This window comes from Nicotiana sylvestris, chromosome 7, assembly GCF_000393655.2.
Source record: "Nicotiana sylvestris chromosome 7, ASM39365v2, whole genome shotgun sequence".
NCBI classification, from domain to species: domain Eukaryota; kingdom Viridiplantae; phylum Streptophyta; class Magnoliopsida; order Solanales; family Solanaceae; genus Nicotiana; species Nicotiana sylvestris.
Genome location: NC_091063.1, coordinates 59,285,615 through 59,429,793, shown reverse-complemented (window position 1 = coordinate 59,429,793; position 144,179 = coordinate 59,285,615).

Below are 144,179 nucleotides of genomic sequence, written 5' to 3'. Positions count from 1 at the left end.
TTCTCCAGGCGGGCTCCTGACTTCTCCAACTTTGAAAAATAAATCATCCTCCATTCTCCAGGCGGGCTCCTGACTTCTTCCACTTAAAATTTAACATCCTCCATTCTACAGGCGGGCTCCTGACTTCTTCAACTCAAAATTTAACAACCTCCGTTCTACAGGCGGGTTCCTGATTTCTTTAATAACAACCTCCGTTCTACATGCGGGCTCCTGACTTCTTCAATAAAAACCTCCGTTCTACAGGCGGGCTCCTGACTTCTTCAATTCAAAATTTAACAACCTTCGTTCTATAGGCGGGTTCCTGACTTCTTCAATAACAACCTCCGTTCTACAGGTGGGCTCCTGACTTCTTTAATAATAACCTCTGTTTTACAGGCGGGTGCCTGATTTCTTCAATAATAACCTCCATTCTACAGGCGGGTTCCTGATTTCTTCAATAACAAACCTCCGTTCTACAGGCGGGCTCCTGACTTCTTCAATAACAACCTTCGTTCTATAGGCGGGCTCCTGACTTCTTCAATAACAACCTCCGTTCTACAGGCGGGCTCCTGACTTCCATCAAAATAACAACCTCCGTTCTACAGGCGGGCCCCTGACTTCTTTAATAATAACCTCCTTTCTACAGGCGGGCTCCTGACTTCTTCAATAACAACTTCCGTTCTACAGGCGGGCTCCTGATTTCTTCAATAATAACCTACGTTCTACAGGTGGGCTCCTGATTTCTGAAACTTGAAATGTATGCCTCCAAGCTAGTGTTTTGTTCCTCTGCAAGCTTACTGGGGAATAATACTGCTGGGGAAATTATCTTCCTTCTTTTAAACATGGTGGGAATAATATTAATTCAAAAGTCATTGCTTTTATAACTTTGGGTTATCTTGCTTCTTCCAAAATTGTTCTCCTTTTTAAAACTTGTATCCCCCTTCTCGTATACGGCTGGGAATTTTATTTTCTTCCAAAATCGTGTTGTCTTATCTCTTTCCCAAATGGCTGCCTTATTTCAAGAAAATTTTCGTAATGAGAGAAAATTTTCTGCCCCAGTTTAATAATCTTCTTCATGAATCTGTCTTCCTGCAGTCAATAATATCGCTCTTCCCCTGTTTTAAATCAAAGAAAAATTTGTTAGTTTAAAATGTGGCGAGTGATCGTGCCACTTCTGCTGGTGATGGTTTTTCCTTTTTCCTTTACCTGCTCTGCTATAAAACTTTCTGGGGAACATAGTGTTCGCTAAGGATGGTACTCCTGCTGGGGATGTTTTTTTTTTCATTTTCTCTTCCTTCCCTGCGCTGTGTTGTCCAACCATTGCGGGACTTGGTTAAAAATCTGTCGGAGTTGCCCCTCTATTTCACAAATCTGCTGGGAATCCTCCTGGAATTTATATCCACCCCTCATTTGGTTTGGTGACAAACTTCTTTTTGTTTTGTCACTTTGTATTGGGCCCGTCCCGTTTTGCCCTTTGTCTCTAACCATTTTGGCAACTGGTAGTAAGCTCTGAAAAATCTTTCGAAAACAAACTTCTAGGGAAAAAATCTTTAGACAAAATGAATGAAAAGAAGAACAAATGCATAAAAAGAAAAGGAAAAGTCTTTCCGAACGAATGCTGGGGAGGAGAAAAGAAAAAGGACTTATCTGAATGATATACCCGATCCCAACGATCATGTCGTGCATTCCAGATTAGTCAAACCCAGTCTAATTGTATCAATCAATCTTCCAGATGATCTCATCTTGCTGGGGATAAATGGATCCTCAAGTTTTGTCAAATGTGGATCCTTTGCGCCCATCTTGTCTTGTCGCCTTATAGTGCCCTTCAAGGGGTTTTCACTAATAAGACTCTCTCATTTCTCTCAACTCCCGTCGCCTTATGGTGCCTGGAAGGTTTTCACCGATAAGACTCTCTCATTTTATTTTATTTTTCCACTGGGGATTGGAGTGTTGCCGATATGACTCTCTTTACTAGGTGTTATTTCGGCTATCAATTCATTTCCACCTTATGATCCTCTTCTCTGCTAGGGAACAACGTGTTATTTTCGACTTTCATTTGCATGCCTTGGTATTTCTCGGATACTGATCGGGAGGTCTTTTTGGACATCAATATGGATTTTTGTTTCAAAGCAATTTTAATAGTAAAGCATTACAACTCTTGGAATCGAACTTCTTTTACAAAATTTATAAACACAACTTCTGCCCCAGTTTCTTGCTTGGGGATTTTTATTTTTTTATTATGCTATGACCGAGCCGTGAGGCGCCTACGTATCCTCTTTGAGGAATCAGGTCAAACGTAGTTCCCAATTCCTCTATTTTTCATGTAACCTTTCTTTTGTTTTATTATCATTTTTTTTTTCTCTCTTTTTTCTATTTCAATTATTGATTCCTAAAGAGGGATATGAAAGAATAAATAAGGCTCAAAAGGGGAAGCAAATGATAAAGTGTTTGGATAGAAGAAAGAATTGCCTCCGTCATTTCATTCTTCAATAAATGCCAACCACAAACAAACAATAATTACAATCAAAAGGAATCATACATAATATCTCTTAACTGCGTCAGAATTGATAGCCATATCGACGCATTTCCCGTCAATGTTTGTTAAGCATAAAGCTCCACTGGACAACACTCGGGTTATAATGAACGGTCCCTGCCAATTAGGGGCAAACTTGCCTTTTGCTTCAACCTGATGTGGCAAGATTTGTTTCAACACTTGTTGCCCCACCTCAAACTTTCTGGGGCGCACCTTCTTGTTGTAGGCTCTCGCCATTCTCCTTTGATATAATTGGCCATGACACACAACTGCCAATCTCTTTTCATCAATTAAGTTTAACTGCTCCAATCGTGCTTTGACCCATTCGTCATCATCAATCTCAGCCTCAGCGACAATCCGAAGGGATGGAATTTCAACTTCTGCCGGTATTACTGCTTCAGTTCCATATACCAGCAAATAAGGAGTTGCACCTACTGAAGTGCGGACAGTAGTGCGATAACCCAATAATGTGAATGGCAACTTCTCATGCCATTGTCTGGATCTTTCAACCATTTTCCTCAATATCTTCTTGATGTTTTTGTTGGCTGCCTCAACCGCTCCATTCGCCTTGGGTCGATACGGGGTGGAATTACGATGTGTAATCTTAAACTGTTCGCATACTTCTCTCATCAATTTGCTGTTAAGATTAGCACCATTGTCCGTGATTATCACTTTCGGGATCCCAAATCTACAAATGATATGGGAATGGACAAAATCCACCACTGCCTTCTTGGTTACCGACTTAAAAGTTTTGGCTTCAACCCACTTGGTGAAATAATTAATGGTAACCAGAATGAACCTATGACCGTTGGAAGCTGCTGGCTCAATCGGTCCAATGACATCCATGCCCCAGGCAACAAATGGCCATGGTGCTGACATTGTATGCAACTCTGTTGGCGGAGAGTGGATCAGATCTCCATGTATCTGACATTGATGGCATTTCCGCACAAAATTGATACAATCACGCTCCATAGTGAGCCAATAATAGCCTGCTCGAAGAATCTTCTTTTTCAATACATATCCGCTCAAATGTGGCCCACAAACTCCAGCATGTACCTCTGTCATAACTGTCGTGGCTTGACTGGCGTCTATACATCTCAACAATCCCAAATTCGGGGTTCTTTTATACAAAACTCCTCCACTGAGGAAAAATCCATTTGCCAACCGTCGAATGGCTCTCTTTTGATCTCCGGTTGCCTGTTCCGGGTATATCCCCATCCTGAGGTATTCCTTGACATCGTAAAACCACGGCACGCCATCTACCTCTTCCTCTACCATGTTGCAATAAGCATGCTGATCGCGAACCTGAATGTGCAATGGGTCAACATGAATCTTATCTGGGTGGTGAAACATCGATGATAAAGTGGCCAATGCATCGGCAACCTCATTATGAACTCTTGAGATGTGTTTGAACTCCACTAATTGGAATCTCTTTCTCAGATTATGCAAACATTGTCAATATGGTATGAGCTTCAAATCCCGTGTTTCCCATTCACCCTGAATCTGATGCACCAGGAGGTCCGAGTCTCCCAAGACCAAGATGTCCTGGACATCCATGTCTGCAGCTAGTCGCAAACCCAAAATGCACGCTTCATATTCAGCCATGTTATTGGTACAATAGAAACGTAGTTGCGCCGTAACAGGATAATGATGTCCTGTTTCAGAGATAAGTACCGCTCCTATTCCAACACTCTTTACATTTGCGGCTCCATCAAAGAAAAGCCTCCAACCTGGTTCCTTGGATAATTCCAATTCATCTATATTCATCACTTCCTCGTCAGGAAAATACGTCATCAATGGCTCGTATTCTTCATCCACAGAATTCTCAGCCAAGTGATCTGCCAACTCTTGGGCTTTCATAGCAGTCCTCGTCATATAGACGATATCAAACTCTGTGAGTAATATTTGCCATTTCGCTAGCCTCTCTGTGGGCATGGGCTTTTGGAAAATATACTTCAACGGGTCCAAGCGTGAAATAAGATAAGTAGTATATGAGGACAAATAATGCTTCAACTTCTGGGCCACCCAAGTTAGGGCACAACATGTTTTCTCGAGTTGAGTATATTTAACCTCATATACTGTAAACTTTTTGCTGAGATAATAGATGGATTGCTCTTTCCTTCCTGTGATGTCGTGCTGTCCCAATACGCAGCCAAATGAATTCTCCAGGATTGTCAGATAAAGAATCAATGGTCTCCCTGGCTCTGGTGGAACCAACACAAGTGGGTTTGATAAATATCATTTGATCTGATCAAAGGCCTCCTGACATTCCGCCGTCCATTCCACTGCGGCATCGTTCTTTAATAGCCGAAAGATAGGTTCACAGGTTGCTGTGAGCTGTGCAATAAATCTGCTGATGTAATTCAACCTCCCCAACAGACTCATTACTTCTGTCTTGTTCTTCGGTGGTGGCAAATCTTGGATAGATGTGATCTTTGCCGGATCTAGCTCAATACCTCGCCGACTGACAATGAATCCTAACAACTTTCCAGATGGAACACCAAATGCACATTTGGCCGGGTTGAGCTTGATGTTATACCTTCGCAGTCTTTTGAAAAATTTCCTTAGATCTGCCACATGGTCTTCCTGATGCTTAGATTTTATGATTACGTCATCTACGTACACTTCAATCTCTTTGTGTATCATGTCATGAAACACGGTAGTCATTGCTCTCATGTACGTTGCCCCAGCGTTCTTTAGACCAAAAGGCATTACCCGGTAGCAATAAGTTCCCCATGGCGTAATGAATGCCATTTTTTCTGCATCTTCTTCATCCATCAGAATCTGATGATATCCAGCATAGCAATCTACAAATGACCCGATCTCACGTTTGGCACAATTATCGATCAAGATATGGATGTTGGGCAAAGGAAAGTTTTCTTTTGGACTTGCCCTGTTCAGGTTACGGTAATCGACGCATACTCTGATCTTTCCATCTTTCTTTGGCACCGACACCACATTAGCCAACCAGTCAGGATATCGAGTGAACCGAATAACCTTCGCCTGCAGTTACTTGGTTACTTCTTCTTTAATTTTCACACTCATATCCGTTTTGAACTTTCTTAACTTCTGCTTGACGGGAAGGCATGCTGGGTCAGTAGGCAATTTGTGAACCACTAGGTTGGTGCTTAAACCCGGCATGTCATCATACGACCATGCAAAAACATCTTTAAATTCAGTGAGTACTTTGATTAGTTCCTCCCAGATGTTTGGCTCAATGTGGATTCTTATTTTAGTTTTCCTGATTTCATCTGCATCCCCTAAATTGATGGCTTCTGTGTCATTCAAGTTGTGCTTGGATTTCTCCTCAAACTGGCTTAACTCTCGGTTTATCTCCTCAAAAGCCTCATCCTCATCGTATTCTGACTCATCATTACAATCGTCATCTTGCGCAATTAATTCGGAATCAGATTGATTATTTAGACTGGGTTAAATATCCATCGTGCATGCCATGTCATTAGAATCAGTATAACGAGAACTGTTCAGAAAGAAAAGAAAAGGAAAACAAAATTAAAATGACATAAAATAAGGAAAGAAAATTTTACTTCATAAAAATATGGGATAACAGAGTTTCACACTTTGTCAAATACAAAATAGAACTGGATTACAACTCTGGAATAATCCAAAATAACAAAAAGAAAAATCAGAGCCCACTACCAAGACTCCCTCCTGGTAGGAAGAGGAGTAGCTGTCCAATTATTGATATTGGCCTTTGGACACACAAATTGTACTTCTGCCCTACTAGAGCCTTCTCCTGTTTCCACCATGTTGACATCACCGAACATCCTTGCAAAGCTTTCGTTTAAATCTCCATCTGGCCCGTTCAGTGATCCGAGAACTTTCGGGACTGACAACTTTCTGATACCTGCTCGAACAAAGGATCTAGACAGGCGCGGGATTGGCTTGGGAAGAACCCAAACTTTCTTCTTTATCTTGCGGGCATGTCTCACATCTGCTGCAGTGGGCTTGAATCCCAACCCAAAGGTCTCTACATTCTTGGGCAAAGAGACAGGTTGAACAATACCTTGAAGCTCAGCCCCCAGACCTTTTCCTGGTACGAACCCGTTGCTCAACATCTCTGAAACTATCATGACGGTTGCCGAAGCTATCCTGGGGTGTGGAATGCTTTTACCCTCGGGGATCTTGTTTGCTGACACTACATCAAAAATCTGGTAAACCCAGGGACCTTTGTTATCGTTGGTTTCTATGAATGGCACAATGGCTCCTCCCATGGTGTGCGCAGTGTCTTCCCCGTGTAGCACGACATCTTGTCTGTCCCACTCAAACTTGACCATTTGATGCAATATGGATGGTACTGCTTTGGCCGCGTGGATCCACGGTCGTCCCAACAAAAGGTTATAAGATACCGTGACATCTAATACCTAGAACTCCATAGTAAACTCGACCGGGCCGATGGTCACCTCGAGTATAATATCCCCCACGGTGTCTGTTCCACTTCCGTCAAATCCTCGGACACAAATGTTGTTCTTGTGGATTCTATCATGGTCAATCTTTAACTGGTTCAATGTGGATAATGGACAAATATTGGCACTTGAACCGTTATCCACTAATGCCCGAGAAACTGCCGAATCTTCACATTTGACAGTCAAGTAGAGAGCTTTATTATGTTCTGTGCCCTCCATTGGTAAGTCATCATCAGAGAATGTTACCCTATTTACCTCAAAAATTTTGTTGGCAATTGTTTCAAGGTGGTTCACTGAAATTTCATTGGGCACATGAGCTTCATTTAGTATCTTCATCAGGGCCCGGCGATGCTCGTCTGAATGGATCAATAGTGATAGCAACGAGATCTGAGCCGGTGTTTTCTTCAATTGTTCAACAACGGAATAATCCTGTATTTTCATCTTTTTCAGGAATTCCTCCGCCTCTTCCTCTGACACAGGTTTCTTTGTTACTGCTGGATTGGACCTTCTCAACTCCATGGGAGCAAAACACCATCCCGATCGAGTTAGTCCCTGCACCTCACAACTATCCTCCTCCACCTGCTTTCCCTTGTACATTACCACTGCCTTTTCATACTTCCAAGGCACGACCTTGCTATCAATCACGGGTAATTGGACTACCGGCTTTATGATGACCGGTTCCCTGCAAACCCCCTTCACAACAACCACGGGTGCAGATGATGCCCCTGATATTACCAATTTGGCTAGTTCTGGTTCTCTTGCAGCGGCATATGGATTCTTCCCTAATATAACCACTGGCTTGACATCTTCCCCTTTTACCTATACCCCTGCTTCCCCACCGATCAATTTTTCTTTCGGAGTGGCACGTATCATCATCACTGTCTGTGAGGGTTTCTTTGACTCCCCTCCTTCGTGCACCAGCTCAATCATGTGGTTGTCGTGATGTGTCAGCAACGGGTTCTGGTTAATATTGGGTGCCTCCGGTGCTTGTACCTCGATCTTGTTGGCATCAATAAGATCTTGTATCGCATGTTTCAGCTTCCAACATTTCTCGGTATCATGTCTGGGAGCTCCTGAACAATATTCACATCTTACCGAGTGATCCATATTTTGGGGAAGAGGATTCGGCAACCTAGGCTCAATAGGATTCAATAAACCCAACTGCCTTATCTTGTGGAACACAGCAATATAGGTTTCTCCCAACTCATTAAAGTTTCTTTGCCTCTGTACCCTTTCATTTCTAAAAGCCTAATTCCCTCGAAAACCTGGCCCTCCGGGATTCCTGTAGGCTCTTGGTGGTGGATAAGTGTTTTGTGGGGGTGGATAAGTGTTTTGGGGAGCCGGCGCACGCCATTGCGGGCGAGCTGGCGGCTGAGTATATGTCTGGGCTTGATGGACAGATAGACGTGGTTCTTGTGGATAGTAGGGTTGTGGTGGGTAATTTGGGTAGTGGGGTCTGGGTTGGTAATGACGGGAAGGACCTCTAGATCTGGACCAATTGCCTGCTTCTATTGTTGTTACCTCTTCTCTTCTTTTCTTTCCGAGCGCACCTCCCGTGCCGCTCTGAATGGCCTGAGTCGTCGCCTTAATTGCCGAGTAACATAGGATCTTATTGGACTTAAGTCCTTCTTCTATCATGCTTCCCATTTTCACCATTTCATTTAAGGATTTGCCAACCAACGTCACCAAGTGACCGAAGTAAGTTGGCTCTAGAGTTTGTAGAAAGTAATCTACCATTTCCCCCTCTCTCATCAGAGGATCAACTCTGGCTTCCTGTTCCCTCCATCGGAAACCAAATTCCCGGAATCTCTCCCCGGATTTCTTTTCGAGCTTTAGCAATGTGAGACGGTCTGGGACTATCTCAAGGTTGTATTGGAAATGCCCGGCAAAAGCCTGTGCCAGATCATCCCAGGTGTACCACCTGCTCGGATCCTGCCTCGTATACCACTCCAATGCAGACCCGCTCAAACTTTAACCGAAGTATGCTATCAGCAATTCATCTTTTCCCCCTGCTCCCCTCATTTTGCTGCAAAAACCCCGCAGATGTGCCATAGGATCGCTATGACCTTCGTACAAATCGAACTTGGGCATCTTGAACCTTGCTGGTAATTGGACGTCAGGGAAAGGGCATAGATCCTTGTATGCCACGCTGACCTGGTTGCCTAACCCGTGTATGTTCCTGAAGGACTACTCCAGGCTTTTAAATTTTCGCATCACCTCATCCTGCTCTGGGCTCTTTGCCGGCTTTTCAATCTCCGTCGGGACCTCAAAGTGGGGATTATAGGTATGTGGCTCGGGTGCTTTGAATGTGAGTTCAGGGGGGTAATATTGTGTGTCAAGAGCCTGAAACAGTGGCTCACTGGATGATCTGTGCAATAGGGCTGGGGGAGGTGCCACAAAGACGGGAACATTTGGTGGAGGAGGGTTTTGACTGGGTGGTGGAGCTTGGGGATCATAAGCCTCTCTTCCCTGATAGTAGTGATGGTTTGGGAAACTCGTTGAAGGACCGGGAGAGGGGTATTCTGACATGTGTCCTGGTTGGAGAGTAGGAGTAACAGGTATTTCCTGCCCCTTTTGGGCTCTAGCTAAGGCTATCTGCATTTCATTCATTTCCAGCCTCATTTTTTCCATTTTTTCCATGGCTTCCTTCAGCATCTGATTTGCCGTCTTTTCCGACTCAACACTGTTGTCTGAACCAGTCACGCTTTCTGGTATGGGCCCTTTTGATCTTGTTTGATAATGGTACAGTGCCAGTACGCTTTAACAAACTAACTGGTATTGATTGGAAAAACAACAAACTTGTCAGTGTTAGAGTCTTAACAGATATTGTAACTGCACATTGGGGGATGCAATTTTCTTAGGCAGTTAACCATTTCTAACATGCTTTTGCTCTGACCGCATGCATCATCCCGGCTTATTTTATTTGTGTCTCTTTCGAGCGTTTCAGGGACCTCTCTTTTCTTCTTCTCTCTTTTTCCTTTTTTTTAAATTTTTTTTCTTTTTTATTACGGTCGAATCCTATAGAGATTGCCTACGTATCGTGATCCCGCACGAATCAGACCAAGTGTAGTTCGTGCCATAAGTAAAATAAAGACCCAATTTTACTTTTTATTACCCCAATATGCTATTACAAGCTATTATTTAAAAAAACAAACGAAATACAGACTCCATACTATTAGCAATGTTTGAAGAGAACTTAAGGGTAGACAACAGACTCTGAAAAACAAGCAAGTGCAAGATTGAACTAGGGATACATTAAAGCCTTGAATTTTGGTGCCCGCGAGGCATCGTTCGGCCTTTCCGCGGGCTTTGGTGCCTGTCACACCTCCTTTTTGCGCGCCCGCCCCGAAGGGTTAGAAATGCGCGAGGGAGTTTTTCCAATTTAAGTGACAATATTCGAAATGGGATTATTTATTTAATTCAGAGTCGCCACTTGGGAAAGGTTTGGCTTTTGGTGTCCCAAGTCACCGGTTTATCTTGAATCCCAAATCGAGGAAATTTTCGACTTTTCCAAATGAAGTCTGCGAACCAGAAATTCTAAGTAAGGAATTCTGTTGACCCGAGGGAAGGTGTTAGGCACCCTCGAATCCCGTGGTTCTAGCACGGTCGCTTAAATTGTTATAATGGCAAAATATCGGATTTAAATACATGTTATGACTTACGTGCTTTTATCAAGTTTAAACCGCTTTTATTATTATCTTTTATTTTTTATAGAATTGCAACGTCGTGAAAATGCATCTCGAACCACGTCACAATCAATGCACCCGTGGTCGTTGACACATTTTGACTCCGTTGAGATTTGGATTTGGGTCACATCAATGCGCACCCAAATTTAAGACTATAATTTAATTGAGCCGCGCCTAAAGAGTTTTAACGCATTCTTATTTTGGAGAAAGGCCATGAAATTTGCTAAACGGCCTGTCCCGAATTCTAAATATTTATTATGGTTAGTTATTGAGGGCCCCGCAATTTGCATTCTTAATCGGCGAGGCTCGTCTCATTATTTTAGAAAGGATATCCTGAAGCGACTACATTTCTATTACGTTTGTCTCTAAAAATAAAAGAGAAAACACCAAACTTATTTGTTTAAGCAACTAACATACTAAATCTCTACTATATACGACGAATCCGAATTTTTGCTTGATTGCCTAATTGGTTATTTATGGGGTGAGAATTATTTCATGCCTCGTCTTTAAGGAGTGAATAAATTCTGTTAATTTGATAGGAGGGATTGCAAGCAACAGATAACTCATACTGAATTTACATTAAGCAAACCTTAAGTTTGAACTTTGTAATTAACTCATTTAGGCTTGATAAATAGAATCGGCTACTTATAAAAAATAAAAAATAAATAAATAAAAAATAAAAAAAATTGTTAATTGGATTCGAGAATGCCTATTAGTTTTCCTCGAAAGTCATCACATTATTTTGAAACGATGAATCTATATTGAAGCCCATATCGAAACTATGTGGAAATAAGTAGTCTAACAAAAGGGTTGGCATACATTATTACCCTGTTAACGTATCGCTACATGAGAATTAGTTTGGGGTACACTTATCTTGAAGTCAAATGGAAACGAATGTAGCAGATTCAATAGTTCAGAGATCTAGGCAAAAATACATACATATGCTTGCTATGATTCTATGTTATGATATCATAACTGAAACAAAACTAACGGTTGCATGCTTTAAAACACATCTGATCTATCAAGCCAATGCTATCTAATTGTTCATCTCAACTTAGAATATATGTTAATTTATACTGAGTGTTTGCAGTTTGCAGTAAAACAAATACATGCCAAACTAACATTCAACCTATTTTTGAACACCAGCATTGTAACATAAACAGATATTCATTTCTTTATTTCTGCTTCAACTTCAAACTTTCAACAACACATGGTTTCAGAAGTTGTGTACCTGGAAATATTTGACAATTGCAGAAAAGGGAAGTCAGCAGAGTAACAATGGCAACAAGTGCAGCAGCAGTAACTGCAGGTAACCAAAAATCCCAATGCAAGATGTAGTTATAGCCAATGGGAAGAGGCAGCAAAAATGACAACAACAAGCAGGGGAGTGGACTCAGAATTCAAACGATCCAATTCCAAGAGAAAGCAAACCAATACGAACCAAACAACAGAAACCTAGCTGATACTTGAGAGGAAATCAACACTTATTTGAACAGGTTAAACAAACTGGGAATCGAACAAACAGCAGGAAGAAGAAAATAGTTTCTGCTTTCTGTATATCCCTCTCTCTATCTCCTTTCTTTCCAAAATCCAAATGTCAATCTTCAGTTTTGAAATTATACTGAAGTTATCAAAAGAAATCTTTTCCCACTCTCTCTGTCTGTCTGTGTGTGTTTAATATGTATGTATTTCAGCTCTCTCCTCTCCAATCTCTATCTGATGTCTTCTATCTTTTCTTCACAATTCCCTCTGTCTCTCTGTCTATCCGATCCCCTCTTTTCTATGTATATTCCCCCCTTTTATAAGCCTTAAACTTATAAAATTTAACAGCTTGTTTAGACCAAAAGAATACCCTCCCATGTGCTGCCCTCTTTTCAGTTCCACTTAGCCATTTAAGTATTAAACCCCCATGACATTCCCTTGCAGACTTCACTTTTAGTAAGGTTTATTATTTTTTGAAACTAAAGCAAAGTATGGGCAGCAGAATATATCTGACAGCATATGCTGTCAAAACATTTTTAAATCAAAAGCCCTTTATACAGGAACCAGGCTGTGCACAAATGCACCTGTGGTGCATAAATGCACATGCTGTGCACAAGTGCACATGCCCTCCAATTCAGAACTTTAATCAAAACATGCGTTTTAAAAAACACTATAAGTATACAAACTTAGTTCCTAATTGATTCAAACAAATGCTTAGCAGAAGTAAGTCGATTTGTTATTGTTCAGATAGTTAAAACTAATTGACGACATATGTCGACTCGACTATATTAATCATTACATGTACAATCGTAGCAAAAATCAGACATTTAAAAGCATCAAGCACATGATTTGAATTATGCTGACTAAGCAGAATTGCACTCGAGGAATCAGTTCAAATTTGAAGCTTAATTATTCGCACAGTACATACACATATACACATTATCAATAACAAGTAGAAGAAAGAAACAATCAAACACAAAGGCTCGGGCAAGGTGGACAAGATACAGTTAATAAAACTCAAAACAAAAGATTTCACCAAACATGAACAGCTTTTAGAACAATCACACGGATTAAAACAAATAAAGAAAAGAAAACAAACTCACCTTAAAACCCGGAAAATAAAAAAAAATCTGAACTTGGATTTGAACAGACCTTCTTAAAGCTGAACGGACTTTAATCGAAGTGTTTCTCAGATGAGAAACACTTCGATTAAGGTCCATTAGACCTTAATCTCTTTGGCTTGAACAGACACGGAACATGCACGGGGAAAACTAGGGTTCAAAAATTAGATCTGGGATTCGTGTTTCCCTGGTTAGATTCGGACCAAACCAAGCATGGTTTGGTCACGAGGGGGTCTGGGGACTGTCTGGTGTGAAGTTGAGGTCTATTGGTGTAAATCGGGTTCCGACTCGAATCTTCAAATGAAGATTCGAGAAGGTGGGAAAGGATTCGAACTACGTGGTTAACAGATCTGTGTTCCGGACGGCAAGGGGGTTCTATGGTGTTAAGGACGGGGTCACCGGCGTCCGTGCCACCGGTTTTTATGGTGAAGGATACAGGGGCGGCTCTAGGGTTTGGGGCTCTATTGAAGACGACGAAGGCTGGGGTTCGGATAAGGGGGGCAGGGTAAGGTTACAAGCTTATATAGTTAGTGGGTAGGTGGATCCTGGCCGTTGGATGAGATGTGATGAAGGGCCAGAATCCTTCGACTAATAGGGAACGACGTCGTTTCAAGGGTAAAGGGTTTGGGTCGGTCCGGGCGGAAACGGGTCGGGGTCATCAGTGGGTTGTGGGAAGGTGATCTTGGCCGTTGATCAATCTGAGATCAACGGCCCAGATCAAACCAGGTTCAAACGGTGTCGTTTGGAAGTTCTGGGTATCAACTGGTCTGGACTGGGCAGGCCTGGGTTTTGGGCTTAGTCTGTTTGGGCCAATTTATTTAAAATTGGCCCAAGTCTGGAAAGAGATTTTTTTTCTTTTCTTCTTTATTTAAAAAAAAAACAAACCTAAACAAAATCAAATTAAAATTAAATACACACTTAATACAATTATTTGCACACACATTAAAATATTTCAAAACAGGTAAAATCAAATAAAACAAAATCACGGACGAAGATGCTTATTTATGATTTTCTATTTAACAACCGGATTACGGTTCGAATTATGCATGACACACACATTTTTTGTATTTTGTTTTAAATAAAAATAAAAATGGGCAAAAGTCACAAATAATTAACAAAGTGCCATACAGAAATTCAAAAATTGTACAGCAGGACCAATTGTTATTATTATTTTTTTTTATTCTTTTGGAGCGATTGTCGCGCAAAACAAAAATTACGTGCTCACAGCTGCCCCTCTTTGTTCGGAAACACGAAGAGTTTTCGTGCAAAGATAAAGTGAGCGTGTATGAGCGCTTTTTGCCTATGGACTACTCCGTATGAAGCATGTTTTTTTGAAAGATCTGACCGAATCTTGCTTCAAAGATTTCCTACATATCCTGGGCTAAACAGGAATCAGGTCAATGTAGTTCAAGAAGTTTTGGTAGCTGGGACTACCATGGGATTGCAATGCTTGCTGTTACTGCTGTTGCTGTTGTCACTGCTGCGTCACTGACCGCCTTATTACAACCAAAGGAAAATTGGAAACTGAACTAACTACTTATATGCATGTCAACTGCTAGTTACAAGATTCCTATCTATGATTCTTTTGCGACTTGATCTTGGGTCTTAGCTGATTCTGCTCGTCGACTCCGATCTGAATCTTGATGCTTGCGAGTTGCGGCGACTAGTTTAATCTCTGGGATACTGAGTGAGACACGATTGGCAGGGTTCAGGACCTTAATCAAATGTTGGAGTCAATCTGCCTTCCGTTTACTCCGATGTCTCAGGACAACTTCTCTTTTTTTTTTTGATTCCGAACTGGGACTCATCTCGTGGGTCATTTCGATCCATGTGGCTCGAGGTTAGACCTGCGGGAGAAAACAAACGAACAAAATTTTCTGCCCCAGTTTCACTAGGAAAATTTCGTTAATTATTCGCCAGGAAGTTCATAATATTGATGAAGGCAAATAAAAATGTTCAGTTCAAGATTGGAGCCCTAATACTGACTAAAGGAAAAGTTCAGTTTAGGGTTTAAAACCCTAATGCTGACTAAAGGAAAAATTCAGTTTAGGGTTTAAAACCCTAATGCTGACTAAAGGAAAGAGTTCAGTTTAGGGTTTAAAACCCTAATGCTGACATGCATGGAAAAAGTTCAGTTTAGGGTTTAAAACCCTAAGGCTGATTAAAGGAAAAAGTTCAGTTCAGGGTTTAAAACCCTAATGCTGATTGCATGGAAAAGCTCAGTTTAGGGTTTAAAACCCTAATGCTGGCTGAATGGAAAAAAGTTCAGTTTAGGGTTTAAAACCCTAATGCTGACTAAAGGAAAAATTCAGTTTAGGGTTTAAAACCCTAATGCTGATTGCATGGAAAAGCTCAGTTTAGGGTTTAAAACTCTAATGCTGGCTGAATGGAAAAAAGTTCAGTTTAGGGTTTAAAACCCTAATGCTGACTAAAGGAAAAATTCAGTTTAGGGTTTAAAACCCTAATCCTGATTGCATGGAAAAGCTCAGTTTAGGGTTTAAAACCCTAATGCTGGCTGAATGGAAAAAAGTTCAGTTTAGGGTTTAAAACCCTAATGCTGACTAAAGGAAAAATTCAGTTTAGGGTTTAAAACTCTAATGCTGATTGCATGGAAAAGCTCAGTTTAGGGTTTAAAACCCTAATGCTGGCTGAATGGAAAAAGTTCAGTTTAGGGTTTAAAACCCTAATGCTGACTAAAAGGGAAATTCAGTTTAGGGTTTAAAACCCTAATGCTGATTGCATGGAAAAGCTCAGTTTAGGGTTTAAAACCCTAATGCTGGCTGAAAGGAAAAAGTTCAGTTTAGGGTTTAAAACCCTAATGCTGACTAAAGGAAAAATTCAGTTTAGGGTTTAAAACCCTAATGCTGACTAAAAGGAAAATTCAGTTTAGGGTTTAAAACCCTAATGCTGACTAAAGGAAAAATTCAGTTTAGGGTTTAAAACCCTAATGCTGATTGCATGGAAAAGCTCAGTTTAGGGTTTAAAACCCTAATGCTAGCTGAAATGGAAAAAGTTCAGTTTAGGGTTTAAAACCCTAATGCTGACTAAAGGGAAAATTCAGTTTAGGGTTTAAAACCCTAATGCTGATTGCATGGAAAAGCTCAGTTTAGGGTTTAAAACCCTAATGCTGGCTGAATGGAAAAAGTTCAGTTTAGGGTTTAAAACCCTAATGCTGACTAAAATGGAAAAAGTTCAGTTTAGGGTTTAAAACCCTAATGCTGACTAAAAGGAAAATTCAGTTTAGGGTTTAAAACCCTAATGCTGATTGCATGGAAAAGCTCAGTTTAGGGTTTAAAACCCTAATGCTGGCTGAATGGAAAAGCTCAGTTTAGGGTTTAAAACCCTAATGCTGGCTAAAATGGAAAAAGTTCAGTTTAGGGTTTAAAACCCTAATGCTGACTAAAGGGAAAATTCAGTTTAGGGTTTAAAACCCTAATGCTGATTGCATGGAAAAGCTCAGTTTAGGGTTTAAAACCCTAATGCTGGCTGAATGGAAAAGCTCAGTTTAGGGTTTAAAACCCTAATGCTGACTAAAATGGAAAAAGTTCAGTTTAGGGTTTAAAACCCTAATGCTGACTAAAGGGAAAATTCAGTTTAGGGTTTCAAAACCCTAATGCTGATTGCATGGAAAAGCTCAGTTTAGGGTTTAAAACCCTAAGGCTGATTAAAGGAAAAAATTCAGTTTAGGGTTTAAAACCCTAATGCTGATTGCATGGAAAAGCTCAGTTTAGGGTTTAAAACCCTAATGCTGGCTGAATGGAAAAAAGTTCAGTTTAGGATTTAAAACCCTAATGCTGACTAAAGGAAAAATTCAGTTTAGGGTTTAAAACCCTAATGCTGATTGCATGGAAAAGCTCAGTTTAGGGTTTAAAACCCTAATGCTGGCTGAATGGAAAAAGTTCAGTTTAGGGTTTAAAACCCTAATGCTGACTAGCTGGGGGCAAAATTCGAGAACAAACAATTGATCTCTTTTTTTTTGAATTTTCTTGTTTTAGTAAAAACAAAAGAGAGTTTCGCGGAAACTTACCTTTCGAGTGAGTTCCTTATTGCCAAGATATTTCTTGTACCCATGTACCTTCTCCTTTGGGCGACACCTGCCTCTTGCACGGTTGTCTTGGATTAAACCTGTTTCAACTTTTCAGACAAAGAACATTTGTTAGTTCGAAAATGACGGTCGGTTTGGTGACCTTGATCGTTCCCGGTTGCTTTGTTGCGTCTTCATTTATGTTGCGAAGTCCCGCCATTGATTTGATTCATATGTCGAAACCCTTTAGACCGCTCAAGCTTGCATTTCTAGGTTCTGTGATGATTTGCCTCGTAAGGCCCCCTTTTTTTTTTTTTTTTGTGTCCCGTTTTGCTTGGAGGTTCTCAACGGGGATTTTATTGGGGGTATTCTGTACAAAAGGAAGTCCTATGGGGGAATATTTACAAAGTGTATTCTTTGTGTGGATCTTGGTACAATGGGGCATGCTGGGTAATTGTTTCGCAGTGGGCTTGCTAGGCTTGGTTGGGGTAAGATCTTCGGGGAATTTTACAAAGGGACTCGCTGGGGATGTGCTGGGGAAATTCCAACGGGGATTTTCATATTGGGGGGACTCTGTGGGAGATTGTACAAAGAGAGACTCTGTGGGGATTTGTACAGAGGGAGACTCTGTGGGGATTCGTCCGAAGGCGGACTTGCTGGGGAAGATTTCTCTCTTTCCTCTTTACTTTAAACACCATCAAACATCATGATTCATCAGGCTTGGGCAATCGTACCAATGAAATGAGGCGTTTTCCTTCATGAAACGGGATTCCATGCAAACAAACCTGCCACCTGCCCTTTTCGGTGTATCCTGAACTTGGGGTTAAAACATAAAAGGGATTCGAAGTGAAACAAAGAAAGGAAAAAAAACAAATTTCAGGAAGGGAGTGTCCCTTTTGGGACGAGAAAGACTTATCTGAGGAAGATAACGCTGGCTTTAAATGACATGACATGCGCTTTGGACTGGACGCCTGACTTTCCATGAACTTGCGTTTCCCTGAACCAGAACGGATCTGCGATTCCAAACCGGTGGAGCTTTGCCGAGACCTCCTTGGGGTGGAGTCATTCTTTTTCGGCCAACAGCGCCCTTTGCGGGTTTTCGCCAGCTGACCTCTCTCATTTCTCTTCCTGTCATCGCTTGATAGCACTCTTTGCGAGTTTTTACTAAACAAGCTCTCTCATTTTGGTTTCTCTACTCCCGTCGCCTCGTGGTGCCCGAAGGTTTTCACCGACGAGACTCTCTCATTTTATCTCTCTCAATTCAGAGTGTGCCGGTCTCCATTTGTGACGCTTATTGGTTTCCCACTATCTTTGGTAATTGATCTGAAGGCTTGTGCTTGGTAAAGAGAGGTAGATGATACTAACTTCTAAACTGCTCGACGTGCCCCGGTTTCAATTTCAGGGTGAATGGGATTTTATTGTTGGTGTGACTGAACCTCAGGGAGAGGCTGCCTACGTATCCTTTCGGAATCAAGTCAAACGTAGTTCAGGCCTCAATCAATGTTTTGTTTTTGTTGTTTTTTTTTTTTGTAAGCGGCCCAAAGGCTTGTAGAGAGAATTGGGTAGTGTTTGGGAGTAGTGGGAAATAAGACCTTCATCATTTTCAAATGTGTCAGGACCACTGTAGTATAATTTAGACGTAGTATCTCTTGACTGCATCTGCATTTACTGCTGTTTCGGGGTCATTTCCTTCGATATCGCCTAAATACAACGCTCCTCTCGGCAATATCTTCCTTATGATGTATGGGCCTTTCCAATTTGGGGCAAACTTCCCTTTTGCTTCCTCATGATGCGGCAGAATACGCCTCAGTACCAGCTGACCTACTTCGAAATTCCTGGGTCGGACTTTCTTGTTGTAAGCACGGGCCATCCTTCGTTGGTACAACTGTCCGTGACAAACCGCGGCCATTCGCTTTTCATCAATCAAAGTCAATTGCTCTAACCGAGTCTTGACCCACTCGCTGTCTTCGATTTCTGCTTCGACAATGGTTCGAAGCGAAGGAATTTCTACCTCTGCCGGTATTACAGCCTCGGTCCCATAAACCAAAAGATAAGGAGTCGCTCCTACTGATGTGCGTACCGTAGTGCGATACCCCAATAATGCAAAAGGTAACTGCTCATGCCACTGTCGGGAACTTTGGATCGTTTTCCTCAAAATCTTCTTGATGTTTTTGTTTGCCGCCTCCACAGCACCATTGGCTTTCGGCCGATAAGGAGTAGAATTCCTATGCGTTATCTTGAATTGCTCGCATACATCCCCCATCAAATGACTGTTCAAGTTTGCTGCGTTATCTGTAATGATAGTCGCAGGAATACCGAAACGACAGATAAGATTTGAGTGTACAAAATCCACCACAGCTTTCTTAGTGACCGACTTGAGGGTGACAGCCTCTACCCATTTTGTGAAGTAGTCTATGGCAACCAGTATAAACCTGTGTCCATTCGAGGCCTTTGGTTCAATTGGTCCAATGACGTCCATGCCCCAGGCGACAAATGGCCAAGGTGCGGACATGGGATGCAGTTCCGTGGGAGGTGCATGAATCAAATCACCGTGCACCTGACACTGATGACACTTCCGAACGAAGCTAAAGCAATCCTTTTCCATGGTCATCCAGTAATAACCTGCTCGAAGGATTTTCTTCGCTAAGACATACCCGTTCATGTGAGGTCCGCACACACCTGCGTGTACTTCATGCATGATCTTTCTCGCTTCCTCGATATCGACACATCTTAGGAGATTGAGGTCCGGGGTCCTTTTATATAACAATTCACCGCTCAGAAAGAAACCACTTGCATGTCGCCTAATGGTCCTCTTTTGATCTCCAGTAGCGTGCTCGGGGTATTCTTGCGTCTTCAGGAACCTCTTGATGTCATGGTACCAAGGCTGCGTATTTGATCCCGCCTCGATTACACTGCAGTAACCGTGTCTTTCCTTGATTTGGATTTCCAAAGGATCGACGTGGGCGTTGCCCGGGTAGGGTAGCATTGAAGCCAAAGTAGCAAGTGCATCTGCCAGTTCATTGTGACACCTCGGGATATACCTGAACTCTATTGATGTAAAGCGCTTGCTGAGGTCCTCTACATGCTGTCGGTAAGGGATAAGCTTGACATCCCGAGTTTCCCATTCGCCTTGAGCTTGCCGGATAATCAGGTCAGAATCTCCCATAATCAGTAAGTCTTCGACATCCTGATCGACTGCCATATGCATGCCCATGATGCAGGCTTCATACTCAGCTGTATTATTTGTGCAAAAGAAACGAAGTCTAGCTGTGGCGGGATAATTCTGACCAGAAGGCGAGATTAAAATTGCTCCAATCCCTACACCCTTGGCGTTCACGGCTCCGTCAAAGAACATCTTCCAAACATGAGCTTCCTCCGAGACCACTTCTACGGTGTTTACTTCTTCATCTGGAAAGTAGGTATCCAATGGCTGGTATTCCTCATCGACCGGATTTTCGGCCAAATGATCTGCTAACGCCTGGGCTTTCATTGCCGTGCGAGTGACATAGACTATGTCGAATTCCGTAAGCAAGATTTGCCATTTAGCCAGTCTCCCAGTAGGCATTGGTTTCTGAAATATATACTTCAAAGGATCCAACCTGCTTATGAGGAGCGTAGTGTGGGCTTGGAGATAATGTCTCAACTTTTGAGCAACCCATGTGAGAGCGCAGCATGTCCTTTCCAGCAGAGTGTATTTGGCCTCGTAGCCGGTGAATTTCTTGCTCAAGTAGTAGATTGCTTTCTCCTTCTTTCCGGTTACGTCGTGTTGCCCGAGGACGCAACCGAAAGAGTTCTCCAAGACTGTTAGATACAAGAAACGTGGCCTCCCTGGTTCTGGAGGGACCAAGACTGGGGGATTCGAAAGGTATTCTTTGACTTTATCAAAGGCTTCTTGACACTCAATTGTCTATTTGATCGCCGCATCTTTCCTTAACAGCTTGAATATGGGCTCACACGTGCTTGTCAGCTGGGCAATGAACCGACTGATGTAGTTCAACCTGCCCAACAGACTCATCACGTCTTTCTTTGTTCTCGGGGGAGGCAGATCTCTGATGGATTTTATCTTAGTTGGATCTAGCTCGATACCTCTCTTGCTTACGATGAAACCCAAAAGTTTGCCTGACGGAACTCCGAAAGCGCATTTGGCTGGGTTCAGCTTCAAGTCATACTTCCTTAATCTTTCGAAGAATTTCCTCAAGTCTTGGATGTGATTATCCTGCGTCCTGGACTTGACTATCACATCGTCCACGTACACCTCTATTTCCTGATGCATCATGTCATGGAAAATGGCAGTCATGGCCCTCATGTAAGTAGCCCCAGCATTCTTCAAACCAAATGGCATGACCCGGTAACAGTAGGTGCCCCAAGGCATGGTGAAGGCAGTTTTCTCGGCGTCCTCTTCATCCATCAATACCTGATGATACCCAGCATAACAATCTACAAAAGACTGTATCTCGTGTTTGGCGCAATTATCAACGAGGATGTGGATGTTGGGCAGCGGGAAATTATCTTTAGGACTTGCTCTGTTCAAATCTCGGTAATCTACACATACTCGAGTTTTCCCGTCCTTTTTTGGTACTGGAACCACATTCGCCAACCATGTTGTATATTGGACTACCCGAATCACTCCCGTTTTCAGTTGTTTGGTGATCTCCTCTTTAATCTTGTCACTGACCTCAGTTTTGAACTTTCGTTGCTTTTGTTGAACTGGAGGACAATCAGGATGAATCGGCAATTTATGAACCACTAGATCAACACCTAGCCCCGGCATGTCATCATATGACCAAGCAAACACGTCTTTAAATTCAAAAAGAAGTTGAATTATCGCCTCTCGCGTTTTCTTGTCCGTGTGAATGCTTATCTTGGTCTCCCGGATTTCTTCCGGGGTTCCTAAATTTACCGGTTCAGTGTCATTCAGATTTGGCTTAGGTTTATTCTCGAAATATTCCAACTCTCGGTTTATCTCCCTAAAAGCCTCTTCCGCATCATATTCTGGTTCTGGGTTCATTAATTCGCAGTTAAATAACTCATTGTGATCTGGGCGTGAAGTCCGCAAGCATGTCATATTTAAAGCCGCATTATTATGACTGAAAACAAAGATAAAAGGAAAAATAATAAAAATCAGAACAAAAGAAAGAATGGGAAAGCAATGATGATTTTTTTATTTTCTTTGGAAAGTTGGAAGACAACAATGTTTACAACTAGGAATTCAAAGCAACAATTGAAAAGAAGAAAACGTTCAAGTTATGTCCTGGAGATAACTTGTGACACAGGAAAGGTGGCAGGACAGGTCTACCCGGACTTCCGTCTAGTCGGGAATGGCGTGGCCTCCCAGTTTTGAAGTTGGGCGTTCGGCCCCATGTACAGCATTGCAGCAGTGCTTGTGCCTTCACCTGGTTGAACCATGTGGACCTCGTAGAGCATTTCCCTCATCGCCCCACATATCTCCTCGATTTCCTCAGCTGTGAAGACCTCATCATCTTCTTCAACGTACCTTGGCCTGATGAAAGTTGCATATAAATCTGGCAGTGGTCGAGGTAACTTCCAACCCTCATTTTTCCTTTTCTTTGCCCACTCTTCGTCTGCTGGAGTAGGCTTGAAACCTAGTCCAAAAGGTTTCTTGGTGACTGGCAAGGTAATGGGTTCTGTTATTCCCTGAAGGGTTCGTCCAAGCCCCTTCCCTGGCCTAAATCCATGCCGGATCATCTCTTTGGCCACCATAACCGAGGCGTTAGACAAGAAAGGCTGGGGGCAGGGTATTCCCTCTTCGTGCTGCTCTGCCCGTACAATCTCAAAAGCTTGATAGACCGTGTGTTCGCTCCCTTCTCTCGGTTCCAGATATGGAATGGATGGGTCCTGGTAAATAGCATGCTCATCTTCCCCATGGACCACGATTTCTCGGTTTTCGTACTCGAACTTCACCATCTGGTGAAGAGTGGAAGGCACGGCTCCTGCCGCATGGATCCAAGGTCTGCCAAGGAGAAAATTGTAGGATATATCCATGTCGAGTACCTGGAAGGTTACTTGAAATTCGACTGGTCCTATGACCAACAACAGGTCTATTTCTCCCATGGTATCTCTCTTGATGCCGTCGAAAGCTCTTACGCAGACATTGTTGGGTCGGATTCTTTCGGTCCCAATTTCCATTCTTCGCAGCGTGGAGAGCGGGCAAATGTCAACGCCTGAGCCTCCATCCAACATTACCCGCTTGACATAATAGTCTTCGCATTTAACTGTTAGATGCAAAGCCTTATTGTGTGCCGCTCCTTCCGGGGGTAGATCGTTCTTGCTGAAAGAGATTTGGTTGACGGCGAATAATCTTTCTGTCATCCGCTCTAATTGCTCAACCGAGGTTTCAACTGGCACATATGCTTCATTCAGGGTCTTCAGTAAGATCTTTTGATGCTCGGCCGACCTCATCAATAATGATAGCATGGACACTTGCTCGGGGTACTTGCGCAGTTGATCTATTACTTCGTAATCCGGCATTTTCATTTGTTGGAAGAACACTTCCGCTTCTTCAACACTTACGGGCTTCTTTGGCGGGAAGCGCCTTTGTGTGGCGTTGTTCAGTTCTTGGGTGTTTGAATACCTTCCAATGAAAGTATTTTCTGGAAGTTCTCCCATGACCTCTTTACCTTTGTACATTACCAAAGTCTTTTGATAATTCCACGGCACTGTGGACGGGTTGGTCATTGGCTTTTGTGGCACGCGTCCGATAACCACTGGCTCATTCGGCCGAGGTGGTTGAATCGTCCCCCGGACCACATAGGCCCCTTTTGGCACGTACATAGGTTTTGTCTTTTTGATTCCGAAGTTCTGCGTCTTCTCAGCTTGACCTCGTGGTATGTAAAGAACTCCATCCTTTACCGGTACCACTTTCTTCTCCACCTTCTTTTCAGGCACTTTCTTTATAGCTTTGGCCTCTTCCCCCTTTTCTGGTTTTTGGTCCGTTTCGGGCCCTTTCCCGTGTCGACAATGGCAATTATGGATTTCAGAGCAGGGTCGAACTCTTTGTCTTCACAAATCATCCCGATCAGTGGCCCATTATTGTGAGCAGGTAATGGATTGTTAGTTACATTCGGGATCTCCTCGTCCCTTAGCACTATTTTCCCTTGCTCTATCAAGTTTTCGACCACTCTTTTCAACGACCAGCAGTCATTTGTGTCATGTCCCTCGGCTCCTGAATGATAGGCGCATCTGACTCCAGCTTTGTAAGAAGGTGACGTCGGGTTTTGCCTTGTTTGAGGGATTGGTTGCAAGAAACCCAACTGGACCAGCTTTGGGAACAAAGTTGAGTATGGCTCACCGATGGGCGTGAAAGTCCGCCTTCTGGGTGGCTCCTGAGGGCGGAAGTTATTCTGCGGGGGTTGTGGGTTATAGTGGTTGCGGTAAAGAGGCTGATTTCTGGGAGGTGGAGCTGGGCCTCGGTTGGCTTGTTGTGGAGGATGGGTATAAGGTTGGGCATTCATGACCATATAAGGTTGATGAGCATATGCCAAATTTGAGTGGGGGTAGTAGTGTTGTGGGGCTCTTTTCGGAAAATGGGGCCTGGGATGATGATACTCCCTTGCTTCCGAGGCTGCCATAGTCGTTTCTTCCTTCTTCTTCCCCCTTGTCGTTCCTCCGGACCCGTTTTGAACGGCCTGGGAGGTCGCCCTTATGGCTGCTTGACTCAGAATCCTACCTGTTTTCAGGCCATTTTCCACCATCTCTCCAATCTTGATCGCTTCCGCGAATGGCTTACCCATGGCTGACATCATGTTTTGGAAATAGTCAGACTCTTGAGCCTGGAGAAAGGTAGTGACCATTTCCACTTCATCCATGGGAGGCTTCACTCTCGACGCCTGTTCACGCCACTTAATAGCATATTCTCTGAAGCTTTCCGAAGGTTTCTTCTTCAAATTCGACAGAGAGTTTCGGTCTGGCGCAATGTCGATGTTATACTGGAATTGTTTTACAAAATCTCTGGCGAGATCATCCCATATATGCCATCGGGACATTTCCTGATCCATATACCATTCCGAAGCTATCCCTACTAGACTTTCCCCAAAATACGCCATCAGCAGTTCTTCTTTTCCGCCGGCTCCCCGTAATTGGTTGCAGTATTTCTTAAGATGTGCAATGGGGTCACCGTGCCCATCGTATTTCTCGAACTTTGGGGTCTTGAAACCCGTTGGCAGGTGCACGTGAGGGAACATGCACAGGTCGGCGTAAGAGACGCTCTTTTGTCCGCTCAATCCTTGCATATTCTTCAAACTTTGTTCAAGGCTTCTCATTCTCTTGGCAATCTCATTTTGTTCTGCAGTTCTGGGGTTCTGATCCTGCCCGGGTGCAAGTTCGCACTGAGGTGGTAGAGGATTAGTGCTGGTAGCGAACCTAGTTGGTTCCATTGAGAACGATGGTGCTTGGAATGTAAAAGAGGATGAGTCAAAGCTTGGCTTGTACGTGGTAGGCTGTGCCGTAATCGGGCAAGGCGATGCAGTAAAGATGTTCATGCTTGCATCAGTGGATGACATTCGGGGATGAGGCTCAGAAGGCGATCCAGCAGAGAAGGCTGAGGTGGCTGGGTACCCGAATGGGGTAGCAGGATAATTTATGGGGACATTAGAAGTCCCACTTGACCTGGAGAATAATTCAGGGAATCCGGGGACGACACTTGGCGGCTCTTTCCCATTATTCCAGTCGTCCAGCATTTCCAACATGCGGAGCCGTAGGATTCTATTTTCCTCCGCAGTTGCGGATTCAGGTGTGAGGACGGCTGAGATCGAGCTCTCCTCGGAAACAGGGATTGTTTGCAATGGAATTTCTGAAGACATTTCCACACTTCCTTTTGACCTGGTGAAGTAAGTGTGAGTACTGCTTCTGGTCCTAACAACAGGTAGTTGAACACTTCTCCTTGACCTCGTGAAGTATGAGTGCGAGGCCAGACTTTCACCAAACCAACCGTCTTTTCAAAAACCCTGGAGATACTCAATGACAAACGCACGGTTAATTTGTAGCAAATAACAGATAATTAATCTCACGTTGGGCATGATGCACCTATACAGTTAATTGGATTACTATATGTTTGCTACGAGAGCATGCGTCATTCCGGCATTTTTCCTCTTATTAGTTTTTCCCCTTCTTTTCTTTCTCTTTTTCTTTTTCTCTTTTTTTTGTTTTTCTTTTATTTTATTTTTATTTTGCAGTAAAAGAAATGCGACCGGATCCGATGAGGATTGCCTACGTATCACGATGCCTACGTGAATCAGATCATTACGTAGTTCGAAAAACACAAATGAGCGTAAAAGAAGCAACCTCTTTATTGTTGAAATGGTCTATTACAAACTACATTTTGCAAAAGAAAGAGCAAACTTTGAAAATAAACCTAGACTCAAAATAGACTAAAAATCACCCTGATGGGAAAAACAAGCAGAAGATGCCAAGATACAGATTTGACTTATGAGTGCATTATGGTTTTGAAAATTGGTGTCCGCGGGGCATCGTTCGGCCTCACCGCGGTCCTAGGCGTGAGATCCCTCTCAAGTTGCTCCAGCTCATGCATAGTCTGCTTGACATAACCCATCACTGCCGAGAGGACGGTAACGGGACATGTTCTCACATCGTAGACATCGTCTGGTGATGGCATGGGCAATGGCCTTGATCCTATCTCTGGTTTGCTTCTTCTCTATGAGTAGGCGTCCTATCTGATCGCTACATATCTTGAATACTTGAGCATCCTGTATATGCTGGTGCTTCAGTCGTCGTACTTCCAACTTCATCTGGGCTATTGAGTCGTACCAGTATCTGCTCTCAATTTGGAAACCCTTGGCCTGATTAGCTGCTTTGAACTCAAGTGTAGCCATCTCTCTCTTTATTTTAGCAACAGTTTTCTCGTGGTCGCCTTCCAATTGATTCAGGTATCGGCGATGCTTATCTGCTCTTGTATCCCACTGTGCCCTGAGCTCTGCTATGACGTTTTCAGATTTCTCCAAACCATCTTGCCATTCCCTGATTTCACCTTTTAGCCTTTTTATCAGCTGCTCGTCTGATCGATGCCTTGGCTGTTTATCCGCATCCACCCTTATCTGTTTGATCTGGGCTCTGAGTCTTTCGTTGTCCTGAATTAACCTGTTCCACTCTCCCAGATTGGTAGCATCTTGCACGTTGTGCTCATATTTCAAACTTTCCACTTGTTGCTTTAACCTGCTGATTTCGGCGCAATAGCCTCTTTCCTTTGCTAACCAATCCCACTGCCTTTGCGATGATTCGGTGAAATTCCGGATGTGGGGTCTCTTAGCTGGCCTTTCATGCTCAAGTTCCCTTCTGTACCATGCAAGGTAACCTGGCGCCGTCTCTCCTTTGGCTCGATCCCGCACGCAAGTATCTGATTTCAAATATTGACACTCACTCCAGATTTGGCGAATCTTTGCTTCTGGGAATTGTCCGTTAGGACTTATCTCAACTGCTTGAGTGCTAAGATCTTCCTCATGAGGTACTGTCTGGCATCTTCCGAACTGTCTCAAAACTCGGCAGGGTGCGTAAGGTTGAATGCTCTTAAGCCCCATTAGTAAGAAATGAGTTTTAGCTGCAGACATATATAGGATCTCATCAACAGGCAACCATCCCAACGTCCATTGTATTTGGCTGGCAGTAAGAGCTTGAAAGAACGAGGTCCATGCCAGGACTCCTTTGGGCAAACTGATCTCTTTGGTTCTCGTGTAAGATTCTTCTATGCAGGTCTTTTCCGGGGAACCATGGCTCAAAATCTCGGAATGATGGCAGAGGTGCTCGGTCATCCATATCTGTAGGAGCAAGTTACAACCTTCGAAGAAATTTCCCCCAGCTTTACAAGCTGTAAGAGCTCGAAAGATGTCAGATACCACCATAGGCGCGAGAGTACTGTCACTTTGCGTGAGTAAAGTGCTGACGACCCCGGATATCTTCAAATCAATGTTTCCGTCTTTCCTTGGAAATACCAGAAGGCCCAGGAACATCATCATGAACGCTACCCGTCTGTGCTTGTCCCACTTCTGACGAACTCCTTTGCTGCACAGTTTGTTGATTGGATTATTGAATCCCCCCTCATGACCGTACCTATCATATATGAAGCATGGAGTACAAAATCCGGCTGCCAGATCCGGGTTGTGGACTGTTCTAGGTATCTTCAATGAATCTAGGAACCGATGTACCGTGACGACTCTTGGGGCGACCAAGTATTTTTCCCTCAAGGGAAGTTCAGTATTCCCGATGTATCCGGCCATTTCTTCCAAAGTCGGGGTGAGTTCAAAATCAGAGAAATGGAAAACATTGTGCGTCGGGTCCCAATAGGTAACCAAAGCTCTTATGATATCTCCCCGAGGCTGGATTTCCAACAAACCCACAAGACCTTTCAGATATTTCTTAACCTCATTTTGTCCTTCAACACCTAGATCATTCCACCATAGTCGTAACTTGACAGGGATTTTGGTCATTATTGAAAAATGTTCATTTTGCATCGTGCTCATCCTGCACATTTATTAAGGTGATTTTAACAAAAAATGACTTGACTCAAAATATTTTACAGAGGGGATCAAGTTTTGAACACGGCCTTTAAACACTTCGGGGACGAAGATTTTAAGGCCGTGTGGGTCAACTAGACAACATACTAAACAAGACCCAAAGGTGGCTATTTATGCAAAGTCAGCCTTCCGGCGTCCCTTTCGGGAACATTCGGCTATTTATGACAAAACAGCATCACCCGATTTATTTACGACTCTTTTTAAAGTTTGAAACACATTTTTTTTTATTCATTGATTTTGGCTATTTCAGCAAAAATGGGGGTTGAACCCGACGAGGGTTGCCTACGTATCTCACACCCGGTGAGAATCGAACTGGCGTAGTTCGAACGATCGTGAATGGAGTAAGTAAACTAACTCTTTTTTTTTTTGGAATTTTCAAAAGAAATGTTTTAAAAGAAGAAAGAAGATATTTTTTTTTTATTTTGATTTTTGTTTTATTTTTTAAAGAAAGACTTCTAAAAACATTATTTGCTTCTAAAAAATGTGTTTTTGGTTGATTTTTCATTTGTTTCACCTTTTTCTACGGAAGAAAGAATATATTTTTTTTTTGTCATGACGTTGCCTCTTAAATTTTGAAAGAGGGACTTTTAAGAAAAATGATTTGGAATTTCTGAGTTTCATTTATTTACAAAAGCACTTCTAAAGCAAAATCCTAATATTTTGGAATTCAATTTTTCAACTATTTTTTTGAACATTTTACAAAAGAGAGACTAAAAGCAAAGAGTATTTTTTTTTTGGATTTTTACTGCTGATTTTTAATTTTTATTTCATTATTTCACATGAAAGACTTCAGAAAGAAGGAGACTATTTTTATTTGAGTTTAAAGAAAACTTCTATATTATTTTTTATTTTCCCCTTTTTTGTATTTTCTAAAGAAACATTTATAAAGAAAGAACTAAAGAAAAAATATATTTTTTTTGGATTTTTTTTTTAAAAAAAATTGGGGCCGGAACCGATGAGGTTTGCCTACGTATCTCACATCCGGTGAGAATCAGACCTGCGTAGTTCGGTACATCATGAATAGAGAAAATCAATTAAACCCAGAAAGCAAGAATATTTTTTTTTCATTATTATTTTTTTCGAAAGAGATAAAGACTAAAGATTTTTTTTTAAAAGAAAGTATTTGGACTATTAGTCTGAATTTATAAAGAGGTGCTACGAAAGAAACAACACATTATGAATTTCCAATTTTTTTTTTTTTTTTTCTTTCAAATAAATACCCTTTTTGATTTTTAAAAGAGAAGAAAAATTTTATATGTTTTTTTAGTAAATCAAACTAAAAGACAAATGTTGGTTTTATTCTTTTTTTTTTAGAAAATTTCCGGCGAGGTTGTGACACTATTTGGACATTGATTTTATTTTCCCAGAATAAGTAATTATCTCCCTACGCTGTTATTTTTCCTCTTTTTTAGAAATCGGTCAGCATGCGGAACCGAAGCAAATAAATGCGCAAAACAAATAGGATGGAGCAGGGTGGTCTTTTCATTTCAGGTTGCCTGTCCTAGACGGACCCAACCCCTGTGTTGATCCCCCTAAGTCAAATGCAACATGATGCAAATAAACGTTCCTACTAGGGATCCGGCATGAAGTTTCGTTATACTAGGTTTATACCCTGGGTATTTGTTCTAGACTGTGTACCCGAGCGGACAACTCGAGTCGAGGAGGGGGCTACGTACCGGGGACCCGCGAGATCGTCCGGCTTTGTAACTTGTCCGTCCTCTTTCTTATTTCAGGTATCGACACTAACAGAATAGGGAGTCTCGACCAGCGAGCTTCTCCCCGGAGGTAAGAAGAGAAGGGTTTCGGCACAGTTTATATACAGTTCAGATAATATCAAAGCGGTAAAAGACAACATTTAGCACGTTATGCAAAAACATGTAATAAAGATCAGATAATAAAGCCAAATATAACAATTATTCTAAGCTCGAATTCTTGAACCCTGAACCAGTGGTTCTGGGTTACTTCCCCAGCAGAGTCGCCAGAGCTGTCACACCTCCTTTTTGCGCGCCCGCCCCGAAGGGTTAAATGCGCGAGGGGAGTTTTTCCAATTTAAGTGACAATATTCGAAATGGGATTATTTATTTAATTCAGAGTCGCCACTTGGGAAAGGTTTGGCTTTTGGTGTCCCAAGTCACCGGTTTATCTTGAATCCCAAATCGAGGAAATTTTCGACTTTTCCAAATGAAGTCTGCGAACCAGAAATTCTAAGTAAGGAATTCTGTTGACCCGAGGGAAGGTGTTAGGCACCCTCGAATCCCGTGGTTCTAGCACGGTCGCTTAAATTGTTATAATGGCTAAATATCTGATTTAAATACATGTTATGACTTACGTGCTTTTATTAAGTTTAAACCGCTTTTATTATTATCATTTATTTTTATAGAATTGCAACGTCGTGAAAATGCATCTCGAACCACGTCACAATCAATGCACCCGTAGTTGTTAACACATTTCGACTCCGTTGAGATTTGAATTTGGGTCACATAAATGCGCACCCGAATTTAAGAATGTAATTTAATTAAGTCGCGCCTAAAGAGTTTTAACGCATTCTTATTTTGGAGAAAGGCCATGAAATTTGCTAAACGGCCTGTCCCGAATTCTAAATATTTGTTATGGTTAGTTATTGAGGGCCCCGCAATTTGCTTTCTTACTCGGCGAGGCTCGTCTCATTATTTTAGAAAGGATATCCTGAAGCGACTACATTTCTATTACGTTTGTCTCTAAAAATAATAGAGAAAACACCAAACTTATTTGTTTAAGCAACTAACATACTAAATCTCTACTATATACGACGAATCCGAATTTTTGCTTGATTGCCTAATTGGTTATTTATGGGGTGAGAATTATTTCATGCCTCGTCTTTAAGGAGTGAATAAATTCTGTTAATTTGATAGGAGGGATTGCAAGCAACAGATAACTCATACTGAATTTACATTAAGCAAACCTTAAGTTTGAACTTTGTAATTAACTCATTTAGGCTTGATAAATAGAATCGGCTACTTATAAAAAATAAATAAAAATAAATAAAAAAAAACTGTTAATTGGATTCGAGAATGCCTATTAGTTTTCCTCGAAAGTCATCGCGTTATTTTAAAACGATGAATCTATATTGAAGCCCATATCGAAACTATGTGGAAACAAGTAGTCTAACAAAAGGGTTGGCATACATTATTACCCTGTTAACGTATCGCTACATGAGAATTAGTTTGGGGTACACTTATCTTGAAGTCAAATGGAAACGAATGTAGCAGATTCAATAGTTCAGAGATCTAGGCAAAAATACATACATATGCTTGCTATGATTCTATGTTATGATATCATAACTGAAACAAAACTAACGGTTGCATGCTTTAAAACACATCTGATCTATCAAGCCAATGCTATCTAATTGTTCATCTCAACTTAGAATATATGTTAATTTATACTGAGTGTTTGCAGTTTGCAGTTAAACAAATACAGGCCAAACTAACATTCAACCTATTTTTGAACACCAGCATTGTAACATAAACAGATATTCATTTCTTTATTTCTGCTTCAACTTCAAACTTTCAACAACACATGGTTTCAGAAGTTGTGTACCTGGAAATATTTGACAATTGCAGAAAAGGGAAGTCAGCAGAGTAACAATGGCAACAAGTGCAGCAGCAGTAACAGCAGGTAACCAAAAATCCCAATGCAAGATGCAGTTATAGCCAATGGGAAGAGGCAGCAAAAATGACAGCAACAAGCAGGGGAGTGGACTCAGAATTCAAACGATCCAATTCCAAGAGAAAGCAAACCAATACGAACCAAACAACAGAAACCTAGCTGATACTTGAGAGGAAATCAACACTTATTTGAACAGGTTAAACAAACTGGGAATCGAACAAACAGCAGGAAGAAGAAAATAGTTTCTGCTTTCTGTATATCCCTCTCTCTATCTCCTTTCTTTCCAAAATCCAAATGTCAATCTTCAGTTTTTAAATTATACTGAAGTTATCAAAAGAAATCTTTTCCCACTCTCTCTGTCTGTCTATGTGTGTTTAATATGTATGTATTTCAGCTCTCTCCTCTCCAATCTCTATCTGATGTCTTCTATCTTTTCTTCACAATTCCCTATGTCTCTCTGTCTATCCGATCCCCTCTTTTCTGTGTATATTCCCCCCTTTTATAAGCCTTAAACTTATAAAATTTAACAGCCTGTTTAGACCAAAAGAATACCCTCCCATGTGCTGCCCTCTTTTCAGTTCCACTTAGCCATTTAAGTATTAAACCCCCATGACATTCCCTTGCAGACTTCACTTTTAGTAAGGTTTATTATTTTTTGAAACTAAAGCAAAGTATGGGCAGCAGAATATATCTGACAACATATGCTGTCAAAATATTTTTAAATCAAAAGCCCTTTATGCAGGAACCAGGCTGTGCACAAATGCACCCGTGGTGCACAAATGCACATGCTGTGCACAAGTGCACATGCCCTCCAATTCAGAACTTTAATCAAAACATGCCTTTTACAAAACACTATAAGTATACAAACTTAGTTCCTAATTGATTCAAACAAATGCTTAGTAGAAGTAAGTCGATTTGTTATTGTTCAGATAGTTAAAACTAATTGACGACATATGTCGACTCGACTATATTAATCATTACAGGTACAATCGTAGCAAAAATCAGACATTTAAAAGCATCAAGCACATGATTTGAATTATGCTGACTAAGCAGAATTGCACTCGAGGAATCAGTTCAAATTTGAAGCTTAATTATTCGCACAGTACATACACATATACACATTATCAATAACAAGTAGAAGAAAGAAACAATCAAACACAAAGGCTCGGGCAAGGTGGACAGGATACAGTTAATAAAACTCAAAACAAAAGATTTCACCAAACATGAACAGCTTTTAGAACAATCACACGGATTAAAACAAATAAAGAAAAGAAAACAAACTCACCTTAAAACCCGGAAAATAAAAAAAAATCTGAACTTGGATTTGAACAGACCTTCTTAAAGCTGAACGGACTTTAATCGAAGTGTTTCTCAGATGAGAAACACTTCGATTAAGGTCCATTAGACCTTAATCTCTTTGGCTTGAACAGACAAGGAACATGCACGGGGAAAACTAGGGTTCAAAAATTAGATCTGGGATTCGTGTTTCCCTGGTTAGATTCGGACCAAACCAAGCATGGTTTGGTCACGAGGGGGGTCTGGGGACTGTCTGGTGTGAAGTTGAGGTCGATTGGTGTAAATCGGGTTCCGACTCGAATCTTCAAATGAAGATTCGAGAAGGTGGGAAGGGATTCGAACTAAACGGCCAACAGATCAATGTTCAGGGCGGTGAGGGGGTTCTATGGTGTTAAGGACGGGGTCACCGGCGTCTGTGCCGCCGGTTTTTATGGTGAAGGATACAGGGGCGGCTCTAGGGTTTGGGGCTCTGTTGAAGACGACGAAGGATGGGGTTCGGATAAGGGGGGCAGGGTAAGGTTACAAGCTTATATAGTTAGTGGGTAGGTGGATCCTGGCCGTTGGATGAGATGTGATGAAGGGCCAGGATCCTTCGACTAACAGGGAACGGCGTCGTTTCAAGGGTAAAGGGTTTGGGTCGGTCCGGGCGGAAACGGGTCGGGGTCATCAGTGGGTTTTGGGAAGGTGATCTTGGCCGTTGATCAATCTGAGATCAACGGCCCAGATCAAACCAGGTTCAAACGGTGTCGTTTGGAAGTTCTGGGTATCAACTGGTCTGGACCGGGCAGGCCTGGGTTTTGGGCTTAGTCTGTTTGGGCCAATTTATTTAAAATTGGCCCAAGTCTGGAAAGAGATTTTTTTTTCTTTTCTTCTTTATTTAAAAAAAAAACAAACCTAAACAAAATCAAATTAAAATTAAATACACACTTAATACAATTATTTGCACACACATTAAAATATTTCAAAACAGGTAAAATCAAATAAAACAAAATCACGGACGAAGATGCCTATTTGTGATTTTCTATTTAACAACCGGATTACGGTTCGAATTATGCATGACACACACATTTTTTGTATTTTGTTTTAAATAAAAATAAAAATGGGCAAAAGTCACAAATAATTAACAAAGTGCCGCACAGAAATCCAAAAATTGTACAGCAGGACCAATTGTTATTATTATTTTTTTTATTCTTTTGGAGCGATTGTCGCGCAAAACAAAAATCACGTGCTCACAGTGCCAGTCCTCTTTGCAAGCTTTTTAATTCCTCCATGATCCGGTGGACATAACCCATGACTGAGGCAAAAAGGATATCTCGGGGCATTTTTTCACATGTTAGGCACTTCGTAGTGATGTAGTGCCCAATCTCATTGATCCTACCCCTGATTCTATCCCTCTCTATGCACAGCTGTTCTATCCGTTGATTCTTTAGTCCCAATATTCGAGTATTGTCAATGAGCTGCTCTTGGAACCTCTCCATTTGTTCTTCCATCCGGGCTATCGACTCATAGCAGCGTTCTCTATCTGTTCTAGCATCCTGGGCTTGTTTGAGGACCCGATTATTGAGAATGGAGTTTATCTCTCTCAATGTCGCAACACTCATTTCGTAGTCCCTTTTTACTTGCCATAGGTGCTCTCTCCGTGATGTTGTAACTGTAGCCCACCTGACCCGCATTCTTGTTATACAAGCCTGGGATCTCTCCAAGTCTTCTCGGCTTTGGCTGACTTGATTTCTCAATTCCGCTATCAACCTTTCATCAGAGCGACGTTTCTGTCGGTCGCTATCACTCTTACTGACTTGGCGAATTCGGGCTTTCAGTGCCTGGTTTTCTTTGGCTAATTTGTTCTTCTCACCCTGCTCTGAGGCTACTTGAACGTTGTTTTCAAACATAAGCCTTTCAATTTGTCGCTTCAGCTTCCCGATTTCAACCCGGTAGCCTTCCTCTCTCACTAACCAGCCCCACTGTTCCTGCGAATCATCCGTAAATTGTTGGACGTGAGCTCTTTTGGCAGGCCTCTGACGAATCTGGAACCTTTTCCCGAACCAAACATCGTATTTTGGGTCTACCTCACCCTTAGCCAGCTCTCGAACCATAGTCTTGGGTTCAAGGAATCTACATTCGTGCCACAGCTTTCTAATTTTTCCTTCGGGGAACACGACTCCTGGACTCAACTCAATGGCGTGCTTGCTTAGATCCTCATCAGTGGGAATTACCTGAAATCTTCCTAGTTGGCGCAGTACCCGATGAGGAGCATATGGTTGGATGCTACGAAGTCCCATCAAAAGAACATGACATTCCTCGGCCGCCATGTATATTACCTCAGTATCATTCAACCACCCAAATGCCCATTCAACTTGGTCGGCTGTTGTTGACCTCAATTGTGCAAGCCATGCTTCGACGCCTTCGGGAAATATGACGCCTGTCATTCGTTTCTCAAAGCCGCTAATGCAGTTTTTCTCAGTCAACCCGTGGTTCATGTATCCCACTCGGTGATGGAGGTGTTCTTGCATCCACAGCTGGAGTAACAGATTGCATCCCTGAAAGAACTTGCCTCCTTCTCGGCATATAGTTAAAGCTCGGTAGATTTCGGACAAAATCAAAGGAACCACAGTACTGTCGGTTCTTTTGATTGCAACATCGGCCATCCCTACAAGGCCTATCTCTATTTTTTTATCTTTGCGGGGACAGACCACAACTCCCAGAAATGCTGTGATAAATGCCAAAGTACGTCTTGCTTCCCACTTGATTCTGTTCCCAGTGTGAATTAATCCGAGGTTTGGTTCTTCCAAACCCTGAGGAATTCCGTACCGTTGATACAAGAATTGGAGAGTACAACATCCCTTCGACAAATCATCATTCTGCACCTTCCGACTAATGCTTAGCAAATCCAAGAACGCGTGCGGAGATACTGGTCTTGGTGAAAGTAAATACTGCCCTCTTAGTTTCCCATTCAACCCCGCATATCCGGCGACTTCCTCTAGTGTAGGTGAAAGTTCAAAGTCAGCAAAACGAAACACGTTGCGTGTTGGGTCCCAGAACGGTATTAGAGCCTCGATGATATCTGTCCTTGGCTTGATATTCAACAGATCGACAAAACCTCCCAAAACTCTTTCCACTATCTTTATACTATCCTTTCCCATATCATTCCACCACATGTGGAGTTGCGAAGGGACCTCGCTACAGACTGAGAACGGTTTATTTTGACTTGTGCTCATCCTGCACATTTATTATGGTGATTAAAGAAGGAAAAACTTTTATTTGACTCAAAAACTATCTATATTCCAAATGACTCGGCTTTCAAATACGGCCTTTGAGGACGAAGTTTTTTTTTTTTTTTGAAAAGTAAGACGTCTAAAGAAATATTTTTGAATTTTAACTTCTTTTTCTTTATTTTTTCTTTTTTTTTTGAAATTTCGAAAAAACTTTTAAAGAAGAAAGGAAATATTTTTGGACTATTATTCTGAATTTATGAAATAAATACTACAAAAAAAAATATTTTTGAATTTTCTTTTGAATTTTTAAACAAATAATTTGGATTTTGAGAGAGATTAAAAGGAAATATTTTTGTATTATATATATTTATTTTTTTTAAAAAAAAATTGAGGTCTAAAAGAAAGACTTTCTAAAGAAGCGAGTAATGTTAAATATTTTGGATTTTTTTTTTGAATATGGTGGGCCGAAACCAAAGAGGTTTGCCTACGTATCTCACATCCAGTGAGAATCAGACCCGCGTAGTTCGGGCTATAAACTAACTAATTTTTGAAAACAAACATATTTTTTCCCTTTTCTTTTATAGCAAAAAAAAACTATTTTTCTTTTTCATTTTTTCTTCTTTTTTGAAAACAAAGCAAATTAAAATAAAAGACTCATTCCTACACACTTTCTGTTTTTTAGGCAAACAAACAATTTTAAAAGAATATATATATATTTTTCAAAATTTCGGTAGTGTTCCGACAGTACTTGGACACTGGTTTTTTCTAAATTAATCATCTAACTCTCCACTTGCTATTTTTCTCTTTTTTATTTTATTTTTTATTTTATTTTATTATTACTTTTTTTTTTAATTTTTTCTTTAACATTCCCGAGATTCAGAATCCGGTCAACATGCAAGACCGAGCAAATAAATGCACATAAAACAAATAAGATGCATCAGGATGGTCTTTATTTCAGGTTGCTAGCCCTAGACGGACCCAACCCCTGTGTTGAGTCCCCTAAGTCAAAATGCACATGATGCAAATGAGCGTTCCTATTAGGGATCCGGCATGAGACTGAGTTATTTTAGGTTCAGAACCTGGGTGTTTGTTCTAGACCTGGCTTACCCGAGCAGACAGCTCGAGCCGAGGGGGAGGCAGCGTACCGGGAATACAGAAGCTTCACGGCTTTGCAACTTATCCAACCTCGTTCTAAATTGGGAATTAGACACTATACAGAAAAGAAGTCACACGAAGTGCACCCTTCTTCATGATTTCGAAGACTCAGAGAGAAGATGAGTTTCGGCACAGTTTATATACAGTTCACATAATATCAAAGCGGTAAAAGTAGTCAATTAGCACATTAAGCATAGATCATGTAACAAAATCAAACAAAGCCAAATACAACAATTATTCCAAGCTCGAATTCTAAACCCTAAACCAGAGATTCTGGGTTCGAGTCCCCAGCGGAGTCGCCAGAGCTGTCACATCTCCTTTTTCCGCCCCGTGAGGGGTGAAGGAGTTTTTTCCAATTAAAGGACAATCGAAACGGGATTTGTTTATTTATTTCAGAGTCGCCACTAGGGATATTTATGGTGTCCCAAGTCACCGGTTGAATCTCGAATCGAGGAAAGAATAACTCTTTTTAACAGTCCGCGAATTAGAAATCCGGATAAGGAATTCTATTAACCCGAGAGAAGGTATTAGGCATTGAAATTAATTATTTACAAATACTGAAAATTAGAAACAAACTTGATTACTAATCCGTATTTCTAAAATTTAATTAATTTAACCTTAACTAACCTTGTTTTAATTCAAATCATGTCCTAATACATGATTCGCAAAATTAATTTAAATTCACGTTTTAACTAAATTTAGCTACATGATTTCGATTAACTTAATGTTGGCGATACTAAAACCCTTATGAATAATGAACTTAATTAGTTTGGCCAAACTGATTTAATAAAGCCATTTTTACGTTATTTTCTTCTCATTTTAATTATTAGACAATTTAATCAGTAATGGACATGCTTAAATATATACTACCTAATAATCAGGTTAAAGCAAAGCATTATTTAATACATCGCTACAATATGTCTAGTTATGCAAAACGACGGCGATTTACAGAATAATAATATATGAAATAACCTAAATACAATTAACAAAAAAAAACTAAATTAGAAATTTAACATTCCATTCTTCATTTCAGCTTACAAAATGCCAAAATTACAATTGTGTACCTGGTATTGCCAATATAAGAAGAAGAAAGTCAGCAACGTAGTACGTAACACAGCAACAACAATAATAACCAGCAATCCAGTCAACAGAAAATCCCAGTGACAGATTTGAAAATCAAGATAAAAATCCAGAAACACCGATAACAAACAACGGACAGAAGCCAAGGGAATCTTTTCAGATTTGAAAGATTAATTAATATTTAACCCTTAATTTCTGAACCCGTATATCAAAATATTTATCAGGTGTATACTACTCTCTCTTTTAATTTCCAGCTTTTTTTATTTTGTATTTTTTTTCTTTTTTGAAAGTCTTAATATTTTTCGGAATTTTTCTTTCTCTCTCTTTAATCTTCAGCCCTCTTTTTTTCTCTGTCTCCTCCCCTAAAATCTGATCAAGTCCCCCTATTTATCCCCATCTTTCAACATTTTTTAAACATAAAACCCACTATCTTCCACTGAACCCCCCTTTTAATAACACTACTTAATGTTTTGCCCCCCACTACATTAAACAAATACCCCATTATATCTTGTCCCCCATGCTTATATTAAACAATTTCATTATTCCCCACAATTATATCTTGTCCCCCATTATTGATTATTTTAATATTATTTTAATCCTAATTGATAGAGCACTCAAAATAAATAATTGTTCAGAATCTTAATTCCAAAAATACCCCTCTGACCTTACTGAAATTAACATTTTACCCCTGAACGTACTTCAAATTACCAAACTACCCCCATCTATAACCAATTCACCTAATCAATTTCAACCAAAATACAGCAAATATGACCAATTTCTAAATAATTTTCAACAACAAATTTAAACTAAATGATGAACAACCAAGAAACAACTAAAATTATTTTAATTGAACAATATTTTTTAACAACAAACAAACCTACTTTCAGATTCAACAACAACAACAACAAACAAGTATATTCAGATTTCTAAATTCAATAATCATTTGAACTTAAAATTAAATCTAACAACATTACAACCAACAATTTCTATATTAAACTAAACAAGATCATGAAACAAACTGAAGAAATAATCATAAATGATAAACAACAAACAAGAAAATCAAACTTATGCTAATTTCAGATTCAAGAATAATCAAACAAAGTATGGACATAAATGAAAAGATTCAACAACAATAACAAGCAGGTTTTATTCAAATTCGAATTAAACTCGAATTAAGCTTAAACAAAACAAATAAACATATTCAAATTACTAAACTTCAAATAATCAATTGATCTTTTTAAATTAAATCCAACAAAATTATAACAAAGATACATTAAATCAAAAAATTAAAAACCAAAACATAACTTCACATTAAATCACTGAATTAAAACGAACTTCAAACAAAATGAACACGAATTAAATCTATATTAAACAACAAACAAAGAATTCAAGCGATTTAAACTAACACTCTTCTATATTAAAATTAAATTCTTTTAAATTAATAAAACAAACTGAAAAATAATTAATTGAATCTTCAACTTAAATCTAGCGACATTATAATTAAGCTAATCAATTTCTACCTAAAAATAAACAAGAAAAATGAATGAATGAAACAAACTGAAGAAAATAACAAACGGTAAGCATGAAATTAATATCGACAATATCTAATTTTAGATCCGAAAATATCAAACAAAAATACGGAAGAAATAAAACTTAGAACAACTGACCGTAAATGAGCAACGACGAACTCGAACGAACTTAAATGAAACCAACGAAGCTTTCACATAAACGGACTTGAAGACGACGAAGCAACAAGTTGCGATGGCAGCCATGGAGAAAGAAACGAAGATGAAGGAGCAGCAGCAGTACGAAGCAGTTAGCAGCAGCACGAACTGGAAGTTCAGGTGGTCGTCCGACATGGAAGTAGTGGTACGTCGGAGCAGCAGCGAAGAAGATGCAGCGGAGAGGGGGCAGCCATGGCAGCAGCTGAACGTTGGAACTGGAGTGAAGGAGAAGATGAGACAGCCATGAAAGCTTGAGCTCGAGCTCGAGCTCGTTCATGGCTGCTCGGAGACGACGCGGTGGGGTGTTTGGCCGTGAGGTGTAGACGAAGCAGCGACAACCATGGATGCTTGAACGAAGAAGAAGAAACATCGAAGGTGGTCAACGATGCGACGGACTGTGTGCGACTGGCTGGACGGAGCAGCAGCAGCGCGATGACAGTAGGGTCATTTGGTCGTTTGGACGAAGAACAAAGAAGAAGAAGCAACCATGAACGGCTGCTGCATGTGTGTGTTTTCCACTGTGTATGTGTGTGTATGTGTTGACGTGTGTGTGTGAGTGTGACGGGGTGAGGGGGAAGGGCTGGAGGGGGTGGTCGTTGGGCGAGGGGGAAGGGCAGCCATGGGAGGGGACTTGGAAGTTTGAAGAAGAAGAAAGAAAGAGAGGGGGCGGGTGGGTTTTTTTTTCAATAGTGAAATTTTAGGGTTTTGAAATGAAATGAAAGATAGGGAAATAGGGTGTTGGGTCTTTGGGGTTATGGACTGGGTCAACCCGGTTTGAAATGGACCGGGTCATAGGGGAAGGTTGGGTATATTTGGGCCTGTGGTTCAAAATTGAAGAAGAGGCCTAATTCCGATTTTTTTTTGTTTTGTTTTTTTTTCTTTTCTTTTACTTCCTAATTAATAAAACTAAAATTCTAAATTAAATTATAAACTAAATTATCTTATTAAAAAAACTAATTAACTCTAAATAGAAATTATCGCACATTTAAATAGCAATTAACGATAAAATCGCACAATTTAGACGTTAAATGCTAAAACTGCAACGTACATTATTTTTTATGATTTTTTCATTTTGTAAAATAAATTTGATTAAATATAAAATGCAAACGAGACATATTTTCTATTTTTATTAATTTAAACAAATAAACATGCACAGACAAAAATATAAATAATTATACAAAAATACAAAAATTGCACACAAAGGAAAATTGTTTTATTTTGAATTTTTGGGAGTAATTCTCATATAAGGCAAAAAGCACGTACTCACAACCATAAAGAGACCAAGAGATTTTTAAAGAAAACTACTAGATAAACTCAGAATCACTCCAGACCTACAAGGATGATTCAAGTTGAAAAGATGAGGGTTTTTGAGAAAAGGGGCGGGGTAAAGGAAAAATCTAACCACAACCACAAAATTAACAATACTCACAAACATTGATGAACATAAGGCGGGTTCATAAGAAAACGAAGAGCCTAGGTCAACCTTGAGTCGGATCTCTTCGAGATTCCCTCAGAAAACAGCAAGAATCAAACAACCAGTAGAGGTAGCAGGTTAGATAGGGTAGCAAAACACCAAATAACCCCATATCTGGCCAGGGATCGAAGGGTTGGGGGATTTTTGGGGTGACAACGCTTCTAGGGTTTGGGGGTTCTGAGAGAGAAGAGAGGACGAGATCATTTGGGGGCGGCGATATCTAGAGAATGGGTAGGGTTTGAGGGGTCGTTTGGATTAAAAATGGAAAGGGGAAACGTGGACCGTTGATCTTAGAGATCAACAACCACGATTAGAGGAGGTTTGGGTCGGGTAGGGATTATTTAATTTGGGTTGGGAAAGATTGGGCTAATGGTTTAATTTGAATTGGGCTGAGGGGGTCCGAATCTTGACACAATTAAAGGGCTATTTGTTAAATACCCAATTTATCAATAAAATAATTTGTAAAAATAGTTAATTAAGTGATAAACATGATTTTTATGCATGAAGATGATCTAAAATAATTACTTACCATTATAAAAATATAAAAAATTATTTTCTGTATAAATAATGTAGTTATGCATATGTATGGGCTATTATTGCAAAATATGCAATTATAGTATTAAAAATGCAAATGTAATTGTAAAAATGCATAAAAGATATTTGAACACTTATATGAGTATAAATGATTAATTTAGATGATTAAATAATCGTAAAGTAATATGAGGGATAATTATTGAATATTTATATAATTTAAAATGTAGAAATAAATTGATTTAAGGCCTTTAAAAATTATAAAAAATTGTAAAAACACTTGTGTATGTTTGTAAATGCATGTACAATATTTTAAAAGTATTTATTCATATTTAAAAATATATGAGGGAAAAATTGGGTATCAACAGCGTCGAACTTCTTCTAAGTCCGTGGGAGCCCAACAACAAAATCCATGGTAATACGCTCTCAATTCCACTCAGGAATCTCTAGCCTCTGAAGCAAACCACCAGGCCTCTGATGCTTGTACTTTACTTGCTAACAATTCTGACATCGAGCTACATATGCAACAATATCCTTCTGCATTCTCCCCCACAATAATGTTGCTGCAAGTCCTGATGCATCTTGGCGGCACACTGATGAATAGAATACCGGGAACTGTGGGCCTCCTCAAGAATAAACTCACGAAGCCCATCCAAATTGGGCATACAAATCTGGCTCTGCATCCGCAACACCCCATCATCTCCAATAGTAACCTGCTTGGCACCTTCGTATCACACAGTGTCCTTAAGGACAAGCAAATGGGGTCATCATACTGACGCTCTCTTATGCGCTCATACAATTGAGGATACTTAGGAAGCCGTTTTGCTCAACCTTGATGATGATGAGGAGAAAAATGGCTGTGTGGAACATGTGAGTGCATTACACGGGATGGGGTCGTACACTTATGAACCCTGCAAGTTATCCTTGGATCTTGAAAATCGAAAGACTCCTCCAACAAAGCCCTCAATCGAGGAGCCTACCACTTTGGAGTTAAAGCCATTGCCTCTACATCTCAAGTATGAATTTCTTGGCCCTTCTTCTACTTTACCGATTATTCTCTCCTCTTATTTGACTAATATGTAGGTACAGTCCACATTGGAGGTGCTACAAAGGAGGAAAAGAGCTATTGAATCGACATTGGCGGATATTCGGGGCATAAAACCCACCTTTTGTTTGCACAAGATTATTTTGGAGGAGGGTGCCAAACCCTCTGTTGAACATCAAAGTAGGTTAAATGAAGCAATGCAAGAGGTAGAGAAAAAAGAGGTCATAAAGTGGTTGGATGCCGAGGTTGTTTACCCCATTTCCAATAGTTCGTGGGCTTCACCGGTGCAATGTGTCCCAAAGAAAACGGGCATGATTGTGGTTACCAATGACAAGAACAAGTTGATTCCTACAAGAACGGTGACCAGGTGGAGAGTGTGTATGGACTATCACAAGCTCAACAAAGTCACAAGGAAAGATCATTTCCCACACGGGGCTAGTCATGCCCGAGAACTGGCGAGCGAAGTCCAAAAGCTCAAAACGACCGGTCGGGTCGTTACATCCTCCCCTACTTAAACATACGTTCGTTTTCGAATGTACCCAGAGTTGTTCTAAAAACTATCAAATTGCTGCGTAACCTTACCATGAACATACCCGGGGGTGATCCCACGTCACCCTATCTCATATAGATCCGATAACATAATTGAAATTTCACAACTCAACCTAGCCTATAAACCTTACTATTCATCCAAAAGACTAGAATCTTACATATATACATTGAATAGGCCCGAACAAGCTGTAATAAACCATACATGCCACCTCAGATGCAATTACATGATATACCACATATCTCAAACACTCGTAGCGATAACTTCTAATCACATCAGTTGCTTAAAACATCCAAATTTTGATAATGAGCCTCTTATCAAATAAAGCCTCATTCCAACACTTCTGTATACTGCCAATGACAAAAGAAACACGTGGATTTGTAATCATTTCTCAGATCAACCATTCATGAGGCTCCCTCTTCTTTGGCAAGAACCATAGCAAATTTCTATGTCGAACCTCGATATTATCCTTCCAACATGCTGAAACCGAATCCATTTGTATTCATTCTAGATCCCAACGTTCTCATCTAACCCAACATAGCTACTATAGTGATATGGCACATCAATACCATCGAAATCCACAACTCGTGCAACCCGCACACCAATAAGCAACAATCTGAATGTACTTAAATCATGAAAATGACTCGAATGAAAGGGTTGTACTGCAAGCTCTCCAGTACCACCACAACACAATACTGAGAACCCATCACATGTCGTAGAACCAGAACACATGAATCTATCCCACAGGATCATACGTCCACATAGCTTCACTCTAATGCGCGAACTCATCCAAACACTGATCCAACATTAACCACCTCAAGTCACTATGCTCAAACCGACAACCACGCACAATTAGATGTCTAGAACCAAAGCAAATCATCATAACCACTGCGAAGCAATTGACATAACATTACATAAATCCGAAAGGACACAACCGATACGCCATTCACCGAGCAATACCCAATACTCCTCCTACTCGAATTCCACTGAAAGACCCCAATAAAATCGCACCACATGTGCCTATAACCAACATATCCCAATGCCTCGAAATACGGAAAAGTAACTCATAGGTCTCCCCAGATCACTAATAAGCTCAATAACAATTGAATCAACACATCCCTCAACAATACAACTCAAAGTCAACCAAGCCGACTCGATGTAAAACACACATCCATATTGGCCTATCAATGAACCCGTTATCAAGGAGTTCCTGAAACTGCTCCTTCAACTCCTTTAACTCCGCCGGTGCCATACGATACGGTGCCTGAAACCAAATCAATACCGAAATCAACAACCCTGTCCAGTGACATACCCGAGAGCAAGAAACATATCTAGAAAATCCCCCATCACCGGAACTGAATCAATGGTAGGAGTCTCTGCACTGACATCCATCACGAAGGTCAAATAAGAAAGACAACCCTTCCCAGCCATCCGCTGGGTCTTCAAAAATGAAACCACCCTATTGGGAACATAATCCGTCGAACCTCACCACTCAATCCGTGGAATTCCCGGCATAGATAACACCATCGCCTTAGCGCAATAGCCCAGAATAACATGACACATAGACAACCGGTCTATGCCCAATATCACACCAAAATCTAGCATACTAAGCAATAAGGATCCACTCGGGTCTCAAAACCTCCAATGGTTACCACACAAGACTGATATACGTGGTCCCCTACCACGACCTAACCTGTTTATGAGAACTCCCACCCTTTAAGTCCATAAAGCACACGAATCACCACATCCGTTTCTAATTCCACCGTCCAAATAAACAACACACCTATTATGACCAATCATCCCACGATAGGTACTCCTATAATTCTTCTATGCCACCATGCAAACTCGAATATCAGCAGTCGATCCAACAAGAGAGTGCTGCAACACTAATGAAGTATCCTCAACTCATACACATCGCCTTTTCTAAAATGTATACCCTCATCAAGCCACACCAATCAGTGATCTCATTTATCTAGTCATCTAAAACTGTCCATGCTATCTAAGAATTTGTGACCTTCCTTTCCAATCTGAACCGTGACCTTACACCTGCAAATCTCAATCCTACACAACATACCACATATACCGTACCATCCTGGGGTAACCATGAGAACTTCATACCCATTCCGATCCACAAGCAACTACGTTCTCACTAGCCAAGAACTTTCCATTGATCCCATCCAAAAGAAGATCACTATACGTCCCATGCTCCTCACGCTCGCAGAAAATATACATCTCTGACTGCGGTAGAAACCATCAAGAACTGTCCGAATTCCATTTACACAAAACTAAACCGTCAGGGCTAAATCCTTCTAACTCAACCAAGCTACGCAGGCCACTAAAACCCAAATAATTGCCATGAACACCTGTAAAAACTCATTACCTCGTAAGCATCCAAAGAACTAATCATATCCTTACCATGCCGATCAGGCCTACTACCAAGCTATCCCATCTATCTAAGTTCCTTCTGATTTACCTTCAACTTGATACTTCTTCTTGCTATAACACCACCATTCCTCAACCCAGACTCACCATACGAGACCCAAGCATAAAACTATACCATCTAAGGCTCATAAGCCGTTGGATACTCTCTTAAATATTCCCAAACGCACCACATTCAAAATACCTACCCTGAAGTGACTACATGTGAACCCAACGCCATTACCTTCACCTTCCTGATGTTGATATATAGAATCCCATAATGATATAGAAATACCATGAGTCCTGACACCCTCTAATGCAAACCTCAGTTTCAAGCCAATTATACAACTTTAAAATCTCCAATTATTACTTGTAAAATCTTGAACCTACTAGAACCATTCTGGAGAGTCATCCACTCTACTCAAACCGCAATTAGACCGATCAAACGGACCGAACGACCCGTGCTCCATTAGAACTCCGACATTGCAGAATGTAACCTCACCTTAATGCAACCAAGCAACTTCCTGTTCTATGCACCATATATCATTTACCAATAACAACTCAAGTTATTTTGTGATTCTAATACACCTATAAAGCATACCATAACCTGACATTTCCTTTACTCGAGCCATCCTCGGACTCAACCTCCTTAAGCCATAACTGATTCACCCGTACGCCTCAAATTGGAACCAACATAGCACATAACCGTGCAATCAACTAATCAATAGCAGACTCCCCACTTGGCTCAAAGCCATAGATCAAACACACAATAACTTATAATGCATCTACCATATCACTTCTATAATACCATAGTGAGATTAAACTCAATCCTTCATAAGCTCGTGAAACACAAACCATCGAGTACTTTAAATCTTCTGCAAATCTTGCATTCATCCTCGTAACAGTCAAGCCTATTCTCTTAGGCGACCCAAATTCAAATTGCAACACATATATTTCACTGGTAACAGAGATCTTCTAATAAACAACATAAGGATCTCGCAAATTTCTAAACACTCCGTAGGAGATAACCCACCTGTTTCGCCTTAAACTAACATCTCTTTATACCCTTCCACCGGCAAAAACATTACGCAGTCACTTAATCTTCCTGAGTCTGAACTCATCTCACAACTTGAAATCTACTTCACTACCCAACTAGGCAACATGAAAAGATCCTTCAACACGCCTATCACTTGGGCTATATATCAAATCACGATGGGAATCAAGCACCGGATAGTTCCTACTACCCCCAAGTAGACCCTTCTTGTTTCGTTCAAATCATGTGTACACATCTCGTAGTCACATCATACTCATCACATGGCTATCCAGTCATCACTCCCACTAATAGGGACACTATCAGGCATATAAATCCAAAAGCATGTGCTCATACAATCAATGCCTCAGTGCTCACACTGTAGGTAAAACCCAGCCTCAAGTCTTCTAGACTGGCCCAACATCAATACATAGAGATCACATCTCGTTCTTCGATCAGGGAATCACAAGCCATCGATGCATATCTGATACTGAGCGCTCATGCGCGGATACAAATGCATGGAAGGAATTCAAATACATTTCAAGCTGAATCAAGGACGCACAATAAGAATTCAAGAATGTGAAGTTCTTTTTAAAGGTTCTGGAGCCCCCCGAGGATAAGTACAGACGTCTCCGTACTGATCCGCGAGACTCTACTAAACCTGCTCATGACTCGCGAGGCCTATGTAACCTAGGCTCTGATACCAACTTGTCACGACCCTAAAACTGACCCGATCGTAATGGCGCCTATCATGAAATTACGCCATCTGACACAACACCCGAATTAACCATTAATCGATATAATTCATTTTAAGCTTTTAATTTATCCAAATATCTCATAATGTATGTTTAAAGGAATAATGCGGAATAAATACACCAGCCCGACATCGGGGTGTCACAAGTCACGAGCATCCACTAAGGTCTAAATACGACAAGAGCCTAAGAATGTACTAAATACAGTCTAAGGAAGACAAGAGGGAGAAAAGCAGTGCTGCGAACGTCGGACAACTAACATGCTAACTCCAATGACTTTGCCACTGAGCAATCAACACCCGCTACCGGGGTTCAGAACTACCTGAATCTGCACATAAGGTGCAGTGAGTAATGTGAGTACACCAACTCAGTAAGTAATAAAAGTAAATGAAATCTGAGCAGTAAGAAAACACGTAAAGCATGTCATAACACTACAACAAATGCAGATCATTTTTAAAGCTGTACACAAAATCATTTACCTCATAAATCAAGCTCAGTTTCAGTAAAAATCTTTTGAAAACAACTTTCAATGTTTTCAAACGAGTGATAAAATAGTGGGTATAAATGATAGAAACGTAAACAGCCCCTCAGGCAAAACATGTACCATAAACCGCCCCTCAGGCATAATCTCAATAGAACCAGCCCCTCAGGCTACCTCACAATCACTTGTAATCAGCCCCTCGGGCATAACATGAATCAAGAACAGCCCCTCGGGCAAAACATGGATCAAGAACAGCCCCTTGGGCAACAATATGAAACAACAACAACCTCTCGGGCTACATCATATCACTCACGCTGGGTACTCACGCTCACTGGGGTTGTACAAACTCCGGGAGGGGCTCCTTACAGCCCAAGCGCAATACCAAGCCATCTCATGGCATAATCAATATATCACTCACTTAGGGTACCTGCGCTCACTGGGAGTGTACGGACTCTAGGAGGGTCCCCTTACGACCCAAGCGCAATAACAAGCCATCTCATGGTATAATCAAACAGGCCCTCGGCCTTATAACATGCCACCGCGTGGCGTAACAAATTAGGCCCTCGGCCTCATAATCATGAATCAGTAACAACCTGCTGCGGCTTGTAGCCCGATCCCATAGTATCCCCACAACACAGGCCTCGGCCTCACTCAGTCAAAAATCTCTCAAGCCACTCGGGCAACAGTAAAACATGATGCTCAGTCCAAAATATCATTTAAAATATCAAAACAGAGTAAATATGGCTGAGTTATAAAAATAGTAGAATAAATCATGACTAAGTACAAATAAGAAGTAAAATTTCCAAAATAGTTGGCACGAGGCCCAAATATGGCATTTACCCCAAATCATGGTAATAATTTCCAAAACACTATGATATCAAACAAGTTTTAATCGAATATGTGACTTAACAGTCGTACGGGATGAACCAAGTCAAAATCCCTAACGGTGCACGACTCCACACACGTCATCTAGAGTGTGCGTCACCTCAAAGTAGCACAACGATGTGAAATTCGGGGTTTCATACCCTCAGGACAAACATTTACAGTCATTACTTACCTCTATCCGGCCCAAACTCTAGCCCATGATGCCTTTGCCCCTCGAATCGGCCTCCGGATGCTCCAAATCTATCCAAAAACAGGTTTATACCATCAAAATATGTTAAGGGAACAAAGCCCACTCGAAAATAACCAATTTATATAAACAATCTCGAAATTGGCCAAACCCGAACCCCAGGCCCACACCTCGAAATCCAATAAAAATCACATCAATAGAATTCTCTTATCCTCCCACGAGTCCATACATACCAAGAACGTCAAAATCGGACATCAAATGGCCTCAAATCCCCAATTTACACTCTCCAATTTCAAGCCCTAATTCCCCAATTTTAGGCTTTAAATTCCACAAATTTCATGCTTAAACAAGTAAGAATCAACATAGGATCGAGTATATTGTTCAAAAATCTTACCTCCAAGTGTTACCCTTTGATTCCCTCTTCAATCCTTCTCAAAAGCTCCAAAATCGCTCAAAAATGGTGAAAGATAGACCACAAATCGCGAACATGGCTATTTAAACATTCTGCCCAGGCCAAAAATTCCTTCTTCGCAAACGCGGTCAAAGTCTCGCATTCGCGAAGCACAAATAATTCACAGCTCAAATTTCCTCTTACATGAACGTGAACACTACCGTTGCGAACGCGATGCCTTACTTAACTTAGCCTATGCGAACGCATTTCTTCAGTCGTGAATGCGATGCTTTAGGGCCTGGTGCCTAAGTCTGCTTCACCCTTCTACACGAACGCGAGCCATGCCATGTGTTCGCGATGCACAATCAGATTCAAACTTCACGAATGCAGGACCAACTTCGCGAACACGAAGGGTAACTGGCCTACCTCACTCAACATCTCTTCGCAAATGCGAGGGACCTCTCACGAACGCGAAGAGCAAAACTCTGCAACGCTGAATTGAAGAAATCTGCAACTTTCAAAACAAGAATTTGATCCGTTTAACCACCCGAAACTAACCCGAGGCCCTCGGAACCTCAACCAAACATGCCAACATATCTCATAACCTCATTCAAACTTGTTCCCACCTTTGTAATGCTCAAAACAACATCAAAACACCAAAATCACATCGGATTCAAGCCTAAGAATTTCAAAAACTTCCTAATTCCGCGTTCAATCAAAAAGTCTATCAAACCTCGTCTGAATGACCTGAAATTTTGCACATACGTCACAAATGACACAACGGACCTAGTCCAACTTCCGGAATTCCATTCAGACCCCTATATCAAAATCTCACCTATCAACCGGAAAACGCCAAAATCCCAATTTCGTCAATTCAAGCCTAAACCTTCCATGGACCTCCAAAATACATTCAAATCACGCTCCTAAGTCCCAAATCACCTAACGGAGCTAACCAAATCATAAAAATTCTAATTTAAGGTTATATTCTAACAAGTCAGAACTTGGTCAAACCTTTTAAATTTTTAATCTTCAAACTGAGAACTGTTCTTCGAAATTTATTCTGATTACCCTAAAAACCAAAACTGACGATATGCATATGTCATAATACATAACACGAGGCAAGTCACGCTCGCGAACTAGTAAGCGAAGTGTAAAAGCTCAAAATGACTAGTCGGGTCGTTACACTTGTAAAACAGATATTGGGGTTATTAGTAAAACTGGGAGGGATTCTTATATATATTTTGTTGGGAACAGGAAGAAATCATGCCTATAGGTTGCTGCGATATTTGTTTACATATGTGCATTAGTAACCATGCCTATAGGACTCATCTAATTCCTTAAATCCTGAATTTCCATTATTAGAAAACCTGCTTCTAATTCATTTCTCAATTTTGCATCGATAATCACGTCTTCAAAACCTTTGTGTGCGCATTAGAAAGCATGTTTTTAGGAAATTCCTTGTTAAGTTCTCTTGGCAATTGATTGATGCTTTACTCGCCTAGAAATCATGCCTATAGGAAACACATATAGAAATCAGTCTTGACACATAGTCATTTATGCAAATAAGGTTTTAAATTAGTTCCTGCATTTAGATATCATGCCTATAGGGTTTTAAATCAGTTCCTACATTTAGATACTACGTCCAAAGTTTGTAAAATCAGTTCTGCATTCTAGAAATCATGCCTATAAGATTGAAGTCATTTCTGTATTTAGATATCACGCCTATATGTTTTTTTTTTGAATCAACTCCTGCACTTAGAAATCATGCCTACATGGTTTAAGATAAAATCAGCCGCTAAAATCAGTAATCAGTTAACAACTTAGACACCTGCTTTATAAAAAAATCCTATTCGGTTATCATTTAGGCAATCTTATAGGTTGATTGAGTTCTGGGTTTTAAAACTGCTATTTTCTTACTGCTTGGAACTGCCCAGATTCATGAAGTAATAAAATCAGTAGGCAAACTGATTAAGTATTTACTGCCCCACTTTAATAAAATTGATGCATATGTTGTGCTCATCTGGATATCCTGCTATAGGACTTTTAAATCGTTTGAAACTGTTTGTTTGAGGCATGCAATTTTTTGTCTATTTGTGGAGGTAAAAATAAGCCTTTAGTTGCATCTTTATGTGATAGTCCTATCTGACTTTTGTTTGTCGCTTAGTTTTCTCCTTTTTAAACAACATAGACGAGTCTAGAACTTCCTTCAATAGAGGTCCTAAACACCCCCGAGGCCACAGGCAAGGGACGGGTAATGCACGCATAAGGCACGTACTGGATACTATTAGAGCGCTTAGGTAACAATAATTAAGGGGAGGGTAATCGGGTAGTAAAGGATATGATGACCTTTGTGCTAATGCTATGTGTAGCACCCCAACTTGGGGACGATTACCAAGTATTGCACAGAAGTGATCCTATAGGCTAAAAAACCTAGGACCCCTTTTACTCCTTTTTAAACGTAATATCTATTTGTCTAAATTTCTATGCGCCTCTGAATTTTGCAGTAGTGAGAGGATGTATATCAAGGCAAGGGTCTTGTTTAAATGATCGATGATAGAATATTCCCTCACCTGTACTTTCATCCAAAGATCATCCGGTCCAGTTTCAATGACAGGTTGTTTAGTAGCAGCCTCCTTGCTCGATCCTCCCAAATGTTCGGGTGTATAGATCATTCCCGTTCTAGTCATTCCTTGTGCAGCATCGGATTCTTCCATCTTTGCTTTCCCTTTCGCCTAGCTTCAACAACGTAATCCCAAGGTATGGCATTGGAATTGAAAGGAGGTGTGGTTGCTACTGCCACTATGAAAGGTATGGCCACTTCTGCCTCAAATGGAACAAGTGTGGCTGTAGGTGATGCTACATTTACCTCGAAAGGAACTGATGCAGTTACCTTAACTTTGATTGATGGCTGTATCTGTACCACAATAGGAGTGAGTGTGACTGCGGGTTTAAAGTCATTGCCTTCCCGAATAAGCCCGATTGACCCCTCAGGATCCCATTCTTCATCCGTGTCTATCACGTGTACCCCATCACCCCTATGATTTGGGAGAGGATTGTTACGGATGTTGGGTGCAGCTTTCTTCGCTTGTATGACCTTGTTAACAATAAATGTCAGGATCTTATCGTTCAATGTTCGAAACTTGTCAATGGTATGCCCCTTCATGTCGGAATGATATGCACAGGTTTTGTTTGGGTTGACCCATTGAGATGAGTTCTCCATTGCCACAACAGGAATAAGGGTGACATAACCAACAACCTTCAATCTTTCGTATAGCTGGTCGATGGGTTCAGTGATAGCGGTGTATTGTTTGGGTGGTTTATGATCAAAGTTAGGTAAGGGTTTCTGGTAATTTTCCCCCTAATTGTAATGCTTTCGTTATGCCTATAGTGCCTCGAAATTCATCACCATCCCGCTTTTGATACCCTCTTCAATCTTTTCTTCGAGTTTGATGATGTCAGAGAACTTGTGATTCTCAGTGACCATTAGCCTTTCATAATACTGTGGGTCCTATGCCCTAACAAAGAACTTGTTCATCTGTTCCTCTTCTAGTGATGGTCTGACCTTGGCTGCGTCCGACCTCCACCGAGTAGCATACTCGCGGAAAGTCTTAGTTGGCTTTTTCTTTAAGTTTTAGATATAGAAGACATCTGATGCATTTTTTGTATTAAACCTGAAGCAATCCATAAATTATGATGACATGCTTACCCGATTAGCCTACTCTTAGGATTCTGGCTTATGTACCAGGACAGGGCATCTCCGGTAAGACTTCTCATGAAAAGCTTCTTTCGAATCCTTTCATCTTTTTTGACCCCCACGAGCTTGTCACAGTAAGTTCTCAAATGAACTTTGGGATCACATGTTCCGTCAAACATTCTGAACTTGGGAGGTTTGTAACCCTCTGGCAGTTCTACGTCTGGTTGAATGCATAGATCCTCATAATTCAGACCTTCTATCATTTTACCTCCTTCAACACCCTGAACTCAACTTGTCAGCTTCTTGGCCATGTTCTTGATGTACAGGATCTTCTCAGCGGATTCTAGTGTATAGGAGATTGGTTGAGTGGAGTGAAGTATAGTTTCCATGTATATGGGGTTGTTTTGGTGAGTTCCAGGGATTTAGGTGTAGCGGTGGTCGTAGGTCGAGTTTTAAGCATCGGGAATAGGTTGTGGTGTGTACTGAGGAGTATGATAGGTAGTGGTTTGTGGTTACTGGGTTGGTTGATGATGGTATTGTGGAGGAGTTGGTACCGGTAGGGGATTGGGATTTTGAGGAAGCACTAGGTTTTGAGCATTTTATTGGTTAACGTCTGGGATGTTTAGAGCGAGGGAGAGGTTTGCTAAGTTGCGGACCTTCTTAAGTTCTCCTTGTAACTCCAGTATCTTTTGTTCCAATCGCAAAACCAAGTCACTCTAGGCTGGAGTACTCCGACCGTCTGAAGTTTCTGCATTCTCAACATTTTCTTTTCGTACACCACTTAAGTCATCCATCTCAGCTTTCCCTCTACTTTTCGTATTACTTGGAGGGGGAGGAGATAAAGGGCCTCTAGATCTAGTGTGATATGCTGATGATGCCAGTATGTGCGAACCAACCTTAGGGGATGAGAATAATAATAAAAAATAAAGAAAAACAAAAGGTAAACAAGTTAGTAAAGATTCTAAAAAATGTTTCCAGTATTTAAACACATATTGCGGGAATGTAAATTCATGTCCTAATTTGGGAGCCTCGTTGTGCCCGAGGTAGGCCTGGCGACAAATATATTTGGAGAAATTTAGTGCCAATAAATTGCCTAATATCATTAATGTAAAAATAGACAACCCAAAACAATACTAAATAAGATAAGTCACTTATGGCACTTGGCCTTATTACATTTGAAAAGTAAGTAAACCTAATCTACTTGGTCCCAGAAGGACCTTCTCCAAGTTGGATGCTCTTGTCGATCAGATCCCCCAGTTCGTGCAGGTTCAGCAGTAAGTATGCCCTTTCCGAATGTCCTCCTTCGCTTCCTTCAGCGTTTCCAAGAGGGGCATTTCTATGTCTCCAAAGCAGAACACGACCCTTTCTTTGTCCTAGAATATTGTAGCAGCTTCGATTAACACGTTATTTGGCTGAAGTCTCAATAAAGAAGGTAGATTTCTTAAGACCCTTTTCACATAATTCTTATCACTTGATGGAAGATCCTCCCACCAATCTGGCAACAATGGTGGTATGTTATGGACCATGCCAAACCTGGGGACCTCGTGCCTCACTTTCTGCAAAACAAATGTGGTTAGTCCCTTTTCCCCCTCCATAATTGACTTATTATACAACAATGATTAGCATATTGGCACTTATTTCTCCAAAGTTAATGCACACAATTGTGGTTGCGTCCATTGGGATTATGGAAAACCCGATGCAATTTTGGATGAGGCTTGTCTTAGAGGGTTATTATGTGGACAACATATTAACCTGGTTAGGTTTGACCATGATGTATGCACAATTAATCAGAGTAAGGTTTCTATAGAGGTCTAGACTAGTACCCTCAAGTGGACAACTTGAGAGGGAAAGGCACGGAACCATCGCCTGCACTTCTGATCGACTAGTTTTACTGAAAATACATCTTTTCGAATTTAAAGGGTGATATATAGGAAGGAAGAGCGCAAACACTCATCAAGCGTTGCTATAGGATTGATTATGCACGAGTAGAATATGATGTTGAACATGGTTTATGCAATAATAAATAGTAAGTTGTCACGTATTTGCACATTAAAAAGAATGATAAATGCGGTATTAAATAATTAAAAGACATTTAAAAAAGAAAACAAGGAGACAAGTCAGTTTCTGTAATAAAGAAAATCATAAATGCTTAAAAAAATAGGTAATTAAATCCAAATAAGGGGAAAGGGAGAGGGTGCACATGTATTAACAAAAATAAAGCATGCTTAAGACTAATTCACAAAAAAAGTTCGTTATGGTAAGATCCTAAAATATCCCAAGCAGAGTCAACATGCTCTTGCGCCCTCTTTTTCCTCGCGGAGTTCGGGTTTCAACATTTTGGGAACAACTCCTTTTCCTTTTGGGATTTGGGTATGGAATTTGAAAAGTCGTCACCTAACGGATTTAGGGCACCTAAAGTAAATAACTCATAAACTGGTTTGCATCACCAGATATTGGGTTAGGGCTTCAAATAACCTTGAGGGGAAGGTGTTAGGTACCCTTCGAGGTCCACAATGGTGGGTCCCGACCAAAATCGAATTAGGTGAATTAGTCTTATAAGACCAAGAGATCATGCAAGCTAGAACACGACTGGTCTCTGAAATATCTAACCTCATAAGCAGATTGGCCAAATTCTGAACATCTGATGCCAACGACCTCTCACCAATTGAAATATACGCACTGCTACCCATACTAACAACCTCTCTACTCAAGGCATCGGCCACCACATTGGCCTTCTTGGGATGGTACAAAATAGTGATATCACAATCTTTCAATAGCTCCAACCATCTCATCTGCCTCAGGTTGAGATCCTTTTGCTTGATCAAATATTGTAGACTCTAATGATCCATGAATACCTCACACAACACGCCATAAAGATAGTGCCTCCAAATTTTCAGCGCATGAACAATGGTTACCAACTCTAAGTTATGAATAGGGCGATTCTTATCATGAACCTTCAACTGCCACAATGTTTAAGTAATCACCTTGCCATCCTGCATCAATAATGCATTTAGCCCAATATGAGATGCATCATAATACACCGTGTAAGATCCTGAACCTGTAGGCAACACCAACACTAGCGTCATAGTCAAAGAAGTCTTGAGCTTCTAAAAGCTCAACTCGCACTCATCGGACCACCTGAATGGAGAACCCTTCTGGGTCAATCTAGTCAATGGGGATGCTATGTATGAAAACCTTTCCACAAACCGGCGATAATAACCCGCCAAACCCAAGAAACTCTGAATCTCTGTAGCTGAAGTAGGTTCAGTCCAAGTCTCAACTACTTTAATCTTCTTAGGATCCACTTTTATGCCCTCATCCGATACGATATGCCCCAAAAAGGCAACCGAGTCTAACCAATACTCACATTTTGAAAACTTGGCAAATAACTAACTATCTCTCTGAGCCTGAAGTACAATCTGAAGATGTTGTTCATGCTTCTCTCAACAGCGGGAGTAGATCAATATATCATCAATGAATATAATCACAAAAGAATCCAAATACGGCTTGATTACCTGGTTCATCAAATCCATAAAAGCTGCTGGGGCATTTGTCAATCCAAATGACATCACTAGGAACTCATAATGCCCATACCGAGTCCGAAAAGCCATCTTAGGTTTGATGTCGTAATATTCAACTGATGGTAGCCATACCTCAAATCAATCTTTGAAAACTCCTTGGCACCTCGAAACTGATCAAATATGTCATCAATCCTTATCAACAAATACTTGTTCTTGATAGTGACTTTGTTCAACTACGATAGTCTATACACATCCTTATCAAACCATCTTTCTTCTTCACGAACAACATGAGCGCACACCACTGCTCCTTCAATTCCTTCAACTCCAGCGGGGCCATACGGTATGGTGGAATATAAATGGGCTGAGTGCTCGGAGCCAAATCTATACAGAAGTCAATGTCTCTATCGAGTGGTACCCCGACAGATCAGTAGGAAATACCTCTGGAAACTCACGCACAACTGGTATTGAATCCATGGAAGGAACCTCCGCATTAGAATTGCAAATATAGCCCAAATAAGCTAGAAATCCCTGCTCGACCATACGTCGAGCCTTGACATAAGAAATAACCTTGTTGGTAGAATGGTCAGGAGTCCCTCTCCACTCTAATCGAGGAAACCCTAGCATGGCTAAGGTCAGCGTCTTGGCGTGAGATTCCAATATAGCATTAATAAGGTGACAACCAATTCATGACCAAAATAACATCAAAGTCTACCATATCAAAAAAGTAGGAGATCTACACAAGTCACAAACTCCCAATAGTAATCACACATGAGTGATAGACATAGTCTACAACAATAGAATCTCCCACAGGAGTGGACATATACACAAGAGCACTCAAAGAATCACAAGGTACAACTAGATATGAAGCAAAATAGGATGACACGTAGGAATAAGTAGATCCCGAATCAAATAGAACTAAAGTATCTCTACGATGAACTAAAACAATACTTGAGATGGCGGTATCAGATGACTCGGCCTCAGGCCTAGCCAAGAAAGCCTAAAATTGGGGCTGGGCCCCACCACTCTGACCTCCATCTCTCGGACAACCTCTAGTTGGCTAGCCTCTACCTCTAACAGACTGACCTCTACTCTAATGGCCTGACCTCCAGCTCTAGATGCCTGAACCCTACCTCTAGTTGGCCGAGCGGGTGGTGGAGCAACCGGTGCCGGAATCTAGAAAAATTCACATGGCACGAGAACATTGCTATTACATGCCGCCCTATGATTTGGAGTAAAATCTAGCAAGGTGCCTTAGATCTCCACAAGTATAACAAGTCCTCAACTACTGTGACTACTGACCCTGGAACTGGCCCTATCGATGTAACGACTCGGCCAGTCGTTTTAAGAATTAATGCCCTGATCCCCTATTAACTGCATTTCTATGTTTGTTTCTGCTATTGGAGTTGTCGGGAGGATTTATTTAGAGTTTCAGAGAGTTTTGGGACACTTAGTCCGTAAATGAGAGTTTAAGTTGTAGAATTTGGGCCGTAGTTGGAGTAGTGTGAAGACGACCTCGAAATGGAATTCTGACGGCTCTTGTAGCTCCATTGGGTGATTGTGGGATTAGGGGCATGTTCGGATTGTGTACTGGAGGTCCGTAGCTAAGTTAGGCTTGAAAATGCCGAAAGTTGAATTTTTAAAATTTCCGATTCGATAGTGAGATTTTGATATCGGGGTCAGAATGGAAGTCTAGAAGTTGGAGTAGATCCGTAGTGTTGAATGTGACGTGTGCGCAAAATTTTAGGTCATTCGAACGAGGTTTGATAGACTTTTTAATCGAAAGCATAAATTGAGAATATTTGGAGTTCTTAGGCTTGAATCCATGGTTAATTCGATGTTTCGATGTTGTTTTAGGTGTCTTAAGGATTGGTATAAGTTTGGATAGTGGTATATGTCTTATTTGTGCTTTTGGTTGAGGTTCCGGGGGCCTCGGGATGATTTCGGATGATTAACAGAAAGTTAGGAATTTGGAGTTGCAGCTGAAGTTTATGGCTGCTATCATAACCACATCTGTGGTTGATAGGCCACAGGTGCGACTCCCACAGATGCGGAGACAAGCCGCTGAAGCAGCCAAGACAAAGAAGAGCTGAAACCGCAGAAGCGGAAGGTGTACCGCACCTGCGGGACTGCAGATGCGGATTCTGGGTCGCAGGTGCGGCGAAGGGGATTTAAGTGGAAACCGTAGAAGCAGTGTCACAGATGCGGAAATTGGACCGCATATGTGGATTTGCTGGGCAGAAAATAAGAATTTTGAGGGTTTAGTTTCAAAGTTAGAAAATTGATTTGGAGCTCGGGAGAGGGCGATTTTGGGAGGATTTTAAAGAGGAAATTAGTGGGTAACGATTCCTAATACCTTTCTAGTTGTATTCCTATAATATAATCTTAGTTTTGTCATTCAATTTTGGATTTGGGATGAAAATTGGGGGGAAATTTGGAGAAAGTTCTTAGACCTAAATTTCGAATTTTAATTGGGAATTTGACATTGGATTTGGATAATTTTGGTATGGTTAGACTCTTGAGAGTATGAGGATTCTGAAAATGTAAATTTTACCCGATTCTGAGATGTGGGACTGAGGGGTGTTTGGTCATTTTACCTAATTTCGCGTATTAGCTTAGAATTTTATTGTAGAACCAGTTACTTGAAGTATTATTTACATTATGCAATTGAATTGAATAGATTTGGGCCATTTGGAGGCAAGTACTCGTGGCAAGAACGTGGTTTCGGATTGATTTTGAGCCGGTTTAAGGTAAGTGGCTTGGCTAACCTTGTGTGGGGGAACTCCCCTTAGGATTTGGTATTATTGATATTTGAAATGCCTTGTACGTGAGGTGACGAGTGAGTACTTGTGCTAATTGTTGAAAATTCGGTTTTCATTAAGTAATTTTAATTGTGTTTTCTTTTCTGTTTATACTACTTGCAATTTAAGTTGGTTGTTAGCTTAGGGAAGCATGTCTAATTGACTTAGAGCCCGTTTGGATGGGCTTGTTTTAAGTGACTTTTAAGCCAAAATAGCTTTTAAGCCATAAGTTAGGAATTCTAACTTTTGGCTTTTGGCTTGTTTTTGTCATTTTAGCTTAAAAACAAGTGCTTAAAAGCACGTTTTTACTTTGTCCAAACACTACAAAATGGCTTAAAAGCAATTTTGGCTTATAACCACTTATAACAAGTCAATCCAAACGGGCTCTTAATTGCTTTACTTGCTCAAACTGCCTTATTTGGATTATGTGTGGCATGCTAGGCTAGAAATACATGTTTTACCTTGGTATGAAATTTGAATTGAATTGTATATTCTTCGTATTGTTGTTGTGTGTTTACTTTGGGACTACAGGACGGTATCCCGGGAGATCCCCCTGCTTGTTTACTTTGGGACTATGGATCGATATTTCACGATATTTCCCTGCACTTTTATATTGGAACTACGGGACTGCACTCGGTAGATCCCCCTGTACTGAGTATTTATATTTGGGACTACGGATTGGTATTCCGGGAGATCCCTGCGCATGAGGAGTTGGACTACGGGACGGTATCCTGGGAGATCCACTAGATATTTATATTAGGGACTACAGGACGGTATCCTGGGAGATCCCCGGTTGTTATCTCTGTGTTGAGCTGTATTCCTTTCTATGTTTACTTTGTCTCTGTTGTAGTTGTAGCTGTTGTTTCTACCCTGTATTACTTTTACCGTTGCACCTTTTTATACTGTCTTGTCCTATATTATTATACCTTATATTTCATTTAACCTCAGTAGGGCCCTAACCTTCCTCGTCACTACCTAACCGAGGTTAGGCTTGGCACTTACTGAGTACCGCTATGGTGTACTCATGCCCTTTCTGCGCATGTTTTTCATGTGCAGATTCAGGTACTTCCACTCTATCTTATCATCTTTGAGGCGAGGCGCTTTTGTAGAGACTTTGAGGTATATCTGCCACATCCGTAGACCGAGGAGTCCCTTTCTATTTTCTATACTAGTATATCCCTTCTGTATTCTTCCTTTTGATAGATATTCCTGGAGTTAGAGCTTTTTATGTATCTCTTAGCTTGTGATTCACGGGGTTCCAGATTTTGGTAGTGTTAGGTTGAAATCCTTGTACTGTTATATGTCAGGAGGCATCTTAAACACTGTTTCATTTTGTTATCTCGGTTTTTAGTTATTTTCTTTCCACAATTGTTCTTTTTCCGAATTTGTTAGTCTTACCTAGTCGTAGAGACTAGGTGTCGTCACGATAGTTCACGGAGGGTGAACTGGGGTCGTGAAAATCGACCTAGGTAACCACTCTGATAACTCTGAATCAGAGATGAACTAATAGGAGCTGATAGTACACTGTTGGCTAGCTGCTCAAGATGTGACACATAAGGACCACGACTTCCTGAAGAACCATAGGATGCCAAGGATGGCCTCTACCAAAAGTACACCTGTGATGTAAAGGAAGAATCTATTTTAAATTTTATTAAGTTTGGCCAAGATAATGTTTTAGAGCTCAAGTCCAAATATATGGACTTATTTTCAAGAAGTGCAGGAAGTCGAAGAAGCTCAAGATTGATTTCAAGATTCCAAGGTTCTTTTCTTCTTAAAATAGGATTTATTTTAGAATAAGGATTTTCCTTTTAGTAAGATTCTAGTTTCTTTTCCGTGTACAATAATGATTTTACTTTCCTTGTCTTTAGATATTTTATTTCCCTATTAGAATAGGAATTGTAGTCATCAAAGAAGAGACCCTGGGCCTATATAAAGGGTTCTCATGTCTTGTAGGTCGCAAATGCGAAGCCTATCTCAGATGCACAGAGGTCACATATGCGACATTTGGTTCGCAATTGCCAACACCCAAATTTCGCAGTTGCACACTAATGCTTCCCAAATGCAAAGACTGCTTGAGGAAGTGTTGAGTCGCAATTGCGATCACTGCCTAGTTTGCCAATGTGAACATTTCCCTTGCAAATGTGAGTCCACCCTAGCTAGCCTATGCTCACAAATGCGAAAGATTCTTCACAAAAGCGAGGCTCGCATTTGCGAGCCAGACCTCGCAATTGCGAGACATGCATATCACACCAGCAATAAGAAAATGCATTAGCTATCTCCAAAGTCCAAAAATCGAACTGTAGCTTATCTGAAACTCACCCGAGCCTCTCGGGCTCCAAACCTAACATGCACACAATTGTAATAACATCATATGAATTCGCTCGCATGATCAAAACACCAAAATAAACCTAGAACTATGAATCGGACATCTAAATGTATGAAATTTTCAAAGAATCTCAAGAACATGCAAATTTACAAGCCAACGTCCGTATCACGTCAAATAAACTCTGTTTTGTACTAAATTTTGCAGACAAGTCACAAATGGAAAAATGAACCTATACTAAGTTCTGGAAATAAAATCTGGACCGAATAACAAGAAAGTCAACCTACGATCGAACTTAGAAATTCTTTAAACCTTCAAATCACTAATTTTCAACAAATCACGTTAAATCAAATTAGGAAAATTCCAAATTCCATTCCGGGAATTTGCCCAAGTCCCAAATCAAGATACATACCCACTTGAACTGTCAAAATAGTGATTTGGGTATATCACAATAAAATGTTGATCGTAGTCAACTCATGTTAAGGTTAAAATTCACATATTCTTCAATTTTTCAAATAAAAGTTTCTCGAAAAAGGACACGTTCTGCGCATGCAAATCGAGGAAGGTTAAATAGAGCTATTCGAGGTCTCGGAATATAGAAAAGAAGGCTAACACTAAAAATGACCTTTCGAGTCATCACAATTTAGATGAGCGAGTTACGAGTATATGGGTTAATTCTTCAATTTTAAATTCCAATGTGTGGGGTCCATACCTATAAATGAAAAGAGAAAAAAAGAAGGGGAAATTTCCAGATTCCATAATAAGTTTTGGTTATAACTTGTTTTGGATTTGATTTGCAAATCTGCAAATTGTCAAGTTGGCAAAAGTAGTGATGAGGTCAGGTCAAGACCCTATTGAAATAAATAAGAAAAATTGAACATGTGTATGACAGTATGATAATGAACAACACTGGAAAAGATACAATTAAGAAATATAACAAGGATAGTTGCACTGAGCTAATGCAATTAAGATATAACGGAAGAAAACAAAGAATAAATTGCAAAGGAAACAATGCAAACAAAACACAAGTAATGTAATTGAAAGATATCAACAAGAGTCACTACCGAGGTACCACCTCGTAGTCTCATTTCGCAATTCAAAACACAATCTTTCCTTATATCACGCGGGAGACTTGCATTTAGTTTTGAAAATCATTTTTCTGAAATACGTACCCGCATTTTAGCCCACCTTATCACAACGCGTGGCTTCAAGTAGTTCCCCTACTAGCAATATGTGTATCAAACCCACCTTATCTCGCCGTATACATTTCAACCCCAATTATTATACCACCACATATGTATCAACATCACAATATATCACAAATCGCACCTCAAGTGCCCAATACCACAATCTACAAAAGAATTCAACAATAATAGTGTTTCCACAATACATAGCCCATAGATCAACCACAATATATACAAGAGTCTCAACAATAGTAACCGAAAGTGAATAACTCAACAAAATGGTATTTCAACAATGTTACAACTTTGCCTCAATGTAAATCACAGTCTTTATAACTTCAACACCAAAATTTAACATTAAGATAATTCAAGAATAATAACTTCAAGTAACGGAATCTCAATAGTTAAACAAGGAATAAGGAATTGAGAGAACAATAACTTCGACTAAACATGTAAAGACAATTAGCAAGTAAGAGATAAGACAAGTGTTAACGATGTCAAGTAAAGCATGTGAAGATAGACTAATGATGATGAATATAACATGCTATGGCAACTCAATTTAAAAGCATAGAATGAATCGTTATAGCTAAAACAGGTCAATTACCACATTTAGTCCGTGTACAAACTCGTCACCTTGTGTACCCGGCTTTCACATATTACGATTAACACAAACAACACCAATCCTAAGGGGTAATTCCCCTAATTCAATCCACTAGTAAGCCTTTCCCGCAATTATACAACTTTGAACGGCTTGAGTCTAGCCAAAACAACTTCATACCATAAATAGAAACTATAGGAAGCTACTCTGAACAATAAAGTTGAAATCTTTAAAGAGAAACAAAAAGTCCAATCAAAAAGTCAACTCTGGGCCCACATCTTGGAACTGGACCAAACTTATAAAGTCTTAACACACATTCGATAATGAGTCCAACCATACAAGAATTGCTCAAATCCCCAAAATTTGGTTTAACAAGTTTCGCAACTTTTCCCCATATTTTCCAACTAAAATTACTAACTAAATGACGAAAATAACAATGGATTCATGTATAATAGCCAATCCGAGTTAGCATCACTTACCCTGACGATTTTCTTAAAAATCCCTCAAAATATTGTCACAAAGCGAGCCCTCTAGATCAAAAGATGAAAAATGAAATAAACCCTCCTCTCAAGCCTTTTTCCTGCCCAACGATATTCGCTTCTGCGATCAAATAGTCGCACCTATGAGCCAGCACCTGCAGAAAAATTCATCGTAGGTAGTTTCCACTAAGCCCAGCCAAATCCGCTTCTGCGGAATTTCAACCGCACATGCGGTCCTTCCCAAGCCCCTCCCAGTTCAGCTTCTACGGAAGAAAACTCGTGCCTGTGGATACACATCTATGACCCAGACCTAGGTTAGCCCCTTAGTGCTTCTGCGCTTCTTCACTCGCACCAGCGAGTCCGCACCTGTGGCCACTTCCATCGCAGATGCGATGATACCAGAACAACACAAGCTTCAACAAAATAATTAAGTTCAAAATTTGTCCAGTTTCAATCCGATTCACACCAAGACCCCCAAGACCCTGCCTGAAAGTAATAACAAGTTCCAAAACATATAACGGACATATTCAAGGCCATAAATCACATCAAACAACATCGATTCTACAAATAGCAACCCAATTTCAAGCCTATTGAAACTATGACCGACTTCCAAAACTAATGTCGTTTCATACCAAACAACTCCGATTAACCTCAATTTTTGCACACAAGTCATAAATGACAAGACAAACCTATTCCAACTTCAAAAATCAGAATTCAACCCTGATATCAATAAAGTCAACTCTCAGTCAAACTCTCAACCTTCCAAACCTTCAATTTTCTAACATTTGCCAATACAAGCCGAAACAATCTACGAATCTCAAAATCAATATCCAAACATCCTCCTAAGTCCAAAATCACCATACGGAGCTATTGGAACCGTCAAAACTCCATTATGGACTCGTCTACACAAAGGCAAGCTACAGTCAACTCCTTCAACGTAAGCCTCTAACTTTGGGACTATGTGTCCCATTTAACTCCGAAACTCACCCGAACCAAAACCAAACACCCCCGGCAAGTAACATACTCATAATACGACATAGAAGAGGCAATACATAGGAAACGGGGCTAAAATATCCAAAATGGACGATCGGGTCATTACAGTAGTCTGTGAGGGAAAATAGAGTATGAGCGATATTGTAGTGAGGTGGGAATCTTAAAAGATACTTATTCTTTTGAGTGTGTAGTGGTCCCTGGAGTACTTTACTCAGGACTATTGATGTAAAATTCCTCATTATAGTGGATTACTTTGCTCCTCTCGGGCCCGTATTTTTTCACTTATTCAAAAAGGTTTTCCACGTTAAAATTCTATCATATCCCAACCTAGGTCAGTCGTGGTTGGCACCCGGTGTCGTACTGGCCCGAGCGAACCTCTCTGCAACTTTTGAATGGTGGATGTAACCCAGAACATACATAGGACAATATGATTGCTACTCGTAATATATCGTAAGTAGCCAATTGTCATATCTTCTAGCCATTATACTCAAAACGACAATACATGTTCGAGCCGAGGAGGCCACTATGAGTATCAATATCGAACAACCTAGAAAGAAAACATAAATGAGGGTCGACAAGGCCACTAACATACTGTACCTACCAAACATGTGTCTACAAAGCCTCTAAGAATATCTAACAGCAATATAACATCGGGACAGGGCCCAGCCTACCCGTAAGTCTATAACAAAATATGATATCATGACCTCTAGAATATGCTATGCTCCAGAAGAGATAGAGTCTTACCGATTTCCCGCTGAATATCAATCCTGACTACTGTGAGGGCTCGTCAAACTAATTAGTTGCACCTGCAGGCATGAAGTGCAGCGCCCCAACAATTGGATGTTAGTACAATGAGATGTACCAAGTATGTAAGGCAAAAATCAATATATATAAATAAATTCTGAAAACTAAAAAGCATGCATGAATACAAAAATAGTCTGCTAAATGAGAAGAATAATAGTGAGCCTACCACGTACTATAGATTGGCTTACTAGATCGCTATCACTTTGTCCATCAATCTGATTGAACAACTCAACCTATCATAAGATTCTGAACTATTTCTATCAACCATTGCTCAGTGATATCTTGTTGCATCATCGTTGTTAGTTATTATAAGAATACAAAGTGGCTCTTACGCGTAGCAAAGTAGACCGTGCGTAAGGCGCACTACAACATTACTGCCTAGTGGCACGTACGCATGGCAAAGCAGATCTTCCATACGACTCAAAATATTCAGGTAGGACTATCCGTACACATGGGACCGTCCATAGCCAAGCTTTATCTTACCTATGTGTTTCATAGAACGTCCATAGTTTAACCTTCATTCCCTACGCATTCATAGAGAGTCCATAGGAAACATATTTATGGATAAATAACATTACAACAACATGCAACAGTCAATATCTAACAAGCTAGGTACTCGTTTCTATAACGTATAACTTCTTCTAGTACTTTCGGTAACTCTCAGTTCGTATTTGACAACTCGTAATCCGTACTCATTAGCTTTAAGGAAATTTATAACTAATCTCAGATTTACACATCCGACATGACATACTAGTAAAAGGCTTTCGAGATTCATATAATCTTACCTTTACAAATTCATTTGGTACATCGTAGGGCTCGTATTTCATATTATTTCAATCGATTCATCGAATTCGTTAACTCAATCTCTACTTCCTTCAATATATGGAATATCATTACTATTTACGCATGTTCACGATTATTCTATTTAGGTAGTAACAACTTATAGGACCTTACGTTATTCTACATATGATCTATTCTTCATTTGTTAGTTTGCTTATTCACAACCTTTAAATTTACGGTGAGGTTCTAGTTAAGCAACTTATCACATCTCTTAATTTGCATCTCTCTCTCTCTCTCTTATTATAATTAGGGATCTTCCGTAGCTACCTCCAGTAACCAATGAAAACTACTTCGGCCATTTCATAAGATCATAGGCTCTATACATAATTTCTACCGGGGAGCCATTTATAATTTACCATTAAACAAAGGCTATACTTCTCGTCGTAGACTCAACATAAGTTCCCTGAGATCTATACTTATTTTTAGGAATAATACATGGATTACAACTATGAGTAACTCATTTATTATCGATATTCACCTTTGAGCTATTAGAGGCTCTTAACCCGTCAACATAAAACATACGCTAGGACTCATCCCCTTGAACGTCTTATAAGGGTGATGTCACTACGGAATCATGCTGGAAGAAGAAAGGCAAAGCCTTACATACCTTTAAGTTGATCCTTCGATGAAGATGGTGGGAAAGTCTCCTCTTCAATATAATTTACACCAATGAAAATAACACTACTATCAACAATAGTAACAAATCAACTAGCTACTATGCGACAAGCTTGTTCTACGGCAAAACAGGCAGCATCTCCCCCATTTCTTTCTCCTCCCTCAAGTTCACAACATCAACAAAAACAATCCACCCTTAATCCATATATCCAGCACCTTAACAATACGAGAACTTTCGAACAATACAATATAACAACAACAATATGTCCAACGTTAAGCTTAGGAATAGCTAGCTTATGATACATCGAGCGACAAGCTCGGTCCTTAACTAGAAACAAAATAATAATATACACTTCTTCTTCTCTTAAAGTTACACATTAACAACACATTAACAACACATTAACAACACACACACACACACACACACACACACATATATATATATATATATATATATTCTCCCAAAACTCTAGCCACAACAACATCATTAAAATATCTTAAAATAGTCCAACATGGTATCACAGCTTCTATACGTCTTTTGACCGCCAAATCATAACTTCTAGCATTAAACAACTTAGCTAGGCTTAGATATGATCAAAATCATGTAGGAGAAGAAGATCTTACCTTTAAACAATAAGAAAAAGTCCAAGAACAACTCTCCATAAACTTTAAAGAACTCACAACACATCAACAACATCATATAAGTAATCTCCACCACTTCTATAATACTTTTGATGAAGAACTTAGGTGGTTTGGCCTTGGATTTATGTATGAATCTTTAGGGTATGCTTAGAGAGAGTTTAGAAATATTTAGAGATCTGATTTGGTTGAAATTAATATTTAGAGACGAAAGTTATCACTTTATTTACAAGGTAAGCTTCCATCGACTTTGTGGGTCCCAAGGAAGTTTCTTGCGCAGTCTCGCAAAAATATGAAGGATGAGGGATCTGTCAATCCAACAAGGATTACATAAGGTATTAGATAGTGATGCCAAGAAGCCTAATACCATGAAAGTAGAGGATTGGGCTGAGTTTGATAAAATGGGTGCTAGTGCAATCAGGTTCACTTATCAGATGATGTGGTAAATAACATCGTTGATGAAATACTGCTTATGGCATTTGGACAAGGTTTGAAAGCCTATACATGTCCAAAACTCTGAGAAATAATTGTACTTAAAGAAGCAGTTATATGCCATATATATAGGTGAAGGTACAATTTTTTTGTCACATTAAAATGTGTTTAATGGATTAATCATGTAGCTTGCCAACCTCGAAGTAAAAGTCGAGGAAGAGGATAAAGTCATCTTTCTCTTGAACTCATTGCCATCTTAATATGATAATTTGGAAACAACCATCATGTACGACAAAACCATTATTGAGTTAAAGGACGTCACATCACCTCTTCTATTCAATGAGAAGATAAGAAAGAAACCTGAAAATCAAGGATAGGCTCTCACCACAGAAGGTTGAGGAAGGAGTTATCAAAGGACTTCGAGCAACTTTGGTAGATCCAAAGGTTGTGGGAAGTCCAAGAACCGATCCAAATCAAAAGCTAGAAATTACTATAATTGCGATCAACCGGGTCACTTCAAAAGAGATTTCCCAAATCTAAGAAAGGACAAAGGTGAAAGTAGTGGCTAGAAGACTGATGACAACATAACGGCCAAGGTGCAAACCACTAATAATGTTGTCCTCTTTATAAATAAGGAAGAGGAATGCATGCACTTGGAAGGTCCAAAGTCAGAATGGGTGGTTGACACGGCTACATCTTACCATGCCACAATGGTAAGAGATATTATTTGCAGATATGTAGCAGGTGATTTTGGCTCTGTGAGAATGGGTAACACGAGTTACCCAAAGATTATGGGGATCAGTGACATTTGTATCAAGACAAATGTCGGATGCACATTGGTTCTAAAGGACATATGACATGTACCTGATTTGCGGATGAAATTAATCTCGGAAATAACTTTCTACCGAGATGGATACAAGAACAATTTTACAAATCAAAATGGGAAAGTCACCAAGGTATCATTGGTGATTGCAAATGGAGTTCTTCATGGCACTTTGTACTGGACAAATGCAAAATATGATAGGTGAATTAAACGTGGAACAAGATGAGTTTTTTGCAGATTTATGGCACAAAAGAATGGGTCATATGAGTGAGAAGAGATTGTAGATTCTTGCCAGAAAATCACTCATTGTTTATGCCAAAGGTACAATAGTAAAACCTTGTGACTACTATTTATTTGGTAAGCAACATAGAGTCTCATTTCAGACATCGTCTAAAAGAAAATTAAATATACTTGATTTGGTATATTCTGATATTTATGGTCCAATAGAAATTTAATCGATGATACTTCACAAAAATTGTAGGTTTATATTTTGAAAACCAAAGATCAGGTGTTTCAAGTTTTCCAGAAGTTTCCTGCTATGGTGGAAAGGGAAACTGGCCAAAAGCTAAAGTGTCTCCGAAGTGACAATGGAGGTGAGTACACATCAAGGGAATTTGAAAAGTACTATTCGAGCCATGGGATCAGACATGAAAAGACAGTTCCTGGAACCCCACAGCATAATGGTGTAGCTGAGAGAATGAACCACACATTGTTGAGAAGGCGAGAAACATGCCTAAATGGATAAATTGCCCAAGTCATTCTAAGGTGAAGCAGTCCAGACAACTTGTTACCTGATCAATAGGAATCCATCAGTTCCATTGGAGTTTGACATCCCAGAGATAGTTGAACCAACAAGGAGGTGTCCTACTCACATCTGCATGTGTTTGGTTGCAGAGCTTTGCATATGCAACGACTCGACTGGTCGTTTGAAAAATTGCGTCCAGTTCCACAGATAGAGGTCATGCGAAACTTCACATTATGTATATCAACTTGTGTGCATGGTTGGATTCAGTTTCCAGATGAATCAGAGTCGAATTGGAAGAAGGAATATAGTTTTAGAAGCTTAAGCGGAGAGAATTTGACTGGAATTTGACTTTTGAGTAAACGGCTCCGGAATGAGTTTTGGATGATATAAGTAGCTTTGTATGGTGATTTTGGACTTGGGCGTGTGTTCAGATTTGAATTTGGAGGACCGTAGAGTAATTTGAGGTATTTCGGTAAAAGTTGGAAAAGTTGAAGTTTTCAAAAAATGGAGAGGGTTGACCGGGAGTTGACTTTTATGATATCAGAGTTAGAATAGAATTCTGGGAGTTATATTAGGTTTGTAATATGATTTCTGACTTGTGTGCAAAATTTGGGGTCAATCGGACTTGGTTTGGTTGGTTTCGGCATCGGTTGTAGGATTCCTGAAATTTCAAGTTCTTTAGGTTTGGATTGGAGGGTGATTTGTGGATTTAGCGTTGTTTGATATGATTTGAGAGTGGGATGATGTTATGGGATGTGTTGGTACATTTGGTTGAGGTTCCGGGGGCCTTGGATGAGTTTCGAGTTGAGTTTTGAGCGAGTTCAGACATTTCGGCAATCAGAATTTGTTCCGGATCGTGAGGGGCCGCGGACAGCAGAAAATCATCACCCCAGCGGCCAAAAGGACCGCTGTCAGTGGTGATATTTCGCTGCAGTGATGGCATTACCGCTAACAGCGGAAAACGGTCCGCGGCCACGGTCATGAAGAATCTGCAGGTTCGTTGGTCCGACTTCGGAAGCCTATATCTTTTGATAAACAAGGTATTTTTAGATGATTCAAAAACGAAAGTTATATCCCTTCGTGTTTAGTTTCCAGAAAGTTAAAGAAATCATCAGTTGGACATCTTTAGAGAAAGTTATGGCCAAAAAACTAAGGCCTATCTTTGTAGCCACCAGGAGCGCGTCAGCGGAGGAATATCCGCGGTCAGCGATCGAGCACCACTGGGGCGATGATTTTCTGTTGTCAGCGGTAATGGGAATCCGAGAGGTGCACTATAAATACGGGATTTAGGGTTTTATTTCATATTTTGACCTAGAGTGCTCGGGACTTGGCGATTTTTCGGAGGTTTTTCAAGAAATTCATTGAGGTAAGTGATTCTAACTCGGATTTGGAAAAAATACATGAATCTATCATTGAATTCATCATTTGATTTGTTATTTGGGATGGAATTTGGGGAAAATTTGTAAAGTCTTTCAAAAATATAAAATGATGATTTGAAGGACCAAATTGTATCAGAATTTGATAATTTTTGTATGGGTGAACTCGTAGCGGAATGAGTGTTCAGTTTTTGTAAATTTTGTCGGATTCCAAGGCGCGGCCCCAGGGAGTTGACTTTTGTTGACTTTTTGCTAATTGTATAAGAATCATAGCTTTGTTCATTGGAATTATTTTCTCTTGCATTGTTTGATGTATTCAAGTCGTTTTTGGCTAGATTAAGTCGAGCGTTGATGAATTGGTAAAGGAAAAGCTGAATTGAGTATTGAATTGGGTGGATTGAGATAAGTATCTTGCCTAACCCTTTATGGGGGACTTCCGCTTAGGACTTGAGTCTTTTATGCTAATTGTAGTCCGTGCACGCGAGGTGACGAGTGTGTGCTCGGACTTATTTGTGGAAAAGTTGCCTTTAGGGTTCTTAGGCCCATATGTTCATTAAGTGAGAAGTTTTCTGATATGATTGGGTTTCCTAATTTCTTGTTTTACCTCTATATGCTCCATATGATGTTGTTAGCGTTCCTTTAGCTCTTGTTATTTGGCCCTTATTTGCCTTAATTGAAGTGATTGTTCTCCTTATTGTTTTGTTATCTCTTAATTGTGAATTCCTTTATGACCACGTGCATATATGCTATGTATCCAACTTGTTATGTTTTTTTTTTTGGCAAAACGCTAGGCAAGTGCCTAGGGCTAGTTTTTAATTAATAACAAAAGAAAAAATACAACAATTAGTAAAAGTAAAAATAAGGGGGACAATAGCACCAGTCTTGTTACCCATATAACACAAACCAGGCTAACCCTACCTTACTAATCCTATTGAGGCTTGCAAACCTCACCTACTAACAAGCATGTAATAAATATGAACTTGAAAGGACCAAGTATTCTATGATCATCACAAATTTTATAACATACTCTGTGATGATATTACAGATGATAATACTAAGAAAGTGGTAGAATAAAATGAAGTACCAATTTGTTTCTTGTCCCTTCTTTTCCAAAGTTGTAAAATCTTCACTTTGTAATTATTTGTCGTTTTCAACAATTTTGTTCAAAAAGTATTCAAAAATCCTCATTTTTTTGACCGGTTTGAACTCGTTGATGTAGTTTGGGCAGCCCGCTTTTGTTTGGCAACTCTCATTGGAAGTCGCCTAACAATTGCTTCCTTGTTGGACCTTGTTGCAATTTTCATACAGATAGCACCTGCTTTGCTTGTTCCAATATGTTCCTCCACAGTATTTGGTGGGGTATCTAGGTGGTGAATGCATGTGCCACAAGAAGGCTTGCTTGGAATGAAATCTGGGGCATCCAACTTGCTCTTTAATTTGCCAGTCATAATACTTTTAAACTTTAGCGTTTGAAGTTCATCCTTGATAACTCTTTCCACTCGATGGCTCGCAAATTGAAACTTTAGTTTAAGACCATATTCCTGCTCCCTTTTCAGATTTGAGCAGTTGAATTTATTTGAAAAAGAGCTCAAAGGTTGCTTGATCATGAGATCCTCAATGAACTACTCACAATGCACAGCAGTTGCTGCAATATGCTTCTGCTTCACCTTCTTCTTCTTCTTCCCTGTTGTTGTCTTTGAGTTGGTTGCCAATTCACACTTCTGATGTTCCCGCTTTGCCACTGTTACTGCATATTGATAGGCCATACAAATAACATTTGAATTGGCCCTAAAAATCTGCTCCTGTGCAGTTGATTTTGCTCCAGATTTGTTTGCATCCAACTGTTGCCCATTCGACTGATGCTCAGCTGTTGCATTCAACTGTTGTTGCTGTCCAGTAATTGAAGGTGTTATAGTAGGTCCTACAATGCGTGCATTCTGCTGCTGTTCACAAATTGAACCTGCGACTGCTGCTTTTGAACTGTGTAGATCGTGTTGCTATTTCCCAGGACTTGTTGTTGCATTAACTGACTTTGGTACTGTTCCAGTTTGCTTCTGCTGTCCAAAAATTGAAGTGGTGAACTATTGATCATCACCTATATTAGCAACTGGAGTATGCTGCTGCCCAGGCTGTTTTGAAAGAGTAGCAGATGGACTGCTCGACAAAATCTATTGTTGCCCAGTAACAACATGTTGCTGCCTATCCTTACGGACAACTGGAGTATGCTACTGCCCATTTGACTTCTGCTTAGCTTTTGGAAAAGCTGGAGACACTACTGATACCAGTTCCTCATCACCACTACATCTCTCCCCATTAACAAAAGAGTTATCCACAAAATCTACCCCCCAGACTTTTTCGTCATCGTATTCGTGTTGCTCAACCCATGAATTACCATTAAGATCCTTCTCCCCCACATTTGCTTTAATAACCTCATTGTTGTTTCCGGTGGATACCACCATCTGTCCTTGATCACCACCATGTTCGCCACATGACTCAAACGATTGTAATGGTACTTCAAAGACGGATGTGTTCAATGTAACCAACGGATAGTTAACCATGTTATTGACCATCATAGCATTCTGGGCTTCTCTAATGATTTGTTCTACATGAGGGCTTGAAAAGTGTAAAGTTGGAATATTTGAGCTGTGTGCTTGGTTTTTCATTGATTCAATTGGTCGAACAGCCACTTTCTCGGCTAATTTCGTATTGTTTTTGCCTTCTCTTTCAATGTTGGGGAAAGGAATTAGTTGCTTGTCCATCCCATACTCTTTTGGAATTGTTGAATATAGTTGTTCATCCTCCACTTGCTCATCAACAGGACCAAGAGCAAGCTGGTTTGAGCTATTTGATCGAGCATATGCATTCATTATGAGCTGTTGTTGGTTTTCACTGCCTGGAGATTTGGACAAACTATTTGTTGAAGCTAAATCATGACCATGCTGTTGTAGGTTCTTCTCACCATTAGATCGTGCACCAGTAATAACATCTAGTGCATCTGCTTCAAATTCTCGACCACCAGTTGTATACAAAGCAACATTATCTTTGTCACTTTGCTCTAAATCTGGTACTGCTGCATTATTTTTGGAAATAAAAGCTCGAACAATTGCAGCTAGTGCACTATCATCCATCAGTTGCCCAGAATCAATAGTAAGAGTTTGTAAAAAAGCATTCATATCCATATGTAACCTTGACAGTACTGTAGCAGCTGGAACATCCTCTGCACAATTTGCAGTACCAGTAGCTGCAGCTCGATCCACAATAGTTAGTTGTTCACATCTAGTTGAATTCACATCTAGCTGCCCTTTTCCATCAAACATTGATATGACCAGATCATTACCATCCTGCACACCAACATTCCTAGAGACAGCAGTTGAACCCACAACAACAGCTCGATTACTAGTAACACTCAATGGAACAGTAGCTTCCGAATTTGTCACCCTAATAGCTGAGTGTTTTCCAGGTAATTTTTTTTCAGAAATCACAGCTCGATCAGCAGTTGCAGCTTTAGACAACTTCTGCTTATCATAGGCTTGCACAATTGGATTTACCACATCAAAGATCCTTGTTTATGCAGTCTTAGCAGGAACCTCTCGTGAAGGTTTGGGTGGGCCTTTATCAATCATTGAAACACCATCCATAGGCTGCACAAGCTTGTTTGAACTAGCCTTAGGAACACCAACAACCACTCCTTCATTGACAGAAACAACTTTTTGTCCTCCTTCAGCCTGCAAATTCAAGATCTGTTGCTGCTTACCTTCATTATCCTCTACTAGTCCTTGCTCCACAATTTTTCCCTCTCTTTTTGATTTCAAAAAATCTCTGGCATCTCCTTTTAATTGTTCAACATTACTCAACTTAGTAGCTTGCAGAAAATCATCATGTATAGTACCATTTTGACTCGCAACTGTATCCTCTGCCTTAGCTTTCCCATTCATCGCACGACATGACTTTTCGTCATATCCTTGATGTTTACAATATGTACAAAATTTTGGGAGATTATCATACACAACCTCCTGATAGTGCTCAACAGATTTCCTAGAACTTTTATCGATAATATGAATTTTAACTCGCTTAGGATGTTTGTCTAAGAGGTCCAAGAGTACTTTTACCTTAGCGGTACTTGGTCTTGTTCGATCTTGTATTGCTTTATCCACTGCAAGGGGCTTCCCTACTGCTGAAGCGATTGACATTAGTGACATCATATCAAAAAAGTTTGGCGGTAGCATTGGAAAAGAGATCCATACGACTGCCTTCGAAGTTTCTTCTCGTGGGTTAAATCCAATTTACCAAGGAAACGATCTAAAGAAGAACTCATCTCCCTTCGACTTAACATATCCTGTGGATCGTGATAAAACTTGAATAAAATATTCAAACAAATCAAACCTTACCAGAATATGTCGATATTCCAATTGTCCGATATTACAGTAGCCCTTAACATCAAATTGTTTTGAAAAAATCTGCCGCAGCTCCTGAAGATCAGGTTTGCCAAACGAGAATTTAAGGATTACTTCTTTATGTAAGCCTTCTTCAATGGTGAAAGCATTCACCTCTTCAATGGTGAACTCCACATTAGGTTCACCATGTTCAAAAGTTACTGGACAGAGCTCCAGTTTTTGCGATTTTGCAGCACAAATTTTCCCCGCAACCTGAGATGCATACGATTGCTTGGAATTAATGTTTGGATGATTTTGTATGGGATTTTGGATTGCCTCTCCCACAGCCAAAGGTTGGAGAGAGATCACAGCAGCCATGAAGATCTTTAAAGCTCCATTTACACGAAGGAAGAAGAAGAGAAAATTTTGGATGCGACAATTCGAATCACTCAAAGCTGTTAATCACTAAACTTCACAGCTCACACATCACATCCACGATAAATAAAAGCAGTAGCGTTGGCACTGGGTGCTACAGTACTTTAAAAAATGAAAATTAAGATCTATTGATAATAGTTAATGATTTAAGGATAAAATCAAAAGTAGATTGTTCACAAAGAGAAGGGGGTTCTTTTGAGACCAATCTTGTGATGTTAACTTTCCGGATTCCGGAATTATGGCCGATGAATAGTGACGGAATTACTATTCGTTGGTCTTCCTCGTTCCAACTAGAAAAATCATCCTAGAATCGAGTATTGTGTTGTGGTTGCCAGTGTAGTTATCACGTCCTTGTTATGTGCTGTTGTTTTGTCAAGGTTATTGTGCTTCTTAGTAGAAATCCTTGTGATTGGGTTGTTGAACTGATGTTGTTGTTGATTTTAGACTATGTCTGGTTGTTGATATATTGAGGAGGAATAAAGGAGAATTGATGTTGTCCGGTGGAATCGGGTTGCACGCCACAACAAGGCGTAATAAGGGTGGACTGGTGGAATCGGGTTGCACGCCGCAACAGGAGGAATAAGGGAGAATGATCATGTTGTTACTGATATGGTGATATAAATTCTATTTACTCTTATTGTAATTGTTAAGGAGGATTAAGGGAGGATTGATGAGATCGGGTTCTACGCCGCAACAAATATATGCTATTTACTTTATTGTAATTGTTGAGGAGGAATAAGGGTGAATTTGTGAGATTGGGATGCGCGCCGCATCAATGTATATATATGCTTATGTATTCCTCTTTGACGGTACAAGTTATCCGATGGTTTTACATTTCATTTAGGATTTGGTTATAGCTGAATACTGACAAGATCCTAGTTCATTCACTTAAGATTTGACAAATTATATTTAGGTGTCACGGAGTCGTGAAGATCGGGTTATTGGCATTGAAATATTGACTTGTCGTGGTTCCTTGAGTTCTTTCCCTGAAACTGTTATTCTGATAAAATAATTTTTAAAGTGAATTTACTACGTTGAAACATTTTTCTCCTTTCCCGTTAAGTTATTAGTAATATCGTGATTCAAAATAAAGGAATTTATACTACGCTGCCTTGTATGACTTTTTTTAAATTTGAACTCGCCGTATATATATATATATATATATATATATATATATATATATATATATATATATTTCAATACTTCAAATTTAAATAATTGTTATATTGTTAATTAAACTAGTTCTCAATTAAATTTCCTTAAACCGTCGGAGGTTGTAATTTACTTAAAAGGGAATTTCTTCTAAGTTTTAATTTATTAAATTCCATGTTAAAGGTAATAGTTCATTCGATGTTGTATTTTAATTGAAAAGGGTACTTTCTCTACTCAAATGATTTCAAAAAAACAACTTCATCTTTGCTCACTGATTTTCTAATTGGTTTCGAAAATGTAAATTACTTTATGTTATGTAAATGAGACTTCTTGAACATCTTGATTGAATTTGTACAGACATTATGTATTTTATAGCCTGTGGATTTTGTTGTGAAAAGTGACATGGAAAATATGTGGGCAGAAGGTGCCATGTGAGTTGAAGATTCGGAAGTTGAGGTTATGATATGAGGAACCGAGGATTGAGATGGTCGAGATTGTGTATTAGACATGATGTGATTGATTGAGTTGACATCGCCTTCTTTATTTGAACACATTGTTACATGTCCATGTCCTTGTTATGTCAGTGTTGATTTACTTGGTTATCTGATTTACGTGGTTATCGTTCGTTACTATCCGTGTTCTCCCTTTATTTTCTCTATTGTTTGTATTTGATTTCTCCCCACTGTTGATATTACCTTTTTATTCTTAACTTGATATTTTATTATCATATCCTGTTCATTTCATTCCACCCGTAGGTGTCTTAATTGTTCCTTGTCACTACCCCCACCGAGGTTAGTCTTGATACTTACTGGGCACTGTCGTGGTGTGCTCATACTACACTTCGGTACATTGTTTTGTACAGATCTAGGTATTTGATCGGTAGTAGCTGTGTGGGTCGTTGCAGTGGAGACTCAAGGTAAACCTACTGTCGCATTCGTAGGTCTCAGAGTCACCTTCATTTGTACTTATTTCCATTTGTTCCTTTTGTTTCGGAACAGTGACGTATTTTGTTTGTATAACTACTCTTAGAAAAGCTTATGACTTGTACCGCCCGTTTTGGAGAATTGTAATTGTTCAGAGTTATTTAGTTTAAAGTTAGTAAATAACAATGTTATTTCAGTTAATGTTAGGCTTACCTAGTTTAGAGACTAGGTGCCATCACGACTCCTTTGGAGGGATTTTGGGTCGTGACAAATTGGTATTAGAGCTCCAGGTTCATAGATACTACGAGTCTTAAGCAGGTTTAGTAGAGTCTTGCGGATCGGTACGGAGACGTCTGTACTTATCTTTGAGAGGCTAGAGAACTATTAGGATAATCTCACTTCTTTCATTCCTTATCGTGCGATATTGATTCAGCTCGAAGTATATAACTTATGTTCCTCTACATCCACTCGTGTATGATATTACGCTCTCAGTGTCCGCTATGTGCCAGTGGTTCGTGATGCTACAAACGGGCTATGAAGGAGTCAGGGATGCTTAGGCATTGTCTCAACATGTCGTCCAGACTGAAAATACAGAGGTATTGAGAGACTATTCAATTGTTCATATGGAGGCGCAACGGTTTCCAACATCTGGTTGATAAGTACGAGCTTGGGAAGGTTTAATTGGTTGACTAGTCATTGCAATTGTGGAAAGGTCGCGAGGTGGATGTTGATTGAGGATGGCTGGTGGTATTGGGGTACCTTAATATTGGTGTTGTGCGAGCTACGAAAGTTAGTTTTGCATATCATAAAATGTTGTTTTCTATGGCTTCGCGCTAAGTGGAGGAGTCCACTAGCGGCATTCAGATTGCAAAGTCAGATTTACATTAGTTTTGGCCAGAGGTATGTGTATAAGTGGTATTGGAAGGTTTCCAAAATTTGTATATAACTAAAGGTTGAGATCTTGCAAGGGTTGATATTGGGGCTTTGATGGGGGATATTGCTTATCGACTATCCGAAGAAATGGGTCAGTTCAGTAGTGATGGGGTTAGCATGGCAATAGAAGTAATTGGTCCTTTTGAATGGGAATTCTCTATTGGCATTTGTGGCAGCACTCTTGGATTGGACGGTCTGTGTGACTCGGTTGAGTTGGGGAGGTGTAGTACCGATGTCTTAGTTGCATGCGAGCGGACCTCAGAGGGTTCTCGATGGTTTGGCAATGACTTAAGTTGGCTGTCTACTAGGGGCATAAGGAATATGTGGTACATTGTGGTTTCCTCCTGAATCAGTATTAGAAATTAATAGAGTGTTGGCATTGTTGGGTATCACATATGAAGAGGGGAAGTTTGGGAAAGACCCTTGAATTTTTGTTTGCGAATGTACGGTTAGTGGCATGGTGATTACTGGGTTTTGAGGCTTTTGAGGTTCATATTTTATTACGCAACCATAAATTCTATATGAGTGCTTCATTAGAATGATGGGGTGTGAGTGATGTATCAGCCATTTGATTTGCGTAGTTGAGTTGGGTATAGACATTTTGGTATTCCTGAGGTCTGGGCTAGATGCCCTCATATATGGACTATTTCCTATTTGCGGATTTTGAAGAAATGTTGAGAGTGGGATAATTATTAACATGTATTATCGATAAGTTGTTGTGGATCTTTTTGAAGCATATTTATCTAATTGGGAAGAATTAGGATTTGGTTGGGACTATTTGGAACATTGGCGAGAATATGCATTTTGTATCAGATCAAGTTTGTGTGCTCCTGTGAGATTATCATTTTGGTTATGTTATTAGGTAGAATGGATATTATTTGTGCCCCTAGCCTATGTTATGCGCTATTCTTTTATGATGTGTTAGGCGGTAAAGTTGTATGGTTATTCACCACGCATGTTGTAATTCCATTCAGGCCTTATGGCAAGGCGGGCGAGATAGCCCCCGTGATGTTGATTTGCTCATTGCACCTTAGTTGTGCTTGCTTCTTTTATGTCTTATTACTTCTATTCACTTTTCCCACAGTTTTATTTGTGCACTTTGTTGTGCTTGATATCAGTAATCATGTGATTAGTGAACCTGAGCACTTTGGCTTGATGAGTATTTGGGAGCGGGATTCACGCTGCAGCGGATGTTATGTGGGATACCCTTTCCTTGTGTTTATTTGGTGTTATGTTTTCCCTCTATGGGACTATTTGATGAAAAACTATATTTTTGTTGTTACACATGTTGTACTTGTTAGATAATTCTTATACTTTGCTTTCATTTATTTGTGCTGCACAATTGAGTCATTGTTGGTTTAGTGTACGAACTGTGTGGTGTGAGAATCCATGTGGTTCTGTGATGAGTTGTTAGTTGGGCTGCTTGTATTGGCTCAGATGAGGTTCTTAGACCTGAGATTGGTACTATGGTATTGGGGGTGAGGAGTGTTTGGAAGTATGAGGGTGTTTCTGCTAAGATTTGGTGTGATGACCCAAAAGGTCATCACTTGATTTACAAGTAAATTCTATAATCTGAAGTCCTAAAGGCCTCCTTTTATCTTACCATAATTTGCGTGCACAGTCCGGGCGTATATCCGGAACACTTTTATTTGAAAATTTGATGAAAATACGAATTTGGCCTTTAAAAATTAAATTTAAGTTGACTTTTACCCAATTGTTGGTGTATGCCCGGAATTGAATTCCGAGGTCCCTATAAAATTTGGTAAGAAACGGACTTGAAATGACGCGAATCAGACCCTCGGTTGTTAAAATTTGAACTTAAGAGTTCTTGAGATTCTTCTTTAATTTTAATGCTAAATTCATTGTTAAAGGTGTTAATTTGGCGATTTGATCGCACGAGTAAGTCCATATGATGTTTTTGAGTTAGTATGCATGTTTGGTTTGGAGCCCCGAGGGCTCGGGTGAATGTCGGATAGGTTTCGGGATGTTTTTGCACTTAGAAAAGTTGCAAGTTTTGTTGTCTCAAGTGCTAAGTGATTTTGTTCGTTGCATTCGCGTGGCTTCTCTCGCGAACGCGTAAGGCAAGTTCCTCAGGTGTCAGATTTGTTCCTCATGAATGCGGAGGTCAGGACGTGCACGCGAAGCTTGGGGGGGTTACCCTTCGCGAACACGAACCTACTATCGCAAACGCGAAGGCCTTTTTGGCCGGGGGATGGGGGAAGGGAATTTGTTCTACACGAACGCGGCCGCTGAACCGTGAACGTGAAGGCCATCTAGGCCAGACCCATCGCGAACGCAATGAATGCCTACCCAGTCATTTTAAAATAGACTCCAACGCGGGCAGAACTCATATTTCTTCATATTTTCAAACTCCCAAGGCCTAGAGGCAATTGTTTCACACAAATTCATCCCCAAAGTGTTGGTAATCAATTCTAAACTTCATCTTTCTATTACCCAATGTTTTTCATCACATTTTAATAAAAAAATCAAGGGTTTTCACGGTAGAAATTAGGAATTTGGTAGAGGTAGGGCTTTTTGAATAATTGGTGTTTAGACCTCGTTTTGGGGTCGGATTTCGAATCTAATTGCATATTTAGGCTCGTTGGTGAGTGATCGGGTTTTGGTCCGAACCACAAGTTTTGACAAAACGGGCCCGGGGTTGATTTTTGACTTTTTCTGGAAAATGATAGAAAACCTATAATTAAGCATTGGGTATGAATTCTTTAGCATTTATTGATGTTGTTAAATTAATTTGGACTAGATACAAGTAATTTGGAGGCAAATTCTAAAGGAAAAGCGGTGTTTGAGGCTTTAGTTGGCCATGGAAATTCGAGGTAAGTGTTTGGTCTAACCTTAGCTTGAGGGAATAGGTGTTGTGTCTTATTTGTTATGTGCTAGTGTAGTGTATGACGTATAGGTGTGGTGACGAGTACCTATATGTTGGTGTCAAGCATGCCCGTGAGTCTTAAATAGAAATCGTTGTATTCTTAATAAGTACTACAAATTCCTAAGTTGTTGATTCTCTGTGTTGGGCAAGAATTATGATTACTCTCGTGGTATTTGTTTATGGTTGAGTATTGGTTCTAGTTGAGGTTTCTTTTGCAAAGTTAAATGTTGGAACAAGTTTGGTTATAGCTGATTCTCTTGCCGGGACGTACTTACTTCTTACTGTTAATTCCCTTGCTGGGATACTATTGTTTTCCTTATTGTTCCCTTACTGGGATTCTTTTGTGATTGGTGTTGAATGGTATATTGGGATCGGTTGCACGCCACAACATGGAGTAATAAGGGAGGACAGAAGGGGTCGGGTTGCATGCTGCAACAGTGATATATGATTGGGTCGGGTTGCACGCCGCAACAGTTATATATGATTGGATTGGGTTGCACGCCGCAATAGTGATATATGATATGGATCGGGTTCCATGCCGCAACAGTGTTATATGATTTGGATCGGGTTGCGCGCCTCAACAATAAAGGATAAAAGTGGATATTGATTTGTTATCTTTTCCTTATTCTTATAGATAGGAGTTTTAAATTGTTCTTTATGCTTTTATCCTAAGTTAATATTGGTATTTGATATTCCCCCGCATCATGTTCCCCTTCCCATCTTTAACTGCTAGTTTCCGTTATTATTTTTTGTCGTATATGCTTTAACTGCACAAGTTTATTTAGTAGTCTTGTCCTAGCATCGTCATTACTTCGCCGGGGTTAAGCTCGACACTTACCAGCAGATGGGGTCCGCTGTATTGATACTACACTCTGCACTGTGTGCAGATCTCGGTACCAGAGCTTTTGGACCATAGAGCTGTTGCTGCCTTCAGTCTAGCGAAGACCCGAGGTAGTCCTGCAGACGTTCGTAGGCCTTGGCATCCCCATCTATCTTTTATGTTCTATTTTCATTTACTTCAGAGACAAATTGTATTTTTCTTTCCAGACAACTATTTCTAGTATTCGTAGACGGTCCGTGATATTGTGACACCAGTTCTGGGTAGAGATGTATTGTGCATTTTCAAACTAGTATTTGTATAAGTTATCAGATTTCGTCTTCCGCATTTCTTTAATTATTACTATTATTCCGTTGTGGATCGCATGTTGATTTTAAATTGTTAAAAGGTAGAGTAAAAGAGTAATAAGATATATAATACTCGGCTTGCCTAGCTTTCACGAGTAGGCGCCATCACAACTCCCTCGAGTGGGAAGTTCGGGTCATGACATTTGGGTAATGGCCCTTGGTGGGCGAGAGAATTTCTTGACTTGTTGACTTTATGGGCGGCTATGAGTTTCCGCATGTTTCCTTATCATGGGCAGCATTATGGAAGTTCGGAATAAGGTTGTATTCAATGCGAAGAGTATTTTCGGCATCCAGGATGATATTTGAGCACCTATAGGGGTCAGAGGTTATTGCTGTGAGTATGTGCGTTGTGTGGAACAGCATGTGATTGCTATGATGTATTTTAGATGTTGAGGTTTGGGTTCTGTTCTAAGGTTATGGACTAAGGAGGAGATAAGACCTTCAGTTAAGTGGCATTGTCTGTTCTACATAGGTTCGGTGATAGGGAATCACCCCCGGGTGTATGTATAAGGAGCTCATGTAGTGGTTCGATGGCTTTGGAACGACTCTGGGCACGTTCGAGGACGAACGTATGTTTAAGTGGAAGAGGATGTAACGACCCGACTAGTCATTTTGAACAATTGCATTCGGTTCGGCAGTTTAAGGTCACGAGAAACTTCACATTATGTATATCAACTTGTGTGCATGGTTGGATTCAATTTCCAGATGAATCGAAGTCGAATTGGAAGAAGGAATATAGTTTTGGAAGCTTAAGCGGAGAGAATTTGACCAGAATTTGACTTTTGAGTAAACGACTCTAGAATCAGTTTTGGATGATGTCATTAGCTTCATATGGTGATTTTGGACTTGGGTGTGTGTTCAGATTTGGATTTGGAGGCCCGTAGGGTAATTTGAGGCATTTCGGTGAAAGTTGGAAAAGTTGAAGTTTGAAAAAAATGGAGAGGGTCGACCGAGAGTTGACTTTTATGATATCGGAGTCGGAATAGAATTCCGGGAGTTGGTGTAGGTTCGTAATGTCATTTATGACTTGTGTGCAAAATTTGGGGTCAATCGGACTTGGTTTGGTTGGTTTCGGCATCGATTGTAGGATTCCTGAAATTTCAAGTTCATTAGGTTTGGATGGGAGGGTGATTTGTGGATTTAGCGTTGATTGATGTGATTTGAGAGTGGGGCTTACTCCATATGATGTTATGGGATGTGTTGGTACATTTGGTTGAAGTTCTGGGGGCCTCGGATAAGTTTCGGGGTGAGTTTTGAGCGAGTTCGGACATTTCGGCACTCGGAAGTTGTTCTGGATCGTGGCGAGGCCGTGGACAGTGGAAAATCATCACCCCGACGGCCAAAAAGACCTCTGTCAGTGGTGATATTTCACTGCAGCGATGGAACTACCGTTGTCAGTGGAAAACGGTCCACGACCGCGATTATGAAGAATCCGCAAGTTCGTTGCTCCGACTTTGAAAGCCTATATCTTTTGACTACAAGGAATTTTGAGATGATTAAAAAATTAAAATAGTAGCCCTTCGTGTCTAGTTTCCAGAAAAGTAAACACATCTATAGAGAAAGTTATGGCCAAAATACTAAGGCTAATCTGTGTAGCCACCAGGAGCGCGTCAGCGGAGGAATTTCCGCAGTCAGTGGTGGAGGACCGCTAGGGCGGTGATTTTCCACTATCAACGGTAATTGGAATCGGAGAGGTGCACTATAAATACGGAATTTAGGGTTTTATTTCATATTTTGTCCTTGCGAGATCGGGACTAGGCGATTATTCGAAGATTTTTCAAGAAATTCATTGGGGTAAGTGATTCTAACTCGAATTTGGCTAAAATACATAATCTATCATTAAATTCATCATTTGATTCGTTATTTGGGATGGAATTTGGGGAAAATTTGCAGTGTCTTTCCAAACCATAAAATGATGATTTGAAGGACCAAATGGTATCAGAATTTGATAACTTTTTATGGGTCAACTCATAGTGGAATGAGTGTTCAATTTTTGTAAATTTTGTCGGGTTCCGAGGTGCGGACCCGGGGAGTTGACTTTTGTTGACTTTTTACAAACTGTATAAGAATCATATCTTTGTTCAATGAAATTATTTTCTCTTGCATTGTTTGATGTATTCAAGTCGTTTATGGCTAGATTGAGTCGAGCGTTGATGAATTGGTAAAGGAAAAGCTGAATTGAGCATTGAATTGGACGGATTGAGGTAAGTATCTTGCCTAACCTTGTGTGGGGGACTTCCCCTTAGGATTTGAGTCTTCTATTCTAATTGTAGTTCGTGCACGCGAGGTGACGAGTGTGTGCTTGGACTTATTTGTGGGAAAGTTGTCTTTAGGGTTCTTAGGTCCTTATGTTCATTAAGTGAGAAGTTTTCTAATATGATTGGGTTTCCTAATTGCTTGTTTTACCCCTATATGCTCCATATGATGTTGTTAGTGTCACGCCCCAAAATCCGAGGAGCGCGACCGGCACTCGACCGGGTAGCCCCGGCCAAGCGGACCTGGGTACCTTTCCTATTCCACGTGTTACCCCGTATTTTCATTGTCCATTAATCAAGGAAAATAGTCATTTGTAAATTAAAACACCCTTTTTACAAAACGTACATAGCCACTTAATGAAGTTTACAACTTACATCGCCCCATATACAAAATACATATTTACATAAGTTCGCAACCCACATTTACTGTCTACGGAGCCTCTAAGGATACAAAAGGATGATACGAAACTTGCCGGCAACAAGGCTCCGGCTATACCTTACACAAATACCATAATAAGACTTCGGGAAGAAAAGCGGCATGACCCACGCAAGGCCCCGAGAGGAAAAGGGCTCACCAATGCTCCTGGAGGAAAGTGAAGGGGAGCTACGGACGGTGGACTGGAGTACCTGCTATGGATCCACCTACAATCATAACACGAATGTAGCGCCCCCGGCAAAAGGGACGTCAGTACATTTGAATTGTACTGGTATGTATGAACAAACTTGCCCTGAGTAAACTCAACCATACACAAAACACAAGTAACAGTAGTAATGAAATAACCAATCAAATACACCTGAAAGAAAACAATCAAGCCAAACAAGTTACAAACTCTCCATTTCCCCTTCAACATTTTCATATCCATGATTTCACAATTTTCTCATATTTCCATTTCAATAGTGATTTCGATCACTTTCCATCCTAATTACCTCGGCCACCCTTATTACCTCAGCCACCCTTATTACCTCGGCCACCCTTATCACCACAACCCACACCTTATTACTTCGTGTTGCGGTGCGCAACCCGATTCCACCGTACAATCACAATTCACAAACAACACAACAACAACAAAAATAGTTCACAAAGAACAACCACAACAATTTCTCAAAGAATTTCCACAACCATCAATATTATTTCCATCATGTTCAACAACTCGTATGCATTTATATCACCGCGATAATTGCCAATACAAGCCATGTATGTTATTACCACAATTGTTCCAAGTTCATCATTCACGATTTCCTTCTATCATTTGTTTCTCAACTCTTACCACATAACACATTCACAACCACACATTTGGTTTATTGCCAATTACGGACACCATTATATCAGGAGATTTAACCACGAACAATCAAATCATACCAAACACAGTAATTCCACAAGTAATTCACGTAGATATTACATACCAGATATTCGGGCACAAAACAAAGTGACTTTACAAAGGTCAAAGTTAGCCATACGTACCTCGTTTAAGCTTTTCTTAAGTTACTACGACGTTTCGAAAATTCTTGCAATCCCAATCTACTTGAGACATAACAAAATTAACACAAATTAGGAAGGTATTCATGGTTTCAGCTCATTGGAGCATTTTATCAAACACTAGTTGAGCATCTTGATATTTAATTCTCTTTACAAGATTTCCTTCATTCCCCAACCCAATCTTTACCTATTTGTGTTCATCGATCTTCCCACAATCCTAATTTGCACATACATGTATACATAATACTATTATACCAAGAATCATACCTCAATGACCCATCTCACAATCTCTACAATACCAACACAACCTAGGTTAGGCACCTATGGCTCCCAATCACCACCCCATGAGTTCTAATGTATATATTTTACATGGATAATCACCATAGAGTAGTTAGAGATGATAGACATACCTCTTGTAGTAAGAATCTTGAGAATCCCCACTTGTGGTGTTCTTGATAAATTCAAGGATTTCAATGGAAATATATGGATTTTCAAGATCAATCCATGTTAATATAAGTGTATTAGGAGTAGTAATCAACTCAAAATACTCCAAAAACCTTACCTTGGATCATAGGAATGAAGTATGGGACGGATTCCCCCTTGTTAGAGCAAGCCCTTGCTCAAAAATGACTTAGGGACTCTTCTTACCCGGTCTTGGGGTATTTAGAGACCTGATACTAGCGCGGCCGCGCATCTGGGCGCGCTAGTTTGCCCAGTGTTCTGTCTTGGCCGTGCATAATTTTAGCGCGGGCGCGCATCTGGGCGCGCTAGTGACACATGCCCAGTAAAATGGTCATAACTTTCTGTATACACCTCCAAATAACAAACGGTTTGTTGCATTGGAAACTAGACTCAAAGGGATTTAATTTGATATATTGTGAGTCACACAACACCTTGTATAATGGGATATATGATCGTCCAAAGTGAGGTCTTGTGCACACTCATTTACAACTTTCGTCTATTATGAAATTTTCCAACTTGGCTTAGACTTAGGCCTCTCCTTAGACCCCAATTCACTCCTAATATGACTTATACACTTATTAACATATCAATTGATATCCATTCTATCCTATATCCTCATTTGCACACAAAATAAAATAATTAGCCTACCTTGGCACGACGAAATCTTAAGTTACTTGAAAAAAAAAATCCGGGGCCTTACATTCTCTCCCCCTTAGGATCATTCGTCCTCGAATGAGGATCGAGGTTAATTCATTATCCATCCTTATGTAACTCCAGCTTGTTCACATCATGGAATATATCAACAGCCCCGCATTTGGCTAACTCCCTAAATTTTCGAAAATTTCGCCAGAGTTTCCTTTGTAATTAGGCCTATCTACCTGTCAGAGAGCCCCTGAAACATATTTCCAAGTACCATTACAAAGTTTCTGTCATCCCTACAACTGGTATACAATTCATTACCTCAACAACTTATACATATTCATACACTTTAAACAATTTGCACTTAGCTCATTCTCTTTACATCGCAAATTGCACATGGTTCAACCAATGTCATTTACTGCACAAAACTGGGTTACTTCAACGAGCCCCATACAATTCAATCACTTTAACATGTCAAAAACGCTTCAATTAATCATTTACCTCAAGGGTTACACATTACCCTAATAGCATCAACATTTCCAATTTGGCACACATTAAGAAGTTACAATAATAAGGCAATTTGGGGAAAATGGGGTGCCTTGCACAAATCTGAACACTACCTCAAATTGCTTAAAGACAACCGGCACTCGTTTGTCACGCCCCAAAATCCGAGGAGCGCGACCGGCACTCGACCGGGTAGCCCCGGCCAAGCGGACCTGGGTGCCTTTCCTATTCCACGTGTTACCCCGCATTTTCATTGTCCATTAATCAAGGAAAATAGACATTTGTAAATTAAAACACCCTTTTTACAAAACATACATAGCCACTTAATGAAGTTTACAACTTACATCGCCCCATATACAAAATACATATTTACATAAGTTCGCAACCAACATTTACTGTCTACGGAGCCTCTAAGGATACAAAAGGATGATACGATACTTGCCGGCAACAAGGCTCCGACTATACCTTACACAAATACCATAATAAGACTCCGGGAAGAAAAGCGGCATGAGCCACGCAAGGCTCCGAGAGGAATAGGGCTCACCAATGCTCCTGGAGGAAAGTGAAGGGGAGCTACGGACGGTGGACTGGAGTACCTGCTATGGATCCACCTACAATCATAACACGAATGTAGCGCCCCCGGCAAAAGGGACGTCAGTACATTTGAATTGTACTGGTATGTATGAACAAACTTGCCCTGAGTAAACTCAACCATACACAAAACACAAGTAACAGTAGTAATGAAATCACCAATCAAATACACCTGAAAGAAAACAATCAAGCCAAACAAGTTACAAACTCTCCATTTCCCCTTCAACATTTTCATATCCATGATTTCACAATTTTCTCATATTTCCATTTCAATAGTGATTTCGATCACTTTCCATCCTAATTACCTCGGCCACCCTTATTACCTCAGCCACCCTTATTACCTCGGCCACCCTTATCACCACAACCCACACCTTATTACTTCGTGTTGCGGCGCGCAACCCGATCCCACCGTACAATCACAATTCACAAACAACAACAACAACAACAACAATAGTTCACAAAGAACAACCACAACAATTTCTCAAAGAACAATAACAACAATTTCTCAAAGAATTTCCACAACCATCAATACTATTTCCATCATGTTCAACAACTCGTATGCATTTTATATCACCGCGATAATTGCCAATACAAGCCATGTATGTTATTACCACAATTGTTCCAAGTTCATGCATTTCACGATTTCTCAACTCTTACCATATAACACATTCACAACCACACATTTGGTTTATTGCCAATTACGGACACCATTATATCAGGTGATTTAACCACGAACAATCAAATCATACCAAACACAGTAATTCCACAAGTAATGCACGTAGATATTACATACCAGATATTCGTGCACCAAACAAAGTAACTTTACAAAGGTCAAAGTTAGCCATACGTACCTCGTTTAAGCTTTCCTTAAGTTACTACGACGTTTCAAAAATTCTAGCAATCCCAATCTACTTGAGACATAACAAAATTAACACAAATTAGGAAGGTATTCATGGTTTCAGCTCATTGGAGCATTTTATCAAACACTAGTTGAGCATCTTGATATTTAATTCTCTTTTACAAGATTTCCGTCATTCCCCAACCCAATCTTTACCTTTTGTGTTCATCGATCTTCCCACAATCCTAATTTGCACATACATGTATACATAATACTATTATACCAAGAATCATACCTCAATGACCCATCTCACAATCTCTACAATACCAACACAACCTAGGTTAGGCACCTATGGCTCCCAATCACCACCCCATGAGTTCTAATGTATATATCTTACATGGATAATCACCATAGAGTAGTTAGAGATGATAGACATACCTCTTGTAGTAAGAATCTTGAGAATCCCCACTTGTGGTGTTCTTGATAAATTCAAGGATTTCAATGGAAATATATGGATTTTCAAGATCAATCCATGTTAATATAAGTGTATAGGAGTAGTAATCAACTCAAAATACTCCAAAAACCTTACCTTGGATCATAGGAATGAAGTATGGGACGGATTCCCCCTTGTTAGAGCAAGCCCTTGCTCAAAAATGACTTAGGGACTCTTCTTACCCGGTCTTGGGGTATTTAGAGACCTGATACTAGCGCGGCCGCGCATCTGGGCGTGCTAGTTTGCCTAGTGTTCTGTCTTGGCCGCGCATATTTTTAGCGCAGGCGCGCATCTGGGCGCGCTAGTGACACATGCCCAGTAAAATGGTCATAAAATTCTGTATACACCTCCAAATCACGAACGGTTTGTTATGTTGGAACCTAGACTCAAAGGGCTTTAATTTGATATCTTGTGAGTCACACAACTCCTTTTATAAAGGGAGATATGAGCGTCCAAAGTGAGGTCTTGTGCACACTCATTTACAACTTTCGTCTATTATGAAATTTTCCAACTTGGCTTAGACTTAGGCCTCTCCTTAGACCCCAATTCACTCCTAATATGAATTATACACTTATTAACATATCCAATTGATATCCATTCTACCCTAGATCCTCATTTTCACACAAAATAAAATAATTAGCCTACCTTGGCACGACGAAATCTTAAGTTACTTGAAAAAAAATCCGGGGCCTTACATTCTTCCCCCCTTAGGATCATTCGTCCTCGAATGAGGATCGAGGTTAATTCATTAGACATCCTTATGTAACTCCATCTTGTTCACATCATGAAATATATCAACAGCCCCGCATTTGGCTAACTCCCTAAATTTTCGAAAATTTCGCCAGAGTTTCCTTTGTAATTAGGCCTATCTACCTGTCAGAGAGCCCCCGAAACATATTTCCAAGTACCATTACAAAGTTTTTGTCATCCCTACAACTGGTATACAATTCATTACCTCAACAACTTATACATATTCATACACTTTAAACAACTTGCACTTAGCTCATTCTCTTCACATCGCAAATTGCACATGGTTCAACCAATGTCATTTACTGCACAAAACTGGGTTACTTCAACGAGCCCCATACAATTCAATCACTTTAACATGTCAAAAACGCTTCAATTAATCATTTACCTCAAGGGTTACACATTACCCTAATAGCATCAACATTTCCAATTTGGCACACATTAAGAAGTTACAACAATAAGGCAATTTGGGGAAAATGGGGTGCCTTGCACAAATCTGAACACTACCTCAAATTGCTTAAAGACAACCGGTACTCGTTTGTCACGCCCCAAAATCCGAGGAGCGCGACCGGCACTCGACCGGGTAGCCCCGGCCAAGTGGACCTGGGTGCCTTTCCTATTCCACGTGTTACCCCGCATTTTCATTGTCCATTAATCAAGGAAAATAGTCATTGGTAAATTAAAACACCCTTTTTACAAAACGTACATAGCCACTTAATGAAGTTTACAACTTACATCGCCCCATATACAAAATACATATTTACATAAGTTCGCAACCCACATTTACTGCCTACGGAGCCTCTAAGGATACAAAAGGATGATACGATACTTGCCGGCAACAAGGCTCCGGCTATACCTTACACAAATACCATAATAAGACTCCGGGAAGAAAAGCGGCATGAGCCACGCAAGGCCCCGAGAGGAAAAGGGCTCACCAATGCTCCTGGAGGAAAGTGAAGGGGAGCTACGGACGGTGGACTGGAGTACCTGCTATGGATCCACCTACAATCATAACACGAATGTAGCGCCACCGGCAAAAGGGACGTCAGTACATTTGAATTGTACTGGTATGTATGAACAAACTTGCCCTGAGTAAACTCAACCATACACAAAACACAAGTAACAGTAGTAATGAAATCACCAATCAAATACACCTGAAAGAAAACAATCAAGCCAAACAAGTTACAAATTCTCCATTTCCCCTTCAACATTTTCATATCCATGATTTCACAATTTTCTCATATTTTTATTTCAATAGTGATTTCGATCACTTTCCATCCTTATTACCTCGGCCACCCTTATTACCTCGGCCACCCTTATCATCACAACCCTTTCCATCCAAAGTGAGGTCTTGTGCACACTCATTTACAACTTTCGTCTATTATGAAATTTTCCAATTTGGCTTAGACTTAGGCCTCTCCTTAGACCCCAATTCACTGCTAATATAACTTATACACTTATTAACATATCCAATTGATATCCATTCTATCCTAGATCCTCATTTGCATACAAAATAAAATAATTAGCCTACCTTGGCACGACGAAATCTTAAGTTACTTGAAAAAATAAATTCTGGGGCCTTACAGTTAGCGTTCCTCTAACTCTTACTTGTTATTTGGCAATTATTTGCCTTAACTGAAATGATTGTTCTCCTTATTGTTTTTTTATCTCTTAATTGTGAATTCCTTTATGACCACGTGCATATATGCTATGTGTCCAACTTGTTGTGGTTTCCGGTGTAGTTATCACGTGCTTGTTATGTCCTGTTGTTTTGTCAAGGTTATTGTGCTTCTTGGTTTTTCCGTAATTCTCTCGTTGCCGTATACTCATACTCATTGTGGTAGAAATCCTTGTGATTGGGTTGTTGAATTGTTGTTGTTGTTGATTTTAGACTATGTCTGGTTGTTAATATGTTGAGGAGGAATAAGAGAGAATGATCATGTTGTTATTGACATGGTGATATAAATGCTATTTAATCTTATTGTAATTGTTAAGGAGGAATAAGGGAGGATTGGTGGGATCGGGATGCACGCCGTAACAAATATATGATATTTACTTTATTGTAATTGTTGAGGAGGAATAAGGGTGAATTGGTGGGATCGGGATGCGCGACGCATCAATGTATATATATGCTTATGTATTCCTCTTTGACTGTACAAGTTATCTGATGGTTTTACATTTCATTTAGGATTTGGTTATAGCTGAATACTGAGAAGATCCTAGTTTATTCACTTAAGATTTGACAATTTGTATTTCGGGTTTCACGGAGTCATGAAGGTCGGGTTATTGGCATTGAGTTATTGACTTGCCGTGGTTCCTTGAGTTTTTTCCCTGAAACTGTTATTTTGATAAAATAATTTTTAAAGTGAATTTACTACGTTGAAATATTTTTTCCTATCCCGTTAAGTTATTAGTAATATCGTAATTCAAAATAAAGGAATTTATACTATGCAGCCTTGTTTGACTTTTTAATATATATATATTTCAATACTTAAAATTTCAATAACTGTTATATTTTTTAAATAATTAGTTCTCAATTAAGTTTCCTTAAACCGTCGGAGGTTGTATTTTACTTAAAAGGGAATTTCTACTAAGTTTTAATTTATTAAATCCCATGTTAAAGGTAATAATTCATTCGATGTTGTATTTTAATTGAAAAGGGTACTTTCTCTACTCAAATGATTTCAAAAAAATAACTTCATCTTTTCTCACTGATTTCCTAATTGGTTTAGAAAATGTAAATTACTTTATGTTATGTAAATGAGATTTCTTGAACATCTTGATTGCACTTGTACGGACATTATGTATTGTATAGTGTCGCGCCCCCTTTTTCCTTCCGCGGAATCGGGTTCATGACATTTTGGTATGGGACAACTCATTCCTTTTGGGAAGGGGTTGCATTTTGGAGAGTCTCCACCTAACGATTTTTAAGGTGTGTTAGGGCACCTATGGGGTTCATTTATAACTATATTTGGTAACCATAGATAGGGTAAGGGTTTGAAATTATCCTAAGGGGAAGGTGTTAGGCACCCCTCAGGATCCACTAGTGTGGTTTCCGGTCAGACAGTTTTTGTGAATTTGTGCAATTAGCAAATAAACAAGTATGGTCAAATAGTAGGGGATTTGAGTTTAGATACACAAGTGTTTGAAAAACAATTAGCCAAAGGCAGAATTTTGAAAAGAATTACAATGTAAAGCATGCTTATGAATGTAAAGGGGTGTCCTAGGTTTGCTTGTAATATGGATCACATCAATGCAATACCCGGTATGACACTCCTCAAAGACGGGCTACACGTGGTATTAACGCACCGGTCATCATATTCATATCTACCCTTTCCCGCCCCGTGAAGGTAATTAAAGCGAGAGTTGGTATCGACCCCTATTGCATGTTGTTACCCGTCCCTTCCTACCAGTCCTGGAGGAATTTAGGACTTCTATCCTATGAGGGATGTTCTAGGCAGACCCTCGGGTTAAAAGGCAAAATGCTAGGCAACAAACAAGAACACATAGAACTGCATTTAAAGAGAGCATGGAAGACAAACGAAATGCTCAAGTATAGCTCTGCAGGTAGTGTATATACACAGCATGACTCATACACAAATAAGGTCTGAATTCAGAATTCTAAAGCATGGTATCTAAGTGATTACAACTGAATTAGATTTATCACATGACTCAGAAAAGAAGTCTGAATCAGGCTTGCCTACTGATTTTAACATACTGGCAGTTAAACAAGGACAATTCCATTTTTATTTAAGCAGTTACCTAAGGCTTGCCTAGGAGTAAAGTCAGGTGCAGCGGTTATTCCGAGTTATTAAAACAGTGCGGAAATTTTGTTTACCCTAAGAGCATGTTATTCTAGTTGATACGAGTGCAGAGGTTATCCCCAGTTATTTTAAACAGGATAATCAAGTGTGAAGCTTTTTTTACCTCTTTTATAATCAGCAGTTTACACTAAGTGTGAATGCAAGTGCGAATGAGATCCTAAATCACGGTATCTAAGAGGCATGTATAAAACTTACGATACAGAATTCCTAGAGCATGATTTCTAAAAGCACATGGCAGGATTGCAAAATTTCCTAAGAGCAGGATTTCTAAATGCACATGGCAGCGTAGAACATAATAGTAAAGTGCTAAATATTAGCAGATTTTAGCATTTGATTTTGTAAGGGTGCACATGCCGAAACAATAAACATGAGACCTAAGAGCATAATTTCTAATGCATATATGAACCCTAAGCATAGTTTCTATTGCGCAATTAGGAACATAAACCTAATAACATGTTTTCTATCCTTAACGACTATAGCATGCATATCTACCCCATCCCTTTTCACTATCCAACCCCAATACTGATTTACAACAAGTTATTACAGAGCAACATTGAGGTGAATTACATGAGTAGAAATGAAAATAAGAAGTTACACTATAGGAAGCCTGATTAGGACTTCCTCTCTGAGTTATATAATCAGTCACCCAAAGTGCCAAGATTGTTTCATAGCTTTTCCTCATATCTAGGTGTGTTAGAGCTCCATAAGGACCTCAAGGGATCCCGGGCAGTGCTCACACCCAGATTTCATAGCCAAGACTAAGTAAGTGCAGTGTGGAAGGGCCAGCTTTCATGTGTCCAGGTTTAGAGGGAGTTCAAGGGTCCCAAGGCAAGGCTCACACAAAAGGGGCAGAACCTAGTGGTCTAAGAGTATTGTGAAAGTGTAGGACACATGTTTGAAAGGAGTTTGTTTAAAAGCTGGACTGACAGGTCCACTTTAAAAGCAATCAGTAACAGAAAGGATTGAAAGAAGTTGTATTAATAAGACAGAGTTCAAACACTTCAAGGTAAGACCACACACAGCAAATGAATGAATTCAGTAATCACATATGGGGTAAAAGGGGATTTGGGGATACATATATATTGACTACAGACACCTGACCTCAGCAGGAATATTAGGACTGGTAGGGACATGCTTAGAGATAGTTGGACACTGGCATAATCACAAACAATCCATAAAACACATAGAGGAGGGATAGGGAATTTGGGATTCACAAGATGGTAAGTACACAGTAGGTAAGAAAATACAATCATCCAGGGCATACTTGAATCACATGAATTTAAAGGGAGGAAAGTCATGTCAGTGATCAAGGCCAACCCTGCACTACTATTGAGTAGCGAGAGAGGGTCGAAGCAGTTTTTACCCGATTAAGGTCGGGATCGATTTCCATAGGGAGCTAGAAGTTGGAGTCGAGTGTCTATCTAAAGTGGAGTTGTGTATATGTTCCAAATTGCACTTCTAAACATTTTTGGGTTTTGATTTACTTCTAATTATATAAACTACAATGCTCAAGTAAACTAAAGTAAGTTAAGGTTAAACTATTGCGAGTTGTTCAAATGGCTAAAAGGCACTAGGGTAGTGACTTTTGCCTACGTGGTAAATTGATGGGTACTTGAGTCTAAGGTATGATTGTCACATTTGGGGATTATGATATAACCATTGCATGATTCTACTCACTCTACACCTCTCGGTGGTTCGAGTATTTTTTCCCGAATTGACTTTCTCATGACCAATTGGGTATGCAAATTTACACAAGCAATCAAGGTTTAAGTCGAGTATTACTATCTATAGATTTAACCCTTTAATTGGGGTTATCAATCTCTTGAGTATACCCCAATTCCTTGTTGGACCAATTTCATAGACTTAGGCTCTCTTTCTCAAGAAGAGCCAAAGTCAACTAAACACAAACTAGTGTTTGCAACCACTAATTCAGCAATTAAACATGAAATTAATCCAAATATCAAACACCCTTAGACAATCAAGCATCAAAACACAAGACTCATCAATTACCCACACTAGGGTTGAGCCACAACCCTAGCTTATGGGTCTAGCTACTCATAATTAGATAAGAAAACAAAGAAATAGATTAAGAAAAACTCATATTAATTAATTGCTAAGATAAACTAGAAGATTCAATGTTGAAATGAATCTAAAATTGCCAAAAATAGCTAAAGGAACGGAAGTCACGAGCGCAACTCAGTACAAAAACCATCTGATGACCTAAAAATGGGAAAAGAAGCTATTTATACTAAGCTGAAAAATCTGGACAAAAATACCCCTACTGGGCTAGTGCGGACCGCACAAAATCACATGCGGCCACACTAATGCTCTTAACTTGAATATCTATCTCTCTGAACTGGGGCAATGCGGACCGCATGAAATCGAGTGTGGCCGCGGTGGTTTCTAGTGTGGTCTGCATGAAATGGAGCACAGACCGCATTGAGCTTCAATCTCCAAACAGGCACTTCTTTGATCCTTGGCTCTGCAAACCACACTAAATTGAGTGCGGCCGTAGTGACTCCAATGCGGACCGCAGTAAATCCCATGAGCCCGCATTGCCTGTTTTGCCTGAGTTGCATACTCTCTGAACCTCACTTGTGTGGACCGCACAGAATGGTGTGCGGACGCACTGGCTTTGTTTTGCCTGAACTTTGTCTTGTCTTGGTATTTGTGCAAGTTTTACTCCTTTTTGAGCTGATCTTTGACATCTTGTCACCTTGTTGATCAAACCTGCAATCAAGCACAACTTGTGAGCCTTTGGGACTATTTTGTACACATTTCTAATCAAAATGTAAGCAAGAAGGAGTATAAAATGTATCAAAATCCCTAGTTATCAGTCAGCATGCTTCATAACAAGACCACACGTAAAAGCAGGCCAGAAGTAAAAGAAACTGAAGAAGGAATAGAAACATACTGTTATTGAGGCTTTAAATTGAACTAAGACATACCAGTGAAGATAGAGGTAAACAAATGAAAGAACCAAGGCTTACAGATGATTAGCCTTGGCTTGCAGCCGGCCAATAGTAGTAGAATAGCATAGAATTTTTAAGTAAGAGATAGGTTTTTGAAAGCCAAGTTCGTGTCTTGTTAATGAAAGACTTAGTACAATTATGGAAGTAATCACAATTAATCCAATTAATACAAGTACTTCCCTTTAGTCAAGGAATTACAACTCAAACGGATACTAACATGGATAATTAAGGAAAGAAAATCAGTTTGAGAAAGATTGGTTTTTACCATATAAGGGGTAGTAAAAGTATAGGGCATATGATTGGGTCTAAGTATATAATACACTAATTTGGGGAAAGGATTCAGCAAGAATGAAGCATCACAGCAAATAAAGGAATAGTATCAATCAACTTAAACAAACTAGTAAAATTTTAGGGGTTTATGAGAAAACCTTGCAATCAAACCGTAACTTAAGGAAATCAGGATCAATCAAGAGGGAGTCATGATTCTGCACTTCGACATATAGATAGAGAAGAATGAACAGGCGTATCAGATATGCAAGGTCAGCCATATCCACAAAAAGAAGCAAACTAGATGAACACAAACATATAGAAGTGGCATGAGTAGGCTAAGGACTCAGTAGTAAAAAGAACCTACTCGAAGCATAGCAATCAACAAAGTCAAGTAGTAATGGCTAACACATAGAACCAGAGAGAAAAACCAACCTAACAGGTAAAGAAGATCAGGCCAACACACAGAAACAAGTTAAGAGAGTCTTTAAAACTCACAGTAACAAGTGAAGAAATCTTTAAGAAATTAGGGTTTTTACAGAGTTAAGTTAAAAAAAGCGGTGAGAACTCAGAATTAGTTAATATAAACAAAGAAAAGGATCTAACCATAAATAACTCAATCGAAACAGGTATACATACAAATCAAATAAACAAAAATAGTTCCAGAACCCCGGATAGAACCAAAATAAATAGGGTTTTTATCGTGATGAATCAGGTAAAAGAAAACATAAATAAACCGTTTAAACATAGTAAAATCATATAACAATACTAAAAATCAGAGGAGAAGTCTTTTAAAAGAGGTTAAGAAACTCTAATCTTGAAGACGAAGAGTCATTTTGAAAATAAAATCGGCAAAACCTTTGAGACAAACACTTAAAAGCTCGTAATACACACAGATCTAAAACAGATTTAAAAGAAATCGGAAAATCTTTAGAGTTAGGGTTTCGGAGAACCCAGAGAAGGTGAGAAAACCTTGAAAAGTTACCAGTTTATCTGGAAAAGTCACAGATCTTACTCGAACGGCCATGGATGGCTGGAAAATGGCATGGAAAACCATGGGTGGCGAGTGAACCGCCTCTGGTTCACTTGAAGGCCTCAAAACGATGACACATGTTCAAGAGGGAGTCATAAGGCTGGTAGGTGGTCAAACCACCATGGATTTAGGCAGGAAGATGGCCAGAGAAGGTGGATAAGGTTCATCGGAGAGGAAGGGAGAGGAGAAGGTTCTAGAGGGAACCAGAGATAGAGATAGAGAGATGAGAGACCGGTTGAGAGAGAATGAGAGGGGGAAATGAGAGATGGGGGTAGTCTTTTAGGGTTTAATTTAGGAAGGGGGAATGGGGACCGTTGATCTGAATGATCAACGGTCAAGATTGAATGGGGTAGGTGGGTCGGGTATGGCTTGGGTTTGGGCTTGGGTCCAGTGGGTTTTTTAATTGGGTTAAGGATCAGTTTGATTTAGGCTAAAATTGAAAGCCAATTTTGGCTATAAGTTAAATAGCCAGCTTTTCCCTATTTAATTTATATAAAATAGTAGATAATTCCTAAAAATAATTTTAAAATGCTAAAATGATTAAAATACATACTTAGCAATTTAAAAATACAGGATCCAATTTTATGCATATAAAGCCTAATTAAACCTTAAAAGGGCTAATATTGCAATTATGTGCAATTTAGTTTTAAAAATACTAATATAATTATAAAAATAAGTAAAAATTACATTAGCCATATTTTGGCATAAATATAGAAATCCAATAGATGAATCCTCAAAAAAATAATTTTGAAAATAATTATTGGGAATTTTATGGATAAAAAGGGAGAAAATAAATCAATTTAAAACCTTAAAATTATGGAAAAAATAATAAAAATATTGGACATGCTTATATATACATATATATATGATATTTTGAAAATATATAGGGAAAAATTGGGTATCAACATATAGCATGTGGATTTTGTTGTGAAAAGTGAGATGGAAAATATGTGGGCACAAGGTGCCATGTGAGTTGAAGATTTGGAACTTGAGGTTATGATATGAGGAATCGAGGATTGAGATGGTCATGATTGTATATTAGACATGATGTGATTGATTGAGTTGACATCGCCTTCTTTATTTGAACACATTCTTACTTGTCTGTGTCCCTATTATGTCAGTGTTGATTTACTTGGTTATCCAATTTACGTGGTTGCCGTTCGTTACTATCCATGTTCTCCCTTTATTGTCTCTACTGTTTGTATTTGATCTCTCCCTACTGTTGATAATACCTTGTTATCCTTAACTTGATATTTTATTATCATATCATGTTCATTTCATTCGACCAATAGGTGTCTTGACTGTTCCTCGTCACTACCTCACCGAGGTTAGTCTTGATACTTACTAGGCACCGCCATGATGTGCTCATACTATACTTCTATATATTGTTTTTGTGTACAAATCCAACTATTTGATCGGTAGTATCTCTGCGGAACGTTGCGGTGGAGACCTAAGGTAAACATGTTGCCGCATTCGCTGGACTCGGAGTCACCTTCATTTGTACTTATTTCCATTTGTTCCTTTTGTTTTGGAACAGTGATGTCATGACCCCAAAACCAACCCGGTCATGATGGTGCCTATCATAGAGCTAGGCCAGCCGACACAAACCCAAAACCAATCAATGTTTTCCATCTTTAGGATAAAATCGAATCTATTCAACAATAACCATTATATAGTGTTTAAAAACAAATAATATTGCGGAAAGAAAGCCCAACATCAGGGTGTCACTAGTCATGAGCATCTACAACAACTGTTTGATAACATCAAGACCATTATGGCCAAGAAAATCACAAGAATACACTAAGGGAGAATAAGGAGGGAGAAAAAGCAGGGCTGCGATTCCTAGGCAGCTACCTTGCTAACTCCGATAAACCTGCCTCCGAGCTCAGAAATTACCTAAATATGCACACAAGGTGCAGGGAAAATATATGAGTACGCCAACTCAGTAAGTAATAAAAGTAAATAAAGTCTGAGCAGTAAGAAAATACGTAAACCATGTCATAGCACCACAGTGGGTACAATATGTTCCCAAAATAGGATACCAATCAAATCATCTCGTTAAATTCCAATTTCAATAAAATCCTTTAGAAATTGTCTTTCTAACCGTTTCAGTAGAGGTTTAATGTAATTTATAGTGAAAGTTATGAAAATCATAATCGGCCTCTCGGGAAAAGCATAGTTCATATACAGCCCCTCGGGCAAATAGAAATTCATAAACATATCATAACTTAATAATCTCAGTGGAAGTAATAAAGCCAAATCAGTGACTAAATTCCGAACACCTCGTAAAAACTCCAGTTCAAATGGAAGTTGTTTAAAATATTTGTTTAACATTCAATAAAGGCTCAATATAAAGATGAGTGAAACAGTAATTTAATCAACATATTCAATATAGACTCACTTTAAGGAGGAGTGAAAGCAGTAATTTCATAAACAAGGCCCTCATGAAAAGTATCACTCGTATATATGTATATATATATAGCCCCTCAGGAAAGCCTCCCAGTCACTTATGACTCAACTCTCAGCAATCGGCACTCACACTCAGCACTCACGCTCAATAGGTACCTTATCATAACCGTTGTGGCGTGCAGCCCGATCCATATATCGCTACAGCGAGCAGCCCGATCCATATATATAGTCGACTGCACTCACTGGGGGTGTGCATACTTCGGACGGGCTCCTACAGCCCAAGCGCTATATCGTTGTGGCGTGAAGCTTGATCTAACATATCACTGCGGTGTGCAGCCCGATCCATATATATATAATCCTCACAACCAGGTCCTCGGTATCTCTCAGTCATTAACCTCACAATCAGACCCCCGACCTCTCTCAGCCATCAACCTCACAAGCCAGTTGGACTATCAATAAAATAGGGCGTTCAGCTCAAAATATCATATATAGCATTAAAACTGGGTAAATAAGGCTGAGTTATAAAATCAGTAAAACACAACATGATTGAGTACAATATTAAGTCAAAACAGTGAGGAATAGTAGTAAAAAGCCCCTAAGGGTTCAAACAATTGGCACGAGGCCCAAATATGGCATTCAGCTCAAAATATAATAATACTTTCCAAAACACAATAGTATCAAATAATTTTCAATCAAATACGTGACTTAATAGTTGTATGGGATGGACCAAGTCACAATCTTCAACGGCGCACACCCCCACGCTCGTCATCTAGCATGTGTGTCACCTCAAAGTAGCACAACGATGTGAAATCTGGGGTTTCATACCCTCAGGACAACATTTACAATCATTACTTACCTTTATCCGATCCAAACTCTAGCCCGCGATGCCTTTTACTCTCGTGTCAGTCTCCGAATGCTCCAAATCTAACCAAAACAGATTCATACCATCAAAGTATGCTAAGGGAACAAAGCCCACTCGAAAATAACCAATTTACACCAAGAATCCCGAAATTGGCCAAATTCGACCCCGGGCCCACGTCTCGAATTTTGATAAAAATCACAAACCTGGAATCCTTACACTCTCACGAGTTCATACATATCAAATACATCAAAATCCAACCACAAACGGCCCCTTAAATTCTCACAACAAAGTCTCCAATTTCAAGCCCTAACTCCCTAATTTTAGGCTTCAAATCCCACAAATTTCATGTTTAAATAAGTAAGAATCAACATATGATCGAGTTTTAGGTTCAATAATCTTACCTTAAAGAAGTTCTCTTGAATTCCCTCTGCAATCTCCCTCAAGAAGCTCCAAAACCGACTAAAAAATGGTAAATTATTGCCAAAATTCGCGAAAATGACTTTTTAAACATTCTGCCCAGCGATTTAAAATTACTTAATCGCGGTCGTGACAATAACCCTGTGATCGCATAGCACAAATGATGACTGACCCTATTTAACTCTACACGATCACGGTCTCCAGCTCGCGAACGCGAAGCACAAATGACAGGACCCCAACTGCTCCCATTTACCCTATGCAAAATCGACCCTCACCTCGCATTCGCGAACAACAACCTTACAGCCTTACGCGATCGCGTCCTTAACATTGTGATCACATAGAACAAAATCTCACCCCCTCTTGGATAAGCCTACATGATCGCGGCATTAACTATGTGACCGCATAGAACAAAATGCCTACAACAACACTGAAGAAAATCTGCAATTTCTCAAACATGCATTTGATCTGCTTAACCACCCGAAACTCACCCGAGGCCCTCGGGACTTCAACCAAATATGACAACACATCGCATAACATCATTAAAACTTGTTCCAACCCTCGGAACGCTCAAAACAACATCAAAACATCAAACCATCTTCGGATTCAAGCATAAGAATCCCAGAAACTTCTGAATTCCGAATTTGATCAAAAAGTCTATCAAACCTCGTCCGAATGACCTAAAATTTTGTACACACATCAAAAATGATACAACAAACCTACTCCAACTTCCGAAATTCCATTCTGACCCCGATATCAAAATCTTCGCTACCAATCGGAAAATACCAAAATTCTAATTTCACCAACTCAAGCTTAAATCTTCCACGGACCTCCAAAATACATTCCGTACGCGCTCCCAAGTCCAAAATCACCTAATAGAGCTAATCAAATCATAAAAATCCAAATCCGAGATCGAATACTAAAATGTCAAAACTTGGTCAAACCTTTCAAATTTTTAAACTCCAAACTAAGAATTGTTCTTCCAAATCCATTCTGATTACCCTGAAAACCAAAACTGATGTTTTACATAAGTTATAATACATCACACGAGGCAGGTCATGCTCGAGAACTGGAGAGCAAAGTGCAAATGCTCAAAACGAACGGTCGGGTCGTTACAAGTGACGTATTTATTTGTATAACTACTCTTAGAAAAGCTTATGACTTGTACCGCTGGTTTTCAGGAATTGTAATTGTTCAGAGTTATTTAGTTTAAAGTTAGTAAATATCAATGTTATTTTAGTTAATGTTGGGCTTACCTAGTTTAGAGACTAGGTGCCACCACGACTCCTTTGGAGGGATTTTGGGTCGTGACAGCATATGTAGCAAAGGACCAGTGAACAAAGCTGGATGATAAATATATTCCCTGCATATTCATCGGATATAGAGATGAAGAGCTCGGGTATAGATCGTGGGTTCCTATAAAGAATAAGGTCATCAGAAGCATAGATGTAATCTTCTGAGAAAGTGAAGTTGGAGATATAGATAATCAGTTAGAGAAAGCCAGGAATGGTATAATCCCTAACCTTGTTACCATTCCTTCTACTTCTAACAATCCCACAAGTGCAGAAAGCAGGGGCCGGTGAGGTTGCCGAGAAGGGGGAGCAACCTGGTGAGGTTATTGAGCATGGGGCAACTTGGTAATGATTTCGAGCAAGTGGATTACCCTACTCAGGAAGAAGAACAACCTCAACCTCTAAGGAGATCAGAAAGGCCAAGGGTAGAGTCATGCAGGTACCTTTTCAACGGAATATGTTTTCATCAATGACGAGGGGGAGCCAGAAAGTCTTAAAGAGGTGTTGTCTCATCTTGAAAAGAACTAGTGGATGAAAGCCATGCAAGATGAGATGGAATCTCTATAAAAAAAATGACACGTACAAGCTGGTTGAACTTCCAAAGGGTAAAGACTACTCAAATGTAGATGGCTCTTGAAACTTAAGAAAGATGGAAATGGTAAGCTAGTCAAGTACAAATCTTGATTAGTAGTAAAAGGCTTCGAATAGAACAAAGTTATTGATTTTGATGAAATTTTCTCACATGTTGTCAAAATGACTTCTATTCGAACAATTTTGAGCTTAGCAACTAGCCTAGATCTTGAAGTGGAGCAGTTGGATGTGAAAACTTTATTTCTTCATGGAGATTTGGAAGAAGAGATTTATATGGAGCAACCAGAAGGATTTGAAGTAGCTGGAAAGAAATACATGGTGTGCAAATTGAATAAGAGTCTTTACGGTTGAAGCAGACACCAAGGCAATGGTATATGAAGTTTGACTCATTCATGAAAAGTCAAACATACATAAAGACATATTCTGATCCACATGTATACTTCAAAAGATTATCTGCTAATAGCTTTATTATATTATTGTTGTATGTGGATGACATATCAATTGTAGGACAAGACAAGGAGTTGATTGAAAAGTTGAAGAAAGATTTGTCCAAGTCATTTGATATGAAGGACTTGGACCCAGCACAACAAATTTTGGGAATGAAGATTATTGAGAGCGAACAAGCAGAAAGTTGTGGTTGTCTCAAGAGAAGTGCATTGAACGTGTACTGGAATGCTTCAACATGAAAAGGGCTAAGCCAGTCAGCACACCTCTTACTAGTTATCTAAAGTTAAGAAAGAAGATGTGTCCTACAACAATGGAGGAACAGGAAAGCATGACCAAAGTTCCTCATTCCTCTTCCGTCGGAAGTTTGATGTATGCAATGGTATGCACTAGACCTGATATTGCTTACGTAGTTGGTGTTGTCAGCAGGTTTCATGAAAATTCTGGAAAAGAACACTGGGAAGCTGTCAAGTGGATACTCAAGTACTTGAGAGGTAGCACGGGAAATTGTTTGTGCTTTAGAGGATCTGATCCAATATTGAAGGGCTATACAGATGTTGATATGGCAAGTGACAATGATAACAGAAAATCCACTACTCGATATTTATTTACATTTTCAGGGGAAGCTATTTCATGGCAATCGAGGTTATAGAAGTGTGTCACACTCTCTACAACTGAAGCGGAGTACATTGCCGCTACTGGAGCTAGCAAGGAGATGATATGGTTGAAACGGTTTCTTCAAGAGCTTGGATTGAATCAGAAGGAGTATGTCGTTTATTATGACAGTCATAGTGCAATAGACCTTAGCAAGAACTTCATGTACTATGCAAGGACCAAACACTTCGACTTGAGATATCACTGGATTCGAGAAATGATAGAGAATGAATCTCTAAAAGTCTTGAAGATTTCTACAAGTGACAATCCCGTAGATATACTGTCCAAGGTGGTACCAAGAGACAAGTTTGAATTGTGCAAAAAACTTGTCGGCATGCACTCAAGCTAGAAGTCTGGTATTACCTCCTTCAGGTGAATGAGTTTGGAGAGGGAGATTTGTGGGGTCCATCCCCATAAATGAAAAGAGAAAAACAAAGGGAAACTGCCAGATTCCATAACAAGTTTTGGTTATAACTTGTTTTGGAATTGATTTGCAAATCTGCAAATCGTCAGGTTGGCAAAAATAGTAGGCGTCAGACAAAGCAATTTGTAATTGCAATAACCAATCATTTTGATTGATGGGAGATTGGGCGCTATCGCCTATATAAGGAGAGCTTCGGCTTTCATTTCTATACATCAATATCAGAGAGAAATATAATATATATATATATATATATAGAGCAGTTTGAGGTATTCACAGGTGGTATAGTCTGTAAGGAAAAATAGAGAGTGTGACTGATATTGTAGTGAGATGGGAATCTTAAAAGATGATTATTCTTTTGAGTGTGTAATGGTTCCTGGAGTACTTTACTCGGGACTACTGGATGTAAAATTCCTCATTATAGTGGATTACTTTGTTCCTCTTAGGCCCGTATTTTTTCCCTTATTCAGAAGGGTTATCCACGTTAAAAATCTTTGTATCCTTGTTCTTTTTATTCTTGTTGATTACCGTATCTCAGTACTACATTATAATTCCGTTGTTATTACCGTGAATATTATTTTCTGTGGGGATTTATTCCAACACAATTGTCCAACTAGGGGAGAGCTGGTGGTATATCTTTTTTGAGATAAATGTTGTTTTTCTGGCATAACAAATTAGAGGTTCAAAATGCTTACTCTTTTTTTAGTACTTCTTAGTTGGGAATTACTTGAAAATAGAAGTCAATGATGGCAACGTTTAAGATGCAGAAGATATACAGGTTCCTTTATTTAACAAAATGAAACTAACTCAATGCACTAAAATGGATAATAGGAAGTGGGGGACTGTGCAGCTATGAAATTATTCAACAAAAAGAGACAGATACTTTCAAGAAACTAAAGTTGATCGATCTAATCAAGTATAATCACTACTATAAATTTAGTAAAAATCGACGAAAAAAAGCGACCAAAGATGGTCGCTTATAGACCTAAAAGCGACCAAAAAGTGACCAAACATGCTTGGTCGCAATATTGCTGGTCCCTTTATTTTAGGGACCAAAGTTGGTCGGTAATTAGCGACCAACTTTGGTCTCTAAGGTAAAAGGACCAAATATTCCGGGTAAAAACTATAACGACCAACTTTGGTCGCTTTATTATTTTAATAATATAATTTTGGCGATCAAAGTTGGTCTCTAAATGTAAAACATATTTTTTTTATTTATTATTAATCATAAAAAAGCGACCAACTTTGGTCTCTAATCCAAATATTATATTTTAAAATCTGGAAAATAGAGATCAAGATTGGTCCTTTTTTATTAATTTTTTAAATTTTTTTAAAAATAAGCGACCATAGTTGGTCGCTAACTTCAAGAAATAATTTTTTTTATTATAAGCGACCAACTTTGGACGCTATATTTCCAGAAATTATTTTTTTTAAAATGGAATAGCGACCAAAGTTGGTCGCCTTTGAGAAATCTGGGTTAAATAGCAACCAAGGTTGGTCGCTATTGCCCAGAAAATTGTTTTTTTAAAGGGAAAAGCGACCAACTAGCGACCAAAGTTGGTCGCTTTTCTTGGTATATTTTTGGCAGAAACTGCCTGTTTTGGCAACTACACCACCTGCCAGCTTACTAAAAATCCTAAACAGGCATTTTATGCCAAAAACAACAACAACAATAACAACAACAACAACAACAATAAAAAGCAACAAAGTATAAAGTTCAATAGAACTAACACATTAAGCTAACAAAACTAAGTTAACGCTTATTACAAGTCCATTCAAAAACTGGTTCTATTGTCTAGTTCAAAGTATATAAAGTACTCAAAGAGTGTTCTTTCAGCATCCTCGTCCGAAAGTTGGATTGCCTCGCCCGACTCATTAGGTGGCTGACTGCGTATGAATTCCCCCACATCAGCTGTGAAGCGAACCTATAAGAAAAATTATATTGAATTAGTATTTCAAAATTTATATAAAAGTAAATCAAAATACTTAATGAAAAGTAAAAAACTTACATGTATAGTCGAGGCTCGACCCTCGACCCACCTTTCTGGATCAGTCTCTTTCTTCTTCTTTACAATACGAAGTCTCATTGAATAGCTCATCTTGCTTCATTGGCATCATAAAGTTGTCTGGTGGCTTTGGTGATTATCCTCGTAGTACTATTATTCGGGATGAACTTGGATACAGAGAATAACTTGGATACAGTACTCGACAGGGTGTGTCTTTGATCAATTGTTGTTCTCATTAGCGACAATGATGATGAGAAGGCAATGGCATATGTTTCAAACAGTGATGGTGTATGTATGAATTTAACATTTCCTAAGAATATAAAAGAAGAGGTTATAGAGGAATTCTCTACTTCATTTTCAAGAGGAAAAGAAGTTTAATTGAGAGTGACAAGGTTGATGGTAATGGAAAGAATTGGACGATGAATTTTAATTCATATCCTAAAGGTTCAATTCATATCCTAAAAGTTCAACTCATATCCACAAAAGTTCAAGTCATATCCTAAAATTTCAGTTTATAAACTAAAATTCCAATACATAAACCAATAATTTCAATTCATATCCTAAAGGTTCAACTCATATCCACAAAAGTTCAATTCATATCCTAAAATTTCAATTATAAACTAAAATTCCAATACATAAACCAAAAATTTCAATTCATATCCTAATGTTTCAATTCATATCCTAAAGGTTCAACTCATATCCACAAAAATTCAAGTCATATCCTAAAATTTCAATTTATAAACTAAAATTCCAATACATAAACTAAAAGTCCAATTAATATCCTAAAGATTTAATTCATATCCTAATGTCACGACCCCAACCCCGGTCGTGATGGCGCCCAACACACTGCTAGGCAAGTCTGACCAATTAAAAACCTTAACCCATTTCTTATATAGTTCATTATTAGCTAACACAGTTAAATTACCAAAACACCATATTAAAAGTCCGAAACCAGAGTCAAATAGACGGAGTTTCAAATGATAAAACTACTACTACATAGCCTATATAGATCCGGTGTCACAAGTATGAGCCTCTAATACCAGTTTCTCACCCTAATACATATCAATCTAGGGAATGCGGATAAAACAAGAGGGTAGAAAGGAGAGATCATAACTGCGGATGCCATGCAGCTACCTCGATGCTCCCGGATATGCGCTACTCAACTGAAAATCCTCACTCAGCCTCAGATGCACATGGATCTGCACGCATGATGCAGGGAGTAATGTGAGTACTCCTACCCAGTGAGTAATAAGTATAAATAATGGCTGAAAAAAAGAAATCACGGAGAAACACAGAGTAATCTATAATGCGGCATTTTAAACAAGTAATATGAAAGCAATAAACCAATGGAAACGAAATATGGAAATGCTACAACAAATAAGCAGTTAAGTGATAGACATATAAAGAAAATCAACACATAGAACGGTACCCTATAGTACTCGTTGTGGCGTGCATCCCGATCCATACATTTATCGTCGACGGCGCTCACTAAGGGTTTGCAGACTCTGGGAGGGGCCTCTTACAGCCCAAGCGCAATATCAAGCCATCTCGTGGCATCAAATCTAGGCCCTCGGCCTCATATCAATATCAGTATAACACTGTTGCGGCGCATAGCCCGATCCCATAGTATCCTCACATCTGGCCCTTGGCCGCTCAGTCCAGAAATCATATAAGCCCCTCGGGCATTAGTAAAACAGTAGTTCTCAACCCAAAACATCATTTAATATATCATTTTAGTTTCAAAACCAAGTACAAAGTGGCTGAGTTGTAAAATAGTGAAAAACGGTACGACTGAGTTCAAGTAGTAAGTCAAAACAGTGAGGAAATAGTGATAAAACTTCCCGGAGGGTTCAAATAATTGGCACGAAGCCCAAATATGGCAGTCAGTTCAAACGTTGATGAGAACAAATAAGTTTCAACCAAAATACGCGGTAAAAGCATCACTCAGGACGGACCAAGTCACAATTCCCAATACTAAAAGACCTCACGCTCATCATCAAGCGCGTGTCTCACCTCAATATAGCAGTACGATGTGCAAATTCGGGGTTTCAAACCCTCAGGACATCATTTACATTCATTACTCACCTCGAACCGGCTAAATCTCTATCTCGCGATGGCTTTGCCCCTCGAATCGGCCTCCACGCACGTCGAATCTATCCAAAATCAGAATGAATACATCATAATAGGCTAAGGGAACAAAGCTCAAGCGAAAACAATCGAATTACCACAAAATTCTAGAATTTGGTCAAATCCGACCCACGGGCCCACATCTCGGAATTTAACAAAATTCATAAAACTTAAATCCTTATACTCTCACGAGTCTAACCATATGAAAATTATCCAATTCTGATACCATTTGGTCATTCAAATCATCATTTTACATTTTTGAAAGATTTCACAAATTTTCTTCCCAAATTCCATCCCAAATCACGAATTAAATGATGAATTCAATGATAGATTCATGTACTCTAGCCAAATCTGAGTTAGAATCACTTACCCCGATGAATTTCTTGAAAAACCTTCAAAAAATTGCCAAAATCCGAGCTCGGCAGGTCAAAATATCAAATAAAACCCAAAACCTCGTATTTATAGAGTACCCCTCACACTCAGCCTCCGTGGTCCGCACAGAACCACCCGGTCTGAGAAAAATCACCGCGGCCCGCACAAAAGCACCGCGGCCTCACTTCATTTTGTGTGGTCCGCACAGCACATACCGCGGCCGCACTACCTTTTGTGCGGTCCGCGCGGGTGGGTTCCGAGGCCTGCAACCCTTCTGGACCTGCTACAGCTATGATTTTGGGCCTAAACATCCCGGAACCTACCCGTAATTCCCGGAATTCCAAACCAATTGCACCAACACATCCCATTACATCGTTCAAACTTGTTCTAAACCTCGGGGCGCTCACAACAACATCAAATCACTAATTTAACCGGGGATTCAAGCCTAAGAATTTCAAGAACTCTTAAATTATGTTTTCGATCAAAAAGTCTATCAAATCTCGTCCGAATGACCTAAAATTGTGCACACACATCCCAAAATGACACAACGAAGCTATTGTCACTCTCAGAATTCCATTCCGACCCCTATATCAAAATCTCGCCTATCAACCGGAACCGCCAAAATATCAACTTCGCCAATTTAAGCCTAAATCTTCTCTACAACTCCAAAACCCATTTCGATCGCGCTCCTAAGTCACAAATCACCTCCCGAAGCTAACCGAACCATCAGAACTCACTTCCGAACCTTCTAACACGTAAGTCAACATCCGGTTGACTTTTCCAACTTAAGCCTTCTTAAAAGAGACTAAGTGTCTCATTCTTACCAGATCCTCTCCGAAATCGAACTAATCAACCCGATCACATAAAATACGGATAACGAAGAGTAAAGAAGCTAAAATAGGGGAAAACATCATCACATCCTCCCCAACTTAAATAAACGTTCATCCTCGAACGAGTCAAGAAACATACCTAAAGCTTCAAACATGTGAGGATATCTGCTCCGCATCTCCCGCTCGGTCTCCCAGGTAGCCTCCTCTACGGGCCGACCTCTCCACTGCACTTTCACTAAAGCTATATCTTTTGACCTCAACTTTCGAACCTAACGACCCAAAATTGCTACTGGCTCCACATCATAGGTCAAATCATCATCCAACTGAACCATGCTGAAGTCCAAAACATGAGACGGATCCCCAATATACTTCCGGAGCATAGAAACATGAAATACCGGATGCACGCTCGACAAGCTGGGTGGCAAAGAAAGCTCATAAGCCACCTCCCCAATCCTCTGAAGCACCTTAAAAGGCCCAATGAACCGCCGAATCAACTTCCCTTTCTTCCCAAACCTCATAACACCCTTCATGGGTGTAACCTTCAGCAAGACCTTCTCATCGACCATGTAGGACACATCTCGAACCTTCCGGTCCGCAACACTTCTGACGTGACTGCGCTGTACGAAGCCTCTCCTGAATCACCTTCACCTTCTCTAAGGCATCCTGAACCAAATCTATCCCTAATAGTCTAGCCTCGTCGGGCTCGAACCAACCAATTGGAGATCTACACCGCCTCCCGTACAAAGCCTCATACGGAGCCATCTGAATACTTGACTGGTAGTTGTTGTTGTAAGCAAACTCTGCAAGTGGTAGAAACTCATCCCATGAACCTCCAAAGTCAACAACACAAGCACACAACACATCCTCCAATATCTGAATCGTACACTCGGACTGTCTGTCCGTCTGAGGATGAAAAGTTGTGCTCAACTCCAGCTGAGTACCCAACTCTCGCTGAACAGATTTCCAAAACTGGGAAGTAACTGAGTACCTCTATCTGAGATGATGGAAACCGGAACACCATGCAACCGAACAATCTCCCGGATATAAATCCCTGTCAGCCGCTCTGAAGAATAGGTAGTACACACAGGGATGAAGTGCGCGGACTTGGTCAGCCGATCCACAATCACCCAAATAGCATCAAACTTCTTCAAAGTCCGAGTAAGTCCAACCACAAAGTCCATAGTGATCCTCTTCCACTTCCACTCGGGAATAACCATCTGCTGAAGTAAGCCACCCGGTCTCTGATGCTCATATTTTACCTGCTGACAGTTGATACACCGAGCTGCAAATCCCACAATATCTTTCTTCATTCTCCTCCACCAATATTGTTGCCTCAATCCTGGTACATCTTCGCGACACCTGGATGGATAGAATACCGCGAGCTATGGGTCTCCTCCAGAATCAACTCTCTAAGTCCATCCACATTGGGCATACAAATCCGGCCCTGCATCCTCAACACACCATCATCACCGATGGTCACATCTCTGGCATCATCATACTGAACCCTATTCTTAAGGACAAGCAAATGTGGATCATCATACTACCGCTCTCTGATGCGATCATATAAGGAAGACCGAGAAACCACACATGCCAACACCCGACTAGACTCTGAAATATCCAACCTTATGAACCGATTGGCCAAGGCCTGAACATCAACTACAAGAGGTCTCTCCCCAACTAGAATATATGCCAAACTCCCCATACTCACTGCCTTTCCGCTCAACGCATCGGCCACTACATTGGCCTTTCCCGGATGATAAAATATGGTGATATCATAATCCTTAAGCAACTCCAACCATCTCCGCTGCCTCAAATTAAGATCCTTTTTCTTGAACAAATGCTAAAAACTATGATGATCGGTGAATATCTCACAAGATACACCATACAAATAATGCCTCCAAATCTTCAATGCATGAACTATAGCAGCCAACTCCAAATCATGAACAGGGTAATTCTTCTCATGGGGCTTCAACTGACGAGAAGCATAAGCAATAACTCTACCCTCCTGCATCAATGCACAACCAATCCCAACTCTCAAAGTATCACAATACACGGTATATAAACCTGAAGTTGATGGCAAAACCACCACTGGAGATGTGGTCAAAGCTGTCTTGAGCTTCTGAAAGCTCTCTTCACACTCGTCCGACCATACAAATGAAACACCCTTCTGAGTCAACTTGGTCAAGGGCAATGCGATAGATGACAATCCCTGAACAAACCGGCGATAATAGCCTGCCAACCCAAGAAATCTACAAATCTCTATGGCTGAGGACGGTCTAGGCCAACTCTGAACCGCCTCTATATTCTTTGGATCAACCTGAATACCCTTGCTGGACAACACGTGTCCCAAGAAAGACACTGAACTGAGCCAAAACTCACACTTGGAGAATTTTGCATAAAGCTTCTCCTCCCTCAATCTCTGCAACACAACTCTCAAATGCTCCGCGTGCTCCTCCTGACTACACGAGTACACCAGAATATCATTAATGAATACAATAACGAATGAATCCAGATAAGGCCGAAACACGTTGTTCATCAAATGCATGAATGCTACTGGGGCATTGGTTAGCCCGAAAGACATCACAAGGAACTCATAATGACCATATCTAGTCCTGAAGGCAATTCTTAGAATATCTGAAACCCTGATCTTCAACTGGTGATAACCGAAACAAAGATCAATCTTGGAGAACACTCTCCCTCCCTAAAGCTGATCAAATAAATCATCAATGCGAGGCAAAGGATACTTGTTCTTAATTGTTACTTTATTCAATTGCCTATAATCAATGCACATTTTCATCGTGCTATCCTTTTTCTTCACAAACAAACCGGTGCACCCCAAGGTGACACACTAGGCCAAATGAACCCCTTATCTAAGAGTTCCTGAAGCTGTTTTTTCAATTCCTTCAACTCTGTTGGTGCCATACGATATGGAGGAATAGAAATGGGTTGAGTGCCCGGCACCAGGTCAATACCAAAATCAATATCTCTGTCCGGTGGCATGCCCGACAGGTCTGCAGGAAACACATCGAGAAAATCCCTCACAACTGGAACAGAATCAATGCTAGGAGTCTCAGCTCCCACATCCCTCACAAACGCTAAATATGAAAGGCAACCCTTCCCAACCATACGTTGGACCTTCAAGAAAGATATCACCCTACTAGGAACATAATCAGTCACACCATGCCACTCGATCTGCGGTATACGCAGCATAGCCAAAGTGACTGTCTTAGCATGACACGGAGATAACCAATCCATGCCCAAAATAACATCAAAGTCCACCATGCTTAATAGCAAGAGATCAACTCGGGTCTCCATACCCCCAATATTCACAACATATGACCGGTACACACGGTCCACAACAACAGTATTGCCAACCGGGGTAGACACATGAACAGGTAAAGCAAGAAACTCACGGGGCGCACCCAAATAACGAGCAAAATATGATGACACATAAAAAAAGGTGGAACCGGGATCAAATAATATAGAGGCATCTCTGTGGCAGACTGAAACAATACCTGTAATGACAGCATCTGAAGCAATGGCATTTGTCCTGCCTGGAATAGCATAGAAACGAGCCTGACCACCACCTGATCAACCTCCCCCCCCCCTGAGGCGACCCCTGGCTGGCTGGGCGGGTGGTAAAGTAACTGGAGCAGAAGTCGAGGGCTGACCCGTCTGCTGAAACTGACCATCACGAAGTCGAGGGAACTGCCTCCTCATATGTCTAAACTCTCCGCACTTATAACAACTACTCGGTGTTGGAGATGGGGGCTGAAGGGAACCCCTCACACTGGAGTGACTAGCAGATGCACTCGGCGCAGAAGAACCCTGAGCTAATGGGGCATGAGATGAACTCTGAGCTAGGAGGGCGCTGAATGAAGGTTGGCCCTGCTGGGACACCTGATGACCACGACCTGAAGATGCCCCACGATACTCTGGACGGGCTGACTGAGCAGGACTGAAAGAATGACCTTTACCATGCTGGGACCGGCCCCTCGACAAAGCTCCACTGTAACTGCCTGATCCTCAAGGCCTTTTGGCCTCCCTCTCCTCTCGCTCGTTACGGCGAACCGTCTCAATCTCACGAGCGATATCAACCACCTCCTCAAACGTAGCACCCAATACTCTCTCTCTGGTCATCAGAATACAGAGATGGTAGTTAAGGCCATCCACAAATCTCTTAATCCTCTCACGATCTGTTGGAATCATCCAAATGGCATGACGAGCCAACTCAGAAAACCTCATCTCATACTGGGTCACGGTCATACCCCCCTGCGTCAACCACTCAAATTGCCTACGCAGCTCCTCTCTGTGGGACTGCAGTACATACTTCTCCAAGAAGAGAGCGGAGAACTGCTGCCAAGAAAGGGGTGCTGCATCGACAGGCCTACGCCTCTCAAAATCCTCCCATCAAGTAAAGGCAGCCCCCGAGAACTGAAAGGTGGTAAATGCTACACCACTAGACTCAAGGATCCCTGCTGTACGAAGTATCCGCTGACACTTGTCAAGAAAACCCTAGGCATCCTCGCCCTCAGCACCATTGAATGACGGAGGCTGGAGTCTACCAAACCTGTCAAGACAATGCTGCTCATCATCCGGCATAACTGGTACCATGAACTCCTGAACTGGTGTAACCGGCTAAGCTGGAGGTGCCCCAGGCATCTGTAGTCCCTGCACTACCTACTCAGGTGTGCGAGCAGCGAGGGTCTGATTGCCTCCCCCGGCCTGTGAAGTAGATGATGCGGTAGTGGCTGAAACTGCCTAATCCAGGCTAGTGCAAACTGATAAGATCTGTGCCAAGGCCTCCTGAAGACCCGGAATCATGATGGGCATAGTTGGTGCCTGAACTGGTGCTGTTGGAGCCTGATCTGGAGCCGAGGTAGCTGGGGATCAACATGTGTTGCCCTCGCTACTCTACCTCTGCCACGTCCATGACCATGTCCACAACCATGTCCACGGCCTCTGGTGGCCTCAGTGGGTGGCACTGGTGGTCGTCCACCTCGTCTGGTAGCTCGCGTCCTCACCATCTGTGAGAGAATGGAATAACAAAAGTTTAGTTCTCGGATCAACAAAGTCGCACGACCAAAATTTCAAGAATATGAAGTTTTTCCTAAAGGTTCTACAGCCTCTCGAGGATAAATACAAACGTCTCCGTACCGATCCACGAGACTCTACTAAACCGGCTCATGACTTGCGAGACATATCTAACCTAGGCTCTGATACCAACTTGTCACGACCCCAACCCCGGTCGTGATGGCGACCAATACTCTGCTAGGCAAGCCTAACCAATTAACAACTTCAACCCATTTTTTATATAGTTCATTATTAGCTAATACAGGTAAATTACCAAAACACCATATTAAAAGTTTGAAACCAGAGTTAAATAGGCGGAGTTTCAAATGATAAAACTACTACTACATAGCCCATATAGATCCGGTGTCACAAGTTTGAGCCTCCAATACAAGTTTATCACCCTAATCATATCAATCTAGGGAATGCGAATAAGGGTAGAAAGGAGAGATTAGGGCTGCGGACGCCATGCAGCTACCTCGATGCTCCCAGATATGTGTTACTCAACTGAAAATCCTCACTCAGCCTCAGATGCACCTGGATCTGCACGCAAGGTGCAAGGAGTAATGTGAGTACTCTGACCCAGTGAGTAATAAGTATAAATAATGGCTGAGAATAAGAAATCACGGAGAAACACAGAGTAACCTATAACGCGGCATTTTAAACAAGTAATATGAAAGCAATAAACCAATGGAAACGAAATATGGAAATGCTACAACAAATAAGTAGTTAAGTGACAGATATATAAAGAAAATCAAAACATAGAAGGGTACCCTATAGTACCCGCTGTGGCGTGCAGCCCGATCCATACATTTATCATCGACGCCGCTCACTAAGGGTGTGCAGACTCCGGGAGGGGCCCCTTACGGCCCAAGCGCAATATCAAGCCATCTCGTGGCATCAAATCTAGGTCCTCGACCTCATATCAATATCAGTATAACACTGTTGCGGCGCGCAGCCCGATCCCATAGTATCCTCACATCTGGCCCTTGGCCGTACTCAGTCCAGAAATTATATAAGCCCCTTGGGCATTAGTAAAACAGTAGTTCTCAGCCCAAAACATCATTTAATATATCATTTTAGTTTCAAAATCGAGTAAAAAGTGGTTGAGTTGTAAAACGGTGGAAAACTGTACGACTGAGTTCAAATAGTAAGTCAAAACAGTGAGGAAATAGGGACAAAACTCCCCGAAGGGTTCAAATAATTGGCATGAAGCGCAAATATGGTAGTCAGTTCAAACGTTGATGAGAACACATAAGTTTCAACCAAAATATACGGTAAAAGCATCATTCGGGACGGACCAAGTCACAATCCCCAATAGTAAACGACCCCACGCTCATCATCAAGCGCATGTCTCACCTTAATATAGCACTACGATGTGCAAATCCGGGGTTTCAAACCCTCAGGACATCATTTACATTCATTACTCACCTCGAACCGGCTAAATCTCTATCTCGCGCCGCCTTTGCCTCTCGAATCGGCCTCCACGCGCGTCGAATCTATCCAAAATCAGAACAAATACATCACAATAGGCTAAGGAAAAAAAGCCCAAGCGAAACAAATGGTCAAACCCGACCCCCGGGCCCACATCTTGGAATTTGACAAAATTCACAAAATTCGAATCCTTATACTCTCACGAATCTAACCATATGAAAATTATCCAATTCTGATACCATTTGGTCCTTCAAATCATCATTTTACATTTTTGAAAAATTTGACAAATTTTCTTCCCAAATTCCATCCCAAATCATGAATTAAATGATGAATTCAATGATAGATTCATGTACTCTAGCCAAATCTGAGTTAGAATCGCTTACCCTGATGAATTTCTTGAAAAACCTTCGAAAATCGCCAAAATTCGAGCTCTGTAGGTCAAAATATAAAATAAAACCCAAAACCTCGTATTTATAGAGTACCCCTCAGATCTCAGTCTCCGTGATCCGCACAGAACCACCGCGGTCCGAGCAAAATCACCGCGGTCCGCACAAAACCACTGCAGCCCGCACAAAACCACTGCGGCTCGCACAAAACCACCGCAGCCCGCACAAAACCACTGCGGCCGCACTTTATTTTGTGCGGTCCGCGTGGGTGGGTTCTGAGGCCTGCAACCCTTCTAGACCTGCTACAGCTATGATTTTGGGCCTAAAACATTCCGGAACCTACCCGGAACTCTTAGAATTCCAAACCAATTGCACCAACACATCCCATGACATCGTTCAAACTTGTTCAAAACCTCGGGACACTAACAACAACATCAAATCACTAATTTAACCAGGGATTCAAGCCTAAGAACTCCAAGAACTCTTAAATTATGCTTTCGATCAAAAAGTCTATCAAATCTCGTACGAATGACCTAAAATTTTGCACACACATCCTAAATGACACAACGAAGCTACTGTCACTCTCGGAATTCCATTCCGACCCCTATATCAAAATCTCGCCTATCGACCGGAACCGCCAAAATATCAACTTCGCCAATTTAAGCCTAAATCTTCTCTACAACTCCAAAACCCATTCTGATCGCGCTCCTAAGTTACAAATCACCTTCCGAAGCTAACCGAACCATCGGAACTCACTTCCGAACCTTCTAACACATAAGTCAATATCCGATTGACTTTTCCAACTTAAGCCTTCTTAAAAGAGACTAAGTGTCTCATTTCTTACCAGATCATCTCCGAACTCGAACTAATCAACCCGATCACATAAAATACAGATAACGAAGTGTAAAGAAGCTAAAATAGGGGAAAATGGAACAATAACTCCTGAGACGACTGGCCGGGTCGTCACACCTAAAGGTTCAACTCATATCCAAAAAAGTTCAAGTCATATCCTAAATTTTCAATTTATAAACTATAAGACCAATACATAATCCAAAAATTTCAATTCATATCCTAAAGGTTCAATTCATATCCTAAAGGTTCAACTCATATCCACAAAATTTCAATTCATATACTAAAATTTCAATTTATAAACTAAAATTGCAATACATAAACCAAATTTTCAATTCATATCCTAATGGTTCAATTCATATCCAAAAGGTTCAACTCATATCCACAAAAGTTCAAGTCATATCCTAAAACTTCAATATATAAACTAAAATTCCAATACATAAATTAATATCCTAAAGGTTCAATTCATATCCTAAAGGTTCAACTCATATCCACAAAAGTTCAAGTCATATCCTAAAATTTCAATTTATAAACTAAAATTTCAATACATAAACTAATATCCTAAAGGGTCAATTCATAACCTAAAGGTTAAACTCATATCCACAAAAGTTCAAGTCATATCCTAGAATTTCAATTTACAAACTAAAATTCCAATACATAAACTAATATCCTAAAGGTTCAACTCATATCCACAAAGTTCAAGTCATATCCTAAAATTTTAATTTATAAACTAAAATTCCAATACATAAACTAATATCCTAAAGGTTCAATTCTGTCACGACCCGGATTTCCCACCCTCGAGTCGTGATGGCGCCTACTAATAGGAGATAGGCAAGCCAACTTAAATTACCTTCCGTTTAACACACATTCTTTTCCATAATTATCAACATGTAATAAAGGCAACATAATTAAAATTTCAAGCGGAAGTCTTAACTTATATAAAAACTGAATAGAAATGCGGAGAGTTTAACATAATCCTCTACCCAATATTGGTGTCATAGTGCTTACGAACTTCTAAGATTTACTAAATACGATCGTCTGAAAGAAAATTAAACTGTTTATTTTGGTACAAAAGATAACAAACCGAATAAAGAGGGAGAGACTTCGGGCCTACGGACGTCAGCAAGGCCACCTCGGTGTCTCTGGACTGAAGTCAGCTCCCGATCAAATCCTACTGCTGAGGTCCAAAAGCTGCTCCTAGATCTGTGCAAAAAGATGCACAGAGTGTAGCATCAGGACAACCAACCCCATGTGCTGGTAAGTGCCTGGACTAACCCCGGCGAAGTGGTGACGAGGCTAGACAGGACCTACCAAAAATAACTTTTGCAGATATATGCAATAAAAGGAAATATACAGAATTTAAACAGCTAAGGGGGGAGCATTCTATGGAGAGCTAACAGTTTCAAATAGAAATCCTCAATAACAGAAGAAGTAACAAAGCTAGAATGTCAACAAGAATCAAAAGTCAACAATTTGCACGGCATCACCCTTCGTGCTTTTACTCCCGTCCTCACCAAAACAATACACGGCATCACCATTCGTGCTTTACGCTCTTCCTCACCCAAATAGCAATCACAAGGCAAATAGGGTAAGGAAATCTATAACCTCGAAGTAAATCAAATAATAACAAGTAATAAAAGAAACAACATAACTCGGATATCAACAAAGAATCAGAAAGCAACAAATACACGGCATCACCCTTCGTGGTTTACGCTCTCGTCCTCACCAAAGCAATCATATAAATTAAATATGCACGGCATCACCCTTCGTGCTTTTACTCTCTTTCCTCACCATATAATCAATAAAATCGGCATGGAATGGTACATCGTGCGGCACGGCATCACCCTTCGTGCTTTACAATCTTTCCTCACAATAGCAAACAATGCACGGCATCACCCTTCGTGCTTTATCACTCTTCCTCACCCAAGCAACAATCACAAACAAGGGGCAAGGGAGTAGACAAATAATGATAGAAATCCCGGCAAGGGAATACAAATAAACGGCTAACTCCCGGCAAGGGAGCACAATTAAGCAGTTAAAAACCCGGCAAGGGAACAATATCAATAATCTCAGCATCCCGACAAGGGAGATAGTCAACAAAGCAACAAGCATCCCGACAAGGGAGCAATTCAATAATTCTTTCTCTTTGTTTTACTTTTACCTCTTATCTCACTTTACCACCTGAGCCAACGCTCCAAAGGGGTTCAATCATTTCATATACTTTCACGCCTTATGATATACTCGAGCAAATGCTCCAAGAATGTACAAATAATAATTCTTCCTCAAACTCTTCACATTATATGAAATTTATCAATTTAACAAGGAAGAGGAATCACGAAATCCGAATAAACACTTACCTCGGCCCAAAGAATAGCAATCAACCCTCAAATACCTCCTTTACTTTATAATCCGACTCCGAAACATTGATATCTAGGCATAATTAATTCAATAATATCAATAAAGACTCGATAACAAAAACTCATAGCTTAGATATGAAGTTCCTAGCATTCTTCCAAAAATACCAAAATTCGACCCCAGGCCCACATGGTCCAAACACGAGGCTCGGACCAAAACCCGATTACCCATAACCCCACGAGTTCAAATATATAATTTATTTTAAGATCCGACCCCAAATTGAGGTTGAATCACTCAAAATTCTCAAAAACCTAACTCTACCCAAAACCCATAATTTCTACTCTAAATTACATGTTTTAGGCCAAGAAATTCAATAGATGTTGATGAAAATGGAAGAGAATAAGTTAATGATTACTAACCCAAGAGTTTATGGTGAAAGAATGCTTCAAAGATCGCCCTAGAACTTTGGAGAAGAAAGAGTTTGTGAAATTTTGTAAGAATCTCGTAAGGCTACTGTTCTGGATTTTAAAATTTAACTAGGCGAATTTGGCCTATGCGATCGCGGAAAAAGGAGTGCGATCGCATAGAGTAAATGGGGCAGGGCTCTGCGATCGCGAATGACACTATGCAATCACATAAAGAAATAGTGAAGGCTGGCTAACACACTGCGATCGTAGAGGAAATAATGTGATCGCGTAGAGCAAAATATAGGACCTCTCAGGCTAACACTATGCGATCGCGGGAGGAACTATGCGATCGCATAGAACAAACTAAAACCCTGAAAATTTACACTATGCGATCGCGGACATAGCTGTGCGATCGCATAGCACAAAAGACTAGACACCAGCAGACAGCAGTTCTCCAATTTTTCTAAGTCTAAAACCATTCCGAAACACACCCGAGCCCTCGGAGCTCCTAACCAAACACATGCACTAACTCAACAACATCATACGAACTTATCCATGCGATCAAATCGCCAAAATAACATTAAAAACAACGAATCAAGCCTCAAAATTACTAGTTTTTCTCAAACTTCATCAAGTTTCAAATTTAGGAATTCAAGTCCGAATCACGTCAAACGACGTCCGATTTCAACCAAATTTCACAGAAAGCGCTTAAACCACATATAAGACCTGTACCGGGCGCCAGAACCAAAATACGGGACCGATACCAATGCTTTCTAATTCATTTTTATTTCAAATTCATATTAAATTTCAATAAATAATTTCTTTTAAAAATTTATTTCTCGGGCTCGGGACCTCGGATTTCGATTCCGGGCATACGCCCGAGTCCCATATTTTTCTACGGATCCTTCGGGACCGTCAAATCACGGGTCCAGGTCTGTTTACCCAAAATATTGACCAAAGTCAACTTTAACCATTTTAAAGCCACAATTTATCAAATTTCACATAATTTAACACATAAACTTTTTCGGCTACGCGCCCGGACTGCGCACGCAAATCGAGGCAACGAAAGGTGAGGTTTTCAAGGCCTCGGAAAAAGGGAGAAAACCGGTGATGACCCTTTGGGTCGTCACATTCTCCACCTCTAAAACAACCGTTCGTCCTCGAACGGACATAAGAAGGAAGTACCTGAGTCGGGGAAAAGGTGAGCATAATGGTCCCACATATCGGACTCTAACTCCCAGGTCGATGCCTTCGGAGGCTGACCTCTCTACTGAACACGAACTGAAGGAAAACTCTTCGACCTCAACTGGCGAACCTGCCGGTCTAGAATAGCTACCGTCTCCTCCTCATAAGATAAGTCCTTGTCCAACTGGACAGTGCTGAAATCTAACACGTGGGATGGATTGCCGTGATATTTCCGAAGCATGGACACATGAAACACTGGATGTACGGCTGATAAGCTCGGTGGCAATTTAAGTCTATAAGCCACCTCTCCCACTCGATCAAGAATCTCAAATGGACCAATGAACCTAGGGCTAAGCTTGCCCTTCTTCCCAAATCTCATCACTCCCTTCATAGGCGACACTCGGAGCAATACCCGCTCACCAAACATGAAAGCCACATCTCGAACCTTTCGATCTGCATAGCTCTTTTGCCTGGACTAAGTTGTACGAAGTCTATCCTGAATGATCTTGACCTTGTCCAAAGCCTCCTGAACCAAATCTGTACCCAACAACCGAGCCTCTCCTGGCTCAAACTATCCAATCGGAGATCGACATCACCTACCATACAAAGCCTCATAAGGAGCCATCTGGATATTTGACTGGTAGCTGTTGTTGTAGGCAAACTCTGCTAAAGGCAAGAACTGATCCCACGAACCTCCAAAGTCAATGACACAAGCTCGGAGCATATCCTCCAATATCTGAATAGTCCGCTCGGACTGCCCGTCCGTCTGAGGATGAAATGTTGTACTCAACTCAACCTGGGTGCCTAACTCTCGCTGGACTACTTTCCAGAAAGGCGAGGTAAACTGCGTACCTTGGTCCAAAATGATAGATACCGGCACACCATGAAGGCGAACAATCTCCCGGATATAGATCTCAGCTAACCTCTCGGATGAATAGGAGATTGCCACATGAATGAAATGCGCTGATTTGGTCAGCCTATCAATAATGACCCAAACTGCGTCGAACTTCCTCCGAGTCTGCGGGAGCCCAACAATGAAGTCCATAGTGATCCGCTCCCACTTCCACTCATGAAGCTCAATCCTCTAAAATAAACCACCAGGACTCTAATGCTCATACTTAACCTGCTGACAATTCAAACACCGAGCCACATAGGCAACGATATCCTTCTTCATTCTACGCCACCAATAATGCTTTTGCAAGTCCTGATACATCTTCACGGTTCCCGGATGAATAGAGTACCAGGAGCTATGGGCCTCCTCTAAAATCAACTCTCGAAGCCCATCCACATTAGGCACACAAACTCGACCCTGCAATCTCAAAACTCCATCAGCATCTAACGTAACCTGCTTGGCAACTCCACGTTGTACCGTGTCCCTAAGGACACACAAATGGGGATCATCAACCGATCACGGATACGCTCTAATAACGAAGAACGGGCGACGGTGCTAGCTAATACTCTACTAGGCTCAGAAATATCCAACCTCACTAACTGATTGGCCAAAGCCTGAACATCCAAAGCAAGCGGTCTCTCACCGACCGGAATATAAGCAAGACTGCCCATACTGGCTGACTTCCCACTCAAGGCATCGACCACTACATTGGACTTTCCCGGGTGATATAGGATAGTGATGTCATAATCTTTCAACAACTTCAACCACCTCCTCTGCCTCAAATTCAACTCCTTTTGCTTGAACAAATACTGAAGACTCTTATGATCCGTGAACACCTCACACGCCACGCCATACAGATAGTGCCTCCAAATCTTCAATGCATGAACAATGGCTGCCAACTCCAAATCATGCACTGGATAGTTCTTCTCATGAACCTTCAACTACCTCGAAGCATAGGCAATGACCTTGCCATCCTGCATCAACATTGCACCAAGTCCAATACAAGATGCATCACAATAGACTGTATAAGGCCCCGAACTTGTGGGCAAAACCAATACCGGTGTCGTAGTTAGAGCTGTCTTGAGCTTCTGAAAGCTCGCCTCACACTCGTCCGACCATCTGAACTGGGCTCCCTTTTGGGTCAACCTGGTCATCGGTGCTGCAATGGATGAGAACCTCTCCACGAACCGACGATAGTAACCTGCTAACCCCAAGAAACTCCGAATCTCTGTGGCTGATGTTGGTCTAGGCCAGTTCTTGACTGCCTCAATCTTCTTTGGATCAACCTGAATACCCTCTGCTGATACAACATGACCTAGAAATGCAACTGAGCTCAACCAGAACTCGCACTTCGAGAACTTAACATATAACTGACTATCCCTCAAGGTCTGAAGAACCACTCTAAGATGTTGCTCGTGCTCCTCTCGGCTGCGGGAATATATCAAAATATCATCAATGAAGACTATCACGAACGAGTCCATAAGGCCTGAACACTCGGTTCATCAAATCCATAAAGGTTGCTGGGGCATTGGTCAACCCAAATGACATAACCAAGAACTCACAATGATCATACCGAGTGCGGAATGCTGTCTTAGGGACATCGGATGCCCTAATCCTCAATTGATGGTAGCCAGATCTCAAGTGAATCTTTGAAAATAATTTGGCACCCTGAAACTGATTGAACAAATCATCAATCCTCGGAAGTGGATACTTATTCTTAATTGTAACCTTGTTCAATTGTCAGTAATCAATGCACATTCTCATCGAGCCATCCTTTTTCTTTACAAACAGAACCAGCGCACCCCAAGGCGATACGATGGGTCTAATGAAACCCTTCTCAAGCAAGTCTTGCAACTGCTCTTTCAACTCTTTCAACTCTGGCGGGGCCATGCAATATGGCGGAATAGAAATAGGCTGAGTGCCCGGAGATAAATTGATGCAAAAATCAATATCCCTATTGGGTGGCATCCCTGGCAAGTCTGATGGGAAAACCTCAGGAAACTCACGAACCACGGGCACAGAATCAATAGAGGGAATCTCAACACTGGAATCACGAACATAAGCCAAGTAGGCCAAACACCCCTTCTCGACCATACGCCGAGCCTTCACATACGAAATAACACTGCGGGTAGAATGACCAGGAGTCCCTCTCCACTCTAAATGGGGCAAATCTGGTAAGGCTAAAGTCACAGTCTTGGCATGACAATCCAAGATCGCATGATATGGGGACAACCAATCCATCCCTAATATAACGTCGAAATCCACCATATCTAAGAGCAACAAATCAACACGGGTCTCAAGTCCCCTAAACACCACAACACAGGAACGATAAACCCGATCAACCACTATAGAATCACCTACTGGTGTAGATACATACACAGGAATACTCAAGGCCTCACTAGGAATAACCAGGTAGGGTGCAAAATAGGACGACACATATGAATACGTAGATCCAGGGTCAAATAGCAATGAAGCATCTCTATCACAGACCAAAATAGTACCTGTAATAACAACATCGGATGACTCAGCCTCTGGCCTGGCTAGCAAAGCATAACATCGGGGCTGGGCCCCACCTCCCTGAATCACATCCCTGGGACGATCGGCTGCTGGCTGACCCCTACCTCTGGCGGTCTGAGCTCCACCTCTATGACCTATACCTCCACCTCTATGTCCTCTACCCCCGCCTCTAGCTGGCTGGGCAGGCTGTGGAGCAACTGGTTCCTGAATCATAGGACGAGGACCCTGCTGCTGAGAACTACCCGAAGCTCGAGGGAAAAACCTGGCAATGTGACCCATATCACCACAAGTGTAACAAGCCCTCGGCTGCTGAGACTACTGACCCTGTCGCCCTGAATGACCACCTCGGAAACTCTGAAGCAGCAGTGCACTGATGGGAGCTGGTGGTGCACTGAAGGACTGTTGATCCAAATAATGCATTTGAGAACCACGACCACCTGAGATACCATGTGATACCTGGAGAGCTGACTGAAAGGTCCTAGGAGGATGGCCTCTACCATACGAATCTCTACCTCCAGACGAGGTACCACTGAATCTTCCTGAATGACGGGGCCTCTTATCCGACCCATGACCTCCTCTCTGTGACAGAACCATCTCAACTCTACGGGCCACATTGGCCGCCTCCTGAATTGTGATCTCGTTCGCGGCCTCCTTAGTCATCTGAAGACGAATCAGCAGAATAAGACCATTAATAAACCTTCTCACCCTCTCTCTCTCGGTGGGAAGTATGATGAGAGCATGGCGAGCTAAATCAATGAACCTGGTCTCATACTGGGTAACAGTCATAGAACCCTGCTGGAGGCGCTCAAACTGCCTCTGATAGGCCTCTCTCTGAGTAACTGGAACTTCTCTAGAAACAACACTGTAAACTGCTCCCAAGTCAAAGATGGCGATCCGGCTGGTCTCGCTAAGAAATAATCCCTCCACCAAGTCTTGGCGGATCTAGACAAGCGAAATGTAGCAAAATCAACCCCATTGGTCTCAACAATACCCATGTTTCTGAGAACCTCGTGGAAGCTGTCTAGATAATCCTGGGGATCCTTAGTAGATGCACCGGCAAAAGTAGAAGTGAAGAGCTTGGTGAACCTATCCAGTCTCAACAAAGCATCGGCGGACATAGCCGCTCCATCACCGATCTGAGCTATGGCACCCGGCTGAACTACCCCAACTAGTTGAACCGCTGGAGTCTAAATCTGGGGAGCTACCTGCTCCGGAGTGTGTGTAGTAGGAGTCTGAGTCCCTCCTCCAGCCTGAGAAGTGGCTGGTGCTACAGGAAGCAAACCTGTTCGGGTGACTCTCTCCATAAGGCTCACCAATCGAACCAGGGCGTCCTGAAGAACTGGGGTGGCAATGAAACCCTCTGGGACCTAAGTTGGGCCCACCGAAGCTGCTGGAGCTGGAACCTCATCATCATAATCAACATGAGGCTCCACCTCTGGAACTACTGCTCGGGGCTGAGATCTTCCCCTGCCTTGGCCTCTGGCACGGCCTCGGCCTCGCCCTCTGCACCTAATAGGAGCTTCTACTGGGGGCTCGGGCTGCTGCGCGGTCGATGAGGAAGCGCGTGTCCTCGCCATCAGCGAAAGAACAGAGTAGAAATTCAATCAGTATTGGGGAAACAGAACCGCACGACAAGAAAGAACAAATGTGAAGTTTTCCTAACTAAGTAGCCTCTGCGGGATAAATACAGACGTCTCCGTACCGATCCCTCAGACTCTACCGAGCTTTTCCGTGAGTTGTGAGACCTAAGTAACCTAGTGCTCTAATACCAACTTGTCACGACCCGGATTTCCCGCCCTCGGGGTCGTGATGGAACCTACTAATAGGATCTAGGCAAGCCAACTTAAATTACCTTACGTTTAACACACATTTTTTTCCATAATTATCAACATGTAATAAAGGCAACATAATTAAAATTTCAAGCGGAAGTCTTAACTAATATAAAACCTAAATAGAAATGCAAAGAGTTTAACATAATCCTCTACCCAAGATTGGTGTCACAGTGCTCACGAACTTCTAAGATTTACTAAATACAATCGTCTGAAAGAAAATTATAAATTATTTGTTTCAGTACAAAAGATAACAAACTGAATAAAGAGAGAGAGACTCCGGGCCTGCGGACGTCAGCAAGGCCACCTCGGTGTCTGTAGACTGAAGTCAGCTCCCGATCAAATCCTACTGCTGATGTCCAAAAGTTGCTCCTGGATCTGTACAAAAAGATGCACGGAGTGTAGCATCAGCACAACCGACCCCATATGCTGGTAAGTGTTTGGCCTAACCCCGGCGAAGTAGTGACGAGGCTAGACAGGACCTACCAAAAACAACCTGTGCAGATATATGCAATAAAAGGAAATATACAGAATTTAAACAGCTAAGAGGGGGAGCATGCTATGGGGAGCTAACAGTTTCAAATAGAAATCCTCAACAACAGAAAGAAGTAACAAAACCAGAATGTCAACAAGAATCAAAAGTCAACAATTTGCACGGCATCACTCTTCATGCTTTACGCTCTTACTCACCCAAACAACAATCACAAGGCAAATAGGGTAAGGAAATCTATAACCTCGAAGTAAATCAAATAAGAACAAGTAATGAAAGAAACAACATAACTCGGATATCAACAATGAATCAGAAAGCAACAAATACACGGCATCACCCTTCGTGCTTTACGCTCTCGTCCTCACCAAAGCAATCATATAAATGAAATATGCACGGCATCACCCATCTTGCTTTTACTCTCTTTCCTCACCATATAATCAATAAAATCGGCACGGAATGGTATATCGTGCGGCACGGCATCACCCTTCGTGCTTTACACTCTTTCCTCACAATAGCAAACAATGCACGGCATCACCCTTCGTGTTTTATCACTCTTCCTCACCCAAGAAACAATCACAAACAAGGGGCAAGGGAGTATACAAATAATGATAGAAATCCCGGCAAGGAAATACAAATAAACGGCTAACTCTCGGCAAAGGAGCACAATTAAGCAGTTAAAAACCCGGCAAGGTAACAATATCAATAATCTCAGCATCCCGACAAGAGAGATAGTCAACAAAGCAACAAGCATCCCGGCAAGGGAGCAATTCAATAATTCTTTCTCTTTCTTTCACTTTTACCTCATATCTCACTTTACCACCTGAGCCAACACTCCAAAGGGGTTCAATCATTTCATATACTTTCACGCCATATGATATACTCGAGCCAATGCTCCAAGAATGTACAAATCATAATTCTTCCTCAAACTCTTCACATTATATGAAATTTATCAATTTAACAAGGAAGAGGTATCACAAAATCCGAATAAACACAAATAAGACTCACGGTCATGCTAGACTCCGGTGTATAGATACTCGTCACCATGCCTATACAATGTACTCAACAATTAGCAAATAGCAAACAACAGTCTAATCATATTCCCTCAAGTTAAAGTTAGAAAAAACACTTACATCGGTCCAAAGAATAGCAATCAACCCTCAAATATCGCCTTTCCTTTATAATCCGACTCCGAAACAACGATATATAGGCATAATTAATTCAATAATATCAATAAAGACTCGATAACAAAATCCCATAGCTTAGATATGAAGTTCCTAGCATTCTTCCAAAAATACCAAAATTCGACCCCGGGCCCACATGGTCCAAACACGAGGCTCGGACCAAAACCCGATTACCCATAACCCCACGAGTTCAAATATATAATTTATTTTAAGATCCGACACCAAATTGAGGTTGAATCACTCAAAATTCCCAAAAACCTAACTCTACCCAAAACCCCTAATTTCTACTCTAAATTACATGTTTTAGGCCAAGAAATTCAATAGATGTTGATGAAAATGGAAGAGAATAAGTTAAAGATTACTAACCCAAGAGTTTATGGTGAAAGAATGCTTCAAAGATCGCCCTAGAACTTTGGAGAAGAAAGAGTTTGTGAAATTTTGTAAGAATCCCGTAAGGCTACTGTTCTAGATTTTAAAATTTAACTAGGCGAATTTGGCCTATGCGATCGCGGACAAAGGAGTGCGATCGCATAGAGTAAATGGGACAGGGCTCTGCGATCGCGAATGACACTATGCGATCGCAAAAAGGAAATAGTGAAGGCTGGCTAACACACTGCGATCGCAGAGGAAATAATGCGATCGCGTAGAGCAAAATATAGGACCTCTCAGGATAACACTATGCGATCACGGGAGGAACTATGCGATCGCATAGAAAAAACTAAAACCCTGAAAATTTACACTATGCGATCGCGGACATAGTTATGCGATCGTATAGCACAAAAGACTGGACACCAGCAAACAGCAGTTCTGCAATTTTTCTAAGTCTAAAACCATTTCGAAACACACCCGAGCCCTCGGGGCTCCAAACCAAATACATGCACTAACTCAATAACATCATACGAACTTATCCGTGCGATCAAATCGCCAAAATAACATCAAAAACAACGAATCAAGCCTCAAAATCACTAGTTTTTCTCAAACTTCATCAAGTTTCAAATTTAGGAATTCAAGTCCGAATCACGTCAAACGACGTCCGATTTCAACCAAATTTCACAGAAAGCGCTTAAACCACATATAAGACCTGTACCGGGCGCCAGAACCAAAATACGGTCCCGATACCAATGCTTTCTAATTCATTTTTATTTCAAATTCATATTAAATTTCAGAAAATAATTTCTTTTAAAAATTTATTTCTCGGGCTTGGGACCTCGGATTTCGATTCCGGGCATACGCCCGAGTCCCATATTTTTCTACGGACCCTCCGGGACTGTCAAATAATGGGTCCGGGTCTGTTTACCCAAAATATTGACCAAAGTCAACTTTAACCATTATAAAGCCACAATTTATCAAATTTCACATAATTTAACACATAAACTTTTTCGGCTACGCGCCCGGACTGCGCATGCAAGTTGAGGCAACTAAAGTTGAGATTTTCAAGGCCTCGGAAGCACGGAAAAAGGGAGAAAACCGGTGATGACCCTTTGGGTCGTTACAAATTCATATCCTAAAAGTTCAACTCATATCCACAAAAGTTCAAGTCATATCCTAAAATTTCAATTTATAAACTAAAATTCCAATACATAAACTAAAAGTCCAATTCATATCCTAAAGGTTCAATTCATATCTTAAAGGTTCAACTCATATCCACAAAATTTCAAGTCATATCTTATATTTCAATTTATAAACTAAAATTCCAATACATAAACTAAAATTCTAAAGGTTCAATTCATATCCTAAAAGTTCAACTCATATCCACAAAAGTTCAAGTCATATCCTAAAATTTTAATTTATAAACTAAAATTCCAATACATAAACTAAAAGTCCAACTCATATCCTAAAGGTTCAATTCATATCCTAAAGGTTCAACTCATATCCACAAAAGTTCAATTCATATCCTAAAATTTCAATTTATAAACTAAACTTCTAATACATAAACCAAAAATTTCAACTCATATCCTAAAGGTTCAATTCATATCCTAAAGGTTCAACTCATATCCACAAAACTTCAAGTCATATCCTAAAATTTCAATTTATAAGCTAAAATTCCAATACATAAACTAAAATCCTAAAGGTTCAATTCATATCCTAAAGGTTCAACTCATATCCACAAAAGTTCAAGTCATATCCTAAAATTTCAACTTATAAGATAAAATTCCAATACATAAACTAAAAGTCCAATTCATATCCTAAAGGTTCAATTCATATCCTAAAGGTTCAATTCATATCCTAAAGGTTCAACTCATATCCACAAAACTTCAAGTCATATCCTAAAATTTCAATTTATCAATTAAAATTCCAATACATAAACTAAAAGTCCAACTCATATCCTAAAGGTTCAATTCATATCCTAAAGGTTCAACTCATATCCACAAAAGTTCAAGTCATATCCTAAAATTTCAATTTATAAACTAAAATTCCAATACATAATCCTAAAGGTGCAGCTCTTAGGGTTTCTTCTCTTCAAACAATTTCTTCCCCAAATTAGTAGGTAAAACTAAATATTTTGGACTAAATGTATTAATAAGAACCCTAAAAATTGCAAATAATATATAACTTTGAACCCTAACATGGTTGAGCTAACTTTAAACCCTAACATGGAGAAATTAACTTTGAACCCTAACATGGTTAAACAAATAATATATAACTTTGAACCCTAACATGGAGAAATTAAACAAAATTAGTGTATTTCGAAAAAAACAAAGAAAGGAGAGAGAAACCTACCTTGGGAATGGAGGTCGCCGGCGGTGGAGCTGCTGTCGTCGCTGGTCGTCGGTGGCGTGGGCGGCGCTGCTGCTACTGGGAGTCGGAGGGGGGGTTTGAGTGTGAGAGAGAAAAGAGAGATTTTGGGGAAATTTTTTGAAAGAATGGGAGGGGAAACCCGGTTTTGACACTGGAATTAAATAGCGACCAACTTTGGTCGCTATTTGGGTAGCTAAATAAGTTTTGACTTTTTGACCAAAATAGCGACCAAAGTTGGTCGCTATTTTTTTTTAAAAAAAAATTACTTTTAATTCAATTTAAAATTATGTACATATGTAGTATAAATTTAGGATTTTAATTCAATTTAAGCTCTCTCTCTCTCTCTCTATATATATATATATATATATATACATATACATATATTAATTAATATAAGTCGAGACGTTTTAATTTATTGTTAATATATATACATGCATATGAATAGGTTATAAGTCGATGAATCAATTTACAAGTGTATCAATACCTAAAAGAACCCGTCCCTGTGTTCTGAGCGCTTCATGTTCTTATATATATATAATCTTATATACTATATACTATATTATACTATATATATCGAATATACCTTGATATATAATACACTATACTATACACTTAGTATATATATATTATACTATACTATGCACTAAGTATTAGTGCATTAGCTAATATTATATCGAATATAGCTTATATATATATATATATATATATATATATATATATATATATATATATATATATATATATATATATATTGTTAATTTATTGTTAATATATATACATGCATATGAGTAGGTTATAAGTCGATGAATCAATTTACAAGTGTATCAATACCTAAAAGAACTCGTCCCTGTGTTCCGAGCGCTTCATGTTCTTATATATATATATATATATATATATATATATATATATATATAGCTTATATACTATATATTGTATTATGTTATATATAGAATATACCTTGATATATAATACACTATACTATACACTTAGTATATATAATAAGCATAGTATATATATATATATACTATACTATACTATGCACTAAGTATTAGTGCATTACCTAATATTATATCGAATATAGTCTTTATATATATATAACTTATATATATATATATATATATTAATTGATATAAGTCGAGACGTTTTAATTTATTGTTAATATATACATGCATATGAGTAGGTTATAAGTCGATGAATCAATTTACAAGTGTATCAATACCTAAACAAACCCGTCCCTGTGTTCCGAACGCTTCATGTTCTTATATATATATATATATATATATATAGACACACACGCACAACGTGCTACGAATAGACTAACAAAGGATGAATAGACTAAAATATACTCTAACATGTTATATATGCAATTAAGCAGTACTACGAAGCGTGCGTGTGTGTCTATATATATATATATATATATATATATATATATATATATATATATATATAGACACACACGCACGCTTCGTAGTACTGCTTAATTGCATATATTTTAATTGCTTAATTGCATATATATAGAGGGTATATATATATATATATACGAGCTTTTTCGAGTTGTTCAATAGCCCCTTCACGCAGTTCTTCTGAATTTCGAATAGTATTCAAGATCCTCTGTTTTCGATTATCTAATAAATTACTTAATGAAAGTAGATTATTTTTCTATTCCTTTCCAAAATTCCATAATCCCTTCCCGAACCAAACATGAATCTTTCGATTCATTTGGATCTCACGCTCAATTACTTAAGGTAAATTCTCATATCTTTTTTTATGAATGTAATGAGCCTATCTTCTCTTCTTTGTTCATATTCCAAAAAGATATCGAAACTAATGTAAGACCAAAATATTCGGAGGACTCTTCTGACAAAATAAAAAATATGTAATTGTCAGCAAAGTTGTTTCTTTTTTTTTTTTCAAATCCAAAAAGCTCTTCTTATTTAGAATAGGTCGTCGATTCAGCATTAGATAAAGGGGGTAAAATCCCCGTTTTTACAATTTACAATAAGCGGTTCAAATCATTTTATCAATATGAGTATCCTATATCGATAAAATATTTATTTTGAAACCACCTCTATATTAACATAGTGGTAGAAAGAGTACCATGCTGCGTCTAGACTTCAAACAGTTTGTTTTAACCATGTTAATAGTTCCACATTATTGGTTAATAGAGAATCAAAATTGATTTACCAATGAATCGCGAAATGCTATGGTTCTTACATATAATTTCTGAATTTATTCAGAAGTAATTCGCGAGATCATGCACCTCTCTTTCCTAGTTATAACGGAAAAGGGTACAGCTGGGTGGTCCAGCCTATTCTTGAAATAAACAACTCGCACACACTCCCTTTCCAAAAAAAATCAATACACCAAGCACTACACTTAGATTTATTGGATTTGTTGCTAAAATATCGGTATTAAACCCGAAACTCCCGGCAGATGGCCAGTGGCCCAAAGAAACGAAAGAATCGGTTACGTTTTTCATATGATCTCCTCTTATAGATAGACTAAAAAATCGAACAGAGTTCTTTTTGTAGCACTTCGCCCCTCTTTTTATTTATTCTTTTATTTTTTCTGAAATTGAGTCAAAAAATAAAAAATATTCGAGTTAGTTATAAATTATGAACTAATGAACTAGCCCTTTTATTGGTTATTGGAACACTAACACTTACTAAAAAGAGTTTCCCTTGGTCTATGAACGGGAAGGATGAAAGCGAGTCAGTATGCTAATTCCTCATCCGCAAATCAGCCCTTCCCGTAGGTTCTTTTCTCAAAGAATAAAGAATTGGAGGAGGGAAATCTTGATAGAATTTGAAAAAGCAAACGACAAGTCGAAGGCAATAAAATATGAAAAATGTATTTATTTTTCATATTTCTAAGCTAAGATTAAACAAAAGGATTCGCAAATAAAAGTGCTAATGCTACAACCAGTCCATAAATTGTTAAAGCTTCCATAAAAGCTAGACTAAGCAATAGCGTACCTCGTATTTTTCCCTCTGCCTCAGGCTGTCTCGCGATACCCTCTACAGCTTGACCCGCAGCAGTCCCTTGACCAACTCCGGGTCCAATAGAAGCAAGCCCTACGGCCAATCCAGCAGCAATAACGGAAGCGGCAGAAATCAGCTGCATATATAGCATGTTAGAGTATATTTTAGTCTATTCATCCTTTGTATTACAAAAGTGTTAGCGGGTTACATTTATATTATTTAGATAGTAAATACAAAAGTGATTTTTAATTTTGACCATTGTTGACCTGAAAAGAGACCAACTTTGGTCGCTAAATATACATAAATTTAAATTAGCGACCAAAGTTGGTCGCTAAATTTAAATCAGATTTATTTATATTTTATATAATATTCAAAATAATAATATAATTGTTAAACGTTAGAACTGGATCCCAGATTAGAGACCAAAGTTGGTCTCTATTTTTGTAAGCGACCAACTTTGGTCGCTAAATTTGAATTATATTTTTTTATATTTTATAATGTTTTTTAAATAAAAATATAATTATTAAAATTTTATAACTGTGTCCCATTTTAGCGACCAAAGTTGGTCGCTATCTGCTTACCCTTAATTAGCGACCAAGTTTGGTCGCTAATTTTAAATTATATTTTTTATATTTTATAATTTTTTTTAAATAATATTATAATTTTATAAGTGGGTCCCCTATAGCGACCAACGTTGTTCGCTAATCTCGGTATACTTTTGACCAAGCAAGTCTGACCAGTCCGGTCAATATTTTGACAAAATTAGAGATCAAGTTGCGATCAACCTTGGTCGCTAATGTATATCAAATAATTATTTTATTATTTTCACCAATTTAGCGACAACTTTGATCGCTTTTCTTGACAGACCAACTTTAATCGCTAAAGTTTGGTCGCTTTTTTCCGGAATTCTAGTAGCGAATTTCCATTAATCATGAGATTAAATACACGATAGTTTGAATACAAATGAAAGAAACAATACTTCAGTCACTACATATGACGAGTAAGTATTAGTTAAACACTAAGGTTGTGTTTGGCTTGAAGGAAAATATTTTTCGAAAAATATTTTACAATTTTTTCATGTTTGGTTCGCTTAAATATTTTGGAAAATATTTTCCTCATCAACTCATTTTTTTCCAATTGGAGGAAAATATTTTCCATAACTCTTTTTCAACCTTCCCCACCCTATTCCCCATCCCTATCAACCCCCAACAACCCACCCCCCACACCCTTAGCTACCGACTGCACCCCCGCCCCACCCACCCTCACACCCACCCCCCATCTCGCCCCATTAATAGTACTTTCTTTTCATGTTATAGATAGATATTTTTTCATTTCAACGAATGGGTATTTTTTTTCATGATATAAAAAAAGTATTTTTTTCAGTTTAACAAAAAATGTACTTTCTTTTCATGATATAGAAAAAGTATTTTCTTTCATTTCAACAAAATGAATATTTTCTTTTTGTGATGTAGAAAAAGAATTTTTTCGTTTCAACAAAATAAGTATTTTCTTTTCATGATGTAGAAAAAGCATTTTTTTTTATTTCAATAAACTAATTACTTTATTTTCATGTTGTAGAAAGAGTACTTTCTTTTTCAACCAAAAAAAAAATATTTTCTTTATAGTTATGGAGCATAAATTTTATCATTATTTTACGTAAAAAAAGTTAAAGCAGCACATTAGTTCCTTTGGGTTTATGTGAATTTTTAAAAGAATAGAAGATGAAGGTAGCAGAGATGAGGATGTTGAAATAGATGTGCAGGCTCTCCAGGTTAGATAGGATCAGGAATGAGTATTCACGACAAGGTGAGTGTGGCCCCCATTGAGGACAAGATGCGTAAAGCAAGGCTTAGGTGATTTAGACATGTGAGGAGGAGGAGCACAGATGTCCCGCTGAGGAGGTGTGAGAGGTTGACATTGGAGGGCGTACGAAGAGGTAAAGATAGACCGAAGAAGAAGTGGGGAGTGGTGATTAAGCAACATGACACAGCTTCATCTGACCGATGACATGACCCTTGATAGGAAGATGTAGAATCGAGGATTGTGGCAGTAGGGTAGGTGGTAGATTGTTCATACCAATAGGATTAGTACGCACTCTCGCATTCTGTTGGTAGTAGGTTTCTATGAATACTCGTCATTTCTTTCATTTTGATCATCTTATTATAGTGTTGTTTCTATGCTACTTTTACATGCCTTATTGGTGTTGTCCCTCATTGTCTATCTTTTTAATTAATGCGGTGCTTATGGTTTCCTGGGTCGAGAGTCTATTGGAAACAACCTCTCTACCTTCACAAGGAAGGGGTAAGGTTTTCGTACACACTATCCTCCCTAGACCCCATTATGTGCCACGATGTGGGATAATACTGGGTATGTTATTGTTGTTGTAATTAAACTGTTGACGAAAATAGAGTCTTGAAAACGTTGGGTATTTGGGGGAGAGGGGAGGAGAGAGAAGGGGAGAGCAAAGAAACATGGGAACTTGGGGGAAGGGGGTGAGAGTAACATAAAAAATATTTTCGTAAAAAAATAATTTGTACTCTCTAACCAAATACTAGAAAATATTTTTCCGGAAAAATTTTTCCACTCACCAACCAAACAAAGAAATATAAGTGATAAAGTCACTCATTTTCCATGAAAACATTTTCTCCAAGGAAAACATTTTCCTTCATACCAAACGCACCCTAATATGTGAATACATATACTTAACGGTAAGAACGCTATCCAATTCGTCTATTTCTATTACAAATAATAGGAAAAGTTGCTCTCACGATTAGGAAAAGAAGACTATAAAAGAAATCGAGTTGCAAATAACACGCTGTCGTGTTAATATCAAGTGTTCCTCTTTTTATAAAAGTTTATATATACAGTTGGTATGACTTGGATTTATTGTTCAAATGAATTAGTTTTCACATGGCAAGAGAAGCCAGGAAGTAAAACTAACTTCCAACAGAATTAATTAGGGAGGAGTTCAAAGATTACACGGAAAAAATCTGGTGCTAGAAATGTAAAAAGATATGGTAATGTCTATTCATGCCCAAGAGGAAGACACATTCCCATTGATCAGGTTAGTCGATATGCGTTGAGTGTATAATAATTAAGAAAGTTAAGTCTTAAATTTTAGTGACATATTTTAAGATAGAATTAAAATTAGGGCAAAAAGAACAATTTCGCTAATAAATTCAGCTGCTACATATAGTAATAGAGTCATTTCGCGTACATAATTGAATAATATCGGTAAAACAGGCATCAGCGAAAAGAGACAAATTGGGGGAAGGGGGGGGGGGGGGAGAGAGAGCCGACGAACAAAACCAAAAACATCACTAAAAAAGCACAGCAGCATACAGTTGGATTATGTTATCATTAAGCATTATCAACAGTGTTATGATGTTAATGACACTGCCTTGGCTATTATTAGGGCACAGCTATAATAAGAACGGAAAAGGGCCAAAAATATCCCTATCATTTGGTAAATGGTTTATAAATACCCTCTGTTCATCTATTTGTCCAAAAAAACACACGACGTTAATTCTATTAACAAAAATACCCCCGCGACTAACGGTGGAATTGGTGGGTCTTTCATTTAATGACGTAGCGATTTTTAACTGGGCCACGTGGCAATCTTTAATTGAAACAAAAATGGTATTATTTCAACTCATTTACCTTATCCAACCCATTTACAAAAATGGGTGGAATCTATCACACCCACTCCCACTAATCTGACCTCCCCCTTTCTTCTTCTCCAATCATAAACCCCATCTTTGGACAAATTACTGAACGGAAATGGACCAAATTTACACTAGTAAATTTCAGTTTCAGCTTCCTGCAACGGAGCCACAACAGATTTTGAAATCATAATAGCATCACTGTCAACAGGCTCATCTTTCACATCTTCATCTACTGGATTCACATTTACAGCTCTAGAGCCATTCACCACCACAAGCTTAACCTCAAACACATGAGTAAAAAATTTGTTCACTCTGCACAGGTGCGGCTGCCTCAAATACTTACTTTACTTCACTTTTGACTGAGTGAAGCTCCGACTGTGTAATCGCTATCAAATCTGACTGTGAAGGTGTTCTAGCAGTAATCAACAGTTGAAATCAATCGCTCGATAAGTTGGGCTCCTTACGGTTCGAGGAACAAGAAGTGACAGCGATGACGATGATTATACCATTGATAACAATAAAGAGATACAGAGATTTAAGCCAAGCTATAACGACACTCCAAATGGTTGGGAATTCGTTAAAATCCTGTGGAATTGACGCTTTTAATACCATTGCTAAGGAAACTGCCCCAATTGATATTAGCACAACCTTCAATGATAGAATTAAACTATTCGTCGATGGTGCCATTTTAATTTCTTCGATAACTTTAACGAAATTATTTATTTTTCGGGCTAGTGTTTTGAATTTTTTCGGTGAGTGATTTGATTCTACTGTAAAGTAATTTAATAAAGGCACAATGTTTACACACAAAATCAAGCTTTGAAGGAAAAGAAAATTTTGGAGCAGAAGCTCATATGAGCTTTTCAGATGACCAAGATCCTATTTGGGAGAAGAAGACTGAAAATCGGTATGGTTAATGTAGTTTTATGACCCATATAACAAACTTAGGGTCGGATCAGGTAAGTGGATCGAAATAAGTTATTTTGGCCCGAAACTGTCACGTGGTCCAGTAAAAAATTGTCATGTCATTAAATTGAAGGCCCACAAATTCTTCCGTTAAACGTGGGGGTAATTTTAATAATAAAATTAACGTCGTGTGCTTTTTTGGACGGATAAATGGACGGAGGGTATTTTTAAACCATTTAGCAAAGGTAGTTTAGGCCCTTTTCCGTAATAAAAACATTGAATTATATTGGATGCGTTAATACACGTGTCGACTATGAGAAAATTCTTGCTCGTATAAGTTCTCGTGATTGGACATGATAGAACTTGTTTAATTTGTAAAAAAAACAATTGATAAAGCAGTTACCTAATCATATCTCTTGCATTATATAAGCAAAATCTTGAGAGTCAACAAAATAAAGTTCAAAATTATGACTTATCCCTACCTTTCCACTACAGCTGATGCTGCAATAGTCAAATAGTAGTAATATTTCATCTTTTCATTTTCTCCATTTGTTGTGATTTTTAGCTAGTTTTTCCCTTCGCCCATATTGGAAGGCAAATCTACAGGATCCAATCAAAAGATGTTTAAGGTATATAATATACATCATCAGTCTTAAGAAACTTTTTCAACATCAGTTCACTTTGTCACAAGTAATAAGTCTCTGTTATGAAATATAACCCAAAATAACAATATAGAACAAGCAAAAACAAACTAAGAGATATAGAGAGAAAGAGAGGAAGAGAGATTCTTATTTCTTCTTCAATTGTGTATTTTTCCTATCTATTACAAGGCCTTTATATAGGCATAAAAAGTGAAGAAAATATGTCATGGAATATGTCATTGAACATACAAATTATGTCATTGAATATGTCATTAAGCATTTTAGCTAAAGATCATGGAAGAAGAGTAGACATCCACCATAATGTGATATTCATCATAACACTCCCCCTTGGATGTCCATAGATAATGTGCCTTGTTAAAAACTCTCTAAAAAAATATTGGGATGTACATAGTTATTTATAATATGCATTGCTTGCTGCCTCATTAAAAACCTTACCAGGAAAACCCAGTGGGACAAAACCTTGGTTAAGGAAAAGAGTGCAGCGTGTAGTTACTCCCCCTGATGAAAAATCACTTAATGTCTCGAAGACGACGCATTCCAATCTTATATATCAGCTTTTCAAATATTGAGGTTGGTAATGCCTTAGTGAACAGATCAGCCAAATTATCACTTGAACGAACTTGTTGTACATCTATTTCACCATTCTTCTGAAGATCATGAGTGAAAAAGAATTTTGGTGAAATGTGTTTTGTTCTATCTCCTTTGATATATCCTCCTTTCAATTGAGCTATGCATGCAGCATTGTCTTCATACAATATTGTTGGAATATTCTCTTTCGAAGAAAAACCACATGTTTGCTGAATGTGTTGAGTTATAGATCTTAACCAAACGCATTCTCGACTTGCTTCGTGAATGGCTATTATCTCTGCATGATTTGAAGAAGTAGCAACCATAGTTTGTTTTGTCGAACGCCATGATATGGCTGTACCTCCACTTGTAAATAAATAGCCTGTCTGAGATCGACCTTTGTGTGGATCAGACAAATATCCTGCATCTGCATAACCAATCAATGATGGCTTGGATTCGTTTGAATAAAATAAACCCATATCAATGGTCCCTTGGAGGTATCTGAATATATGTTTAATACCATTCCAGTGTCTTTGTGTTGGCGAAGTACTAAATCTTGCCAATAAACTTACTGAGAAAGCTATATCTGGTCGGGAATTATTGGCAAGATACATTAATGCCCCAATTGCACTAAGATATGGTACTTCGGCACCAAGAAGCTCTTCATCATTTTCATGAGGTCGGAATGGATCTTTCTTTATATCAAGTGATCTCACAACCATTGGGGTACTCAATGGATGTGCTTTATCCATATAGAATCGCTTTAAAATCTTTTCGGTATATGTTGATTGATGGACAAATATTCCATCTTTCATATACTCAATTTGTAGACCAAGACAAAATTTTGTCTTTCCAAGATCTTTCATTTCAAATTCTTTCTTCAAACAGTCTACTGTTTTTGGAAGCTCCTCAGGAGTTCCAATGATATTTAAATCATCAACATACACAGCGATTATAACAAATTCAGATCCAGACCTTTTTATAAAGACACAAGGACAAATTGGATCATTCTTGTACCCTTCTTTCAACAGGTATTCACTCAGGCGATTGTACCACATACGACCTGATTGTTTCAATCCGTATAAAGATTTCTGAAGCTTTATTGAACAAGTTTCTCGAAAACTTTTATATGCTTCTGGCACTTTA